General features: G+C 39.9%; 5 protein-coding genes and 1 pseudogene across 5 annotated transcripts; 5 read left to right on the forward strand and 1 right to left on the reverse strand.

Moving 5' to 3' along the window:
* Positions 1–5,139: 5,139 nt before the first annotated feature.
* Positions 5,140–6,735, reverse strand: LOC143875745 (protein CYSTEINE-RICH TRANSMEMBRANE MODULE 13-like). The gene is made up of 3 exons (XM_077377348.1): positions 6,579–6,735; positions 6,275–6,434; positions 5,140–5,358 (listed from the first exon to the last, which is right to left on the reverse strand). Exons 1-3 carry the CDS (start codon positions 6,628–6,630, stop codon positions 5,313–5,315), a joined length of 258 nt encoding a protein of 85 aa, XP_077233463.1. The 5' UTR covers positions 6,631–6,735; the 3' UTR covers positions 5,140–5,312.
* A 12,959-nt stretch (positions 6,736–19,694) lies between these two features.
* Positions 19,695–42,578, forward strand: LOC143875746 (elongation factor 1-delta 1-like). Its single transcript, XM_077377349.1, has 7 exons — positions 19,695–19,825; positions 19,926–20,042; positions 20,117–20,210; positions 40,048–40,162; positions 40,503–40,616; positions 40,840–41,001; positions 42,268–42,578. Coding segments are annotated over exons 1-7 (690 nt in total). The 5' UTR covers positions 19,695–19,739; the 3' UTR covers positions 42,270–42,578.
* A 6,225-nt stretch (positions 42,579–48,803) lies between these two features.
* Positions 48,804–48,922, forward strand: LOC143876306 (5S ribosomal RNA; annotated as a pseudogene).
* Positions 48,923–58,901: 9,979 nt separating this feature from the next.
* LOC143876095 (serine carboxypeptidase-like 18) lies at positions 58,902–69,725 on the forward strand. Its single transcript, XM_077377730.1, has 14 exons — positions 58,902–59,084; positions 59,199–59,344; positions 61,352–61,428; positions 61,494–61,616; positions 62,178–62,280; positions 62,898–62,935; positions 64,157–64,258; positions 65,104–65,184; positions 65,283–65,429; positions 65,500–65,571; positions 68,102–68,220; positions 68,472–68,585; positions 69,240–69,285; positions 69,385–69,725. The coding sequence occupies exons 1-14, from the start codon at positions 58,927–58,929 to the stop codon at positions 69,466–69,468; spliced, it is 1,410 nt and encodes a 469-aa protein (XP_077233845.1). The 5' UTR covers positions 58,902–58,926; the 3' UTR covers positions 69,469–69,725.
* A 2,538-nt stretch (positions 69,726–72,263) lies between these two features.
* On the forward strand, positions 72,264–73,963 carry LOC143875939 (uncharacterized). Its single transcript, XM_077377522.1, has 6 exons — positions 72,264–72,305; positions 72,409–72,972; positions 73,057–73,209; positions 73,280–73,465; positions 73,540–73,629; positions 73,703–73,963. The coding sequence occupies exons 1-6, from the start codon at positions 72,264–72,266 to the stop codon at positions 73,961–73,963; spliced, it is 1,296 nt and encodes a 431-aa protein (XP_077233637.1).
* On the forward strand, positions 73,963–75,414 carry LOC143875940 (uncharacterized). The gene is made up of 6 exons (XM_077377523.1): positions 73,963–74,324; positions 74,400–74,487; positions 74,572–74,667; positions 74,773–74,988; positions 75,065–75,162; positions 75,264–75,414. The coding sequence occupies exons 1-6, from the start codon at positions 73,963–73,965 to the stop codon at positions 75,412–75,414; spliced, it is 1,011 nt and encodes a 336-aa protein (XP_077233638.1).
* The last annotated feature ends 26,038 nt before the right edge of the window (positions 75,415–101,452 follow it).

A 101,452-nucleotide genomic window follows, 5' to 3' on the forward strand; every position in this document is an offset into this window, starting at 1 on the left:
TGAACAAGCATACCTTCTTGGCTTATGCTACTATTGTAATTAGATGCGGTGAACAAGCATACCTTCTTGGCTTATGCTACTATTGTAATTAGATGCATCAACGAGCCGATACGTGAGTTGATGTCATCCTCTGCTTCACTAATTGAAAACCTTACTCGGCTTGATCCGTCGATTTAAACGTACCATTTCTCAAGAATATGAAATTTGCGCCATAAGGGAACTAAAGTCACAATCCATTAAAAAAATAAAAAGGAACTAAAGTCACAAATGAACCATTGGTAAAATGGTTTCAAGCGGGGAAAGTGAACTCGATGTTGTTTTAGAGTTTTCTCTCATGATCCCATCAATGTGAGCTAGATCCACCCTCATATGTGGATGGGGAGAGCTTTGATCAAGGTTCATTACCACCGTCTTGCTTATGACATCCGTATATGTGAATTGTAGAGCTCACCCATAGCTCTAACACTTCATTGGTGTACCTAATGGCTCGTGCTTGTCATTTGAGGTTTTATTATTTCTCTCCATTCAAATGTGCCGCACTACCACATACGACATAGGACACGCCGTAATGCCTTTTCCACTGCTCGCAAAAGGCCCTCCTCAATTAAGGATCATCTTCTCGGTTGCGTCCTAGAACATCCAAATGACCCCAAAGCTTTAAGTAATTGTGCACCAAAGGTTTCTTGATACTAGATAATGGATCATGACATGGTCAAGTGTTTCCTCTACCGCCTCACTAAGAGCGCATGTACTTCCTAAGCGGACCTTCTACCTTTTGAGTCAATCACAAGTATTTATTTTTATAGTCACCACTATCCAAACAAATTTAACAACTCTATGTGGTGCTATAGAGCATCACAATTTGAAAGGGATGATTTGAGAACTTTCTCCTTCAATAGAATTTGCAAGAAAGATCTAAAAAAGAAGGCACCTTTAAATTCGGGGACCAACTTCTTTTATCAGGCTTTTGACGAGATATGTATATTTTTTAAGAACCCTTAAGAAAGAAGGTACATTATATCAGTGTCACTTTGCTTACCATTCAAAAATAAATAAAAATTAGTTTCACTTTGCTTAACAATTCTTCTCCTACAACCTAACCCTCATTCAATGGCCTCATGGTCACAAACTCTCTCCTCTATGGTTTACTAATAAGTATATGTCCGGAAATGCAAGGCTTAAGGAAGATTCACCAACTCATAAATCCTCCTAAAACTTAAATTTAGTTCTCTTCCCCTTCCCACATAAGCACTATAGATCAAACTTACGAGTTGAAAATCCCTATTTCAATTATTCATTCCTTCTTGGAATTTCATTGATGAACGAGGGGTTACCTTCCTTTCACAATCTACTTTCATGAAACTCCTTCAAGAATATCATAAAATTTTCTTTTTGTTTTTTTGAATGGCAAGAATATCATAAAATTTTCTCTGATATCTTCCTAAAATATTTAATAAAATGTCATGGAAAATCTATCCGCCCTGGGTGCCTGGTCCCTTTTTTTTTTTGAAAGATGACAGTTTTATTTATAGTTGTAACTGAATTACATCGGAGGGGACAGGACGTCTCACAAATGCAAAACTATACTGCAGGAACCCACAAAAACATCAAGCCTTCACCCATTTATACATCAGGGTGATATTGATGAAGCAAAACCCCTAATGGACACTAGCTAGTAACAATCTGTAACAGATCCAAATTCCAAACCATTCCTTGATCTATTCCAAAAGGATTAGGCTCATCTTCCCAATTCGTCATTTTCAAAAGTAATGGATTGTTGTCTGAGATTGGTTTTGGTTGTGCTCTTTGATGATGTGTTGATGCTGTTCTTTTCAATCTCTAGACACTAAAATGCTATCAAGCCTTAGATTTGGTTGATTATTTATCCATGTGAACTTTGCTCCCTTAAATGGTAGATTGATCAATTCACAATCTTGAATGAACTCCAATAATTTCTTGATGCTTGTCATAACTCTCTCTTATATATTTTCATGTAAGAATCTCATTGTGTTAAAATCCCAGCCATCCACAACCCGTCCCAAGGGTTATGGATATCCATCAATTCTACCCATAGAAACCTTCTCAATCTTACAACCGATGGGCCATATTTGTCATGAACAACACCTAAATTGTTGTCCAAGTTTATTAGTTCCAAATATATATTGTAATTGTATACTCACCGTCCACAGAAAGCTTTGATTAATTTTTTTAAATCACAATGATACCTCTTACTGTATGTATCTCATGCCACTAGGTATGCCCAGATCCTACTTTTCTATTCTCCATTGTTGATTAACAAGTTACTCAGTTGGTTCTAACTCTTTTGATTCAAAATTGCAATAATATCTAACATTCCCCTTGAAATCAACTCCCAAATTTTCCAGTTCTTCTGTTCAACCCTGGCAGCTATTTTCTTCATTGATTATGGTTGCTGTTCCTGCCTTTGATTTCCTCACCTTTTGGCCTTTTATTTCTTTGGAAAGCCTCTGTTTGGAAAGCCTTTGTTTTTGCTATGATTTTATTCCTGTTCCTCATCCTCATACACCGATTCCTAGTTCAGATTCCATGTGGAACCCAGTTCCTTTTATGGTCCATTTTGTTAGAGGTAGTTGCCTTGTAGAGTAGTGCTGAATTAGAATTGAAGTAACCAACGTTTAATAGCATTGAAGTAGTCTCCTAGTAGAACTCAGATGCCATGTGGAACATAGTTCCTTTTATGGTCCGTTTTGTTAGAGGTAGTTGCCTTGTAGAGTAGTGGTGAGTTAGAATTGAAGTAGCCAACGTTTAATAGCATTGAAGTAGTCTCCTCGTAGAATTCAGTTCCCATGTGAAACACAGTTCCTTTTATGGTCCGTTTTGTTAGAGGAAGTTACCTTGTAGAGTAGTGGTGAATTAGAATTGAAGTAGCCAGCGTATAATAGCATTGAAGTAGTCTCCTTGTAGAATTTAGATCCCATGTGGAACCCTGTTCCTTTTAGGGTCCGTTTAGTTGCAGGTAGTTGCCTTCTAGAGTAGTGGTGAATTAGAATTGAAATAGTCTAACATGTGTAATAGCATTGAAGTAGCTCCTCGTATAGTGGTAAGTAGTATTTGGTTGCCAACTTAAGTAGTTTCATGGTGGAGAGTGGCATTACCAAAATAATGGGATGTTAGTAGGGGTGTCATTACCAATATTATATTGAATATTTTAATTGGTCAAGTAGATATAATATTTTATTTCCATTTAGAAAGTTAATATTATTTAGGAGAGACGTTCTAAACAAGCAACACCCATAGTATCTCTCTAAATAGGAAAAGTTTTTCCACAAGAAACGTTTTTCATGCAAGGCCTGAAAAAAATATCGCTCTTTAATGGAAGGTTAAGGCGATGCAGGAGAGAAAGTAAGCATCTCAAGGCTAGGCTCAAATGGGTGATAAGTGCATAATGGCTTTCGAGAGCTGTTTGGGAATTGTAATATAGATCGTTAAATATTAATAAAAGACAAGATGAGTTTGAGCAAATATCAAATTATGGGAGTGCCAATATCAACAGTGGAAGATGCCCGACAGTTGTCCTTCATTCCTTTCCTTTGCCTTTCCATTGTTATTTATTCAGACACTTTACTAGAAACCCCTCCACCCCACCCACCACTTTCTACAATCGTGAAACACATCTCCCACTCAAATCTAAGGATCAATTACTAATAGGAGACAAAAATTAGGTGAAATTATCAACAGGACCCATGCTTTTCAGAAATTATCAACGGGGGACAAAATATGTCTTGTCACTAAAAGCTGGACGAAAATGCCCTTTTCTTAAGCAACACGTTTTGCTTTTTCACTTTTCCCTCTTCCCTCTTCTCTCCCTCTTTTTTTTTTTTTTCACTTTTCCATTTTCAACTTGTTTTTTTTGCCCTACCAGTCATCTTCTTCATCATTTTAGCCACCATTGGAGGAGGGAAAGCTCAAAAACTTGAAACGTGAGTTCATTCCCATCTCTCTATATCTAGGTTTTGTTTTTCATTTGTTTTAGGGTTTTGAATTTCTCCTTCTCCCTTTCAATGGAGGATGAGGAAGATGAATCGTACGATAGAAAGAAAAAAATGTGAAAATGAACGAGTGAAAAAAAACAGGAAGTAAAAACGTGTTCATAAGGACTTGATAAGCCCATTCGGAATTTGGTAACCCCATTTTGATACTGGATAACCCCAACCCCAGAGACTTGAAAACCCCCTTCCAAAACTCCAGTACCCTTGGGCAGTTTTAAGGGACTTGATAAGCCCATTCGTAAATTGGTAACCCCATTTTGATACTAGATAACCCCAATCCCAAATATTTGAAAACCCCCTTCCAAAACTCTAGTACCCTCGGCCAATTTTCAGGGACTTGATAAGCCCATTCTGAAATTGGTAACCCCATTTTGATACCTGACATCCCCAATCCTAGAGACTTGAAAACCCCCTTCCAAAACTCCAGTACCCTCGACCAATTTTCAAGGACTTGATAAGCCCATTCAGAAATTAGTAACCCCATTTTTATGCTAGATAACCCCAATCCCAGAAACTTAAAAACCCCCTTCCAAAACTCTAGTACGCTTAGCCAATTTTTAGGGACTTGATCACCCCATTCGAAAATTGGTGACCCCATTTTTTATACTAGATAACTCCAATCCTAGAAACTTGAAAACCCTCTTCCAAAACTTTAGTACCCTCTGCTAATTTTCAAGCACTTGATAAGCCCATTTTGATACTAGATAACCCTAATCCCAAATACTTGAAAACCCCCTTCCAAAACTTTAGTACCCTCGGCCAATTTTCAGGGACTCGATAAACCCATTCTGAAATTGGTAACCCCATTTGATACCTCATAACCCCAATCGTAGAGACTTGAAAACCCCCTTCCAAAGTCAAAACGTGTTGTATATGCCAAAGGATATTTTCATCCAGCTTTTACTGACAAGACCTCTTGTCCCCCGTTGATAATTTTTGAAAAGCATAATTTTGCCTAATGTTTGTCCACATTGGTAATCGGTCCCAAATCTAAAACCAATCAAACAAATGCAACATACATGGCATAATCCCTACTCCTGAACTTTGTTTATTCTTTTTTTCTCTTTTCTCATAAAAGCACTAGAATCCCATTATACAAAAGCAATTCAGATTTTGAGAAAAGAAGAGTCGTTGCATTATAAACCAGAAATTAACAAGTCACTATAAAATCCATCTCCCAAGAGTTCTTCAAATTTCTCACCGAAAGTAACAGAAGCAAAGTATGTGCAAAAGTTAAAAAGAAAGGAAAACACAGCACACTTTCTTCATCCCCCCACTTTTTTCTCAGAAGCAAGCATCCAAAAGGCAGCAACAACAAAGGGCCGCCAAACTGCATAAATCAACCACAAAATAAATAAATAAATAAATAAATAAAAAAGAATTTATAAATAAAGACCCACCAAGAAAAAGCACAATTAGTAACAGCATATTGATAAAATACTAGTTTTAAGGATTTATAAATAAAGACCCACCAAGAATGAACACATATTAATAAAATGGGGGCGAGGTTTCGCAACCAACTATAAATACACCATCTCCATGTAGTCTGACTCATCCAACCCATGACCTCACATAGATAGGGTGTTCCTAAGAAACCATCTCCGTACCATAATCCTAACCATTCGATCTATAGAGCCTAATTTCTAGCCATCCATTTCAAAATCTCCACAAATCATAACCCTAACCATAACCTATAATCCCAACCATAACCTACAGAATGAGTCAAACAACTACAGGAGATGGTGTATCTAGAGGGCTGCTCAGGCAATCAGAAACCTTTTCCTCTAATAAAATACTTGTTTTTTGATACCTGCACCCCTCTCTCCTATTCTAACTTCTAAGGTCATTGAAAATTGTAAAATCCAAGTAATTGAAATCAAGTAGCTTTTAAAAAAAAAAATAGAGATTACCCAATATTTAATTACCCACGAAAAACAGCCAACTGGTTAATGGAATCCACCTTTTTCAAAAGGAAAAAGATAAAATTTAGTTATGAAGGGAAAAAAAAAAAAAAAAAAAAAACCCCATTATCTTCTACCCACTTGATAACAAACGAGGAGGAAATTGGGAGGGTGCCGTGTTTATTTTCAAAGCAGAAAGCTTCATGAAAATTGCAGCTAGTCAACTAGAGAAAGCTTAAAATGAAAATCGGATCCGACCGAAGAGATCTGAGGAAAGATCCAAAATCAAAGAGAGAGAGAGAGAGAGAGAGAGAGAGAGAGAGAGAGAGAGAGAGAGAAGATTACCATCCTTCCATGCAAGAAGGGCCACTGTTCTGCTGAGGTGGAGGCTGAGCGTATCCCTGCGGAGGGTAACCTTGCGGAGGGTATCCCTGAGGAGGGTAGCCCTGAGCGTAGCCTTGCGGAGGGTACCCTGGCGGAGGATATGCGTCCTTAGAAGGATAACCTACAAAACAAGAAACCCAATAAAACCCCCATCAGATCCATCAACCATAAACAAGAAAAAAAAAAAAAAACCCCAAAAAACCCAAAAACTATTTCTATGATCTTTTAGATCAAAACCCTAGTACAGATCTGAAATTAAATTTACCTTGAGGAGGAGGAACACCAACAGGGGATTGTTGCTGATTGTAATAACTCATCCTTGAAGAAGATGGACTTTAGAGGGATTTAGAGGGATTTTTTTTTCTTTGGAAGTGGGATTTGTTTAGGGGAGATGGGATTTTTATAGAGAGAGAGAGAGAGAGAGAGGAGACGTGGAGAAAGGAGACGCGTTTTGATGTTATTTTTAGGCGGTAACAATACGCGTAAATGTATAAACATGAAAATGGGTAAAGTTGGAATTTGTTTAGAGTTTCTAGGAAGCTGAGAATAACCACCTTTTATTAGTGCCGCGTGTGCAAAACGACGAGCAGGCACTCGAACGAAATGACTAATATATCCCTACTTTGGGGTAAAATGCCAAGGAAGGTTAAAAAAAAATGTAAAACTTTTACCCTAGTGTCAAATCACACGTTGCTTTCATTAAGATTTTAGAAGGGTGATGATTTTTTCGTTCCGTCACATGGACGGTTTGGATCATCCTATGATATGGGCCTACGCCATATAAAATCTCGGTTTGAAAGGGTGATGATTTTTTCGCCCCCCTGTGACGTGCTTTGACGTCAAAGTCTGCCCACAATTTACGTTACAATGGGGCTCATCATCCTATAGGAGGTGAGATGAGGGTGATTAATTTTTCGCCCCCTATGACGTGATTTGACGTCAAAGTCTGCCCACGATTGACGTTTCAAGGGGGCGCATCATCCCATAGGAGGCGAAAAAATCATCTTGTATTTAAAAAATGTACTTTTGGCCTGATGTCAAATCATGGGTTGCTTTCGAGCACTATATAAGTTGGCCTCTTCTAGTCCTGAGGCATTTCCCACACAATAAAGATGATTGAAGTTTGTTTTCGAGCTAAGGAATCTTTAAAATGTGACACATATAGTCATCTTTCTTTTGACCTAGGGATTTGATAAATTCGCACCCCCTGGAGGATAAATCGCACTACTTTAGCGTCAAATGACGTCAAACATCATTAAAGTCTGCCACGTACCCTTCTTTTTTTACGCTTTTTGACGTGAATTCAAGGTAGAGGGGTGCGAATTTATCATCTCTCTGGATGTAATATCAAATCTTGGGTTTGGTTTTTCATTCAAATTTCTTAAAGTTAAAGTATAAAATATGCCCATGCGAGGGAGTTGATATTTATACCACTTTGTTTTGATATTAACAACCCTCCCTTTGTTCACACCTTTCTCTTGTTTGTAGGATTTAAAATAAGGGATTTGCTAGTGTCCCGCCCAGAAGGCACGTCGTGGATGGTCTGTTGCATGTGACAGCAGTCGCATGTGACTGAAGACCAAATCTGCTGAAAAGTGACCAATATATCCCTACTTGGGGGTAAATTGCCAAGGAAGGTTGAAAAAAATAAAAATAAAAATAAAATCTTTGGAGTACTTGTCATTTACTTTTCCCGGTAGAAATTAGAGGTCCTATAGAACTAGGGCCGGCAACGGGGCGGGTCGGGGCCGGATGTTGGGGTCCCCTACTCCTTCCCCTCTACGGGGAATTTTCCCCCTCCCCTTCCCCGCATCCTTCGGGGACAATCACTTTACTTTCTCACTTTACTTTGTTAAATGTTAGGTTTAAAACTAAAGATTTGCTAGGGACAATCACTTCAGGCATGTTGCGGCTTGGCTGTTGCATGTGAGAGTAGCCACACAACCCACATAGGCTAAGATTTTGTCTTATTCATTTTATTAACATGGGGGCAAAGGTGGTTGCTCTCAGATTCATTTAATTGATCAATAGTCCCTAGCAGATTCCTAATTCCCAATCCCACTTGCCAAAAAGTACTGTACGTGCCACACCATAGGAAGATCTAAACCGTCCATTTGATGGGCACACCATACTACCATAGGCATAGGATGATCCAAACCTTCCACTTGATGGGCACATTGTAGGATAATCCAAACTGTCCATTTGATGGGCCACAACGTAAATAGGTTGTGGCCCAAAAATCATTTCCATAGGATAATCCCAACCCTCTGATCTATAGAGGAATTGCATATTATAGTACCTTCTATAGATCGGAGGGTTGCAATCATCCTATGGAAATGATTTTTGGGCCGCAATCTATTTACGTTGTGGCCCATCAAATGGACGGTTTGGATGATCTATGGTGTGGCCTGTAAAGTACTTTTAAATTGTAGCCTATCAAATGGACGGTTTGGATCATCCTATGGCGTAGCCCATACATTACTTTTTGAAAAATAATGGACTATACGAGCGCACACCATATAAAATCTCATCACTCATTTGCCTTTATTTGGGGGAGGGAGATTTTCTAAAAAATTAATGTTGCCTTACGGTGATGGTTCGATGGAGAGATTTTAGGGATTTCTAAGGGTAATATACTAATATAATGAGGGACAATGCCCAATGGATTATGGGTAAAAGAAAACATAAAAAGCTATTTCAGGGACAAAACTGTACTAATGGAAATTATGAAAATTTAGGGGGAATCTTGTAAATATGTTTTGATCCAAGGGGTTTCTAGTAGTTTTCCCCCAAAAAAAAAAAAACACTTAAAAAAATACATGAAAAAAATGGCATTAATGCGGGGTGGGGCGGGGCGAACTCCATCCCCTTCTCCTCCCCTTCCCCGCACCGGAGAATTTTTAAAATCCCCTTCCCCTTCCCCTTCCCCACTCAAATCGGGGAATCCCCTCCCCAAGAGGGGCGGGGCGGGGAGGATCCCCGCTTTTCCGGGTGAAATTGCCAGCCCTATATAGAACTTGGCCTCTTGAGGCATTTCCCACACAATGACACAATAAAGATGATTAAAATGTGCTTCCGAGCTAAGGAATCCTAAAAATGTTACACTGCGAATTTTTTGCTATATATTGAAAAGAGAAAGAGTTATCTATACACTAGCTTAGAATACAGTGAAGGCTAACATTGTTTGGGTGATCCAAAGCATTCATTTGAAAGATCCTCACATAGATAGGGTGTGCATAAAAACTCAGATCCATAGCTCATCCCAACCCTACGATTTGTGGAGGTAAAATGTACGTGTATAAACTTCACAAATTAGTCCAATTTTTGCCTCCACAGTTCGAATGGTTAGGATGATCCTATAGATCTTTTTTTGTATGGACACCCTTTCTATGTGAGGGCCTTTCAAATGAATGGTTTGGATCACCCAGACAATGTGGGCCCCATTGTACTTTAAGCTAGTGTGTAGATAACTTATCTACACAAGTGTGTAGGAACCCTTCTCTCATATTGAAAAGTACTTTTTACTTTTTTATTTTGGGACATACCTTTTTTTTTTTTTTTTGAAAGGTTTTAGGGACATTCCTTGTGTTTACACATATAGTAATCTTTCTTTGACCTAATATCAAATCTTGGGTTTGGTTTTTCATTCAAATTTCTTAAAGTACATTCCCATGCATATAATATGATACTTGTTGCGAGGGAGTTGATATTATACCACTTTGATATTAACAACCCTCCCTTTGTTTACACCTTTCTCTTTGTTGTTGGATTTAAAATAAGACAGATAAATTTAGGGAAATGATATCAACACAAACCATGTTTTGATATATGCCCTCATCTATCTTGTCTTCTAGTATTTGAAGAGATGTCAAAAGGTTATTACGGTTGCCAAAAAGCTCTTACAAGCCAATTAAAAAGGAAAAAACAAGCTAGAGCGCACTCACAACAAAAAGTTGGTGTGCTGATATCATTTGCCTATAATTTTGATATCATCTTTTTATCTCCCATTCATGAGGTGGCTGGTCTAAAGTGTGACAGACCAGCCGCGAAAAGGCTTTTGCGATGGACCTTAGCAAATCCAATAGTTTTGAATGAGTAAATTTCTTATAATTTTGATTTTCAAGATATGTCTATTTTGAGAATAAATTTGAATTTTTTTTTATTTATTATATTTTATCCACAAAAATTTTAAAGTACTTATTCAGTCATCTTACATTGAAGTATTTTTTTTTCTTGGCTTAATTAGCTAAAATGTGTTGTGATTATCATAATATAACTATTAATTCAGAAGTTCTCTTTATTCTTAGATGATATTGACTGAATTGAATTATGACATAAATATCATATTATATGATTTTATATCCTCGTGATTCTTTGAGTTTTAAATACATACTATATGATCTCAATAAAATATATTAAGTATACCCTTTGTCCTCTTTTTGTATGAGTAACAACTAACAAATGTTTGGAAACCTTGGAAAAAATATTCCATGGAATATTTGTGGGGTCAGTTGTGACTATGCGTGGGAGGAGCACGAAAAATCAATTTCAAATAGTTGATTTTTTTCACTCCTTTACTGATTATGACACTAAACAGGTTATTATTGGACTCAATATCACACAAATATGAGTCCAATATGAAAAGGGAGATGATTTTTGACGTAAAAAAGCATTAAAGTCTGCCCACAATTCACGTTAAAAGGGAGGCATATTATCCTAAAGGGGTTTGAAAACATCATCTAAGTATGAAAAATAATGAGAGATTCTACTAAAGAATCATTCTGGGATACTTCTATACGATGCTCATTGCTAGCCAGACTGGTATTCACTAGTTAGAATGGTGACTATAACTCAGTCCAAATGTTAGTGAGACTACCTTGTAGGATGAGCCTTGGTTAGGGGTGTAAACGAGCCGAGCTTGGCCAGGCTCGGCTCGGCTCGTTAAGCTCAAAAGCTTGGCTCGGGCTCGGTCAGGCTCGCGAGCCTTACCGCATCTCCTGTCTTTTTCTATCGAGACCTTTTATCGTCTTGCGCACTTACATGTACATATGTGTTGGGGAGTGATAAATCGACCCCCATATATCTTAAATCGACCCTTTTAATGGAAACCATTAGGGCGTGTGAGCTCTACACTTGTATTGTGTTTAACGACAAGCGGCAACTTTATTCACACGCCCGAGCGTTTTAGGTTAGAAAGCGGTAGATTTAAGATATATGGGGGTCGATTTATCACTGCACTATATGTTTTGGGAAATGATATATTTGCACCCTTGTTTTACTTGGGAGAGCCTCCTCTAGCATATTTATGACTATACTTTTGCTCTAGAGGAGGGTGTCCCAAGTAAAAAAGGGCGAATATATCACTTCCCATATGTTTTTTTTTTTTTTTTTTTAAATATAGTGTGTCCATTAGCTCCATAGAATATTCCAAATAGGAAATCATATATTCGTGTAAAATATTCACGCCATTTTTTACCTGGGCCATCCTCCCACCAGTGTAGAAGAGTAGTCCTTAATACAACAAGGGAACTGTCCCAGGTAAAAAAGGGACAACTGTATCACTTCCCTCTATTAGCCTCCTTTTCTTCAGCGGGACACAACCCTTGTAGTGTAAAAGGAGTACTCATAAATTACCAGAGGGGGTGGCCCGGGAAAGAAAAGGGGCAAACATATAACTTTCTATTCCAGACCATTCATTTGTCGGGTCCCACTATAAATATGTTGTGCCCCAAAAATCATCTCTATTGGATGATCCTTACCCTCCAATCTGTGGCGGCTCTTAGAACGTGCAGTCTCTCAACAGATCCGAGGGTTAGAATCATACTACGGAGATTATTTTCATGGCATATCCTAATTACATTGGGGCCCAATGGTTTGGATCTCTTTATGGAGTGGGCCCAACTTTATTTCTTCTTCTTCTTCTTCTTTTTGGTTTTTGAATGGCAAACCAACTTTGTTCTTTTTTTTTTTTTAAAGAGTAATGCTATGGAAACCGAGAGTAGGACCTAAACGGGGACCGGACAAATAATTTCACGCCACAACATCACAAGTGATGTAAGCCACCCTTCAATTTTGGGAAATCATAAAAAAGTAAAAAAAAATTGAGCACATGTCATGTTCTCATTGTAGGTCCCCTGCTAGGTGGTACTCTCTGTCTCCATATCATTTTCAAAGCCATATCATTTTCCTTTTGAAAATGATAGCCAAATGTATTAGTAAAAGGACCGAGATGGTCGAGTACAACAAGAGACAAAAGAACAATATAAAAGTACAAGAATAGTGAATCACGTCGGAAGAGAGTCAAAGAGAGCTAGAGAGTCAAAGAGAGCTAGAGAGTCCTTGTAAACTCCTACTCTAGCTAAACCATCCGCTTCCTGATTAGTGGAATGGCGCACGTGAAGAAAGACAACCTCCATGGACTTTACCCAATCAAACATTTCATCGAACCATCTATCAAATCTCCATGAGGGGTTTTTGAGGTCCTTTGAGCCATCGAATTACATTAGAAGAGTCACCTTCAACTACTACATTATTGAGGCGATTCTTCTTAATGAGCTCCAATCCTTGATGCACTGCACTGCACGCACTTCCATTTCTGTAGCGACCGCCGTCCCAATAAACCCCGCATACGCCCAAAGAATTTCACCAAACTCATTTAGGGGTGTTCGTTTGGTTATAACCGAACTGAATAGACCGAAATTTGATAACCAAAATAATTACGGTTATCAAATTTCGATAACCGAAATCGAACCGAAATTTCCAAAAACTGATTAAAAATTCGATTATTCGGTTATAACCGAATAACCGATTAGTGGGAGAAACAGAGGAAAAAAGCCAAATCTTGATTTGGATCGGAGGGCTAGGATCATCCTATCGAAATGATTTTTTGAGCACAACCTAATTAAGTTGTGATAAATCAAATGGACGGTTTTGATCATCCTACGGGTGACGATATAGCACTTTGTTTGGAAAAATAATAATTTTTTATCCATAATTTTGGTTATTCAGTTAACCGAATTTTTTTTTGAGATAATCGAAACCGAACCCGAATAACCGAATTTCCAAAAAAATAAAAATAACCGAAACCTAACCGAAAAGAAAAGAAACCGAACCGACCAAACAAATTCAGTTCGGTTCGTTTATTCAGTTATAACCGAATAATGAACAGCCCTAAACTCATTTCTTAGAACGCCTCCTACTCCACCGGACCCAGATTAGTTCTTTAAATATCTGTCTCGCATGGGACCAAGAGTCATCCATGAGGTTATATAAATGGTCTTGATTGCACTTACTTGACCCACGTGGGACCCTATAATTATGGAATTGGATCGAGTTAGAAATTCGTGCCCCTTTCCTTGGTGTATAGGTGGTAATTTCAATGAAATAAAGGCAGTTGAGGAAAGGGTTGGATGTTCAAGAATTTCGCAGAACATGCAGCGATTTATCGATTTTATTGCAAATGCTGAGTTACTCGATCTGCCGTTGGCAGGTGGATCTTTTACATGGGCCAGAGGTGAAAGTAGGAGCCGTTTAGATCATTTTTTGATTTCTTCAGAGTGGTTGGAAATGGTTCCGGAGGTTTATCAAAAGACACTTATCCACTTAGTCTCGGATCACTGCCCCATTTTGCTTGATCCTAGATTTGAGTCGTGGGGGCCTAGCCCTTTTCGATTTGAGATCGCCTGGCTTGATTACCCCCAAATGGATGAGAGGATGGAAGAATGGTGGGAGATGTGTATGGTAGAAGGTCCGGCTGATGTGGTGATTGGCAAGAAATTAAGGTTTGTGAAGAAGAAACTCAAGGAATGGGTAGCGGTAAATAAAGAAAGTCTGAATGAAAGGAAAAGCTTGCTGGAGTTTAGGCTAGTAGAGCTAACTGCTCTAGAAGAGAGTGGTTTGGGAGGCGAAGATGAGCTTCAAGAGATGGGGAAAGTGAAACAAGAACACTAGGCTATGTTATTGCATGATGAGATTACGTGGAAGCAAATGTCAAGAGTTAAATGGCTGGTTGAAGGGGACAAAAATACAGCGTATTTCCATGCAATGGCTAGTGCTAGGAAGATGAGGAATAGAATTGTGGTACTTAATGACGAAGGTAGGCTGGTGTCATCAAAGGAAGGCATATCCTCAACCATTATATCTTTCTATTCCAAACTCTATTCCTTTGAGAATTTGTTGCGTCCTATCCCAGAAGATGTGGCTTTTAATTGTCTCTCTTTGGAGGAAAGCTCAAAGTTGGAAGTTCCTTTCGGTGAGGAAGAGATTGAGGAAGCCCTTTTCTCTCTTTCCAGGGATAAGGCTCCTGGTCCGGATGGTTTTTGTTTGGCTTTTTTTCAGTCTTGTTGGTCGGTGGTGAAATGTGACATTCTCAGATTCTTCAAAGAATTTCATGAGGGATTGCATCTTGATAAAGGAACGGGTGCCACTTTTATTACACTGATACCCAAGATAGAAGGAGCCTCCAAGATTTCTGACTTCCGGCCAATAAGTTTGGTGGGATGTTTGTATAAGGTGCTTGCAAAGGTGTTGGCGGATCGAAAAGGTGTTGGCGGATCGAATAAAAGTAGTGCTGCCTAAGCTTATTTCCAATAGCCAAAGTGCTTTTGTGGATCAGAGGCAGATCTTGGATTGTTCTTTGGTAGCAAATGAAGCCATTGATGATTATTTCAGACACGGAAATAAATGGGTGGTTTGTAAGTTGGACATGGAAAAGGCCTATGACAGGGTGAAGTGGGATTGTTTGGATTATCTATTGGGTAAAATGGGGTTTGGAAATGAATGGAGAGGTTGGATTAGAAGATATATTTCGTCAGCGTGGTTCTCGGTCTTGATTAATGGATCGGCAAAAGGTTTCTTTAAATCATCGAGGGGTTTGAGAGAAGGGGATCCTTTATCTCCCTTTCTTTTTGTCATCGTGGCAGAAACTCTTAATAAGCTTATTCAGAAAGGCAGCGAAGTGGGGCTGATAGAAGGTTTTAAGATAGGAAAGAACAAAGTGGAAGTGTCAATCCTTCAATTTGCGGATGATACTCTACTTTTCGGTGAGCCGGATCAAGTTAAAGTGATGAGCCTCAAGGCAATCCTTAGATGCTACGCGATGATTACAGGTCAGCGATCTAATTTCACGAAATCAAGTATGTTCGCAATCAATTTATCCCCTCTTGAAGCCAGCAATTGTGCAGCTATTTTGGGTTGTAAGGTTGAAGAGCTTCCTTCTTCCTATCTTGGCCTTCCATTGGGTGTGGGAGGCCTAATAAAGCTCTTTGGGACACGATAGTTGCTCGAATTGAGAAAAGATTGGAGACATGGAAAAGAAGATTAGTCTCAAAAGGGGGTCGACTGACCCTTGTTAAGGCAGTTTTGGCAAATATTTCAGTTTATTTCCTATCGTTATTTAAATGCCCTGTAAGCGTGGGGTTGAGGATAGAGAAGATTCAAAGAAGATTCCTTTGGGGGAGGGAGGGGGGGTTGAATGAAAAGAAGGGTATTCCTTTGGTTAAATGGGAGAAGGTTTGTGCTCCAATTAAAAAAGGTGGTTTGGGAATTAGGAAAATTAAGGGTTTCAACTCTGCTTTGTTATGTAAGTGGTTATGGCGGTTTGGTGAGGAGGATCAAGCTTTGTGGGCTAGAGTAATTGGGAGTAAATACGGGGTGCTGGCTGGCAAATGGGCGTCACCTGATGCTTATGAGAGACGAGGAGTGTCGATCTGGAGGGATGTGCTTCGCTTCTCAAATGTATTTAATCAGGGCTGTAAGTTCAGAGTGTATTCTGGTAGGCGAATCAGGTTATGGCTTGATGTATGGTGCGCAATCGAGCCCTTGGGACCGCTATTCCCAAATCTACTAAGAGTGGCTGCAGATAAAAATGCTTTCGTGTGTGACTGTTTTGAAAGAGTGGATCAGAAGGTGATTTGGTGCCCTCGGTTTAGAAGGAATTTTTTTGAAAGAGAATTCGAGGATTTAGCTTCCTTGTTTGAGCTACTTGAGAAATGCTATATCAAGAAATCCGGTGAGGATAAAAGAATATGGATTTAGAATTCATCCGGAATCTTCTCCGTGAAATTTGCATATGCTAAGTTTGTTCCGGATGTTGAGGATTCTTTTGTGGCTAAGGTTTGGTCCTTTCATTGTCCCCCTAGAGTGTCTTTTTTTGGTTGGTCTGTAAGTAGCGGGCGTATCCAAACCATTGAGTTTCTGAGAAGAAGGGGTTTATGCTTGATTGATCATTGTCCGTTATGTTTGGAGGATGGCGAATCTATTGATCACTTGTTCATACATTGTAAAGTAGTAAGGGTGATATGGGGTTTAGTTTTAGCTCGATTTGGTATCCCATGGGTGTTTCCTCAAACAGTACCTATGCTTTTGGACGGCTGGGAATTTGTCCCTTGGAAAAAAAAAGGGAAGGTGCTGTGGAGGATTTGCCTGTTAGCTCTTTGGTGGGTGGTCTGGAAAGAAAGAAATGGTAGGGTTTTCGAGGGCATAGCCACTTCATCCTTCAGTATTTATTAGAGGATTATAGCTATATCTATCCAATGGGCGAAGAGTCTTCCTTTGTTCAGATTCGTGTCGGCTTATGATTTGTGGGAAAGATGGGAAGTCATTTGTATGGAAGGGTTAACTAGGCAGAAGATTGTTTAGAAGTGGGTTCCACCGCCTGTGGGTTTTAGTAAGCTGAATATGGATGGAGCATCCTTTGGAAACCCGGGGTCTTCAGGTGTTGGAGGACTGATGAGGGACAATGTAGGGGCTGTAGAGTAGGCGTTCTTTGGACCGAATGGGATTTCAGATGCGTAAGAGGCGGAAGTAAAAGCAACATACTTTGGTATCCTTTACATCGAAAGACCTGTCTTGAATAAAGTTGTTGTGGAAGGGGATTATTTAATGTTATTAGATGGATTGCTGGTAAAGCTCCTCCCCCTTGGAAATTTCTCAGCCTTATTGAGGAGATTTTGGACTGGGTGGCAGGGTCAGAAATTTCTTTTGCCCATGTTAGAAGATCAGCCAATGAAGAAGCTGATGGACTAGCCAAGTCTGGGGTCATTAGGCAGGGTTTAGAGTAGTTTGATGATCTTCCACTTTAATTGTATTTTGTATAGCTGATGTGTTTTTATCTTCTTTCTGTTTTCCCTTTGTATTCTGAGGACTAACTCGGTTCCATTTAATCAATATATCTCGCAATTTCAAAAAAATAAAATAAAATAAATCCCCACCATTGACCCTGACCGTACTCTTTTCCTTGTTCTATAATATAATATGGTCCACCAATGCATGGCCGAACAGCGGATCGCCAAAGATCGTACACCCGAGCACGGCACAACTGTATCCTCTATATAGAAAACCCCAGCCTCGCTTGTTCTATTTCTCTTGTAAGCCAAGGAGCAGATAAGAGATTAGGGTTCTTGCGGCAATACCTTCGAGGTTTGGATTTTTTTCTTTTCTGTGCGTTCTAATCTCTTTTTCTAATCTTTTTATTTCTATCTGTTTGAATCCTTTATTTATATTTGAATTGTATCGGTTTGAATCCCTTTGTTCATTGGATAACTGTAGATTATAATCTATGGTGATGGATTTGTATTGATCTTTGATAATGGTGTCCGATCTATTGTCGCAAAAAGATGGTTTTGTTTTTCTGTGTATGTTACTAGCTACCTTGGCCAAACTAGTGTTGGGATTACGATTGCATGTAATAAAGATATCTATTTTGTGTGTGTGTGTGTGCAATGTATTTAGATTATCAGATGATATTCATAGTTCATGTCTTGTTTCTTCTTTAGTTTCTCTAGTACTTCAGCGCAGATTTTGGTCTTTAGGATTTGATATTTTCAAGCTAAATTCAGAATCAATGATTCTCTTAGAAATGGCTGTTCATGTAGAAAAGACAGATCTGAGATGTCTACTATTTACTTCACTAAATAAATTCTTAAACTTACTCATTAACTTTTATTAACTTGAAATTTTCTGAGAGATAAGTTTGCTAATTTCTAAATTTGACTTGCTAATCTTTCTTTGAGAAGTCAATGAAAGAAATAGGTAGGAAAACACTGGGAGAGTGGAAAAGTTTATGAAAAAAATAGGGGAATGGGAAATTACTGGGAGCTGGGAACTTTTGTTGGTTGAATTTAATCATTAAAGAGATGGGTTAGGCCAATATTTTCGTTTTGTTTGTTAGGTATCCTTCGATTTGATCTGGGCTATATTCTTTACTTCCCTTGGTAGTTTAGGATGCCAAGTCTTTTAATATCTGCTGTTGAAAGGTTTGCAAGTTCTATACAGACTTGGGTGATGGAAGATTTGTGTCTTCATCTTGAAGGTTTGAAAACTTATTTGAACTCAATGAAGATTTTACATGGTTAACTAATTCACGTCTCTTTCTTCTATGAGGAGGAGGACTTCAAGCTACAAAAAAGAAACGTAAGTCCTCTTGTTATTTTTAGTAGGTTATTTTAGTCAAGTTTAATATTACAATCATAGGAGATCTAGGCAGTTGAGTTTTAGGGATTTAAACACAATCATTAGATTAGATCAATGGCTTATGGAGGAGTTTTACTTAGGGTATGGAATAGTGGTATTATAAAGCCTATGGGCAAGGGTTGTTTGCACGGTTGATGTTATTTTTGCTGAAATCTAAAAAAATCTCCTTTCTTCTCTAGAAAGAAAGCGTTGGTTATTCTAGTTCTCCGTGGATTCAAAGAACAACCTTTTGTGGATTCGAAGGTGTATTCGATCTGAGGTCGACGATAATCAACCCCCGATTTGTTCTTCTCACTTCTGGCTACGTCATGTGGTATCATAGCCCTGCTACGTTCCATGGCTTCCCACGGAGAACGAAAAAATCAATCGACCGTGACAATAGAGATGTTCAATGCACTACATGCTATTGTTAATCGAATAGCGAAGCAATTGGCACGGTTCAATCCTCTTGAGCGCGAGCAACCCAATATCGGCGAAAGCACACTTGAGATATTTATTACAATTATTGCTCTTTTCTTGGATTTAAATTTTGTTAATTTGTTGGTGGTCTATTCCTGTTTTACATGAAAGCATCCACCATCGTTCTATTTCATCTAGAAGGTTGACGCTTTAGTCGCTAATAACTATTTGGTATTTATTGCAACTGAGCTGTCCATTTCATTAGGCCTTATTACTGACTATGGATTGGGTTGAACTAGTTTGGAACAACTTTGGTTGCGTGTTACTGAGTTGTGCGCGCGTCAGCGCGTGTGTAGTGTGTGCATGCATGTGCTTAGTGTGTGTATTTGATTTAGATATAAAACTTTTGTCTAAATCTGATTATTACTTGCCTGATTTGATGATTGAAGCACTCTGTGCTTTCATCAAGGTGCTGGTTTATTAGACATTAACAATTTACGTTACACCCTTGTTGTTTGATGCCGGCAGGAAATTTTGCCAAAAATTGTTCTTTAAAATGGCAGTCACATTCTACAGCCTTAACTCGGCACCTGGCCTCGAGAAACTTAACGACTATCTTCTTTCTCGCAGTTACATCACCGGGTAAGTTCTGTTCTCTCTAAATATCTTTCATTTTTATTTTTATTTTCCTGTGTGCAATCTTTTGTTTGTCTTTTTAAATTTCTTTTATGATTAATTTCAGATACCAAGCTTCAAAAGATGATATTACGGTCCATGCAGCTCTTTCTGGACCACCATCATCAGAATATGTTAATGTGTGTAGGTGGTATAACCACATTGATGCACTTCTAAGGATGTGGTCAGTATCTAAACCTATTCTTCTTCCTCCCTTACTTTTGCTACTGCTCTAACTTTTATTGTCTAAATGTGCAGTGGCGTGTCTGCAGTAGGCCAAGGTGTCACAATAGAGGGATCTGTTACCCCCTCTGAGGCTGCCCCTTCTTCTCCTCCTGTAGCTGACACAAAGGTACGGTTCAAGCGTTTTTTTTGGTACTGTTCTATGACACTTTTAACTACTGGATTATGATTATTATTCCGTTATTTCTCTTTTTATTTCCTTGTTTCATGTTATGGGTTTCAATTAGAGTTCTCCCGGCCATTTTTCCTTTGTTCCAGACCCTTTTCCGGATCACTTTTCTTTTTTATCCAAGAAAAAAATGAAAACTGCTCGTCTTTATAAAGTACATACCATAGTGTAATGTTCAATATGGAATTCTACACTATATACTAAGCCCAACCAATGATTTCAATAGATTCTGGCACGACAGTGACGAACCATAGCAATTGTACCTATGTAGGTGACACAAGCCTAGGGTTCACAGATCATTTTTTGGGAACTTTAGCAACGTAGATAGCTTCCAACTTCAATAAAATAGTACGATACGTTCTCACAATAAAACAACAGGAAGTAGGAATTAAATGACAATTCGGTTTTCGGCTTTTCGCAAAGATTCAAAGCATTAAAATTATTTCACCAATAGAAATTAAATAACCCAAGCGAGCATACAATAAGTTATCAATCAAGAAAATCTGGTTACTAATTAAGAAAATCAGATCTATAAAAGAAGCTATGTAACTATGGCCAAACATATCTTAGATGGATTGCGTGCTAATGGCAAGGGTGAGTGAGAGATAAGGGTTTAGGATAATGAATCAAGGCGGGTTAGGGCAGATAAAATGGAAGTTATGTGGGTAGAAGGGCTAAAAAGGTAATGTGGTAGGCTAATGAAATAAATATGATGCGTCTGTACCTGTTATGTTGTAATGTCGTACCAGGCCTCGAGCAGCATTGTCTTGCTGCAGCTGGTCTCCAAGCGTGGGAAGAGAGATAGCTAGAATAGAGATAAAAGAGGTTGATCACAGTGAAGACAATGAGAGACAAAGGTAAGAAGAATCAAAATCAAGAAAAGATCCAGAGAGAGAGAGAGAGAGAGAGAGAGAGAGAGAGAGTAGAAGAGATGTTTATAAACACAAAGAAACAAGGGGGAAATAAGAAGGTAGAAAGGAAGAAAGTGTAGTAGTGGAGGTGATGAAAGAAGAAAAAGGAGAGGAGAGATGAGATGTAGTTTCTTCACATTTTCTAATGTTACCTTTTTAGGTGGGTATTCTTGATATTTATATGAAGGGATTGAGTTCTTTAAGTGGTGAGCGGTAAGACCCTATAAATTTTTAAAAAAAATATACACCCATGGATCAAAGGAATATCCATATGATTTCTCTGCACTCTGCACCAAGTATTTCATCTATTAATAGAAGAAAATGAATAGGATGTTCCAGGACCCCTACATTTGGTGAGACCCTATATTTGACCAAGAGTTTAACAAGAAAGGCATTAAAAAGGCATTAAGAGAGTTTTTAGAGGTTTAGCCAATAAGAAATAAGAAATAAGTGGGTTAGAACAATCATTCCAAAAAAAAAAGTGGGTGTGGACCCCGATCCCGAGGACGAATGGGCGAGGGACACGAGATCCCGCGCCGATCCTCCAAGATCTCCACAATGTGAAGGAGAGCTCTACCAAGGAACTCTCGAAATGATGCCACTCACAGCATGGGTGGCGATACAAATGAGATACCTCTCGATTCAAGGACTAGTCCGGAACCAAGATGTACCTATAACAGAGAAGAGTCGCCATCCAAGGAAGTAGGCCTTGGATCCCATGAAATACTCTGTTGCAACGGATAACCAGAGATACAAAAGTCCGTGCCTGATGACGAATGGGGAAGGTGTTAAGCGCCCCCAATTCGCCCAAGTACGAGGACCTGGTCTCTTATGCCATTTTTAATTAATTTTGAAAAGTTTTGGGCTAAAATCATGTGAAATGGGAACGAGCACCCCCGAAGAAACGTCTATCTAAGCATGCATGACCCGAGGATGGGTAAAAGAAGATAAACATCCAAATCCTAACTCACCGCATCTACTCCTAACCCATCACATCTAGGAAAGCAATAACATCCGCATGCACAACTATAGCTAAGCAAGTAATAGCAGATATGATAAGCAGAAAAGCAGTAAATGTCTACAGCTAAGCATGTGAAACTAAACGCACAAGGAATAAGCAAGCTGAAAGTAAACACACAAGGAACCAAATACAAACACACGATAAACTAAAAGATGCAAGGAAAGAAAGGAATCAGAAAATAGACGGTATGCGCAAACTCAAAATGCCAGGGAAAAGAAAATGGGACACACGATAGACTCAGGGAGCGATTCTAAAGGAATCGAGCTCAGTGATCCTGATCCGCTAAAGATCGGACAAGTCTCGCGATCGTCATAGCCTATCGTTGGGCTCAGCGAGGACAATCCCTGTGAAGGGGCCACGCTATGTCGTCGCCCATCCCAAAACCCGATAAAACGTCGGAAAACCGATAAAACCGGCAAACCACGATCAAAATCGGAAATGAAATGAAAAGAAGGCTCCGAGTGACCTGGCAATCACCATCCTTGCCCGTTTTGATTTTTGTATTTTTGAGAAAAGCTTGAAAGATATTTTTAGATGCTGAAATGATTTTTTTTAAAGGGTTTGAATGATTTTATTGAAAAGTTTGACTGAACTTGGGATGACGATCCCAAGCTGCCTACGTACCCTGTAGAAAGGGATCAAGCCAACGTAGTTCGAACCAGCATTTCGAAAAACGCTTTTGTTGTTTTTTGATGTTTTTGTTGTTTTTTTTTTTTTTTGTTATTTGATTTTTATGAGTTTTTTTTATCCCTTTGATTGAAAGGGGGTTCGGCTCAAGAGGTTGCCGTCCGTCATCACCTAAACCCGACAAAGCGTTCCCAAAATCGATGGGGATCCCAAAGCACAAAGAGTATCCCAGGGAAACAAAGAGGTTGCAGATTTGCAAGCCCAAGACATGCAATTAAATATTGAAGACCAGCTGAGATTATACACTAACCCAACATAGTTAAACTGATAATATTCTCAAGAGAATGATGGAAAATAATAAAGGGTATCCCTAACCATGAAACCCCTTAACACATAGCAATTCCACATACCTGTGCTGGACGAAATCGCAGTCACCAAAGGCCCATTGGAGTATCGGTGTCACCAAATGCTCATTGGAGTATCGGTGCCGGTACCGGAAATGCCGGAAGAGAAGCTGATGGTGAAGCTTGAATTAAGAGGCCGGAGATGAAAGTTGAAATAATAGGAATTGAAATGGGTTTTGATGGGGTATTTGACGTGGGTATTAACGAGGCCAAAATGGGACCAATTGGGATTAAGAAATTGAAATTGAAGAGGGGAATTAGTGGGATAGAGGTGATGGCCTGAAATGGTGGCGCGACACAGCCGGATTCCGGCAAGATTGCCGGAATCAGTAGTGTTAGAAATGAGAAATGGTTTTGGGTTTTGGTAGATGAAGGGAGGAGTGACTGTAAATGGAAGAAAACCCAAGTGGGTTTAATGGATAAAAGAAAATGGTGGTAGGGTCGGTGGTCGGAGCAAATGGCTGGCAGGAACGAGACCGAAGAAGACAACCCCCAATCTCTCTCTCTCTCTCTATATATATATATATCTATATATATCTCTCTCTCTCTCTCTCTTTCTCTTTCTCTGTTTTCCTTTTCTTTTGGAAAATGGGAGGTAGCGGTGGTGGAGGGGAAGATCGGCCGGCCGGAGGTGGCACGGCGGTTGGTGGTGGCGCGGTGGAGCTCGAGCTCCCTCCCTCTCTCTCTCTCTCTGTTTCTCTCTCTCTCTCTCTCTGTTTCTGTTTTCCCTTCTTTCTTTTTTTCTTTTTTTTTAACGAAAGAAAAAAGAGGGTTTGAGGGTTTGAGGGAGGTGGTTGGAGGGATATGGGTTTTTGAGGTGGGTTTAGGGTAGAAATGGGTTTCGGTTTTGGAGGTGGGGGTTGGAGAAGATGAGGGTGGGAGAGGGTTTTCGAATGGGTGGTGGTGGTGGTGGTTCGGTGGAGGTGGGTTTCGGCTGTTGGAGTGGAGAAAATGGGTTTGGGTTTTGGGGATTGAGGATGGTGGCTGGTGCGGTGGAGATGGAGGTGGTGGTGATGGGGTTTTGAGGGAGGCCGGTGGTGGTGGTGGCAAGATGGAGATGGGTTTTGGGTTTCGGGTTCGAGGCCGGATTCCGGCAAGCTTGCCGGAATCAATGGAGATGGCGGTCTCTCCCTTGGTGGCTGCTGTTGGTGGAGGTGAAGAGAGGGGGTAGATGGTGGTGAAGGGTGGTGAAGGGTGGTGCTGCCTCGGCTCCTTCTCTCTGGATCTTTTCTTTTTGCTGCCCTTCCCCTTTTTTCCAAAAAAAAATCACCCTCTCTGTATCCACGAGGTTTTATTTTATTTTATAGCCAGGGTTAAAACCCTCCTCCTAATGTCAGCCATCCATTCTCCTTTTGATCTTATGGCCTGTGCCCATTGCTCGTCCAATTCTTCTGAAATTTGTAGGGACGCTCTCGGAGAGGTTGACCATCCTGGGAAAATTTGCATCAATTAGTGAACACTGTGGGTCAATAAAATTTTGGGGTTTCTTCGCATTCAGGGCTCGATTCTTCAAAAAATTTCTGCACTCAGCTTTCGGGAATTTATTCGATTTCGAAAATTGGGTCAGGTCAAAATGGGGTGTCTACAGATGCCCCTCTTTGGCAGAGGGTGCTCGTCACACGAATGTCAAAGCCAAAAGGACGACGCATTTTGACCTGCCCTGAAAACTTGGTTAACGAAGGAAAACGTAAAGAAAATGACTTTGTAAAGATTGAATCCTTGAAGGGTGAGATGCCACAAGGGTCTTACTCAGAGTGGATGCCTCAGGGGTCTTTAGAAGGAATGCCGCAAGGGGCTTTGGAAGGAAAGTCTCAGGAGATTTTGGAAAGAATGCCTCAGGACGGCGGATGTCGTGCGAGAACGGGCTTGGATGCCGTATGAGAACGGGCTTGGATGCCGTATGAGATGCCGTATGAGAACGGGCTTAGATGCCGTATGAGAACGGGCTTAGATGCCGTGGGAGACGGGCTTAGATGCCGTGTAGAAACGAGCTTGAATGCCGTATGAGAACAGGCTTAGATGCCGTATGAGAACGGGCTTAGATGCCGTGGGAGACGGGCTTAGATGCCGTAGGAGACGAGCTTAGATGCCGTAGGAGACGGGCTTGGATGCCGTGTAGAAACGGGCTTGAATGCCGTGTAAGAACGGGCTTAGATGCTCTCATAGTAACAGAAGGTGGAATTTAATTAGGCGGAACCCTCACGCACTAATCAAAAGGGAAAGCGTTGTTATGCGGAACCCTCACGCAGTAACAAGCGAATGGAAATTTGTTATGTGGAACCCTCACACAGTAACAAAAGATGGAATTTTAATTAGGCGGAACCCTCACGCACTAATCAAAAGGGAAAGCGTTGTTATGCGGAACCCTCACGCAGTAACAAGCAATGGAAATTTGTTATGTGGAACCCTCACACAGTAACAAAAGATGGAATTTTAATTAGGCGGAACCCTCACGCACTAATCAAAAGGGAAAGCGTTGCTATGCGGAACCCTCATGCAGTAACAAGCAGTGGAAATTTGTTATGTGGAACCCTCACACAGTAACAAAAGGTGGAATTTTAATTAGGCGGAACCCTCACGCACTAATCAAAAGGAAAAACGTTGTTATGCGGAACCCTCACGCAGTAACAAGCAATGAAAATTTGTTATGTGGAACCCTCACACAGTAACAAAAGATGGAATTTTAATTAGGCGGAACCCCCACACACTAATCAAAAGGAAAAGCGTTGTTATGCGGAACCCTCACACAGTAACAAGCAATGGAAATTTGATCGAGGAGTAAAATTCTTATGAAAAGATTGATACTCTCACGCTTTTGATTGATTTGAATTGATTGATTTGGATTGATTTTTTTGGAGAGTACTTTGTCTCTTGCCGAGAAAATGGGAGTGCGAGTTCCTTGCTGAGGACCGGGCTCACATGATTGGCTGGGATTTTGGGTACTTACCCATTTTTGAAAGAATTAGATTTTTGCTGGGAATTAAACGCTTTGAGCAATTGCCAGCGGACTCTCTGGGAGATAGGTGTTAGACTCCATTGAGGACTAGCTTTGCTGATGAGCTGACTATGGAGTAGGCCTAGCTGGGGAATTTGGAGGTTTGACTCGAGATGTGCTCGAGCTTCTCTCATCTCAACTTGCTGGAGACATTGGCACTGATTGCCTTGTGCTTGACATCTTTTATGACGCAAGTCATAAAAGATGCCCCTAGTGTACTTGTGCTTCCATGACAAGAGTCTTAGGGAGGTAAAACAATGGAGGTTGAAGAAAAGATGCTTCTTTCTGTGAATGCTTTAAGTTGCATGGTTTTTTTTTTTTTGGTAAGGAGAGAGTAGGACAATCACCATGATGGCTGAGTCTAAGAATTTCTTTCTTGCTTTGCTCACTTCTTGAGGCTTAAGGTCTCTGGTAGGTTTGAATAAGATGACTCTTGCCCCTTCTGATACCTAAACCAGGATTTACTCTGAAATTTTTTTTCATCGTTTGGAGGGCGTGCTGCAGTTCTTTAAACGCCAGTGACTTTGACTTCAAAGGGAAAAGAAAATGAATGGAAAAGTAGGAATGGATTTGAATGGACTCATCCAAAGACGACTATAACTCCAAGGACTCAACTCACTGAAGGCTGACTTTTGGATCTAATGTGTTATTTATTAAGGGTATGGCCTAGCCACTCTTAGAGTATTTCGAATACCGTGTCAAGAGGCATTAATCTCCTCTTTCGGTATTTCCGTCATGATTATTATCTCATTTCGGATTGCTCGGTTTCAATGCCCCTAGTTTAGAGAAGCGTCAAAGTAAGCTTGCTGGCACTCCTTGGACTCTGAGATTTTGCTCCGGTTGAAGGTTCTTTCTTCACCTCATTGATTCGCTCCTTGCAGGAAGTCATTGCCCTTGACCAGATTGCCTTTTCAGGTTTTCAATCCGGCGGACCGCTTGCCCTATCTTTTGCCTGGATCGCCCTTTCGGGTTTTCGGTCCAGCGGGCTTGAGTACCCTGACTTTTGCCTAAGCCGACTTTTTGGTTGTCAACTTAGCGGGTGAATGACCCTAAATTTTGCCTAGGCCGCCCTTTCGGGTTTTCAACCTAGCGGGTCTTCAGACTCCATCGTTTTCTTTTCTTTTCTTTCTGCTTTTGCCTCGAACCCTTCCTTGTTCACCAGAAGGACTTTCTAGGTGGGCGCGGAGGGTTGGATATTTCTTTGGCTCAAACGCTTTCGACCGAATTTGGTCTAACCAGATTGCTTACACACCCCAAAAATGGAGGATCAGGTCCGCGTAGTTCGCTTGTGGTTTGAAAAAGAATGATTTAGCTTTTAGCTCAAAGGTTGACCGAACTTGGAAGACCAGGCTGCCTACGTACCCCCGAAGAACTGGGGATCAGGTCTGCGTAGTTCAGAGACAAATGCCCCTGGTTTGTTGGGTGGTTGAAAGAATATTTGATTTGTTAAGGCCCAAAGGAGTTTGCAAAAGGATTTTTCGAATTTGGGATTTTTGGTTTTGAAGGTTCGAACAGCCAATGATGGCCTTCTGGTGTACAGGCTTCTGAAGTGATTGAGGTTCAACGGCTTTGAATCTTTTTCTCTCTTTTTTCTTTTCGAGGAGTCCGGCGGCATTTCCTGGCAAGACTTCATCTGTACTGCGTAAACTTGACTGATTGAATTCCCACTTTGTCTTTGGGATCTTGCACTGATGCTCAGTATTCTAAGACTCAGGGTCTTCTCTATATGCTGAAGATGCTTTAAAACTGATTTGACTTCTTGGGGTTCTGATATTTCTAAGGAGTTGACATAGGGGCACGTTCCCTTCTCCTTTTTGTTTTGGATTTCATCTTTCTTTCTTCTGGTTGTTCTTTTTCTTCTGATTTTTTTTTTGCTTGGATGTGGGGAATGCCCCTACACCTTGAATGCTTTAGCTTGAAATTCCATCGCAATGTATAGCCCAAGTGTTCTTTTGGGGCTCATGTTCTATGATTGTGACTTTGTTGTCCGAGAGTTTTCTCTCAATCTTTTCATTAGCTTCACTTGATGTCTAATGTTCTTCCTTTGAAATTTTCGCTTCTCCGACCTGATGTCTAAAGTTGAGGGAGACTTTCATTGAATAGCACTAGGGCATGCTCCCGGTTTATCCTCATATGGCCAAGTAGAACTACTTTGAACCCTCTTAGTAGGCTTATCGATTCTTCGCGCTCTTCGGGAGATGAAGTTTCGCCAATCCGTATTTCCCGAGTTTCAGATTTCGATACCACCATCGACAGTTTCGATTTCGTCTTTAAGTGGCTTTGCTCGACGCTCTTCCTCTTGTTTGATCATCTTTCAGATCTCGAGGAAAATTTCGTCTGCATCCTCTTCCGAGAAGGGTGTCTTAGTTTGTTTAACATTAGATCCAAGAGGAAACACAGAAGAAAATTGGACATTGAAAACACATGTTCATTTCATTGAGAAGTTCATGTACATTGATGATACTCGACACGCAACATTGGGCTTTACATCAGACATAACAATGGGTTGAATGCTGATTCACCATAAGAAAGACGAGCAAACACAAAATAGTTGGACTTGACACTAACATGATTATTTGACCTACCAACATGGACAAGAGAGTGGTTACACACGACAAGGACAAATTTCAAAGAAATGACACTTTTTGGAGGCAATGGACTAGCGCTGAAAGTTCATGGACATCATGCCTTCCTCCATGATGGTGATGACTATGGAGTTCGACCCTGGAATAGGAATCTCGGAAGGGGCGGCCTCTTTGGTTTCTATAGACCTGGCTCAAACTGATTTTCAACACTTGATAATGGCAATGCTTTCTCTGGCATGATGTCTTCAAGGAGCTCAAGCTCTAACATCTTTCATTTTCCTTCCTATTCATTTTTCAGCCCAGAGGCGGTACAGGTAAAGGTGGTGAGATCTATGAAAGGTTGAAAGGGTAGAGTGGTTCCCATGGTGGGTGAAAGAGGTGCAACATGGTTAGGTGCAGAGTTCTCGGAAGCATTTGAGTTCGAGAAGAATGAGGGGATCCCCGTCTATCAGGTTCTGGATTTCATCATCATTTCCCTCATTTCGGCCAGGACGAGACTCTCAGTAGACTCAACCATCTGGGCAAGGTGAGAGGAAATATGTACAGCAGACTGGCTAGACCAGGAAAGTTTAGAGATAGAGAGGTTCTTTTGGAAGATATGATAGGCAACTGGGCAAGTCTCTTGTCATGTACAACACAAACATTAGGCTTAATGAGAAGTAATCACATGGCAATGTAATGTGCAAATTGAAATAAAAGGTAACACAAGCACATCTTTCTCTTGGCTAAAATCTGGCAGCATAACAGCAGTACATGGAGATGTGGTAAGGTAAGCACGTGGTTTATCAATAGCCCTAAAGGATAATGGTTACGCTTAAGGTTCTTGGAGAAAATTCGACAGCATAACGACTGTACAAGGAGGGTCTCGGCAACCAAGCATAAAGAATATGCCGATAAGGTCAAGATGAAACAGGGCTCTCAGCAAGAACACACACTCTGGTAGTGATAATGGCAAAGTAGACTCATAATCGACATGCGGAGCGATCTGATCAAGATCGATCAAAGGATCAAGCTCAGGGAAGATAGATCATGGCTATAAAGATAATGATGTGAAACCAATGATCTGATCATAATCCAAAAGACGGATGGATAAGAAAAATGGATCAGATTAGGAAAGAAAACATAACTATGAAGCAAGCCCTAATCTAGTAATAAAAATATATATATATATATATATATATATATATATATACATCCTAACCAGGGGCACCAACCCTAGTCTAATCTAGAGGAGTCAAGGAAGTCTTGACTCAAGACAGACATGTGAGTGTACTAGGACTGCGTTTGTAGCCACATAAAGTGAGCTACCCTAGTCTAAAAAATGTGATAAGGTAAGCAACACATATGTTCGTCCATAAATGCAAACAAAAAGACCATGCAATATATAGAGAGAGTAATGTCGCGAGGTCCACCTGGCCGGGTGCATAGTTACTTGTATGCTGTGACTATCGCCCAGCATACGAACTATGTCCGTTTTACACACAAGGTGTCCAGGTGTTGAGTATACTACTGGTGCGGTGGCGCTAGAAGGCGGGTATAGCCCTCACGGCTCCTACTCATAGTATCTCTCCGAGAGTAACCTGATAGCATATCCACAGCAGAAAAGTAACCACAAAACAGATAATATATGCAATGGATGAAAGTGAGTGTGTGAGCCCTTGTTTTATTTACGCACCTATTTGGTGCCCCTGGCATTCTAACGGAAAAGATTCCCATTTAAAATGATTTTAGTCCAAATTTCTTCAAAATTAGTAAAAATGACATTTTTACAGAGTTAGGCAATGTTCCAAGAATTCCCCAGCAGAGTCGCCAGCCTGTGGACCCCGATCCCGAGGACGAATGGGCGAGGGTGTGGACCCCGATCCGAGAGGGGCGGGGGGACGTGCCCCCACGCGAGTCTCAAGATCATCCACGTGAAGGAGAGCTCCGCCAAGGAACTCTCGAAAGAGTGCCCCTCACAGCATGAGCGGCGATGTGAAGTGAGATACCTCTCGATTCGGGGACTAGCCCGGATTCGAGACGCACCTTAAACAAAGAAAGAGTCGCCATCCAAGGAAGTGGGCCCCGGATCCCATGCTGTGCTCTGTCGCAACAGATAACCAGAGATATAAAAGGTCCTTGCCTGATGACGAATGGGGAAGGGGTTAGGCGCCCCCAATTCGCCCAAGTGCGAGCACCTGGTCTCTTATGCCATTTATTATTAACTTTGAAGAATTTTGGGCGAAAATCATGTGAAATGGGAACGAAGATCCCCGAGATAACGTCTAGCTAATCATGCATGTCTCGGAGATGAATAAGAAGCACACACAAAAAAAAGATGTATGACATGCCACCTAAGAATAGCTAGGTTATGAGTGTCATGCCTGATTGGTGTCTAAGTTCTGGTGGACAAACACATGCATGCTACAGCTAAAAGTATAGGATCTGTACCTGAAAGTAAGAAAACACAGCAAAACATACAACATGACAAACCCTAGACTCTAATGCGATAATTGACTCGGACCAAGATGGCCATCCATCTTAGCTGCACTACGTATCCCGGCCTCGGGAAGAATCAGAGCCAACGTAGTTCGGCGACCTATGCTAAACTACAATGCCTAACCTTCTAAGACCGCTATCCTAGACTCGATCAACTAGACCTGACTAGTTTTTAAAGCTTCTTGCGCCATTGCTTAAGTTCAAGTGAATGGTAATTTTTAGGACTCCCTATATGCCCTAACTAATGCAGGTGGACCTACACCCTAAGTGTGACTAGGCTGCGTGTCCTAAGGAAAACCATGGGCTATCTAAGCGCATTCTAGTCTAGTCATCGGCTCGACTAAGTGTCTAACCGACCACGACTCGAGGCCTCCTAACTCTAGGGACACTCACACGACCAGACACACAAAGCAACACAGTCAGGACAGACTCCTAACTCTAAGACACCCCACACGCCTAGGACAGACTGCTAACTCTATGGGAAGATCTTTTGAAAATTGCTGGTAAGGTTATTTTGAAGAATTTTTGAAGTTTTGAGAGGTTTGAAAGATTTTGAAGCTTATAGAAGTTTTTGAAGTTGTGAAGGATATTTGCAAAAAAAAAGGTGACTGAACTCAGGATGCCAGCAGCACGCCTGAGCTGCCTACGTACCCCTCAGCTAGGGATCAAGCCATCCGTAGTTCGGACTAGATTTCCTAACTACACTCTAAGGACTCGAGATTTTTGAGATTTTTGATTTTTCAGATGTTTTTGATTTTTTTCGACACGAGGACAGAATCCTATCATCACAAGGGGAGGACAGACTCCTGATATCCCGCAAAGGTTGGACAGCATCCTATGCTTTGCGGGGGGAATGAACAGAATAACAACTCTGCAAGGGTTGGACAGCATCCTATACCTTGCAAGAGCGGATAGAAAAATCACGCGATTGGATGAGGGGATTGACAGAATCCTAACCCCTATGATGACAGGACTGACTCCTGAAAGACTGAAGGAGTGACTCCTATGCTGAAGTCTGACTCTGAAAGATGGAAGGACGGAATCCTAAACTCTCTATGACAGACTCTAAAAAAAGAAGAAATCCCTTAACCTGCGAAAACTCTAAGGCATGAAGGGAAGGGGTTGGCTCAAGATACGTTCCGTCATAGCCTGGGCCCTATGGAAATATGATAATAAAGGGGAACCAGAAACACAAAAGAAACCCGAACTCTATAAGGATCCTAGAAGGAGAAAGAGACAAGAAATAGCACCTGGCACATGCAAATACAAGAATAGAAGCATCTTTTTCTATTCCCGCCTCTCCTGACTAAAGTCAATATGCTGGAAGTTCAACTAAGCAAATGAAATTGGGTTAGCTAGCACGCAAACAGGATTGAGCACATGTTTAAGATAACTTGCTCTAACATTAACCCACGGACCTCTCATGGCTCCCACGAGACATTCAAATCTCATTCAAACACGGAAGATACATTTTTTAGGATAAATCACCTCAACATGTATTTGAGTAAACCTCTACTTTTCATGCATTGGCCAACTTAGCACGGTTCTTATTTCCAAATTGAAGAACACAAGGAATCTCAAACCCCATCTATAATGATTTCTGACACAGATACTAAAACTTTTAACAGACCAAAGGAATTAATCACAAGACAAAAATCATGAACCTTTTACATCCTTAGAGTAATAACCAATAGGAAAACCCAAGATGAGATCGAACGATACATCCTTAGGGTAATAACCAATAGGAAAACCCAAGATGAGATCGAACGATAGGGGTATAGATATACCATGCTTTTAAAGACCAGAAATACTCCAGGAGTTAAAATAAGGCTAGCAATGTTCAGGTAAATTGAATTTCCACGATAATCAAACCACCCACATTATAAACAACTAGTGGAAGAAAGAGAGTAGCAATTACCTCAGATTGAAGATGGTCGGCACGGCTCGAATGATTTGCTGGAGTCGGTTGCGCTTGGGATTCGACGGATCGAAGCTTGGAGATGGCGAAAACGAAAAAGGGATCAGCTTGGGTTCTCAAGTGAGGATGAGGTGGTTTTGGGCATGGCAATGATGGTGCTAATCGGCAGCGATGGGGAGGCCGTGGATCGAGGGTGGGGCTCGAGTCCACCTCTGCAATTTCTTTCCCTCACTCTGATTTTTCTAACAAAGAAATAAAATAAAACAACTTCGAGAAAACCCTCCTCTTCTCTCCTTCAACTCTCTCTCTCTCACTCTCTCTCTCTCTCTCTCTCTCTCTCTCTCTCTTTTCCTTTCTTTTTTTTTTGATAATATCGCCGAAAACAGAGAGGGAGGTGCGGCGGCTGTGGGGAGGTAGAAAATGAGTTGGGTTTTTTGAAATGGGTTGGGGAAAATGGTAGAGGGGGATCGGTGGTGACGGTGGCCAACGGAGATGAGGGAGGAGAGGAGGGCCGGTGGGTCAGATTTTTGGGTTTGGGGTTTTTTAAAAATAAAGAAAATAAAAATGGTGGTGGTGGTGCCGAGGGTGGTGGAAGAGAAGAAACGGGGAGGGTTGCGGTGGTGGCTGATGGAGACAAAGGGGGGAGGCACGGCCGGAGTGGGTCTTCTTCTTCTTCTTCTTCTTTTTTTTTCTCTCCTCTGTTTCTCGATTTTTTTTTTTTGGGTTTTGGGTAAAAGAGGGGGTGGCGGTGGAGAAGCTTGGTGGGGGTGGTGGTTTAATGGAGGTTGGGCATGGTGGAGGATTTTCGAAGGGTTTGGGTGGCTGTTGGTGGTGTGGGTGGTGGCGGTTGTCGGTTTTTTTTCCGAAATGGGTTTGGGTTGTTGGTTTTTTAGAAAATGGGTTTTGGTGGTTGGGGATTGGTGCGATTGGTGGTGGCTGTGGTTGGTGGTGGTGGGGTACGGTGGCTGAGGGTGGAGGTTCGGGTATGGAGTTGCAGAGGTGGTGGGGTACGGTGGCTGAGGGTGGAGGTTTAATGGAGGTGGCGGCTCGGTGGTTGGGTTTTTCGAAAGAAATGGGTTTTTGGGTTTGGGAGATGTGGTGTTGAGAAGAGGGGAAGAAGAAGAAGGTGGGAGGGGATAGGCTTGCCGGATTCCGGCAAGCTTGCCGGAGAAGATGGTGTTGGCTGCCCTCTTCCCTTTTTTTTTTCTTTTTAGAATGGGTTTTGCGAGGGATGGTGAGTTTGGTTAGAATCGGTTTTGGTGGTGGTGGTGGCTTGGTGGAGGAGGAAATGGTGGAGGAGGGAATGGTGGTTGAGGTGGTTCTTCTCTCCTTCTCTCCCTTTTTTTCCTCCAAGCAATGGAAACCCCCCCCCCCCTCAAACCCTAATAGATTTGGGCTCTTTAAAGAAAATGGATGGTGAATTTGCACCCCTTCATCTTCACCTGGACAACCCCTCCTAATGCATTTTGCCCATTCCTTTTATTCTACGAGGGGGGGCCTCAGGTAGAAAATAGGGTGAGAGATTCACTCCTCCTCAAATGATCCTCACCCCTTGATTTGATCCAATGGCTTATAAAGTTTACTTACACCTTAAGAATTGTCAGAATTCCAAACTTGCCCTTCTAAAGATGAGAAATCACTATTTTACCAACAAAATATCTTGTCCTTTTTGGAAAAAGGGGGGGGGGGATATCCACACAACCATGCTTTGATGATTTACCCTACCACAACCCAGCTTTGATGATTTACCCTACCACAACCCAGCTTTGATTATCGCACATACTTCGCATGTCTTATTCTTCATTTTTTTTGCCCGATCGCCCTGAAATTTTGCAGGGGGATTCTCGAGAATACCAACAACCTCCTGGGGAATTTGTACCCAGGAGTGCGCGTAATAAGGTGCTCCAAGACTCAAACCTTCTTCTCATTTTGGACCCAGCCCCTCAGGAATTTCGAGATTAATTTCGGGACATCTGGGGACTCAAAATTCGGGAATTCTATTCAATTTTGGGGACTTTAGGGCCTTGTCAAAATGGGGTGTCTACAGAGGGACACGAGATCCCGCGCCGATCCTCCAAGATCTCCACAATGTGAAGGAGAGCTCTACCAAGGAACTCTCGAAATGATGCCACTCACAGCATGGGTGGCGATACAAATGAGATACCTCTCGATTCAAGGACTAGTCCGGAACCAAGATGTACCTATAACAGAGAAGAGTCGCCATCCAAGGAAGTAGGCCTTGGATCCCATGAAATACTCTGTTGCAACGGATAACCAGAGATACAAAAGTCCGTGCCTGATGACGAATGGGGAAGGTGTTAAGCGCCCCCAATTCGCCCAAGTACGAGGACCTGGTCTCTTATGCCATTTTTAATTAATTTTGAAAAGTTTTGGGCTAAAATCATGTGAAATGGGAACGAGCACCCCCGAAGAAACGTCTATCTAAGCATGCATGACCCGAGGATGGGTAAAAGAAGATAAACATCCAAATCCTAACTCACCGCATCTACTCCTAACCCATCACATCTAGGAAAGCAATAACATCCGCATGCACAACTATAGCTAAGCAAGTAATAGCAGATATGATAAGCAGAAAAGCAGTAAATGTCTACAGCTAAGCATGTGAAACTAAACGCACAAGGAATAAGCAAGCTGAAAGTAAACACACAAGGAACCAAATACAAACACACGATAAACTAAAAGATGCAAGGAAAGAAAGGAATCAGAAAATAGACGGTATGCGCAAACTCAAAATGCCAGGGAAAAGAAAATGGGACACACGATAGACTCAGGGAGCGATTCTAAAGGAATCGAGCTCAGTGATCCTGATCCGCTAAAGATCGGACAAGTCTCGCGATCGTCATAGCCTATCGTTGGGCTCAGCGAGGACAATCCCTGTGAAGGGGCCACGCTATGTCGTCGCCCATCCCAAAACCCGATAAAACGTCGGAAAACCGATAAAACCGGCAAACCACGATCAAAATCGGAAATGAAATGAAAAGAAGGCTCCGAGTGACCTGGCAATCACCATCCTTGCCCGTTTTGATTTTTGTATTTTTGAGAAAAGCTTGAAAGATATTTTTAGATGCTGAAATGATTTTTTTTAAAGGGTTTGAATGATTTTATTGAAAAGTTTGACTGAACTTGGGATGACGATCCCAAGCTGCCTACGTACCCTGTAGAAAGGGATCAAGCCAACGTAGTTCGAACCAGCATTTCGAAAAACGCTTTTGTTGTTTTTTGATGTTTTTGTTGTTTTTTTTTTTTTTTGTTATTTGATTTTTATGAGTTTTTTTTATCCCTTTGATTGAAAGGGGGTTCGGCTCAAGAGGTTGCCGTCCGTCATCACCTAAACCCGACAAAGCGTTCCCAAAATCGATGGGGATCCCAAAGCACAAAGAGTATCCCAGGGAAACAAAGAGGTTGCAGATTTGCAAGCCCAAGACATGCAATTAAATATTGAAGACCAGCTGAGATTATACACTAACCCAACATAGTTAAACTGATAATATTCTCAAGAGAATGATGGAAAATAATAAAGGGTATCCCTAACCATGAAACCCCTTAACACATAGCAATTCCACATACCTGTGCTGGACGAAATCGCAGTCACCAAAGGCCCATTGGAGTATCGGTGTCACCAAATGCTCATTGGAGTATCGGTGCAGGTACCGGAAATGCCGGAAGAGAAGCTGATGGTGAAGCTTGAATTAAGAGGCCGGAGATGAAAGTTGAAATAATAGGAATTGAAATGGGTTTTGATGGGGTATTTGACGTGGGTATTAACGAGGCCAAAATGGGACCAATTGGGATTAAGAAATTGAAATTGAAGAGGGGAATTAGTGGGATAGAGGTGATGGCCTGAAATGGTGGCGCGACACAGCCGGATTCCGGCAAGATTGCCGGAATCAGTAGTGTTAGAAATAAGAAATGGTTTTGGGTTTTGGTAGATGAAGGGAGGAGTGACTGTAAATGGAAGAAAACCCAAGTGGGTTTAATGGATAAAAGAAAATGGTGGTAGGGTCGGTGGCCGGAGCAAATGGCTGGCAGGAACGAGACTGAAGAAGACAACCCCCAATCTCTCTCTCTCTCTCTCTCTATATATATATATATATATATATATATCTATATATCTCTCTCTCTCTCTCTCTCTCTCTCTCTCTTTCTCTTTCTCTGTTTTCCCTTTTTTTTTGGAAAATGGGAGGTAGCGGTGGTGGAGGGGAAGATCGGCCGGCCGGAGGTGGCACGACGGTTGGTGGTGGCGCGGTGGAGCTCGAGCTCCCTCCCTCTCTCTCTCTCTCTGTCTCTCTCTCTCTCTCTGATCTGTTTTCCCTTCTTTCTTTTTTTTTTAACGAAAGAAAAAAGAGGGTTTGAGGGTTTGAGGGAGGTGGTTGGAGGATATGGGTTTTTGAGGTGGGTTTAGGGTAGAAATGGGTTTCGGTTTTGGAGGTGGGGGTTGGAGGAGATGAGGGTGGGAGAGGGTTTTCGAATGGGTGGTGGTGGTGGTGGTTCGGTGGAGGTGGGTTTCGGCTGTTGGAGTGGAGAAAATGGGTTTGGGTTTTGGGGATTGAGGATGGTGGCTGGTGCGGTGGAGATGGAGGTGGTGGATAATGGTGGTGGTGGTGATGGGGTTTTGAGGGAGGCCGGTGGTGGTGGTGGCAAGATGGAGATGGGTTTTGGGTTTCGGGTTCGAGGCCGGATTCCGGCAAGCTTGCCGGAATCAATGGAGATGGCGGTCTCTCCCTTGGTGGCTGCTGTTGGTGGAGGTGAAGAGAGGGGGTAGATGGTGGTGAAGGGTGGTGAAGGGTGGTGCTGCCTCGGCTCCTTCTCTCTGGATCTTTTCTTTTTGCTGCCCTTCCCCTTTTTTCCAAAAAAAAATCACCCTCTCTGTATCCACGAGGTTTTATTTTATTTTATAGCCAGGGTTAAAACCCTCCTCCTAATGTCAGCCATCCATTCTCCTTTTGATCCTATGGCCTATGCCCATTGCTCGTCCAATTCTTCTGAAATTTGTAGGGACGCTCTCGGAGAGGTTGACCATCCTGGGAAAATTTGCATCAATTAGTGAACACTGTGGGTCAATAAAATTTTGGGGTTTCTTCGCATTCAGGGCTCGATTCTTCAAAAAATTTCTGCACTCAGCTTTCGGGAATTTATTCGATTTCGAAAATTGGGTCAGGTCAAAATGGGGTGTCTACAGTGGGTTAGGGCTAAAAAGCTATAAACGATGGGTTTTTAAAAGAACTATGAAAATGAATTCAAATTGAAGATGAAAATTTGTTGATAAATGAATATCAATTTGTTAAAAGTTTGTAACTTTTTTCTATGATAAAAGGGGTATTTTGCCTTTGTAGCATGTTCATACTGGTATATCGGGTGATCCTGGTGGGTTGCTTAGGCTTTGTTTGTTTCGGATTTTGAGAAGCGATAGTGAGGTCCAAAACAACAATCAGTTTTGGACTCGCAACCCGCTTCTCAAAATCCGAAACAATCAAGGCCTTAGCATGTGGGTGGTTGCACACATTGTTTTGAGAATCTTACAATTTACGATTTAAATCTTACGATTCCGTCAAATCTTATAGATTTTGATTTGAATCCCATGATTGAACCTTAATTTGTGTGAATCTTGCGATTTTTTATTGAATCTTACAATTCGATCGTAAATCATACGATTCATGCAATTTATCCTGATTGAGTTTTATATAAAAGAAAATAGGACTTTCTTTCCAAATACCTCATTTTCCTTCTGCATTAAATGAAGCCTTAAAAAACTCTCTCGTGAGATGAAACAAGATGAGATCGAACGAATCAAACCAGTTTAAACCAGTCAAGCACAATACATGTGCTTGAGGAAGTTACTTCCATCTAGAGGAGAGACAACTATAATGAAGACAATATCGATGACTTGGCTTATTTTTGTAATTGATGATGTTTGAGAATTTATGAATTAATATGATCTTGTGCCTATTAATATTTTTAAGACTAGTGAATAACTAATCATGGTTTTTTCTATTTAAATTATCGGATTTGGTTGGAAAATGAATAACTGGCTTTTTTAATGATAATAATTAGCTATTTTATTAATCTCTTATTTCTTTATATTTTTTAATATGTGTGTGTGTGTGTGTGTGTACGCACGCACATAAAGAATGAATCATACGATTTACGATACAATGCTATTCATCCCCTATTACGATTTGCAATTCGATTCAGATTTTTGAAACATTGGGTGCACATAGGGCTGCAACAGGGTCGGGTTTTTCAAAACCCTAGCCCAACCCTGGATCCCATTATCTTGGCCACCTCAACCCATTGCCCGCCCTACAGGGCTCAGCGTGGCCCTGGCCGGGCCGGGCTGGCCCTGATTGACCCTAGTGGAAATACCAGTTAAGAGTGCCAAAAATAAAGCAACCACATATCATATAGAACAAAATGATCAATAAACAGAGAGGGAACAAAATAAGACTGAATTTAGCAACATGACGGGCAGCATAGACAATTAATAATAATAATATAAAGAAACATCAATCCAAGATAATAGAAAACATTAGCAAAAGAAACATGCACAAATGGTTCAATTCTATAATAGAAAACTTAGGGTCAGGCTGGCCCGAGGTATTAACCCTGAACCCGACCCGACCCTGAGTTAGGGCCTAAAAAATGAACCCTGACCCGCCCTCAGGGTTGGAAAATCCATCCCAGACCCTGTTCGGGCTCAGGGCGGACAGGGCCAAACTTGCACCCCTAGGTGCACATGTGACTATTGTGGTCACCTTTTTTCTAAATTCCAAAACATTGAATTAAGATTCTCATATATTAAATTTAATTTTATTTGCAGGTTCCGTCTGTTGAGGATGACGATGTTGATTTATTTGGCGAAGAGACAGAAGAAGAAAAGAAGGCAGCTGAAGAACGTGCAGCGGCCATGAAGGCAACTGGCAAAAAGAAAGAGAGTAAGTTCCTTTTTTGTTCTCAAGAACTTGCATCCATAAACAAGTGGATTGTTATTCTATAAGGCGGTTGTTTTGAAACTTCGTAATGTGGGGCTTAGTTGTCCGAAGAGTGTAACATACGCTATACTTAATGACAATCACATCCCTTATATTTTCTTGAAAGATATCTCACTCTTGGGGGTGTGCATTTTTGAAATTTCCTTTGCTCATCTCATGCTTTCCGGAGATATCAAAAGGAAAAAAATGTTGTCTATTCTGTCCAAAAAAGTGGGCAATGCACATTTGCTTGAAACATTTCCCGAGTCATGCATTGAATCTCTTAATGTGATATCTTTTTTAGGCGGAAAGTCTTCAGTACTGCTGGATGTGAAACCCTGGGATGATGAGACAGATATGAAAAAGCTTGAAGAAGCAGTAAGAAGCATTCAGTTCGAGGGCTTGCGTTGGGGAGCCTGTACGTCCTCTTTCCTATTTCTTTTCAGCTGGATATCTTTGTCATCCATGTTTTCAAGCATATATTTTATATTTAATGTGGCCATTGATGTTGTAGTTCCCATCTGGTACATTATTACCTAATTAACATGGCTGAAAGATGCCCCAAAAATGCCCATATGAGCTTGAGATTGTTTTGGGGTTGTTTTTCCATCTTGCTGACTAATTATCCTGGATATGTGTAGCTAAGCTCGCACCAGTTGGCTATGGCATCAAAAAGTTGCAGATAATGATGACCATTGTGGATGACTTGGTATCTGTTGACCACCTTATAGAGGAATATCTTACTGTTGAACCAGCAAACGAGTACATTCAGAGCTGTGATATTGTGGCTTTCAATAAAATCTGTGAGTATATTTTATTTGCACAAGTTCTATTATATATAGTTAGACTCTTTTAACTTTCCTAAATCTGGGAGATTGGATACAAATGAAGTACCCTGGACCATGAGATAAGGCAGAAGACATAATAAAATGCGGGGAATGCTAGCATTGCTGTGTATTCAAGGTGCAGTTGCAGACCCTGCATCAGAAGCTAGCGTTCCTTATAAAACTTAATTAGATTTTAACTTAGAAAGCATGAATTAATTGCAAATATTGAGTACTTATAAGCATAAAGCATGAGTTAGTTCGATGAGTGACATGTTGTAAGCGTTGCACTTACGCTGACTGATATCCGGTATGAAAATCAGTATCAATCATATCATTTTAGTGATATTACATTGGTCCCCCACAAGTTTCCAGGTATCACAGCTGGCTTGGGTAAAACTGTACCCACAAGTAACCGCTTACTGTTCTGTTCTCTGTTGTCCTATATATAGTCTTTTTAACTTCAAATATTCCTGAGGATGACAAGAATAAAATTCTCAGGAAGACCTTCTGTATGGTCAACTTTACTGATTATAAATTTTTCAGTAGACTGCCAGTCAAGGAGTAGAATATTTGAAATTTTAATTTTTTTTTAATGGTATTTGAAAATTTAAGTTATTGTATATTGTCGTAGTTCAGAAATGAACAACGAGCATCGAGTCTTATTCTTATTCCATAGGGCTTGTTTGGATCGCCAATATGACTTTGCTAGTAGGTTACTAGTAGTAAAGTTGCGTGACATGTGGTGTTTGAGGTTTGATTGCCAAAAAAGAGCCAAACCCTCCAGGAGATTACCCACCCACTACTCTCTATGGGTTAGTTCCTTGTCTGCTGAGGGGGGTGCCTTTTAACTGTACTAGTAAAATACTTTTTAAAAGTAGTTTTCTAGGTGGTATTAGGTGTGAGCTTTATGTCTCACTTTCTCTACCCAACAAGTATACTACTAACCTTCCCTTGACAACCAAACACACAATTGGGTTCACCACTACTCCAATGGGAGACTATTGCCCCACTACTCTACCAGAAGACCTTGGTGCATCGCCCAAACTTCTACATGGGAATCTTGGTAAATGATTTAAACCTTAAAACTAGAACTATATTATTATGTTTAAACAACCCTCTTGCTACTACAACAAACGGAAACAGTCTACTTTCTATGTCAATTACTGTTATATGCTGTATGTTTTTGCTATGCAAGATGTTTGATTATAGTATTTTACTCATATTATGTTTTTTTTGTGACAGAGGTGCGGATTTGTTCATGCGAAGGGCAGATGAAGTTACTGTTTGCTCGGAGTTGTCGCCGGTCAAGTACTGCTTTTGAGTCTTGTCTTCTTTGGAACCTCATCTGAGTTTTATTTTTATGGAGTTTCGTCCTGATTTTTCCCAACTAGTTTGGGACAAAGGCTTAGTTGGGTTGAGTTGAGTTGCATCTTGATTTTTGTGGGTCACACCCATGGATCAAATGTATATCCGTATGATTTCTCTACACTCTGCACCAAGTACTTCATCTATTAACAGAACAAAATGAATAAATTGTTCCAGGACTCCCTACATTTCCTGATTCAAGAGATTCAATACCTGTGATCAAGGGAATTCAATCACCGATTCGAGCTTTAAAAAGACTTAAGAAACAAGTGTGCTCTTATTGTTCAATTTAGCGTTGCCTTGATCAACCAGGAAGGAACTCATTTTGGCATACCCGATCCCCTCTGCGTGGATTTGCATTGGATTAGCTGATCAATGGCTCTCACCATCATTACACATTCACCATGGGACTGTGGAGATGTTGGGTCCCTACGTTGGAAAAAAAGAAAAATCATCGGAAGTGATATATTTGGTTCCTTTTCTTACCTTGGCCAACCCCCTTCTAGTGTCTTTATGACTTTTTACACTACGAGGGCGGTGTGGGTCGGGTAAGAAAAGTGGGCGAATATGTCATAAATCCTTTGTTGAATGTTCATTTTGCATGTTTATTGTATGCCTATTTGTGTGTTGGCCCACCAAAACCAGAAACTATGAATTGATCTGTTGGTTTCTGGTTTTGGTGGCCCCAACAATAGGCCAGCAGATACTCAAAAGTTACTTAGAAAAAGAAATTATGTGAGGGCTCAATACGAGACCTTGTAAGAGAAGTTCCGATTAACCCACTCAAGGCGTCAACATGATTTGGACCCTTCATTAGGGGGGTGCCCAGTGGCTAAAATTCAGTTCCCATTTGAACACTGAATAGCTTACAAATAGATATTCAAGGAAAAAGGAGTTGGGACTGTAGGTCAAGGGTTGAGGCTTTGTTTCTCAAGGTTGCAGGTTCAATCCCAGCTTACCAACCAAAAGAAATAAATAAAAAAATTCAAGAAAATAAGTGCAAAAGCAACTTAAGCTGTTGGGTTACAATCATTAAGGTCACTACACCTTATTTGGATTGCAAGAAAGATATTTCCGTTAAAATTTTTTAATCTTTGCACATTTTAGAGGAAAATAATGTGATTGGGGCTAATTTCACGGCTGGTCCGTCGCATATCAGACGAGCCACCTCGTGAATGAAGACAACAACTTTTGTCTCTAATCATGAGGTGGCTGGTTTGATATGCGACAGACCAGCTGTGAAATGCCTTTTGCGATGGACCCTAGCAAATCCCATACAGACACAATATAATTTCACAGTTAAAGAGTATAAAATGGCTTTCGTTTGGGAAATTCCGAGGAAAAAATTGCTTAGGAACTAAACATTGCTTCTTATTTGCCATCTTTGCTTCCATCCATCGACCATTATGGTATCTCCCTAACCTTCACTCTGTAAAATTCTACCATTTCCCTCCATCCTATTTCTCTAAAGAGTCATGTAGAAAGGTAAAATAGACATCAACATTAGCCTCTCATTCCTACCATTTTCCTCCATCACTATTATAAGAGCGTGTTAGGTAACTCCAATGACAATCCCTTTGATTTATATTGATGGAATTGCTCTCACAGAGAGTTCTGTGAAAAAGATAGAAAGGATGTAAAATAAACAAAGAAGTTTTGACATGAAAGCTCTTGGGTAATTTACTTTTTAGGTGTTGTAATTGAGCAGACTAAAAAAGGAGTGATGATGACACAGAAAGTATAGAACAGATTTCCTTAAGGCTCTGTTCACTTGCCTTCTTGAGAAAGGAAAGGAGAAGAAAGTAAGCCAAATTTTCCAGTGATTGGACATGATTTGACATTTTCCGCCGTTCACTTGTTTTCTCGAGAAAGCATAATTACACAGGTGGAAAATATAAATAATGACGTGGAAAACGAACTTTCTTGCACTTTCCCTCTAAATTTTCTCACCAAAAGGGTGAGAAAATCACTTTCCTGAGAAAACCACTTTGCATGCATACTTTCTTTTCCTTTCTCGGCCAAGTGAACAACGGAATTTTCTCACAAAATGAATTTTCTCACAGTTTCTTTTCCAGTTTTCCAAGTCAGATTCTTTTCCTGCTGCTAGAAAACAAGTGAACAGACTCTAACTTTTCCCAGGTGCTGTTTTCCCTGGAAAACAACCCTTTTTTTCCCTGACAAGACCTTGACAAGACAGAATTTCTGTATTCACTTCTTTTCCAGGGAAAACTATTATCAAATGTGGAATTTCTTATTTAAAGGCTAAAAATGACGTGGAAATTGACTTTTTCCCTGTTACTTGAGATTTGCTTTCCGATTAAATATATCGGAAAGAGGCTTTCCATGGAAAACGAAGCCTTTTCCTCTTCATTCCTTTCCCTTCTGCCATGTCACCTGGAAAGGAAAGGAAAACGAAATCCTTTCCTTTCTTTTCCGGAGAAAAGAAGTGAACAGAGCCTATGAAGATTCAAATTGAAAAACTGCCAACCAGTGAGCACACTAGAAATGTATAATAAAAGATGCAAGGAAAAAGGTCAGAAGAAACAAGACCCACTTATGTTAAGTGCTCTTTAGTATCGAAGTAGCTTTGGTTCATGTGACTTCTCTTTTTGAATCATCTTTACTTTGAATGCTTGAGAAAGTCACCAAAACAAGCTCCTCTTGGCATTGTGCAAGGCTTGCATGTGTGATCTTTAAGTTGAGCTCTTGACTTGAACATCTTCCAAGGATAACGTCTTCACTCTGTGCAAGCTCTCTTGGTTCATTTGTGCATGTTGATCCGCAAGCCATGTATTGCGTTGTGTTGTGCTAATGTGCTAGTCTTTGGATTGACAGATGAAATTCCCATCTAAGGCACAATACTTCGAAGCAACACATTAGTCCATAAAGCCTAATAAATTTGGATTTGCTAGCATCAAAACAACAAGAAAAATGTGATTAGTTGAACCCATGAGAAATCTTGGGCTAACATTAGTTAAGGAGTAAAATATTTGAAATTTTCTAAGTTATTGTATATCGTCATGGTTCAGATAACTAGTGTCGAGTCTCATTCTCTTTGTTTGGTTGTACAATATGGATGACTTGACTAGTAGTTTATTGGTAAAATTGGGTGTCATGTGTCAAGTGGCATTTGGTTGCAGAAAAAGGAGCCAAAACCTCGTACGACAACTCACCCACTACTCCGCCTGTCAATCTCTTGTCTGCACCTTTTAACTCTATGTAGGTTTTTTGGTAGTAGAGTTGTGGGCTCTCTCTCTCTCTCTCTCTCTCTCTAGAAGGAGACTACCACCCTTAACAACGAACACACTATGGGGTTCACCACTATTAGTCTATTACCCAACTACTCTACCAGTTGACTACTTACCCACTACTCTACTAGGACACCTTAATGCATCTAAACAGACCCACTACTTACCCACTATTCACCCGACTATTAGTGTCTGTGTGTGTGTGTGTGTCCAAAGCTCTACATGGGACTCTCTTGCTCAATGATTTAAACTTTCAAACTAGAATTTTATATTGTTTCAACAATCCTCTTCCTATTACAACAAATGAAAACTATATAACTTTCGATGTCAATTGCCGTTATATGTTGTAGATTTATGTTACACAAGGTGTCTGATTTTACTCATATTATGTATCTTGTGACAGAGGCGCGGATTTGTTAGTGCGAAGGGAAGATGAGGTTGCCATTTGCTCGCAGTATGTCACCAAATCAATACTGCTTTTGAGTCTAGTCTTCTTTTTGGAGCTCTAGTTATTTTTCAAGTTGCATCTTTATTTTTGTGGGCCAAATCTACTTAACACAGGATCGAAGGAATACACATGATCATTGACCTTATTATCTCTGCACTCTTCACTGTGCATCAACACTTCATCTATTAATAGAAGAAAATGAACAGGATGTTTCAGGCCCCCCAACATATCTGTATCTAACACCTTTGTTTGAGGGCTTCATTTTTCATGTTTATTGTATGCCTAGTTTTGTGAGTGTATTGGGCCCACCCAAACCAGATAATGATAATAGGATTCTTCCTTGGTAGCTACTTTAGCCCACCAAAACGGGAAACCATGGAATGATGAGCTTTTGGTTTATGGTTTTGGTGGGCTCAACACAACTTGATCTGCAATAAAATGAAGAAAATTTTTAGGAGTAACAAATAGGTAATAACGGGCATCTTAACTTGAAGCATGTGACTCTTCCATTTAAAATTTTTCTAGCATGATGCTGTGATCTGTAGCTAAAAATTTAAGATTAAGTGAAAGGACAGATGGTTGCCCTTGAATGAAGCTACTATATTGAATGCTTCACCCGGTCAGATTAACAGAATTTCTAACCTTGAACCATTGCTCCTTGTAAATTGTAACGAGTGGTGCACAAAATGAAAAAGGCACAAAATTTTTGCTAGAGCTTTCATGAATAATATATGACGAATTGTGATTTACTTAAGACACATTAGAATCTAAAGGCATTTCCTTAAAGTTCATATCCTTTTACAGTTTAGCTTCATCCATGATGTCTACACAAACACACACACACACACACACAGACGAGGGGAGCTACATGTAGCATAAGGGGGGCAGCTGCCCCTCTTGCGTTGGGCCAAACCCCTTAATAGAAAATCCAAAGCAAGCCTTCTCAAATAAGTAGTTCAGATCAGTCAAAGGTGAGGCCTACTACATCATAATGGGAGGGTGTGCCTTTTTCAGTGGGACCCACCTATCTGGATGATCCAAACCATTCATTTATTGGTCTCCACCCAAGATGGGTCGTGTGGCAAATATCTTCTCCATGGGTCTTAAAGTTCAAAAAAGGAAAATAGAGAATTTTCGAAATCGAAGGATTTCGATCATCTTATGGAGTAGATATTTGCCGCACGACCTATTTTCGGTGGAGACCAAACAGATGAATGGTTTGGATCATCCAGATAGGTGGGTCCCACTGTAAGTTCTCATGTCTATCACAAAATAGTATATTTATTGCAATTCTTAATGAACTCTGGGTAAATCTCTGAATTCATGCAAAAATAGGCCAGCCGATACCCCAAAGTTAGAGGGGCATTTTCAATAAAAGTTTAATAGGGTTAGTTCAAATTATCTCTTTTGTTATATAAAAAAAATTAGGAAATTTTAGAAATATTTTTCTTTTCAAACTTTTCCAAAAAATTCGTCCAATACAAACAGGGCCAAGTGTAATTTCTGTTAATTGCCTGCAATTTCTTATTCAGGTAGGTTCTGTTTCCTTCACCTTAAAATGGGTGTAAAACATTCAAATTTTACGCGCATCCATTTAAAAGAGCGTAGGCGGCAGACTTTAATGCTTTTTAACGTATAAAGGGGAGCGAATTGTCGAAAAGGGGGTGTGAATTTATCATTGAACAGAAAAGTCAATTTCCACGTCATTTTAGCCTTTAAATAAAAAATTCCACATCTGATAATAGTTTTCCCTGGAAAAGAAGTGAACACAGAAATTCTATCTTGTCAGGGAAAAAAAGGCTGTTTTCAAGGGAAAACAGCACCAGGGAAAAGTGGTGAACGGAGCCTAAGCTCAAAAGACTACAGGAGTGGAGACATAAAATCAGCTGGAGAGACCCATGAGTTTCTGAGAAAGGTGGAAGAACTTCAGTGGCAATCAACACATTCTATCTGGTGAAAGAGAGTGATGCTAGGAAGACATGGTGTCCTATCATTTTTGGTAACACAATTTTGCCGATCATAGAAGTGATGAAAACCCTTACATTGTGCCACATATATATGATCGATTGGTAACCTGTGTACCGAAATGGTATCAGACTGTGTCTTTGTATCATCATTATATACTACATACATAGAAAAATTGGGTCTGCCATGAGCAACCCCAGAGTCTTTAGTACAAATGGAAATAAAAGGAATGGGAAAGCTTAAATCTCTTTCCATAAAGTTTACGTACAAAAAGATGTTATTTGAAACCTTGTGTAAACTTTTCATACATATTTGTTATTGGTGAAGCCTAATCTCAGTCTAACATGGAAAGTACTGTACACTTTACCCGACTGCGGCATATAAAAGGGAAATAAAAGGCCACATTTAGGGTATTTTTATAATGGGGGTAGTTTCGTACTTTCATGAATTAGGGTTTTTTTTTTTTTTTTTTCTCTTTATTGTAACGCGTCTTAGAACGCCATATAAAATGGATGTGATATCAGGAGACGCCCTAGAGAGGTGTGAGGGTTTGTATTCTTTTCTTCAGAATAGTGGAATCGTTGGCTTGTCTCTCTGCCGTGGACGTAGCCCATACAAAACTGGTTGGGTGAACCACGTAAATCTGTGTGTTCTGTGTGTGATATTTCGTTTTATCTTTGCATCGTTATTCTGCTGCGTTGTTAATTCCTAACAATATTAAGTGTCTTACACATAAATTTCTCTATAACTAGGGGGTCGATCATACCGGCACAGATGCACCGGATCCCATCAGAACTCCAAAGTTAAGCATGCTTGAGCGAGAGTAATACTAGGATGGGTGACCTTTTGGGAAGTGCTCGTGTTGCACCTCCTTCTCTTCAAAGCCATTAAAAAAAAATGTCTCTATACCTATTATATACCTTATAAAAGCACGCATTTTCCCTACATATTAAATATCTTACATTTTAATCTCCACCTCTACTTTTACCTTGTATAAATTTAGTCATAAAAGCACGCATTTTCCAAGGAGGTACAGTTTGCTCATTAAATATCTTATAGAAGCACACATTAAATACCTTAAAAATGTAAATTTCTTTATAGCTATTAAATATATTATACTTCGCAAAAATTTAGTCATAAATGCACATATTTTTCGCCCTTAGCATGTCTCTTTATTGTTATTCATTAAAAGAATAAACATAAGGGTCTTGTCAATATTATTTTCCATTTGTGATGCAGTGGTTGCTTGATCACCCACAATTCGTCTCAAATCCTCTTTATATTGGTGGTGATTCATATGCTGGCAAGATTGTTCCAATTGTTGTCCAACAAATTTCAAACGGTAATCTTCTACTTGCAACCTGATCCCTTTTCGTAGTTAATATGTCCACCATGCACTGTGCACCTAAGGAACATACAAAAAGATACACCTAAGCTCAATGCGATAAACTTAATGCCCAATATTTTCATGGAATTTCTAGAACTTCCTATAGTAAAAGCTTAGGCCAACAGGGAAAAAGCTACGCGCAAGGTTTATGACACCATGGAGCGCCTTTGTTTAAGCCTAGGCTGCCTAACTTAACATTGACCATGCTAGTATAACATTCACCCTTTCCAAGAAAAAAGAACTCACCCTCAAGTTCGTTGTGAAATCACGTCAAAGTTTTTCATCAAATTCCTTCAGTTCTTCACCTATAATCCATGGATCATCAAAGCTTGGTTTTCCTTTCCATCGTACTATGTACTATGCAGAGGTGCTACAACATGTTGTGATAGAGAGCACGTCTATAAGATCAATGTTTTTTTCTTGGTGGGATGAATGATATACCAAGAAAACAAGTGCACTCAATTGATGGTCGATCTAGGTCATCAATGAACAAGTAGAGATCACCTACATTGAAAACAGGGCTGATGGATAGTCCTTTCAGAGACTAGGCGATGTGCATCCGGGAAGGTCCAAACTTTCTTTGCCTGAACTTCTTGTTGCTGTCAGTCGGACCTATTTTCTTGTGAAGATACACCATAGCAAGATCCCCTTCCTTAAACTCCATGTCTCCTATGTGCATCGGCATTTACCTGATACAATTGTTGGCCTGATGGAATTGCATTTGCTTTTGCATTTCCCGCATATATTCAAACAAAGCTCCCCATCCTTTTTGCTTGTGATTTTGGCAATGGTATGATTTCCAATACATGTTGAGGATTTCAACCACTCACCACCTCAAGTGGTGACTAGGAGCTGTTATATTCAAATTCAACTTGTGATATTATGAACTCCCATATTCTTGGATACTGTAAACATCTTAAATTGTTTCCAAGTGATATGTTTATAGCTTTAGTTTGGCCATCAATTTTTGGATGATACGTACTGGAAAATTGAAGACGAGTACCCATGAGTCTCCATAGTGTACGCCAAAGATGACTCACAAAACACACATCTTGATCCAATATAATTGTCTTTGGAACTGTTGGATGAGATAATAGCCGAATAGATTTTCTTTGCCGAACAAGATTATTAGGTGACCACAATATATCATAAGCACAAGATTCAATAATTCAGGACTGTTGTAAATTGCCAACTTAAAATTGATGTAACTCTCACTCTGTAACTCGGATTGATAAACTTCCTTCACAAATCTTGAAGAGGAGACCAAGATCTGAAATCTCATAAAATTAGATGTGATAGATCTTTGACAGGTATCTCAATAAATGAGAAAAATATTCTTGTTGTCCTTTTATGGCCCCAGAGTATTCACCCCTCTTGAATGAGTTCCACTTGGTCCTTTCTTCGGTCTTGGGTAGGGGTGCAACTCGGGTCGGGTTCAACCCGGAAAAAAGTTGGGTCGGGTTGGGTTGAGTTTTCCCAACCTGGGTTCGGGTTCGAGTTGAGAGCTTGGGCAACCCGACCCGGGTGAAACCTGTGATTTTTTTTTTATCATTTTTTTCTTTAGTAAGCTTAAAAAATCGGGTCGGATCGGGTTGAACTCGGGTTGGAAAAAAGGGTTCCTCGGGTAGGGTCGGGTTCCAGGTGAGTAAATGGTTCGTCAGATCTTGTTTGGGTTGGCCTCAACCCAACCCAACCCATCCCGAGTTGCACTCTTATTCTTGGGAGACATTTGATATGCCTCTTCAAGAGTGTGAAGAGAGTGCCTCGGAGCCCATCACTATGTCTAGGAGGCTTGCCCAGTCTCATTAGCACCTCAGTTGTCTCCTCTTCTTTTAGGAGACTTGCTTTCGTCTTATTAGCAACTCTCTTTAGGGTCATAGATTAGGAGTTAGTCCTTTAGCCTAGGAGTCTGTCCTTCAGTCTAGGAGTTTGTCCTTTAGCTTGAGTCTTCCATTGTCTCCCCTTCCTTTAGCGACTAGCTCAGTCTTATAGATTATGTCTATCCTTTTTGGGATCTTATCATTTGGCGCAGCCCAAAATACCAAGATCAAACAAAAACCAAGAAAGAACAAGTACTAAGAAGAACTCGTATGAAATCTCACGTATGCCGTGAAAATAAAATTTTATTCAATCTCAAAAACTCCAATCTTTCATCTCTAAAAGATTTTCAAAAGATTTTCACAATATAAAAAGTAGCTAAAATGATATTGGCATATCTATCTAAAATATTAAAGTTTCATTAGCTAAAAACTAGCTACAAATAAGAAAAGCAACTTGAGCCAATCAAAAACCAAGAAAGAACAAGTAATAAGAAGAACTTATAAGAAATTTCACGTATGCTGTGAAGATAAAGTTTTATTCAATCTTAAAAGCTCCAATCTTTCATATCTTTTATTACATCTCTAGCTCCGTTTGGTTGCCAGTAAAATTTTTGTCCTAGGAAGTTTTAGTAAAATTTTCGTCCCATCACATGTTTGGTTACTTTTCAGCACTAGAATTTTTTTAATCCCACTCTTGTATTGATTGCCTTTTCATCCCATCCCAAAATAATCCCAGGAACCAAAATAATCCCAAGAACCAAAAATAAGCTTGAGAAGAATTTTTTTCTTCCCAATAGTTCAAGCAACCAAACAAAGTTTTTTTTTCTCACCATAGTCCGGTCAACCAAACATGGGATTTTTATTTTACCGGGATACTTCTAGGACTTTTTTCCCCCACCAATCTCCTTGTATTTTTTTTCTCCCACATAAAGATTTCCAAAAGATTTCCACAATCTAAAAAGTAGCTAAAATGATATGGGCATATCTATCTAAAATATTAAAGTTTCATTAGCTAAAAACTAGCTACAAATAAAAAAAGCAACTTGAGCCTATCAAATCTAGTAAATAGCTAAATTAGAAAATAATAACCTTTTAGGAAACAAAATACTCAAGGGAATAGGAAATCATATTTTTCAAATCTTGAAACTTGCTAAATCTCAAAGCTTGTAATCTTGCATGCTTTCCAAGAATGTAAGTTTTCCATATCTCAAAATCATGTAAGCTTAGCAAGTTTCCATTCCGCCAAAATACCTCCTTATTCACGAAAACTTTCCGGATTTTCCACTAGTGAAACTTCCACTTATGAATCTTCCTAAATTAGCCATCCTCAAAATTTACTGCTAATTTTTGGATTTCATCATCATCATTTCTCAATCATTTATAAAATTGCTATGTAGAATCAGCTACTGATTGATCATTTTGTCGGCACAACTAACTCTTCTAGCATCTCTTCTTTCCTGACTAACTTGATATTGTTTCCAAGGAACAAAAGCGTGCCCTTTCAGTTTGGTAGCAAACAATTTCCCATTTCCCCTTTCTTTCCATCTGAGAGGTTTTTCCACTCAAAAAATGCTTTTAGAGATGCTATACAATCATGTTATTCATTATATTTCAGCTACTGTAAAAGTCTAAAACATTTGCTTGGATGCTTCTGTCCACACCAAGGGCTCTTGCCAAAAATGTCAATACACCATCGACCGATCATTGGGGATTCCATAACTCCACTCGAACTAGAAGAATAGACTTCTTCATTCCTATTCATTCTGTTAAACCGGGGTGGTATCCTTCACATTCTTTGAGAAGAACAGGATGGAGCTCTGTCAAGAAGTTCATTCACCATTTTTTTTTGAAGCTCTAGATTGCACTAGTGGAGTTCTTACAATTAGTAGTGGGAGTATGGATCAAAAGAGAAGATTGAGAGGAGAGAAGAAGAAGAAAGAAGGGTAGAAAACAAAGTGAGTTTGCCCCAATATCAAAACATGGTCGTGCAGACACACCCCTCCCATTTTTGGCCGGTCCAGAGTGTTTAAGGTTTATTCAGATGTAGGGTCTAGACTTAGGATTTAGGATTTACTTATATGATTGATTTTACAGGTAGTGTTATTCACAGCCATAAGCCGCATGTTCTTAGCATTACTCAACTGTAAATTACTTCTGTGGTTTGAAATGCTTACAGGGTTATTTTGTTGGAAACCCAAGAGTGGATGAAAAATATGATGACAATGCAGTTGTACCTTTCGCTCATGAAATGGGTCTCATTTAAGATGAACTCTATTAGGTGATTGTTTATTCCTCTCGAACTATCGGTCATGTGAAACTCGTTAGGTGAAATGTTCATAAAAAAACACAAATTGGGTAGGGTATAAACATGGAAAATTATATAAACACATGCTTGTTTTAGGGTTGTTCCCGAATCAATAAATAAATGGCATAAAAGACCAGGTGTTTGCACTTGGGCGGGTGAGGTGCTCTTCGGACCTTCCAAATTCGTAACCAGGTACGAACCTTCTTTTATATCTCTGGTTATCCATTGCAACAGAGCATAGTATGGGATCCAGGGCCTACTTCCTTGGATGACGACTCTTCTTTGTTTAAAGTACGTCTTGAATCAGGGCTAGTCCCCGAAGGTATCTCACTTTACATCGCCACTCATGATGTGAGAGGCATTCTCTTTCGAGAGTTCCTTGGTAGAGCTCTCCATTCACGTGGATGATTCTAGAGAGACTTCCGGGGGCTCGTCCCCCGCCTCTCTCGGATCGAGGTCCACAATCGAGTAGATAACTTATCTACTCAGTTGGCGTAAAATATAGTGGAGGCCCACATTTTTTGGGTGATGCAAACCATGCATTTGATGGCCCTCACATAGATAGGGTGTGCCCAAAAAATCAACTCCATAGGATCATTCCAACCCTTCGATTTGTGGAGGTTGAAATAGACAGGTATAAACCTTTACAAATCTGTCCATTTTTTTACCTCCACAGTTCGAAGGGTTAGGATGATCCTAAGGATCTGATTTTTTGGGCACACCCTATCTATGTGAGGGCCTATCAAATGAATGCTTTGGATCATCCAAACAATGTGGGCCCACTGTGTTCACGATAGATAGAGTAGATAAGTTATCTACTCTATCTAGATGAGTAGATACACTTTTCTCATTTTATTTTCACTACTTTTTAGGGATTTTCAAAATGGTCAGAGTAGATAATCCAAACCGTCCATTTGATGGGCCATAAACGTAAATAGGTTGCGTCCCAAAATATTTTTCCATAGGTGGATCCTAGCCCTCCGATCTAAATAGAAACTACATCTTATGCAACCTCTATAGATTGTAGGGTTGTGATCATCCTACGGAAATGATTTTTGGGGCACAACCTATTTACATTGTGGCCCATCAAATGGACGGCTCGGATCATCCTATGGTATGGACAATACACTTCATTTTCAAAAATATGGGTGGGGCCTAAATTGGTACGAACCACACCATAGGATGATCCAAACCATGGACGGCTTGGATCATCCTATGTTGTGGACGGTATGCTTCAATTTGAAAAATATCGGTGGGGCCTACGATTGGGCCTTAATGTTAGTGTACGACCAACTCCATAGGATTATCCAAACCATGGACGGCTTGGATCATCCTATGTTGTAGACGGGCCTTAATGTTATTGTATGACCACAGGATGATCCAAACCATTCATTTGATGGGCCAACCCTTTTGGGGGCACAACCCATTTACGCTATGGCCCATCAAATGGACGGCTCGGATCATCCTATTGTCTAGACGGTACAATTCATTTTCAAAAATATGGGTGGGGCCTAAATTGGGCCTTAATGTTACTGTACGAACCACACCATAGGAGGATCCAAATCATGGACGGCTTGGATCATCCTATGTTGTGGACGGTAAGCTTCAATTTGAAAAAAATCGGTGGGGCCTACTATTGGGCCTTAATGTTACTGTACGACCAACTCCATAGGATTATCCAAACCATGGACGGCTTGGATCGTCCTATGTTGTGGACGGGCCTTAATGTTACTTTACGACCAACTCCATAGAATGATCCAAACCATTCATTTGATGGGCCACAATGTAAATAGGTTGTGCCCCAAAAATCATTTCCATAGGATAATCACAACCCTACAATCTATAGAGGTTGCATAAGATGTAGTTTCTATTTAGATCGAAGGGCTAGGATCAGCCTATGGAAATGATATTTTGGGACGCATCCTATTTACGTTTATGGCCCGTCAAATGGACGGTTTGGATTATCCTACGGTGGTATGGGCGGGGGGGGGGGGGGGGGGGGCTACGTTGTTTAAAGATGGGCCCACCATTCCACCAACGGTTTCTGTTGGGGCCACAACTGTTCCTCTTGTGTGTGTGGAGAGAGAGAGAGAGAGAGAGACTGACTGGTCAAATGGTGGGAAAGTGACATACCCTAACGTTAAACGTTAGCCAGCCGTCGGGGGGGGGGGGGGGGGGGGGGGGGGGGGGGTGGAATATCAGCGCCCTTTTCAAAATGGTCTCTCAAAATTCACCCTTTTCCTCCTCTGACCCTCTCGCATAGTTGGGCTCACGATTATTGCATGAAATAATTTTTCATGGTTGCCAAACATGGCCTAAAATCCGGCCCAAATGACGGACGATTTTTTCTGGCTGGATATTTGCTTATGAACCCTTTATACCTTGTACATCGTCTCCCTCAGTTACTGAATCTCTAGGCAAATGAATCTGACTTCGTCTCTATGTGGATGATAATCACACCAGTGGACTTTTCGGAGGTAAAACTCACAACCCATGTAGCATGATAAATGGACTCAAATTTCAGTCGAATTGAGTTGACTCGTCTGAGTTTCGAGTCAACTTAGGCAGCATTGGTAATATGGAGAAAAACCATTGAGATGAGCTTTTCCTTGAAAGTCCCACTTTTAGGCCCCATTTGTTTTGGATTTTGGGAGCCGACTGTTTTTCGTTACATTTAGGCCCGTTTGCTTAGATTGTGCCAACGGATTGTGAGCCTCAAACCGATTATTGGACTCAAGTTATTGAATTTTGAGTCCAATAAGTGGTTTGGGGCTCACAATCGGTTGTCAAAATCTAAACAGGGCCTTAATTTGTGTCCACTAATCAGGTTTTGGACTCACAATGGGCCTTATTGGTTTTTACGATTTTTGAAACTTACCTATTTTTTAATCTTTAAACGCCAAATTCTTGTAAAGGATTCGTTTCAACTGATGTGGTTGAGCAAAAGGAAAAAAACAAATGAGAAGCAGGAAGGATAAAACCAAATGTTAAAAAACTTCCTTTTAAGTAACCATCAAAATGTATGACCTTTTGAAGGAGAAGACAGTGAAAGAGTGACAATTAAAAAAATCTGAAAACTCTTTCAATATCTCAACAAAAAGATACCACAAAATGACATATAATACATGGCCCGTATAAGACAGTAAGCCTGCATAAATCCATAAAAGAAGGCAACAAATATTAAAAGCTTAAAAAAAAAAAACAGCACTAGTTAGCACAGATAGGCAAAAAATAGGAAGTACTATGAAGTTGCATGCAATAAATCAGAAGAAAAGTGAAAAAAATAGAAGAAAATTGAAAAAATGAGAAAAAATAGGAAGGAAAGCGAAAAACTCAGCAAATAATGGTATCGTCGGGTCAAACCATCAAAAAATTGGATTGATTCGGGAAAAATCAGGTCGACCCATCAAAAATTTTGGTCGAGCCACTAAAAAGTAGGGTCGATTCATCAAAAAATTGGGTTGACCCAAAAAAAATTATGGTCGACTCGATCTTTTGACAATTTGACCTGATTTTTTGCCAGCTCGACCCGATTTTATCTAGTCCGACCTGTTTTTTTACCGAGTCAACCTGATTTTTTGACCTTTCGACACTATATTTTATGGTTGAACACATGTTTTACCATTAAATGTGATTTTTCCTATATTATAAATTTAACCGAAACTAAGACACTTTGATTTCTTACCTATATAATAGATGGAGACATGATGTCTGCTACTGTGTTTGATAAAAAAAAATCTCTCTTTTGTTTGACATTGCTTGGCGAAATGAAAACGGACGAGAAGAAAAAAAAATAGAGGGAAAGCGGCTTTTGTCTTATAGGATGCGCACCTGAAGTCATTTCATTTGAAATAGCCCCCCATCTATAATAGGGACTGCATTTTGTAATTACTTCGTCCCTTTCCCATGTATGAAGCTTTTATAACAAAAAAAAAACCTTTATTTTTTATTTTTTTGAAATCGTAATATTATAAATGATGGGAAAAAAAAAAAAAAACAGGAGACCGAGATGGAACTCCCACATTTACAAAAGAAAACGAGAAGACAAAAGAGACGAAATATACATTCAACGGCACACCACTCCTCAAGGAGGAAGGTGGTCAAACCACCTAATAGGACGACCAGATACACCACGCTTGGCAAGCGCATCCGCCTTATCATTTGCCGATCTTCTGACATGTTGATATCCGATAAAAGACCTCGAAGTTATACCACCAATCTCATCAAACATGGAAAGAAATCTCCACGGAGGAGCCGACCCACCTTTCAGCCAACGAATCACATTTAGCGAATCCCCTTCAATGATGGTCTGATCCAACAGACTTCTATCAATATGCAAAATGCCAAAATGCGCAGACCTCACTTCAGCTTCAGTGGCATCACAGACACCTATAGAGACATAGTATACCTACACTGCTCCCCCCTCTTCGTTATGACACACTCCTCCCACTCCAGCCGGACTCGGATTGCCGAAGCTCGCTCCATCAAAATTAACCTTAAGCATATTTTGAGGAGGCGACTCTCACCTTTGCGAGACAAGAGCTTTCCGATCAACACTAAAACAAACCTCCCTCCAACCTTCCCAAAGATCATAAGCCGATACAAACCGTAAAGAAGGAAGGCATCTCACCCAAGATATAACCAAAGTGATAATCTTCAAGTAGATCCAATGAGGGTTCTTAGCTTTCCCCTCAAATATCCTAGAATTCCCCTCATTCCAAATAGACCACCACGTAGCAAGTAAACAAAAATTCCACAAAGTTTTCCCTTTTTCTTCCCAAGGAACCCCTCCCCATTGATGCTGAATAAGAATTATAGTAATTCCACAAACCTTTATTTTAGTAAAATAAGAATTATATAAACCCTTATCATGGTGCACATGATGACATAATGAAGGTTGCTTGCTACAGCCCCACCTATGAAGATATCGTTTCCCCAACACAAAATAAAAAATAAACACAACTTGAATACAAATTTCAACCAATAAATCTATAATATATCTACACAATACCTATCTATATATTCCATTATTATAAAATAGGATGGAATGCAGTGAAATAAGTCATGGTTATTCTAAGTACTTTTCACATACTTTTAGATTATAGTATGGGATTATATATATTCAAATATTAAATGTAATAGAACCTAGAATTCGGTGCAGTCAATTGTGGGTAAGCCAAAACGGGGCCTTGGATCTCCCAACCTTCCATGACTTTGGGTCAATAAGTGATTCCTAGTTTAATGTATTTTATAGTATATCTGGGTGCCATATTTTAAACCAGAGGGACTCATCATCTATCCACTGTGCAGCCTAAGTTTTCCATATTTTAGTTAGGACGTCCTAACTAAGTCGACTTAGGAAAATGGCAACAAATCTGACCCCATCAAAGAACATGTGTTCAATCTACCTCGTTCTTCTTCTAATCCTCTTGCTTTCTTCTCCATGGCCTGTAATCTCTCGTACCCGAGTCCAATTTCTGCCTGGCTTTGATGGCCCTCTCCCTTTCCAACTCGAAACTGGGTAAGAACAAATTCCCCATTCCATTACTTCTTCTTTCTTCTTAACATCTCTTTCATTCCAAATTGAAATTTTCATTTCATTCTTTTCTTATATAAGCTTTCTTTTCTTGTTCAGATACATAAGTGTGGGGGATTCGGATCATGGGCAGCTGTTTTATTACTTTATAGAGTCCGAAAACAACCCAAAAGAGGACCCTCTTTTGCTTTGGCTCACTGGAGGACAGGGTTGCAGTGCTTTAAGTGCAGTTATCTACGAAATAGGTATTTCACCTTGTATTTTCCATTTTAATTGGCTCCTGAGAGCTTTTTGGGAAGGGAAATGATTTAGAACCAGCGAGTTTAGATAATTGCACTAATTCATCTTGTCTTTCCATATTTAAAGAGCTGTCAAAGGTTATTACAGTTCCCAAAAAGCTCTCACAAGCCCATTAAAAGAGAAGCACAAGTTGAGTTTGTGCAATTATTAAAGGCAGTGATAAATCGACCCCCAATCAAATATCTTAAATCAACCTCCTTTTGTGTCTTTCTCTCTCCTCTGGTTTAGAGAGAGAAAGAGACATATGAGTCGATTTAAGATATATGTGGGTCGATTTATCACAACCCTTATTAAAATATGGTAGTGCTAATATAAGTAGAGGGCCACCCCTTATAGTGTAAGAAGAATAGTCATAAATACACTAGAGGGAGGTGGCCCTGGAAAGAAAAGGTGGCAAATATATCACTTCCCTAAATTTAATGTAATAGAACCTAGAATTCGGTGCGTTCAACAATGAATAGATGAAAATGGTACCTTGGATTGTGCTCGTCAACTCCTCGCACTTCGGGTCCACGGATGCATTTTTTAATTGTATTTTACTATTTCATTCAGCGTAAAATGGGTATAATTTTTTTTTACAATCCACTTTACTAGGTAGAAACTGAGCATAAAATTTGTTTTACACCTATTTTACATCGAAAGAAACATAGCCTAAATCAATCAAAAAGAAGAAGAAGAAAGAAACAGAGCCTAAAAACTGATTAGTGTGAGATTCAAAAAAAAAAAAAAAACAAACTGATTAGGGTGCTTTTTATAGTTCTTGGCTGCCTCTCTTTCTCTCTCATATATTATAGACAAGTAAAACGGCATGTGAATACACTCTTGAATGGAAATTATGATAGAGCCATTGTTTACTCCCTTGATCTTTTCTAGGTTTTCCTTGATGACTATCCTAATCAATATTGGTATTATTAAAGCAATAGGAATCATAAACTGACTCTTGCCTTCAGGTTCATCGAATATCTCTGTTCCATGCCAATGAAAATTAACTTAACTTCTCCTGGCGAAGCCTAGAATTGTTGCTTTATCAAACCAAAGTCGAGAATGACCACAGTAATAAAACTCGTTCAGTCAACTCAAAGTCTCAGCGCAAGGCGAGTTGACTTGTCAAAAACTCGCTAAGTATGAAAAGGAGAGAAAACCTTTTTTTTTGTTTTGAAATAGCAAATTAAGGAGGCCGAGATGTACCACCCATATCTACAAAAGGAAGCAAGAAAGAAACAGAACTTGTCTTCTGATCAATTCATCTTTATTTAGGTGGGCCATGATTGCTATCATAATCATCTTTATTTAATCAACAATCAAAGAATAATTCTTTTGGGTTTCATCTTATCTTTACGCTCTAAAAAACTCACCATTAGATCAACACCCCTCATCCGATCTAGATATTTTTGCCCCTTCATTTGAATCATCTCGTGGAGACCAGCAATGAAATGTGTAGCCATGATTACTAGAGTTGAGATTGAACTCATAGCGGTTGTGACTTGTGAGACTCAAAACACTCAATACATCTGTTCGATGCAGAACTTGTCTTCTGATCAATTCATCGAATTCAACATCTCTAATACAATGCTCTCGAGGAAGAGAGTCCATATGAACGTCCACCATGATCAATATCACAATTATCCAATGTTTAATAGCTATAACATAATTAATATTATCGAATTCATGAATAATTAAATGAAAGATTATATTTATAAGGTTTTAAATAACATTGGGGTCGCCCAATTGTTTTCCCTAATAAAGCTATTAAATAACCAACTGAAAGTTTAACTTTATAAGGTTTTACCTTGGGAGGGGCGGGCCGTGTGTGTGCCGGGGGGCGGGGGAGGAGAGTTTAGATGAGCCATGTAATTGAAAACACTTATGTTATCTTCGTGTGCTTGTTTGATTGCCGTTTTCTTATTTTTGTGGCTGCAATGGAATAATATGACTTGAACTTGATTTTGTAGGTCCTCTATATTTCAAGAATGTAGAGTATAATGGGAGTCTACCCACTTTGATTTTGAAACCACATTCATGGACAAAGGTATGAAATTCTGCAACCCATTTAGATATGATGTGTTTTAACGTTAGACCATGGTGATTTTTCAGGCTGTGAGCATTATCTTTCCCGATCAGCCTATTGGGGCTGGATTTTCATATTCCAGAGGCTCAAATGACTACCAGACTGGAGACATAATAACATCAGAAGAAATCCATGAGTTTCTCTTGAAGGTCAAACAATTAACATTATTCATTGAAACAATATGCACACGCACGAGCGCACGCGCGCATATAGGGGAAAGTGTTTCTGGTCTGTCCACTAGAAAGAGTGGGGCCCATGTTGTTTGGGTGATGCAAACTATTCATTTGATGGGCCCTGAAATAGATAGGGTGCGCCTAAAAAATAAGCTCCATAGGATCAACCTAACCCTTCGATTTGTGGAGGTTAAAAATGGACGGTTATAACATTTTTAACCTCCACAAATCGAAGGGTTAGGTTGATCCTATGGAGCTGATTTTTTGCGCACACCCTATCAAATGAATGTTTTGGATCACCCAAACAACGTAGGCCCCACTGACCAGAAACACTTTCCTCATATATATATATATATATATATATATATATATATATATATACATATATATATATATATATATAGAGAGAGAGAGAGAGAGAGAGAGAGAGAGAGAGAGAGAGAGAGTAGATAACTTATCTACACATGTGTGTAGGAACCGTTTTCTCATATATATAAGGGTCTTGATAATGATGTTTTTTTCCATTTTGTGAAGCAGTGGTTGCTTGATCACCCGCAGTTCATCTCAAATCCTCTTTATATTGGTGGTGATTCATATGGTGGCAAGATTGCTCCAATTGTTGCCCAACAAATATCAAATGGTAATCTTCATTTACTTACAATCAAATCCGTCTCAGTTGTCATAGTGATTATAGCCATCTTGCACTGTGCACTAAATAAAAGGGACAGTTAGCATGAGCATTGGGCACTAGAATCCTACTTTGACTTATTCATAGAGACTATTTGAAAGAGTTTAAAATTGTAGGAAAAAATATGAAAAGAACCCGTTTTTGTCTTGGGTGACTTTGCATTCTATTTATAGAGGCTTTTACATGAAAGATACTCTATGAAAGAGTTTAAAATTGTAGGAAAAATATGAAAAGAACCTGTTTTTTTGTCTTGGGTGCCCTTGCATTCTATTTATAGAGGCTTTTAGAAAGACATGAAATACAAGTGTAAAATTGCCTAGGCAAAACTACTAAAATTACCTATATTTGAAATTCAAAATATAACAAAAAATAACTATAAAATAACAACTAAATTACCTAATCTACCACCCTAATGACCCAGCAGTCAGATCTTTCTAGATTTGATTTGATAGATTCTAATACTCTCTTAGTTTGTTTGATCAAAACCTTGGTTAATAGAGCGGTTGTTGCAATTTTCTTATTCTCTTAATTTTCTTTATTCAAGCTCTTTTTTTTTTTGGGTATTGCAGATATTGAAAAAAGGATGGACCCACTTCTCAATCTCAAGGTATGTCATTATTGAATTTTTGGCAAAAAAAAATTATGAATGGAGATATTGTGGAATAGACTTCTTAATAGCTAACATTTTTCTTTCAATTTCTTAGTGAGAATTTTCTCAGTAAGTTACTTGTTGTTCTAGTGGAACTGCAGAAATAAATGTTTTCAACTAGAAAAAAAAAAATCATACATGAGAGGTAGCTAAAAAGGTTAGTTGGCAAGTAAGGTATCTGTGTATACATTTCGTATTATTTGGAACGAATTTGAAAAGCATCTTGTCTCTATGTTTGTCCCCTTTATTTTTAAATAGTTTAAAAGGTCTTCCCTCTATAAACTCCCAACAATTCATAACAAAAAAATGAGTACAGTAATCTTCTCCCTGTACATACTGTTATATTTCTATTTTTTATGAAATATCAAGAAAGTGAGTAGCATTATTGAAAAGGAAGTGCCTATATCATTAACAATTCCACATTTTATATAGGGTAATGATATTTCCACCCCCTCCTCCTCCTCCTCTCTCTCTCTCTCTCTCTCTCTTTTTGAAATGGCAATAGTAATATATAGCAAATTTAGGAGGCCGAGATGGACCACCCATATCTACAATAGGAAGCAAGAAAGAAACAAGAACGAAGAAAAAACAAAATACAGAGAAAAGCCCTTTTCAGGGAGGAAGGTGGTCGAACCACATAATAGAACCACCGGAGACACCACGCTTAGCTAGCGCATCTGCCTTATCATTTGCCGATCTTCTACATGTTGAAAGCCGATAGCGGACCCCGCAGTTAAGTCCTCAATCTCATCAAAAATGGAAAGAAATCTCCACGGAGGAGCCACCCCACCTTTCAGCCAACGAATCACATTTAACGAATCTCCCTCAACAATGGTCTGATCCATCAACCTTCTATCAATATTCAAAATGCCAAAATGTGCCGCCCTCACTTCCGCATCTGAGGAATCAGACGCACCAATAGAGCCGTAGTATGCCCACATAACATCTCTCTCACCAATAGAGCCGTAGTATGCCCACATAACATCTCTCTCTCTCTCTCTCTCTCTCTCTCTCTCTCTCTCTCTCTCTCTCTCTCTCTCTCTTCCTATCTTGGCTTTGGAGAGGTATTCAAGCTTTAATTTTTCTTCTGATGGTACTTTTCAGCTTATTTGGCCGTAAATAAGCTGTTCTTCTAAGCATTACTCAACTCTAACTTTTGTGATTTGGAAATGGTTTCAGGGTTATATTGTTGGAAACCCGAGAGTGGATGAAAAAAAAGATGACAGTGCAGTCGTACCCTTTGCGCACGGGATGGGGCTCATATCAGATGAACTCTATGAGGTTATTGATTCAATTCCTCTCAACTTCTTCATGATGTGAAACTCTATATGTTACATGCTTTTAAGAAAACAGAAATTTAGTAGGGTATTAAAATTAGAATATGATATGAAAATACAATCCATGTTTTTGGGAAAAAGGACAGGAAAGAAGAAATCAGATTCGATAATTTGATGAACACAATCATGCACATCGAATCGAGATGAAGGAGAGTGTCCATCGACAATGAGATTGGATAATTTGGTACACTCCACTGGCCTTTTTGGTGGTGTCTGAGTCTTATTTGATTAATTAAGTGTTATTTCTATGTCCCAGATGAGCAAACGAACCCACATCATCTTTCTATGTCCCACCTGTTTTAAGCAGGATCGAAAGATCCATTAGATCGTGTGAGTTCATTGACATGCCTATCTGCAAGTGTAAATTGTGAATGAATTTGGTAGTGCCACGCCTCAAAATAGGTAAAATGCATATTAGATTAATATATAGAGTTCGACGCCTCTAACCATAAGATGGAAGATCAAGGGGTCGACTATGCGGGTGAAAAATTGTACTGGTGGTTCATGTGTATTGCCATATTTAAAAGTAAATGTCTTAGAAGGAAACTTATTAACATTTCTCCTTTTCTTACTTTTTCACATGGACTAAACTTTTAGTCATCCCACAAACTATCTACAATACATGGAAAAAATAACATTCTTTTTCAAAATACTTTTTTATTTTAAGAACTACTTCTCAAAAACAGTTTTATTTTGAAAATTTCCAATATATTAGCCCTATACCGTGGGACCCATTTGCATGATGCTAGTTATTTATCTTTGTTATCATTGCTATATTATTGTTTTCAGTCTGCGAAGAGAAGCTGCAAGGGAAAATATGTCGATCCCACAAATCCACATTGTGCAAAGGATCTTGAAACAATAAATGAGGTGGGAGACTTGTTTATCCTCTCTTAGGCTCTTCTCATATTGGGATTTCTTTATTGGACAATAAAGGATATGGTAAAGATGATCTTTTGCATATGCAGTGTCTTGCAGGAATTGATGAAGGCTACATTGTGGGGCGCAAATGCCCTGATGCAACCAATAGGCCAAATGAAATGGTTGGAGATAGAAGATCCCTCGAGGACAGATTCAATGAATTACCACAACCCCTTCCTGATTTTGGGTGTAGGGTAAGACTCTCTCTCTCTCTCTCCACACACAGATGTGTCTGTGTATGCTGAAACTTCATTTATTTTGCAGTTTTATGCCTATTTATTCTCCTATTATTGGGCAAATGACAGTGGTGTGAGAAAAGCTCTCAACATCCAAAAGGTACAATCTCTCCTCTAATGTCAATACTTGCAATTTTGAAACATTTCTGACAATCAGTACCTAAAAAGTTAATATAATGTATGTAGTGGTGTTCGTTCGGTTATAACATAATCGAATAGACCGAAATTTGATAACCGAATAATTTCGATAACCGAAATTGAACCGAAATTTCTAAAAACCGAACCGATTAAAAATTCGGTTATCCGGTTATAACCGAATAGTGGAAAAAAAAAGAGGGAAAAAAGCAAAATCTCGGTTTGGATCGAAGGGCTAGAATCATCCTATCGAAATTAATTTTTGAGCACAACCTAATTAAGTTGTGATCAATCAAAGGGACGGTTTTGATCATCATACGGAGTGCCCATATAGCACTTTTTTTGGAAAAATAATGGTTTTTATCCATAATTTCGGTTATTCAGTTAACCGAATTTTTTTTGAGATAACCGAACCCGAACCCGAATAACTGAATTTCCAAAAAAAAAAAATAACTGAAACTGAACAGAAAAGGAAAAAAAACAGAACCGAACCGACCAAACCAATTCGGTTCTGTTCGGTTCGGTTATTCGGTTATAAACGAATAATGAACACCCCTAAATGTATGGTCTCTATGGCAACCATAATTTTTTTGGGAAATGATGTCAATACAACCATATTTTGATATTTTCGCTAACCCATCTTGTCTTTTAGTATTTAAAGAGCTTTCAAAAGATTATTACATTTCCCAAAAAGACCTCACGAGCCAATTAAAGAAAAAAGACAGCTGAGTTTGTGTAAATACAAAAACATGGTCGTGATGCTGAGAATTTATATGATGCCCGACCGTGAAAATCACAAGGGCAGAGTGTCAAAACCCACCTTGCCCCTTGATTTTTTATCTAAGTGGGAAGTCAAAAAAGGTGGTTTGACCAAGATAAAAAATCAAGGGGCAGGGTTTTGACACCCTGCCCTTTTGATTTTCACGATCGGGCATCATATAGAAACTCCGTGATGATAACATTTTTCCTTTTTTCCATAACAAATTTAGTTTCTCAAACGGTGAGAGACGGGTGACGTGGGTGGCAGAAGGATTAATTGAGAGGGCATGAAAGGGTGAAAAACAGGGAAACAAAAAACTTCACTAAAAATATGATGATTTTTTCCTTGTGTTTTAAATTGGTGCCCTCTCAAATCTCTCCAACCCACCCTAGCCCTCACTCAGCAATTGAGAAACTAAATTTTTCATGGAAAAAAAAATTCATGATTGCCAAGCATGGCCTATATGTGGGGCTCTTAAATGTTATGAGCAGTAAAAACCAAGTGATCAATGGGTTCTATTTATAGAAAAAAATGACCAGTAAAAAACAAGTGATCAATGGATTCTATTAATAGGCCTTTTCATATCTAGCCGCGCATTTAAAGGCCACAAATCTAACAGTTGGAATTGTCAGATGGTGGAGAATTTCAGTGCATGGCCCATCCACAGCATCACCTAGCAGATAAATTGTTTGGATCATCAACACGTGGCCCCCACGCATACTGCCACTCATATTTCTCCAAAGAAAAATATGATCATCTATCATATTGGCCATGTTTGGCAACTATGATTTATTTTTTCCATGGAAGATTAGCTTGCCCAATGGTGAGAGAGGGCGGGAGAGCGGAGAGCTGAGAGCTGAGAGCGAGAGACCCAGAGAGATTGCGAGGAGAGGGTAAGAAAAGGCGGAAAATAAGGAAAAATAAAACTCTACTCAAAATACTATTTATTTTTGGGGAGTGATAAATCGTCCCCGTATATCTTAAATCGACCCTATGTGTCTTTCTCTCTCCTCTTTCTCTCTCTAACCCAGAGGAGAGAGATAGACACATATGGGGTCGATTTATCACTGCCCTTATTTTTTTCCTAGTTTGTTAGCCGCTTCTTTCTCTCTCCTCGTGCCCTCTCAAGTCTCTTCTTCCCCCACCCTTCCTACCCACCTCCCACCACTTGATAAACAAATATTCTAAGTGTTACGACCTAGGTAGAACTCACCCTTAAAAGCTAGCCGTTAATGGGAGGGTGCCCAAGCCGAGCCCACCCACATCTCTTTCACTTTTTCAATGTGGGATGGAAACAAATTTCATGGTTGGGAAAAAATTCGTTGTTGCCAAAAATGGCCGTAACAGCTCCTATATGGCTATATGAAACTATGGAAAATATATATCCGCCCCTTTTGATCACCAGGAACACCCCCTGTCAGTGTATCAATGACTAAAGAGGGGTTGTTGTACTTATGTCAGAAGAATTCAATGCCCCTGGTTGCCACAAACACTGACAGGGGGTGTTCCTAGTGATCAAAAGGGGCGGATATATCACTTCCCGAAACTATTTGTCAATATTATATACAGTTGCTTGGACAAAAAATAAAAATAAAATAAAATGATGTAATGTTCAACTCTTCTAACAGTAAGCTTGATAGAAATAAGGGAAATGATACCGATGTTCCTTTGTTTCAAAGTGATTCCAGATATAATTTTCCTAAGAATGAATACAGTTCATGATTATGATGAACAGGGGAGCATCGGAGAATGGCAGAGATGCAACAGGAAGATACTATATACACAAGACATCGCAAGTAGCTTAGAATATCATCTCAATCTGACTACAAAAGGTTACCGAGCTCTTGTATACAGGTGAAATCTGTTTAAAGTTAATGTCTTTTCTAGGACTTTCTAATATCTTGAAAATATGAGTTCTTGGAAATGTGTTAGGACTTATTAGATATTTCTAGGACTTTCCCTTGCAGAATTCTCAGTTTTCTTTTTCTCCTTCCTTGGGTTCTGCACTTGCAACTCATCTTACTTCAACAAAATCCATCTCTCTCTCTCTCTCTCTCCTTGTACCTTGAGCTAATGCCATTAATACAAGGGTTATCTTCACGCAGTGGTGATCACGACATGCTGGTTCCTTTCGTGGGCACGCAAGAATGGATACGATCCCTCAACTTCTCCATTGTTGATGACTGGCGACCTTGGCTTGTTGACGGCCAAGTTGCTGGGTAAGGTTACACTTTTCTTGAATCAATTCACGTCTCAGTTTCAGTTCGAATTGCAATTTGATGTGGAAGTAGGGATGCAACTTGGGCGCGTGGGGTCGGGTTGAGGCCAATCCTGGCCCAACCTGAGGTGGCATTACCTCAACCCGAACCCGAGCCTCGGGTAAGGTCTACTCTAACCCAACCCGACTTTAAACCTCGCAATCCTAACACAACCTGTCTAATTAACCTGATTTTCCAAATCATGTTGGGTTGAGTTGGCAAGGGGAAAAGAAGATGAGAGGGAAATGATTTCAACGCTCCAACGTTTGATAAAGATGCGAGAAGCATCTTGTCCTGTAGTGTTTAAAGGGCTTGTAAGAGCTTTTTGAGAACCGTAATATTCGTCTGAAGCCCTTTAAACACTCCACGGTAAGATGCTTCGCGAATCTTTATCAAAATGCTGGAGCGCTGAAATCATTATCTGAAAGAAAACCATAATCCTAAAATTTTGAAAATCAGGATAGAATTAGGGGAAATGGATTCGGGTTGACGTGCCCAAGGCATCAACCCTAACCCAACCCAAAATTAAATCGGTTGGTTTTGGGTTGAGCCTGACCCAAATTGCTCCCCTATGTGGAAGGCCTCTGAAAAATTTCTGGTTTTTCTGTTTGGTAGCTATACGAGGACATACGCCAACAGCTTGACGTTTGCAACAGTGAAGGCAAGACATTTCTCTAGTAAAATGAAATAGAAAATGAATTAGATATAGGAAGGTTTTTTTTATAGCACTGAATTTTTTATTTTTTTTTGGTGTGTGCAGGGAGCAGCCCACGTAGCTTCAGAGAGCAATCCCAAGGAATGCTTTGATATGTTTCAAAGGTGGATTTCTCATAGTTCTCTGTGATTATCACTTACTTGGGAACTTAAATCTTCTTAAGACGCTTACTTCGAATAAAAGGGGCTTTTTATATATGAAATTAGTTCCGATGTTGGCTTATAGCCATTTTATTTTGTACCTTTTCTCTCTACGTATTTCGAATTCTTCTTAGGGGAATGCTAATATGTTCTTGGGTTTTGTAAGGGAGGAGAAGAAATTAAAGAAAGAAATATGCCTGTACAATTAAGAGTCTTAATTTTCAATGAGAATAATTAGCCCTAAAACATTGCTTATATAGATTGATAGAGCACTTAGGAGAAAAGCTTGGATGGATAAAAATAGATATGAAAGGAAATTATTCTAATATAATATGAATGGGATTTGCCAGGCTATTTCGCAGGAAGCCATTTCGCGGCTGGCATTTGCAAGATAGAACAGCCACCTCAGCTGAGTGAAATGAATAAGACAAAATCTGCCAAAAAGTCAACCTATGTGGCTGTTCTCACATGCAAAAGCCAGCCGCGAAATGGCTTTCTGCAAAATTGCTTAGCAAATCCCAATTTGAATATATAAACTTACCAACTTCATAATCTATCACCAAAGCAATCCAACGGTGAGATCTCACATATTCAAACATGCCCCCTCAAACATTTGTGGATTGAATATTAATTGGCATAGGTTTGATTACAATAGAATTCTTCATTTAAACAGTATAGGAGGAATGATAGATGAAAGGGCCCTCTTTATGCAAGGGCTAAAGAAGGGCCCTTGAATAAATCCACGTCATTAATTGTAACTGAATTCAATTTGTCAACCGACTTTAAAAATGACGTGGATCTATTCAAAGGCCCTTCTCCGGCCCTTGCATAACGAGGGCCCTTGCATCTATCATTCCCCATAGTATAGATAGAATCTTTTGATATAATCACTTGAAAGATGTCCCATTCCTTTGTTTTGAAAGTAAGTTTCTCTTCATCTTATACTTTTCTACTTACGTTGCAAAGGAAATTATAATAATTCTCAAAAGGCAGAAATAAAATTTTTTTAACAAAATGGGGAGTACCATTATTAAAAAATAGGGATCGGAGTCCCAATATCATTTCCCAAAATCCAAAATTGGTAAGAATATATGAGAAAGTATATGGTGTCCGAATCTTAAAAAGTGGGCTGCTGTTGATCAAATATCAAGGGCGGTGCAGATCACACGGGACTTGATGGTACCATATAAAAAAATAAGAATATAGGCCAGCCAAACATCTCAATATGAATATAAACTTAATGTGAAGAGGAAGATTTGAACGAGTTAAAGAGAATGGAAATGAGAATTTATAAACGGAATTTAAAGGGCTGTCAGGAATATTACGGTTCTCAAAAATCTCTTAAAGCCCTTTAATTACTACACGACAAGCATGTGGAGCGCATGTTTATCAAAACATTGGAGCGCTGGAATCATTTACCTTTAGTAAAATGAGAAATATACAGATGCCTATCATGGTGCACATGATGATATTATGAAGGTTGCCTGGTACAGCCCCACCTGTCATGATATTATCTCCCCAACTCAAAATTAAAAAATAGGGAAAATGACCAAATAGAAGCGGTTTCTACTGAGAATGACATTTCAAAAGGGCTGTTTTCTAAATCACCAAACAGAAGTGATGTTGACTGGTTTGGATGACCATGGGACGGAAATACCCTTAGTTAAAAAACACGGTTTTAACTTTACTCTATTTCTCTCCCTCTGTTTTTACTCTCTTGATTTTTTTTTTTACTTTTTACTTTCCACTGTTTACTCTCTCTCTCTCGCTGCAAATACGAGCGTCGGCGGAGAAATTCCGGCAAGTCTCTCCATCTCTCCGTCTCTCTCTCTCTCTCTCTCGGCCTCTCTGTATCTCTCTCTAGGTAAATCTGAGCGGCAAATCTCAGCGGGAAATCTCAGCGGGAAATCTCACAGGTTGGTAACCCATTTCTCTCACTGTCACTCTCTCCCTTTCAGTCTCTATGTGGTTTTGTCATTTAGGGTTTTGATAAGTCAGTGATTTAGTCGTTTTCTCAGTTAGGGTTATGAAAAATCAGTGGTTTAAACCAATCTCAGTGATTTAATTGATAAATGAGGGATTTGAAGTAACTATTGATGGTTATAATCCCCTAATTTGTTAGAAAGCAGTGGTTTAAACACCTAATTTCTGAGAAATCGGTGGTTTAAACTCCTAATTTCTGAGAAATTATTTGTTGAAACACCTAATTTGTGAGAAATCAGTCGTTTAATTGATAAATAAGGTGTTTGAACTAACTATTGGTGGTTTAAAAACCTAATTTAGGAGAAATTAGTGGTTTAATTGAGAAATGACGCGTTTATTCTCCATAGTGATTTGCTCAACACCCTAATAGGCTTGTAATAAAATGAATGGACATGTCATTGCTCTATAGGGGCTGAATTTGTTACAAATCAGTTGTTTAAACCCTTACTTTTTTATGTTAACAGTGATTTAATTGATAAATTAGGGGTTTATTCTCCGTAGTGATTTGGTCAGCACCCTACTAGGCTATTAAAAAATAGAATAGACATTTCAGTGGTATATTGGGTTTGAGTTTGCGAGCAATCAGGTGTTTAAACCCCTAATTTTTCATGTTAACAGTGGTTTAATAGATAAATTAGGGGTTTAATTCTCCTTAGAGATTTGCTCAACACCCTAATAGGCTTCTAAGAAATTAAATGGATATTTGTTAATTTGTTTCCTCACATTGTGTTTGAACAGGTCCACATCTGATTATTTGGATTCATATTCATCTTTTGCATATAATAATCATCTCGTGAAATCATGGTAATGCCTCCTGTTATTCTTTTAAGTGTTGTATTTCTGGTAATGTGCTATATATATCTAATAATGCTTTATTTTCCAGTCGTCTTATGTTACGTCAAGATGCTGCCCCTCCAAGTTTTACGACTTCTTCCAGTCCCTGCAGTTGAGGAATGTACATACTGATATCCTAAGTAGAAGCCCATTTGGAGGCTTGCTTAACCTAGAAGGTGTAAAATTGCACAAGGCAATTTTGACCACCCTTGTGCGATCCTGGATACCCAAGTCCAGGGCATTTAGAGTAGGCGGCATCGTAGTCCCCTTTGAGGTTAAGGATGTAGCATTAGCATTAGGTCTAAGCCTTAAAGGGGATAGAATAAGGATAGACTGGCATTCGACGGAAGAGGTCGAAGGTTGGAGGTTTGGCAGTCCAACGGCAAGATTCGCTGAGATTGCGAAGGTTATTAGGGCAGAGTCCATGTCGGACGAGATTTTATCGATCCAGGCGACAGTCAGACATGTCTTGCTACTCCTCTGCTGCTCTGTGCTTTTTGCACATGCCGACGCCACGGATCACAAGACGAAATCCTGCATTTTCCCCTACTTAGAAGCAGAGACCATCAGAAGAATTGGTTGGGCATACCCTGTCTATGACTTCCTCATAGAGTCATTGGATTCATATTCGAAGAAGGGGATGGGATATATCAACGGTTGTGCTATTCTGCTACAGGTAAAGAGTGCATATAGTATGTACCATATAAGTGATATGTAAGTTAAATTTTTGTTCTCTAATCATCGTACGTCTTCATTCCAGGTGTGGCTATTCGAGCATACTACCCTGTGGGAACCTTCAGTTCCAGATGCGCGTCCACGCCTATTGAAGTGGACCTCGAGGATCGATACACGGATGAAGGAGCAGACAACCCTCATTACCCTGATCCGTGATAGGAAGCTAAAGAAGAAGGAGGTGAGACATAAAGCTTCTGTACTCCTCTAGGTGTCACTTATTCTAACCGAAATGAACTATTCGATTTCAGGTTCTGAAGTGCTTACTACCTATTCCTGAAGAAGAGAGTCTCTTATCCATCGTAGCAGATGATGTAGACAATCTCGACGATCCTCTTCTTCCTCGAGAAGAGGGACAGCGGCAGTCCGTCGTAGAAGATGATGTCTTAGATGTCGAGAATGTGTTGATCGAAAAACGTTCTACTCCGATATCAGTGGTAAGGAACATCACTCTCTTGCTTACATAGGGTCATTGTATTCAAGTTATCTAAATTTCCTTTAATCTTCGTAGGTTTATAAGAGAAAAGGTGTTGGAGACAAGGATCGTCTCCAAGACATTCACATTTCAGAGGAAGAAACGATAGCGTCCCTGAGTCTACTGGTACGGTCTTTATAGTTCATTTTCAATAACTATATATTTCATATGTTATTAACTTCACATTTACGTTTTGCAGAGCAACGTAGCTGTTAAGAGAAGAAGATGGACAAAAAAAGAAACTGATAAGGAAAAGAATAAAGTGGATGGAGAAGAGAAGCCTATCAGCAGGGCTGAATTAAATTTCATAGTGGGGAGGTTAAGACAACTTGAAGATGAAGTAGTTGAGTTGGAAGATGAAGTAGCTGAGTTGAAGAGGAAGCTGGCTGAAGGGGACCAGGAGGCTGAAGGGGAGCAGGAGGCCGAAGGCCAGGATGGAGATGAAGGAGGGGGGAGGTGATGAAAGGAGGGGATGACCGACAGTTGGTCATCATTCCCAGCCAGGATACACCGGAGGTGGTTGAAGGTGAAGGTCCGGATGGAGGGGACGACCAGCAGTTGGTCATGTTTGGAAGCCAAGACCGACGGGAGGGAATAGAGCCGGTAGTAATTTCCATCCACGACACTCCAGTAAAACCTATGGGTCCGAAAGTTTGGAGTATTGAGAGAGTAGTGAAGCTGGGTTTAAGAAGGAAGAAAGCCTCTAAATACACTAGTTCGCCGTTTAGAGGTATTGGGCATAAGAAGACGAACAATAAACAGACGGTGACAGAGCCGCAAAACCATCGGTTGCTCGGACCGCTTCTTGCACTTCCGAAAAGGTAAATTGGATTGAAGCTCTTCTGTAATATAGTTATCTACCCTTTGTAAATGCTAAACAATTCGGAGTTTTGCAGCCACCGAGTCATACAGATCAACAACGAGTACATGTGTGCGGAAGACTTGGTTATTCTTAACGACCCCGTAGCGTGGTTAACTTCTCCGGTAAGTGTTTTGGTTATTTTTTCTAATACTGACTTCTTTCAGTAGTGATATTCGTCTCTAATATCTATATGTTATCTTACGTAGCTTATGAACGTATACGGCGAGTATCTGAACGTCCGGGATGAACGGAATAGAAAACCTGGAGAAAGAGCCTGTGTTTCCATCAGCACCTACCTCTACGTAAGAATAAATCGTTTTTCATTCCCAAACTTTCATTTTATAATTTTTTAGGAAGCTTTGAATGTGTTTTGGTCACGAATCACTTTGCTTGTATTGCTTCTGTAGGATTGTATAACTGACAAGGGCTACGCCGGGCCCGACTCCGTTGAGAAGTACGTTTGCCGCTTGAATCAATGCCCGCCGGATACCCTAAAAAGAGTCCTCTTCCCGGTGCATGTCCCTCAGCATTGGATTCTTCTGGTCCTTGATATGGTGGACGAAAAGTTCTACATCTACAACTCCTTGAAAGATGTTAAGTACTGGACAGAGGTTCGACCATTGGTGAGTTCGAGTCTCACCTTCCTTCGTTAAATTTGTAAGTATATAAAATTGTTACCCTGTAATGATTGTTTCATAGGTTCGATACCTGGAGGGGCTATACTTAGAAAAGTGGAAGGTGGACGTAAGTAAGTTTCTAGTGGAAGAACTTGACAAGAGGCCCATACAGAGAAACAGGTACTAAATTTCATTAGAATCAGGGGTTAGGAAACTTAAATTCATTGTGCCTCTTATTTGCGCTCCACGAGCTTGGTCGATGATGTCTTCTTCTTTTGCAGCAATGATTGTGGGTTGTTTGTGCTGAAGGAGATGGATTGCCTGGCACGTGATGTGCCGCCAAAGTTCAGTCAGGCAGAAATCACGGTCATGAGAAGACAACTACTGGAGGATTTTTTAGATGGCTGGTGTGGCACGACTGTCAACTTGTAGGGGCTGTGGTGGTGTTGTTGCAGGTCGACGCTCTCGAGACATATCATTTCGAAATTGTAATGTCTGTAAATTGTAATGTATTATGGTGATTGTCAGACCACTTATTCCATTTCTTCAGTTCCAAATTGTAATGTGTGTAAATTTGTCCATTGTGTAAGGATCAGACAATCTCTTCCATTTTCCAACTCCAATGCAGGTTCAAATCGAATGTAACTTTCATGACCTTGGCATCTAATAATTGGTTGGATTAGGATTTGATTGTTGCGCATGGTCATGAGTTCACATATGCTGCTTGCAGTGAGATACACTATTCGAAACAAATTCAATTTTTATTGTTTTCATGGGGATAGGATGGATGGAAAAGGCTCCAAAATAATGGACATAATGGAGGTGGTCAAACAAATCCAACATAGCACAATAGGGTACATATGATATTTATGTTAGAAAAAAAAATTTAGTACTGCTCGGAAGTCCGACATTTACTCGGAATTCCGCAGCAAAAAAAATAAAATTCTCGGAATTCCGAGAATTATTTTCGGAATTCCGTAGAACGTATATGCAAATTTATGTGTTTTTCACAACCCTGGTCGGAATTCCGAGAGTTTCTTCTCGGAATTCCGCAGTAAACTTCGACTTTTTGGAAAATGCAAAATCTATGTGGTCGGAACTCCGAGAATTATGTCTCGGAATTCCGCAGCGAGTCTGATGGTTTTTAAAAAACTTTCGGAATTCCGAGACATAGTCTCGGAATTCCGAAACTTATGTAACTCCTTTTAAACCCTCGAACGTGGTTTTTTTTTCATTTCCCTCTTCTAATCTCCCTTCGTTTTCCGTTCTCTCTGAAAACCGTTTCCAAACCCTAACTCCATTAACCATTCTCCCTTACAATCCGTTCAAATCTAACCCTAATTTATCATCTTCATCCTCCACAACCCTGTTTTTTACCCAAAAACCCATAAAATGCGTCATCCCTGCTAAAACCCCCAATTTCTCTTCCTATTCCTCAATTTCCTCCTCCTTTTGTCAATTTTCTTCCATTCACACTCCTTCTCCTTCCATTTTCTCTTCTTTTTCTTCCACATTCCTCATTTTCTTTGTCATCTCTTCCATTATAATCAATTTCTCTTCCATTTTCTTTCATAATCTCCATTTTCAGAAATCTAAGGTTTCCCATCTTCCGTTTTACCCTCCATTATAACTTCTCTTATTCCCTAACTGTTCTCAAGATGCCTCGAACCAAAAATGTCCAAATCAGAGGTTCTACCCAACGCCAGGACGATGAAGGACCATCGAGGAAGCGGTCTAAGAAAGCTACGGCTCCGGCTCCCGAACCGGAGCTTATTCCAAATTCCTACTTCTCCTCTGCACAAGCGAAGAAGGCATGGCCGAAAATGGCTAATCGTGGTGTCCGCACCGGACGCTTCATAGAGCCCGACGTCCTCAAACACTTCGACCTTAAAGCTCGGTTTGACGCTCTTGGATGGACACAATTTCTTCATCTTGATGAGCTTATCTATCCTAGATTGGTACGTCTTTTCTATGCCAATCTCACAATCAGTCCTACGTACTTCGAAATTGAGTCTCGCGTAAAGAAAACAACGATTCGACTCAATTATCATGAACTTGCTGAGATGCTTGAGATTAGTCCCAATGGTTTTGAGCATTACTTTTGGCCTGGAAATGGGATCCATTCACTTAATGATCTTGATCACGACACTGTGTATGGTCGGATTACCCGGAGTTATAGATCCAACATGATAGTGAAAGCCTCCCATCTCATTCCTGAAGCTAAGATGCTTCACAACTTCATGTTCAGCAACTTCACCCCTCGCGGGGGCATGACCGATGCTCTAAGGCCCTTAGAGGCCTACCTCATCTATTGTATTCTTGAGCGTCGCAAGGTTTGCCTACCCTATATCATCTTCCGTTTTATGTTCCAAACACTTAAGCGGTCCAGAGCCTCCTTGCCATATGGCATGCTCCTTACGTGTATCTTCCGCAACTTTGGCATTGCTCTAGATAGTGAGGCGACCATCATTCCTACCGCTCCATTTGATGATAAGTCTTTCCGGCGCATGGCTCTAAACAAAGAAGTAGTTGAAGTTGCAGCTGGAGAAGAAGACGAAGAAGGAGAAGAAGAAGGAGAGGAAGAAGAAGAAGATGAAGAAGAAGAAGAGGCGGATCAGGATACTGAGGCACCTGTGGCACCACGGGCATCTCAGGATTTCACCGCTATGCAGGAGGCCCTTCAGCTATCCATGGCTTCTCAGTTTGAGAAGCTCACTACTCACGTTGACAGGGAGATGACCAGTCGCTTCGAAACGCTCACTACTCACGTTGACACGGAGATGGCCAGTCGCTTCCAGGCGCTCAGTACTCACGTTGACACGGAGATGGGTAGTCGCTTTCAGACTCTTACTACACACATTGATAAACAGTGGACCACCTATTACCAGTACCTCTCCGGTGGTCAGTGGGGTCAGCAGCCTGCCAGTTCCTCATATCCTCCACCACCACCTCCAGAGCAGTAGATGGCTTCAGTTCTCCGATGATGATGGATACTTTTTTGCTCAGACGCTTTATATATACTGACATATGATGTATTAAGCTTATCTTCTTGGATGATAATTTGGATAATGTAGTTCGTATGCTGGCCAAGCACCTGATAGGTAGATTCTGTGATCAGTCGCTTTCAGGTTTTGACAATTGTAAGTGCTCCTTTGCTTCGTAAAAAAAAAATTCTCATTAATTATAGCACCCCATTACAGAAAACATACATGTACTCCAAAAAAACATACAATTATTCCAAAAAATGTTTATGAATTCCAAAAAATGCCGGGCCTGCAATTCATACTTACAGAAAAAACGGAGGCAGGCAGGATAGACCAGGCCTGCAATAAAATTTGCACGAATCGATTAACGCCAGCACGGGTTGTATCGAGGACTAGTAAAAAAAACATGTTAGATTGATCATACCTGTTCTCCATTGGTGCGGAAGGCCCGATTGGAGCCTCGTTTTGCTGACGATTTACGATGGGAGGATTCTTGCACGATCTCTTATTATGTCCAAGTTGCCCGCAGGTACCGCACTTATGATGCACTCCTCTTTCCAGTCCTCTCTCCACTCTGACTTTTTTTGGTCGCCCTGGCTGTCGTCTTACTTTTGGTGGCAATACCAACGGCAAAGTATGGGAAGGATCTGGCCATTGCGATCGATCTAACGTGGGATAAACTACTCCATCATAAGTCTTCCGATATGCATCGGCCAGATACCAATCCTGGCAGTAACAGTATGGATCTTGGTGGTTTAGTCCCATGGCTGCTATCGCATGCCCGCACGGAATTCCCATCGTTTGGAACATACGACACGTACATGTTTGCTTAGCTAAGTCCACCTGGTCAACGTGATACCTGGACGTTACTTGAAATTCGGTCCAACTACACTGCCACGGCGTATAGGCACCTGCTTCTTTACGTGCTTCCGCCAACCAGGATTCCACTTTTGGTGTCAAACGAGTCATCCATTTGCTACATGTCTTCTGACGGAACTGAAAGAAGTCGCAAACTTTCCATCTTGTGTGTTCGACAAGTGCTGCAATTGGCAACTCCCTTGCTCCCTTTAAAACGGCATTGAAGCACTCAGCTGCGTTAGTTGTCAACACATTATATCTGCATCCCTCAAAATACGCGCTCGCCCAATTTTCTTTAGGAATGTCCGATATCCATTGGTGTGCTCTTTTACTCTGACTTTTAATACTCTCCATCGCTTCCTTAAAAGCACCCTCCCTTAGGGAATATGCAGCTGTCATAAAGAGTTTCCGGAGCTTTTCATTTTTAAAGGTTGAATGGAAGTTGGCACTGAGGTGATGGATGCAATAGCTATGGTGTGACCTGGGCAAAGCTTCAGTTACGGCTCTAGGCAACCCCTTCATCCGGTCCGACCCAATCGTGATGACATCTCGACCCGCTGAAATCAAATTATGACGGAACAAATGCAGAAACCATACCCAGCTTTCATACGTCTCAGCCTCGACTACTGCAAATGCTAGCGGGAATAACCCACCATTGCCGTCTATCCCAGTTGCGGCTAGTAGAGTCCCCCTGTACTTCCCCCGCAAATGGGTCCCGTCAATTAGGGCAAGGGGCCTAACTGTTCGGTTGAATGCAAGTATGCTAGGGCCAAATGACCAAAATAAACGGGCGAAAGTATCATCCCCTCTTGGCCGTAACTCTCGGGATCGGCACAACCGTATTATTGTGCCATGATTCCTTCTTACCAACTCCTCAGTATACGCAGGCAGGATGCGGTAAGACGCCTCGGCATTTCCGCACTTAATTTCGTGTATAAGCTCCTTCGCCATGTGGGCTTTTCGATAGGACAATGTTATACCCCACTGGACCTTCATGTACTCTCTTATCAAAGTAGCCTTGACGTCTTCTGGTCGGGGGAATAAGGCTACACAATTTTCAGCAGCCCATTTTGCAGTGGCCATGGGATGATCGTTCCCTTTCACTGTGCCTGAGCATGTGTGTTGGGGGATAAATGTTTTTACCTTAACATAATCTGTGTAAGTGGTCCCTGTGATACGCCACGGGCAACTACGCTCCTTGCATCTAACGCCATACTTTGTGGGATTTTTCTCCTGTGGGACAAACACAAAATGATGCTGGATTGCATAGTCTCTGACTTTCTTTTCAAAGACTTTAAGATTTGGGAACATTGCCCCAACCGTGAACTCCTCAAGTCGCACAATCTCATTTACTTCATCAGCCCCTACAACCATTTCATCTGCTTCCATCGGCTGCCTTTCATACGTATTTCCCAAAGCATTGCCTAGATAATTAATAGGTTCATCCTGCTCATCACCCATGTCCTCACTGTCACTGAAGTCCTCTTCATCATCACCAAAGTCATCATCATCGTTATTACTGCCATCGTTCGGTCTAATCAATTCATTAGCATGAACATCACCTCCAAAATTCCTAGACAACTCTTCCTCGTATTGGCTTGGGTGGGTTGTCTCAAACTCGGTCTCAGTGGTGTCGGTCTCATTAAAATTGGGATCATCAAAATCCTGATTCAAGTCCACTTCGTAGCTGCACATCGGGTAGCAATTAGAGATAAAATAATCGATTCATAAATGAAATGAAGGAATATGAATAGCACTCAACAATTGCTCTCTACTATAATTTACCGATGTATGTTATGACTACTGCTATGTCTTCTTTTTTTTCCTTCTCGAGCAACGACCGATGGACTCGGTAATGCAGGGACAGAATTAATTTTCGGCCTCGAAGCGTCTGCAAATGAGGTAGGGATCGTTGCGACACCAACATTCCGGTAAGAAATATGATCTTCATAAACTTCACTTAAGTTGGCGTGACATCTGCGCAAAGGTGAGTAACAATAAAGGGAAGGCAATTTCACAAATGGATTGTAAACAATTAACTATTTTACCTATCACTCGTATATCCATCACCACATCTTCCTTCATCAGGAGGATCTCCACACCGATACAGCAGACCGACATCCGTAGGGTGAGGAGAATTGTTTCCTCCAAAATTGTACTCTTTAGTTACATACAAGCTCAGAGAATTAATAACCGTACTATAAAAAAACATCATCACCAGATCAAGGTCGTTATCATCTTGAATATCGTATAAGATGATCTGATATGGGTCTAAAATATATCGACACTTGATGGATAAAGAAACATTACTTCGATTAGTCCCAATTTTCCTGTGAATTAGAGTGTCAAATTCTCTAAATTTTATTTTCTGACCCACAATTAATGGCAACTTCTTCCCTCCTACGTATTCAAATGATACCGCATCCTTTACAAAGCCGTCGACGTGTAAGATAAAAGAAGCTCTTCGTTCTACTGTTCTCCTGTTTACACAAAATTAAACCATTGTCAAAATAACCAATTCAAAAAAAAACCATTCCAATTAACAAGTAAAGCACCCATTTTTGAATTATGCACAACTTCAACCATTGCTAAGTCTCTATAAAACAACATAAACCACTACTAAGACCTACTAAGTCATGACAAGGAAATATGAACCACTACTTACCCCATATAAAGCACTTAGAAATACTATAAACCACTGTTAAGCCAATATAAACCACTGTTAAGCCAATATAAACCACTTATAAACACTTTAAACCAATGGTTATCCTAAATAAACAACTTATAAACACTCTAAAACAACTGGTAACTCTATATAAACTACTTATAAACAGTCTAAACCACTGATAGGGTTATATAAACCACTGTTTACCCTATATAAACCAATTGTAAAAACTCTAAACCACTGATAAACCTATATAAACCACTTATAAACAGTATAAACTACTTCTTACCATGTATAAACCATGTATAAACACTCTAAACCACTGATAAGCCTACATAAACCACTTATAAACAGTCTAAACCACTGATAGGCTTATATAAACCACTTATAGGCTTATATAAACCATTGTTTACCTTATATAAAGCAGTTGTAAAAACTCTAAACCACTGATAAACCTATATAAACCACTTTTAAACAGTATAAACTACTTCTTATCCTGTATAAACCATGTATAAACACTCTAAACCACTGATAAGCCTACATAAACCACTTATAAACAGTATAAACCACTGATAGACTTATATAAACCACTGTTTACCTTATATAAAGCAGTTGTAAAAACTCTAAACCACTGATAAACCTATATAAACCACTTATAAACACTATAAACTACTTCTTACCTTATATAAACCATGTATAAACATTCTAAACCACTGATAAGCCTACATAAACCAGTTATAAACAGTCTAAACCACTGATAGGGTTATATAAACCACTGTTTACCCTATATAAACCAGTTGTAAAAACTCTAAACCACTGATAAACCTATATAAACCACTTATAAACAGTATAAACTACTTCTTACCCTGTATAAACCATGTATAAACACTCTAAACCACTGATAAGCCTACATAAACCACTTTAAACAGTATAAACCACTGATAGGCTTATATAAACTACTGATAGGCTTATATAAACCACTGTTTACCTTATATAAAGCAGTTGTAAAAACTCTAAACCACTGATAAACCTATATAAACCACTTATAAACACTATAAACTACTTCTTACCCTGTATAAACCATCTATAAACACTCTAAACCACTGATAAGCCTATATAAACCACTTATAAACAGTCTAAACCACTGATAGGCCTATATAAACCACTGTTTACCTTATATAAACCAGTTGTAAAAACTTAAACCACTGATAAACCTATATAAACCACTTATAAACAGTATAAAATACTTCTTACCCTGTATAAACCATGTATAAGTACTCTAAACCACTGATAAGCCTACATAAACCACTTATAAACAGTCTAAACCACCAATAGGCTTATATAAACTACTGTTTACCCTATATAAACCAGTTGTAAACACTCTAAACCACTGATAAGCCTATATAAACCACTTATAAACACTAGAAACTACTTCTTACCCTGTATAAATCATTTATAAACATTTTAAACCATTGTTAATCCTTATAAACCAATTATAAACACTCTAAACCACTGGTAACCCTTAATAAACCACTAATTACGATTATAAACCACTACGGAGGAATCTTACCCAAAGAACCTATATAAACCACTTATAAACACCCACTTGAGTACTGGTTTATGGTAGTGAAATACTGGTTTAACTTAAGAAATTAGTGGATTACAGTAAAATAACAACTATTATAAAGTGTTTAAAGTAATTTAAATAAGATTAAATAGTGATTCTTCTGCAATGGAAGACAGTGGTTTAACATGAAAAACTTTCATTCAAGTTTATAAACATGCCTAATAATGGAAAGAGAAGGGAGAGGGGTACCTTTCCATTCAATGGAAGCTTTCTGCAATGGAATGGTGGTTTCTAGTGAAGATTTTTAAGATTTCCAAATCTAATAACGTTTTTTTCCAATATTTGTTGAAAATGGAAGCGCTGTGCAATGCAATGAAGGGTTACGAAGGCTTTCACATCTAAAAATGAGGTTTTTAGCATTAGAATGGAGCTTTTGGCATCTAACAATGGAGGTTTTTGGGTTTCAAAAATTGAGGTTTTTGGGTTTTTCATACGTACGTTTTTTTGGTAGGTGGGAGGAAGAAGAAGAAGAGGGAAAAAGGTGGGTTTTGGGATTTGTTTTCTCCTAAATGTAATCATTTCAAATAGGTGATTTGATAGGGAGAGAGAGAGAGAGAGAGGAGAGAGAGAGAGAGAGTCAAGGGCATTTTAGTCATATGCACTCTTGATTGGTGATTTAGAAAACAGCCCTCTTGAAATGTCATAGTCAGAAGAAACCCCTTCTATTTGGTCATTTTCCCTAAAAAATAAACACAACTCGAATACAAATTTCAACTAATAAATCTATATGGCCACGTTTGGATACTGTATGTTTTTGTATTTGTATTTGGATTTGAGTTTTGGATACAAAATACATCAATCATCCTCAGGTTCATGTTGTACGAGAGAGAGGATGTGAGTTTTGGATACAAAATACATCAATCATCCTCATGCTCATGTTGTACGAGGGAGGGAGGGAGGGAGCAGCAATGTTGAGGAGCAGCGAAGGTGAAGGTAATTGCCGCAAATATAGATTTCCAAATAATGTCTCGCAGAAAAGATTTGCAAATCGGTTTTTTTCCCCCCACTGTTGTAGCTGATTTGGAAATCGAAGGATCTGAACCAATTCCAAAGTTCAACTGCAAATGTGAGAAATCCAAATCTAAATCTTGTCAGTATCCAAACGTGGCCTAATATATCTACCCAATACCTATCTAGATATTCCATTATAAAATAGGATGGAATGCAGTGAAATCAGTCATGGCTTTTCTCAATAATCTTCGCATACTTTTAAATTAAATTATATTATATGTGTGGCTGTTCTCACATGCAACAGCCAGCTGCGAAATGGCTTTTCGTGAAATTGACTAGCAAATCCCATATTTCAGTATTAAGGCCTTGTTCATTTGAGATTGTGACAACCGATTGTGAGTCCAATATCAATTATCCGACTCAAATTTAAATGTAATTTCGAGTCCAATAATAGGTTCTGGGCTCACAATAGGTTGTCACAATCTCAAACGAACAAGCCAATAGAACCAATTTGGTGAACCGGAGCCTTGGATTTTTAATCTCTCCCGAACTTCCATGACTTTGGATCAAAAAGTGATTATTAGTTTAATGTAATTTAAAGTATATCTGGTCCCCATATCTTAAACCAGAGGGACTTATCATCCATACACTCTGCTATCTAACTTTTCCATTAGTCATCTTATTGAAATGTATATTAGTTACGAAAATGGCAGAAAATCTGAACCCATCAAGGAACATGTGTTCCACCAACCTTTCTCTTCTTCTAATCCTCTTAATTTCTTCACCACAGCCAGTAATCTCTCGTACCAGAGTCCAGTTTCTGCCTGGGTTTGATGGTCCTCTCCCTTTCCAACTCGAAACTGGGTAAGATAATTAAAAACAAATTCCCAATTTGCATTACTTTTACTTTCTCCTGAACATCTCTTTCATCCCAACCTGAAATTTTCATTTCATATTTTTCTTGTAAATATAAGCATTGTTTTCTTGAGAGAGCAGCTCTTTTACTACTTTATAGAGTCCAAAAACAACCCAAAAGAGGACCCTCTTTTGCTTTGGCTCACTGGAGGACTCGTTTGCAGTGCATTAAGTGCACTTATCCAGTATTCCAGTTACCAAAAGGGAGTTTTTTTTTCAAAAAAAAAATATCATATTTTTTTGTTTTTGAAATGGCAATAATTATATATCAAAGCACATTAAGGAGGCCAAGATGGACCACCCATATCTACAATAGGAAGCAAGAAAGAAACAAGAACGAAGAAAAAACCAAATACAGAGAAAACCCCTTCTCAGGGAGGAAGGTGGTCGAACTACATAATAGAACCACCGGAAACACCACGCTTAGCTAACGCATCCGCCTTATCATTTGCCGATCTTCTAACATGCTGAAAGTCGATAGCGGACCCTGTAGTTAAGTCCTCAATCTCATAAAAAATGGAAAGAAATCTATACGGAGGAGCCACCCCACCTTTCAGCCAACGAAACACATTTAACGAATCTCCCTCAACAATTGTCTGATCCATCAACCTTCTATCAATAATTCAAAATGCAAAAATGTGCCGCCTTCACTTCCGCATCTGAGGAATCAGACACACCATTTAACGAATCTCCCTAAAAAAAAATATCATATGGGAAGGATTTTTTTGTTAAACGTCCAAGCAGTAAATTTTTGCAGATTTTCTTCTTTTTCTTGTAAATTTTTAAGGCACTTTAGTTCCATGGAGAGGGGGCTTTAGTGAAGGGAGTTTTGTAAATAGGTTATACCCTATAGATCAACTCCATAAGATGATCCTAACCCTCTAATCTATATAAATTGTGGGCCATAGATCATCTCCGTAGGATGGTCCTAACCCTCCAATCAATAGACTATAGATCAGAGGGTTAGGATCATTGCATGGAAATGATTTACAGGGTACAACCTATTTACGTTGTGAGCCAACAAATGAACGGTTTGGATCATCATATGAGGTGGGACCCACTGTAATTTTTGGAAACTGCTTGACTTCACACGCACAAATAGTATAAAAACTCCTCTACGGTATGATGAGAGAGAAAACAGTCTCGTCCCAAAACAATCAACATATACATAGACCCCTTACCTGATGGGATATTTTATATATGTGGTGTAGCCCATCAAATGGACGGTTTGGATCATCCTATGGAGTGGCATGTACAGTCATCACAAATTCGGCCGACATACAGATGATCCTATCCCACGAAGGTAGGGGTGTAAACCAGCAGAGCCGAGACTAGCTTGGCCCAGATCGGCTCGTTAAGTTCAAGCGCTTGGCTCGGGCTCGAACCAGGCTCGCGAGCAGCTCGCGAGCCTTACCGAGCTTGAGTTATATTAAGGGCAATGATATATTCACACCCCTCATCTTCCCTGGACAGTCCTATCTAGTGTAATTTGACTACTCTTTTTACACCACGGGGGGTGGTCCAAGTAACAAATGTGGTTCCAAAAAAGAAGTGACATATTTTGCCTCCCCTTTTCACTCCCTCGACAACCCTTTTACTGGGTTCCTACACACCATGTGTAGATAAGTTATCTACACACTAGCTTAAAATACAGTGGGGACTCACATTGTTTGGGTGATCCAAACCATTCATTTGAAAGGCCCTCACATAGAGAGGGTGTCCACAAAAATCAGATCCATAAGATCATCCTAACCATTCGAACCATGGAGGCAAAAAATGGACTAATTTGTGAAGGTTTATACACGTCCATTTTACCTCCACAAATTGTAGGGTTGGGATAATCCTATGGATTTGATTTTTTGTGGACACCCTATCTATTAGACCTGGCAAAAGGGTGGGCCGGGCCGGGTTTGACTCGACCCGTACGGGTCCGAGTCAAACGGGCCGGGTCAAAATGACCTGGAAAAATTTACGGGTCACAAATCTTCGACCCGCTCCTGGCCCATACGGGCCAGGTTGACCCACGGGTCACCCAGTTTTTTGACATATTTTTTGTTATTTTTCCCTGTTTTTATGCCCACGCAGCCACACTGTAATAGGATGATCCAAACCGTCCATGTGATGGGCAATAACATAAATATAGAAATTCAAATGAAGGCATCTAATTGGCCGATACAAAATACTGATAAAGGTAAAGAGGTGGCCGTTGATTGCTTATGAGGTGATGGATAAGCTAGATGAAGGTGTTAATTTGAATTTCAAAAAGGAATCAACTCAAACTGTCTGGGACACGTGGGATAGAAAAGGTGGTCCACGATAGAAGTAGGGCGCCTGATATTAAAAGCCATCTCTTGGAGAAGGTAAAACTCGTGTATTACAGAAGAGTTTCGATGGGGACAGATGGCGGCCATCGGGAGCGGGACTAAACAAGTGGACCACAGGCGTAACTTCTCGTCAACATGATCCACACGTTGATCAATATTAGTATAGACGGGCACCCTGTGTAAAGGCAATGATCCTAAGGAGCTGATTTTTGGTACACCCCCCATCTATGTAAGGGACTTTCAAATGAATGCTTTGGATCATCCTAACAAAGTGGGCCCCCATGTGATTGGGCAAGCTAGCTCACCATAAGTTTGATGAGCTTAACGTTTCCTCTCTCTCTCTCTCTCTCTCTCTCTATATATATATATATATATATATATATATATATATATATATATAGAGAGAGAGAGAGAGAGAGAGAGAAAACGGTTCCTACACATGTGTAGAGAGTTCTCTACACACTAGCTTAAAATACAGTGGGGGCCCACATTGTTTGGGTGATCCAAGCCATCCATTTTAAAGGCCCTCACATAGATAGGGTGTCTACAAAAAATCAGATCCATAGGATCATCCCAACCCCACGATTTGTGGAGGTAAAATGGATGTCTTTAAACCTTCACAAATTAGTCCAATTTTTGCCTCCACAGTTCGAATGGTTAGGATGATCCTATGGATCTGATTTTTTGTGGACACCCTATCTATGTGAGGGCCTTAAAAATGAATGGTCTGGATCACCCAAATAATATGGCCCCCCACTGTATTTTAAGCTAGTGTGTAGATAACTTATCTACACATGTGTGTAGGAACCGTTTTCTCATATATATATATATATATATATATATATATATATATATTAAATCCTTAACGAGCCGAGCTGAGCCTGGCCTAGCTCGGGCTCGACTCGTTAAGGTTCTGAGCCCGAGCTTCCGAGCCCGAGCCAAAATTAACACCCTTACATGAAGGTTGCTTCGTTTAGCTCCTAGGGTCTTGATATTGTTTTCCTAGCACAAGGAAAAAGAAAACAAAAGTAATAAATCTAAAATATATCTACACAATATCTAGCTATATTTTCTAGAGAGATGCTAAGCTCAAGGTTGCCCTTGCAAAAATCAGAGGAAAGGGCACCCCATTGGATACAAGTAGGGGTGCAACTCGAGTCGCGTTCAAACCGAATTTGGGTTGGGTCGGGTTAAGCTTTTTCGCAAATCGGGTTGGCTTGGGTTGGGAAAAATCAACCCGAATTGGAAATCGGGTTGGGTCGGATTGGGGTGTCGGGCAACCCGACCCGACTCGAACCCCGAATTTGGGTTTCATCTGAAGAAGTTTTGTATATGTGTTTTTCTTTTTCAACATTGAAATAGTCTCCAACACAACTATGTTTTGATACATGTGCTCATGTATCTTGTCTTTTAGCATTTAATTGTAACCCTCCGATCTATCTAACCCTCTATAGATCGGAGGGTTAGGATCAACCTATGGAAATGATTTTTGGGGCACAACCTATTTAGGTTGTAGCCCTAGACGGTTTGGATCATCCTATGGTGCGGGCCATACTGTACTTTTTAATAAAAGTGAGAAGTGTGATCAACAAAATATGGTAGTGCTGATAACATTTCCCTTTTTAAATAGTTGGAATGGTCTTCCCTTATGAACTCCCAACAATATTCTTTTTTTTTTTTTGGTAGGTAAGCTGGGGTTAGGCAGACTCCCAACAATATTCATAACAAAAATGAGTGGTCTTTTTTTTTTAATGGTAGAGATTTCATTAATGAAAAGGAGAAGACCGAGCTAGTCGAAACTCCAGAATACAAGAAAAAGTGCAATGGTAGAAAGAGCAAACGCAAGAAAAACAATTTTGGGGGAATTAATGAAATCAAACATCTCCAATCTCGCCCTTCCCACTCCTTGTCAAGCAAGACTATCCACCACATTATTAGCCGATCTCCGAGTATGCTTGAAAATAATTGAAGAATTGTCAATTTTGTGTTAGATCTCATAAAAGAAGTGAGCAAAGCGTCAGGGAGGTACAATCGAGCATTTCAACCATCGAATGACAATCAAAGAGTCACCTTCGACAATCGTCTTATCCACAAACTCTCTACTAAAACATTTTATGGCTTGATAGGCAGCCTTGACTTCCGCTTCACTAGCATCAGTTATTCCAACTGGACCAGAGAAAGCCCAAATGACCTCTTTATTAAAACCTCTCAAGACTCCCCCAATTCCAGTCGGCCCAGGATTCCCCATGCTAGAACCATCATAATTAAGTTTGAACAAACCGTATGGCGGAGCCTCCCAGACTTGTACAATTGGTGTCCTCCTCTCTATACTAGTGCACACCTCCTTCCACTCCTCCCAGAAATCAAAAGCAGATATAAATCAGAATAGGGGAAGGGTCTTCACTCAAGAGATAAGCAAAGCAATAACCTTGTTAAACAAGAAATAAGAAGATTTTGCCACACCCTCAAACACCCTAGCGTTCCTTTCTTTCCATATGGCCCATAATACTGCTAGAAGACAAACTTTCCAAAGCACCTTTCCTCTTCTTATCCATGGAGCAACCTCCCATGCCTCCCAAAGTTCAGATAGCGAGAATTGAAAGACCCATGATATACCAAAACAAGATAATATACCACTCCATACTGATCTTCCTACTTTGCACTGAATGAAAATATGGTCAATTGATTCCCCATCTTCTATGCACAAAGGTTGTTAATAAGATCTTTATTGAATCCTAATGTCCTATCTAATCTTCAATATGGATCTGGATTTGGAGCATTTACCAATTAGATTATAGAATCGGATCTAAGGAGGATCCACTAGCCCTGATAAGACCGCCATACCTAAGCTTTACTGATCGATCAGGTTAGGTAGAGCTAATGACATCCCTACACTTACTAATTTTTCCATTACTTGTTAAAAGCTATTAAAATTCCCAAAAATTATCAACAAGAAATATTAGGAAAGCGAGTAGCATTATTGAAAATGTTCACATATATCATTAACAATGCCACATTATATATAGGAGAATGATATTTTCACCACCTCTGTCTCACCTTCATTTCTATCCTTTGGAGAGCATTGAAGTATAAATGATTAAAGGGAGCTGATATATTCAACCCTTTTAACTATGGGACTACGGGTGCAACTTGGGTCGGGTTCAACCCAATTTTGGCTCGGATTGGGTTGGCATTTCATCGCGTTGAGTTGACTTGGGTTTGGAAAAAGCTAACCCGATTTAATTCCAGGTTGGGTTAGGGTTGAGGCGTTGGGCAACCAAACCCGACCCAAAACCGACCATCCTCTAATTTTATAATGATTTCTTAGGGTTTTTTTTTTTGTTTAACTCGAACCCAACTCGACTCACTCGATCTACCACGAAAGTACCTTGGGAAATCTCCAAAATACCCATGACTGTATCATATCTTCAAACCCTTAAACCCTCATTCCTCTTTCTCTCCCACATGTCTCTCACTCCAAACTAGCAGCGTCTTACCCAAATCCAACAGCGGTCTGGTCTCTCCAAAATAGAGCTCACAACGCCCAAATCCAGCTTACAATCTCTCTCTCTCTCTCTCTCTCTCTCTCTCTCTCTCTCTCTCTAGGTCTTATTTTCTTGGTTTTGTGGTTTTCTGTTCTTGAATTTCGTTTGTGTGGTAATGTTCTCTTGTTTCTGTTATTTAAAGTTATTAACTATCTTTTTCCTTCTTCTTTTTTCCATTTATGGCTTTCTTTTGAGAGATGTTGCAATTTTAAGCTTGTGGATGGTGGACTGTTAATTAGGTTTTGTGTTTGGAGTTTTTGCTTGTTTGGGTTCATATAAAGTTGGGTCTATATTTTTTTAAATTAAATTGTGGGTGAGGTTTCATGTGGGTATTTTCAGTCCCATCTAGGCTTCCAGGATAATTGGCAACATGATTATGTTACAAAGGCTTTAAGGAAAAGTGCAGAATCAGTGCAATTACTGTCCGCGTCCCATTGTTTTGGTGTAGTGCTTAAAAGAGTTTATCTTCTAGCACTCTTTACCGTGTTTTTGAATTACGCTCTGTGCGCTGCCATCTAGCTCCCAAAGTACCTGAGAATTGGTTGCATTTGAACCATTTCTAAGGTGGTTCTGAGTTTCAAAACTGTAGTAGTATAGAGGCATGGAGGTTGTTTTGGTTTGGAAATTTTGTGGTGCTTGAACAAAACCGTGAGCTTATGTATTATTTTGTAATGGCTTGTGGATGTTACTGTTTTGAATGGTGCTCAAACTCAAGTCTTGATTCCATCACATTTATCCATGATTTTACTCAAAATTCAGTTCCAAGGGGGTTATAAAAGTAAAACCTAAGAATTTCAGTAACCAATTGCTTACAGGTTGTTGGTTAGTGATAATTCAGTGTTAGGGACAGCACTTTTAAGTTACAAGTGGAGAGAGAGAGAGAGGATGTTTGCATGGGTATTTTGGTCATTTCCATAAAGACTAACTAGATGTAACTGGCTACTTTCTTTAGTCAGCATGAAGGCTTTAATTCGGGTGTCCCCAGAATTAAAAGCAGCGAATATATTAGCTCCCATGATTAAATAACACCAACTCTAGTAGCTTAAGCTTTTGGAGTAATTGGTAGTTTCACATGGTATCAGAGCTACTGCCTAATGACAGCTCATGAATTCAAAACTCAACAAGTCCTTCATATTAAAAATCTACGTGTATGGTAAACACAAATGAGGGGCCATATGCGCCACATGATTAAATAACACCAACGCTAATAGCTTAAGTTTTTGGAGTAATTGGTAGTTTGACAGACGTATTCGAGCTTTAATTTTAACTGTAGGGTTTTGGGGGATTTTTTTCAGAAGTTTCCAGCTTATTTTTTCTTGTGATGGTACTTTTCAATTTATTTGGCCGTATAAAAACTGTTCTTAGCATTCCTCAACGATAACTTCTGTGGCTGGAAATGATTTCAGGACTATATTGTTGGAAAAAAACGATGAAAATGCGGTCATACCATTCGCGCACGGGATGGGGCTCATATCAGATGAACTCTATGAGGTGATGTTCAACTCCTCTCAACCTCTTCATAATGTGAAACTCTATATGTCACATATTTTAAGAAAACACAGATTTCGTAGGCCAAAAAAATTATAAAATGATACCAAAACACGTGTTTTAGGATTGTCTCAAACCTTCACCCCAATGTCGCCAAGTATACCAATGGTAGGCATATTTTTGCCATTTCGCAATAGGGAAGACTATTAGGGACATCCCCAAAAGGCGCAATAGGGAAGACTATTAGGGACATACCCAAAAGGGGCAGTTCTTCCTATGGACATTGTTAACACCTTTTTGTTGGTAAACTCAGGCCATGTTTAGCAGCCATGAAATTTTTTTCCATGATAAATTAGCTTCTCGAGTGGTGAGAGAGGGGAAGGGAGGGTGGGAGAAGGAGAGACTTGAGAAGATACGAATGAGTAGAGGGTGAGAAGAGGCTAAAAAACAAGGAAAAATCAATCATATTTTTGGTATTTTTTTTTGAATGGCAATGAACCAAATTAATGATGAAAGAAAAACCGGAAAGACCCTGTCGATCAAGATGATCAAGACGGTACAAACCACAAGTAAAAATAAAGCAACATAACCCAACAACACGTTAAGGGGGAAGGAAATTAAAAACTTCCAACTCAGCCCTAGATGCACTTTCCTTAGCTACCCTATCGGCCTCGCCATTGGCCTTTCTTCTCACATGATGAAATGAATTTAATGATCCCTCCACCTAACCCTAGATCTCATCGATCCATGTTGTAAATCTCCAAGGATGTGACGTGCTTCCCTTAAGCCTTCTTATCGTGTTTAAGGAATCAACTTCCACTATAACCTTATCACAACTGTTATGATCCATCATCAACCTTAATCCTTGATGCACCGCTCTAAGATCTGCCTCGTTGGAGTTAACGATTCCAATAGGTCCGGAAAACGCCCATAATGTATCTCCTTTATCATTTCTTAGAAGACCTCCTACTCCAGCCAACCCGGGATTCCCCAACGTGAACCATCAAAATTTAGCTTAAGATATCCGCTAGAGGGAGTTTCCTAATCTTGTAAGATCACCGGCCTCAACTCCCTATATTGCACACCACAGACCATCCATGCCATATTTTGTGGAGGTGCGAGCTACTTGAACGGGTGGCTTGCGGGTGATGAGAAAGAAGGGCTTATATCGGTATCACCTCCGAGCCTTCAAAAAAAACAAAGGAAATTTCATGGGCAGTGATATCCCCCTTTCCCGGATAAAATCCCCCTTCTACTCTACAGCCGGTACAACTACTCCAAATCGGTCTCTCACACACCCTCCCTCTCTCTCTCCCAACATGAACGGACTCTCTCTCTCACCCATACATTTTGAAAAATATGGGTGGGGCCTACAATTGGGACTTAATGTTACTGTACGACCCACACCATAGGATGATCCAAGCCGTCCATTTGATAGGCCATGACGTAAATAGGTTGTGCCCGCACACCATAGGATGATCCAAGCCGTCAATTTGATGGGCCGCAAGGTTGTGCCCCAAAATAATTTCCATGGGATGATTGCAAACCTCCAATCTATAGAGGTTTCCATAATATGCCGTTTCTCTTTAGATCGGAGGGCTAGGATCATCCTAGGGAAATGAGATTTTGGGGCGCAACCTATTTACGATGTGACCCATTAAACGGACGGTTTGGATTACCACAAAGTTCATTTTGAAAAATATGGGTGTGGTGGCTCTTCAACAAATTAGTTGTTAGGCCCACCAACGCAGAGAGAGAGAGAGAGAGAGAGAGAGAGGTTTGGAGTTAGTTGTACGGTTGTACCGGCTGGCGGCTGTAGTGGAAGAGGGGTTTTATCCATGGTTTTAAATTTCGACCGAATTTTGGATTTCGGTGGAGACCGACACCGAAACCACTAAAAACCGAAATGGTCATTTATTTCGGCTGAAATTTCGGTTTTTCCGAAATTTGACCATAAAATCTGTTTTCATTTAACCGAAATTTCGACCGAAATTTAATATTGAATAAAATAATAATTTCGATTGCAGATACATACATATTGTTGCTAAATTTCAGTTGCTCGGTCATTTTGATTCTTTTTTTTTTTTGATAGGTAAGCTGGGGTTAGGCAAGACCCCTACCAGATATCATTGATAAGAAATAATGTAAGAAACAATTAGGGGGGCTTAGAAGCCAACAGTCTCAAAGGGATGCAAGAATCCCGTTGGAAACCAATAGAACAAAAGATACAAAAGAAGATTACCGCCTGGTGTAGGGGGTTCCAATTCGGTCTTCGTCAATGATCTTTAGGAGGGATGGGGGGGCCAAAGAGGGATCAGTGAAGATCCCTTTGCAGGGGCAGTTTCTCTTCGAGAGAAAGTCCGCGGCAGAATTTGCTTCTCTCCATGAATGGGAGATTCTCCAACTGTGGAGGAGGAGGAGTTGATTTCTTATCTTGCGCAACAGGGTTCTCTCGGTCATTTTGATTCATTGCCACTACATATAAGATTGTAATTGACATCTTTGTTTAAGGTCCAGTTTGGGTGTTCAATCCACTTACACTTTGAGTACAGTTTGTGTTCAAACTGCAATTTAAAATTTTCAGATTGAGTTGCACGCAAATTTCACCCAAAATGCAAACGGGTTGCACACTAAAACTAAAATAAGTGTTTACACATGAAATTTAGACGTATTTGCACTATACATCCTTGAAATTTAGACGTATTTGTACATGAAATTAAGACGTATTTGTGCTATACATCCTTGACATTTTCAACACTTACTAAATAGATTGCAAGCTTGCAATGAGAGTAAGATTTATACCAATTCCCCCAGAAGTCCCTGAACCCTGCCCGAGATAACAGCAAACGTGCAACCTTATTTATACCATTTTTTCTTAAAAAGCACCCAACCTGTTAGGTTGCAAATTCACAGCCCAATTTACACCACTTAATACAAAGATGCCCCCATTAGAAATTGAAATGCAATTAACAGAAGTATGTAATACAAGATGAGATGAGATGAGAAGGGAAAAAGACAGAACTGACCTTCAAACCAATGCAGTTTGTATGAAACGCAGATGGGCACTGATCACAAAGTACTAATCTATCACCAAAGTGACAGATGGAGCATTCACTGTCTTCTAAGCAAGATTTATCACTCTCAATTTGCAGAAGTGGATCTGGTTCAATGCCTTTATGCTTATAAAGCTCCATTTGCTCTTGGCATTGTGACAGGGACCTACCATCTTCTAAGAAAATATGTGCAGCCGGTCGGTGATTAGTGCTGCCAGCATAAGCCTCAAAACCAGTTAGAGTGTACACCTTTTCGCAACACTTGCACTTTATCCCTTCATGAGTTATCTCCCCTTCCGCCATTGTGTGTCCATCTTTTTTATTTTTGTAAAACACCTTCTGATTTGTAATACCATACCATTATCTATCATCCAAGACAAAACAGATCTTCTTCTTGATTGTGGTCCTCTTCTTGCATTCCTCTTCTTGCATTTTCTATCTCCTCCAGACTGTATTCTGCCTAAATCAGGTTCTCTTAACTGCAGTGAACCGTGATCATTCTTGAATTTCTCACTAGCAGGCGTGTCTTCTTCCATCGGCCATAAAACATTAATACTCTCTGAATTTCCTTCCTCATCCAACCTACAAAAATTTTTCCCTTTCTCCAGATTTTCATGTGACCTCTCCCCGCATTGTCCAACTTCTCCAAATTGTTCTTTTCCTAACTCAGGTTCCATTAACTGCTGTGTGAACATTGTTGCAGAATTTTCATGGGACCTCTCCTCGCATTGTCCAAATTCTCCAGACTGTTCTTTTCCTGACTCAGGTTCCATTAACAAGATAGCTCGAATAGAGATAAAAGAGGTTGATCTCAGTGAAGACAATGAGAGACAAAGGTAAGAAGAATCAAAATCAAGAAAAGATCAAGATCGAGAGAGAGAGAGAGAGAGAGAGAGAGAGAGAGAGAGAGAGAGAGAGAGAGAGAGAGATTAGAAGAGATTTTTATGAGAGATTAACGTAGAAGAGATGTTTATAAACACAAAGAAGAAGAAGGTAGAAATGAAGAAAGTGTAGTAGTGGAGGTGATGAAAGAAAAAAAAGGAGAGGAGAGATGAGATGCAGTTTCTTCATATTTTCAAATGTTAACTTTTTACGTGGGTATTGTTGATATTTCTACGAAGGGATTCATTAAGTGGTGAATGGTGAGACCCTATATTTGACCAAGAGGTTAAACGAAAAGGCATTAAGCGAGTTTTTAGAGGTTTAGCCACTAAGAAATAAGATGTGGGTTAGAAGTTTAGAACCATCGTTTTAAATTTCGGCCTCAGTGAGGACCGAAAACAAAATTTAGTGAAATTTCGGCTTTTGAAATTTCGGTCCGAAATTTCAAGAAAATGTCTTTTTTTTTTAAGTGTTACAAAATTTCGGTCCGGAATTTCGAATTGAAATACCAAAATTCGGCCCGAAATCGGTACCGAAACTGAAATTTAAAACCTTGGTTAGAGCCAAGGTTTTAAATTTCAGTTTCAGAATGTGTTTCGGTCCTCACCGAAACCGAAATTTCGGGCGAAATCAAACGAAACAATTTAATGCATATTTATCTCGTCCTAAAATTTCAGGTGAAATTATCGAAAGAAACCAACAAATGAATGGTTTGGATCATCCAGCTGGGCGGATGACGCAGGGAGCGTGAGAGCGGCAACACCAAGATAAAGATTGACACGATCAGCACTAAAATAATCTCGTGGGGGCTTGAAAGCCCATGCCACGGTTTGGAGAAAAGCTCCAACATAACAAATGACAGGAGCGAAGCTCCTTCACCCACGTGAACGAGCCAATGCTCTTCACAATAGATATCCCAAAAATAAACTTTATTCAAATCTATATATCTTTCTTTCCTCATGCCATTACATTATATAAAAAACCAAAACCTAAGAATAGCAACCCTAAATTCTTGCCTAACTATTATTCTCAATCTTTTAACTAAAGCAAGATAAATAAAAGGGAAAATCATTAAAAAAATGCAAAGTTTATACGAAATTGTCAACAAAGGGTAGTGATTTGAAAATTATATAAAAAAGGTGTTGTCAGGTGAGAGAAGATGGTTTTAAGGACAAATATACCCCTCCTAATGGTTCCGGGGTATAAAATGTGGTTCCCTAGTGGTTCCGAGGTATAAAATGTGGTTCCGTAGTGGTTCCGGGGTAGAAAATGTGGTTCCCTAGTAGTTCCGGGGTATAAAATGTGGTTCCCTAGTGGTTCCGGGGTATTAAATGTGGTTCCCTAGTGGTTCCAGAGTAGAAAATGTGGTTCCCTAGTGGTTTCGGGGTAGAAAATGTGGTTCCCTAGTGGTTCGGGGTATAAAATGTGGTTCCCTAGTGGTTCTGAGGTATAAAATGTGGTTCCGTAGTGGTTCCGGGGTATAAAATGTGGTTCCGTAGTAGTTCCGGAGTATAGAATGTGGTTCCGAGGTATAAAATGTGGTTCCGAGGTATAAAATGTGGTTCCCTAGTGGTTCCGGGGTATAAAATGTGGTTCCCTAGTGGTTCCGGGGTAGAAAATGTGGTTCCCTAGTGGTCCTGGAGTAGAAAATGTGATTCCCTAGTGGTTCCGGAGTAGAAAATGTGGTTCCGTAGTGGTTCTGAGGTATAAAATGTGTTTCCCTAGTGGTTCTGGGGTAGAAAATATGGTTCCCTAGTGGTTCCGAGGCATAAAATGTGGTTCGGTAGTGGTTCGAGGGTATAAAATGTGGTTCCCTAGTGGTTCCGAGGTATAAAATGTGGTTCCATAGTGGTTCCGAGGTATAAAATGTGGTACCGTAATGGTTCTGGGGTATAAAATGTGGTTCCGAGGTATAAAATGTGGTTCCCTAGTGGTTCCAGCGTATAAAATGTGGTTCTCTAGTGGTTCCGGGGTAGAAAATGTGGTTCCCTAGTGGTTCCGGGGTATAAAATGTGGTTCCCTAGTGGTTCCGAGGTATAAAATTTGGTTCTCTAGTGGTTCCGGGGTATAAAATGTGGTTCCCTAGTGGTTCCGATGTATAAATTTTGGTTCCCTAGTGGTTCCGGGGTAGAAAATGTGGTTCCCACGCCGGGCCCGTACGGGCCGGGTCGACCCGCGTGTCACCCGGATTTTTGCCGTATTTTTTAAGATGTTTTTGGGAAATGTTATCCGCACTACCGTATTTTGATGATGACACTCCTCACTTTATTAAAAGTACGGTATGGCCCGCACCATAGGATGATCCAAACCGTCCATTAGATGGCCCACAGCCTAAATAGGTTGTGCCCCAAAAGCATTTCCGTAGGTTTATCCTAACCCTCTGATCAGAATGTTTGAGGGTTTATCCTAACCCTCTATAGATCGGAGGGTTAGGATCAACCTATGGAAATGATTTTTGGGACCCAACCAATTTAGGCTGTGGCCCATCTAATTGACGCTTTGGATCATCCTGTGGGGGGCCATACCGTACTTTTAATTAAATGAGGAGTGCTCTCATCAAAATACAGTAGTGTGGATAACATTTCCCTTTTTTGTATGGGAATTTGCTAACCACCTTTGCCGAGGCAACTTCTCGGCTTGTGGCCCATCCTTTGATGCAAAGATTGGCATAAGTAATATGGGTGCAAAGGTGGCTAGCAAAAGCATAATTGCAAAAAATAGTAATCATTACTTGCAAAAAATAGTAATCATTACGAATTTGTGGCTGGAGTGCTAAGTTTTAAATGAAAAATTACGAAAAAAATAGAAGCAAAGTATTAAAATTACGAAAAAAATACCAAAATGATGCACTAACATATGACAATTACCGAACTACAAAGTTTGACTGTCTTCCGTCAGAATTCCGAACATTTGTTCGGAAGTCCGAAGTTTTGTTCGGACTTCCGACGGAAGCCAGTAGAATAGGGATAATTCCAAAGATTTTTATTTTCAAATTGAGTAAAAATTCGAAGGATAATAGGGATATACATTGTGGTCTTAGTGTGATGAAGGCAACCATAAATTGAAGCTTGATTTTGATGTTTTAGAATAAAAAAATGCGAAGAAAATGGATTTATCTTGAAAATGGGAAAAACAACAAAATTCAATTTTAAGCTCAAAATTCATTTTCTTTGCATTTTGTAATATTGCTTCGATAAGTTTATCATGAATAAACCTTCATGATTACCAAACCCTGTTGTAAATGGCAACCTTCAAAACCCTTCCATGGAGTTTTCGACGTTAGAAAAGTATTGAGGAAGAAGAAGGTGGTAGGTGAGAAGGTAATAAGTGCATAGGGATAGGTGCAAAAAGGTGGAGAGAAAAAAGAGGTAGGAGAGGTATATTTGTCCTAAAAACCATCTTCTCTCACCTGACAACACCTTTTTTATAAATTTCAAATCAATACCCTTTGTTCACAATTTTGCATAAACTTTGCATTTTTTTAATGATTTTCCCTATATAAAAAGAAGAAACATGACTAAAACTTTCCTTAAATAGTAATCCCGTAATATAACTATACAATATCTTAAAACTGTCTATAACTTGGCCAAATCAACTCCAAATAGCGTAATCTTGGGCTCTTTAGATAGGTAATCGAAAAACCTTTCTAAAAACACCAAAATCATGCTAAAGGAACAAGATTTGACATCCAAAAAAAAAATACCACAAATAAAATTACAAAAATAAGAAATTAAAAATAAAAGATTTGATCCACGCCGCACGTTCTGCATCAGCGGGTCCTAGTGTTAGATCCCACATATAAACTAGGTAAATGATACATTCGAGAACAGCCCCAAGGGATAGGATAATCATAAATACCTTTTGAGGCAGCTGTTCCAAGTACAAAAAAAAGGGCCAATATATCACTTCCCATAAAATATCCCAAAATAGTTTATTTATTGCATTCTCAATTGACTCTAGGGTAAATCTCTGAATTCATCCAAGAAGAGGCCAGCAGATATGCCAAAGTTACTTAGAAAATGAAATTATGTGAGGGCTTAATACGAGATCTTGTAAGAGAAGTTCTGATTAACCCACACAAGGCGTCAACATGATTGGAACCCTTCATTAGGGAATGGCCACTGGCTAAAATTCAGTTATGGTCCCATTTGAACAATGAATGGCTTACAAATAGATATTTGTTGACCTGGCAAAAGCAACCCGTGCCCGCGGGTCAACCCGACCCACCCGCAAATTTGCGGGCACGGGTCTGACTTTTAGTGACCCGTCAAATTTAACCCGCGGGTTGACCCAACCCGGAAAAACACGGGCTGGGTCGGGTCAACCCGTGGTCACCCGCGGGCACCCGCATTTTTACAGTAATTTTTAAGACTTTCTCGGAGAATGTTATCAGCACTTGGGAAATCATCCTGTGAAAATTATTTTTGGAGCATAACCTATTTAGGCTATGACCCATCTAATGGACGGTTTGGATCATCCGATGGTGTGGGCCGTACCATACTTTTAATAAAGTGAGAGTGCCCTCTGTAGTGTTGATAAAATTTCTTTTTTTTTCTTTTTTTCACAGGTGGTAATACTCTCTGCAAAGATGCGCACAGGATGGTTTCCCAAAAGTAAAATAATTGAGTTTATAAAGTTTGAAATGAAAAATTACGTATAAATGGTTATGAAGTTATAAAATTACGAGAAAAATACTAACAACATGTAAAGAATTATGACAATTACTGAAAAAACTTCTGCAGTCGGTCAAATCATGAGAATTGGTCAAATCATGAGAATTACAATACCATATTATATTTGCGGGTGACCCGCGGGTTGACCCGGCCCACCCGCGGGCCGCGCGGGTCACCAAAATTCTGACCCGCAAAAATGCGGGTCATCTCTTGACCCGACCCGTGTGACCCGCACCCGCATCACCCGCGGGTTGACCCGGCCCGACCCACCCGTTTGCCAGTGCACTGAAGAAGAAGCCTCTATTTTTATTTTTGCTGCTATTTTTGTTAGTAATTGTTTTCTTGTTTTAGAGAGGATTTCTTCCTATTTGGAGTTCTTCTTATTTTAGAGAGTATTGGAATAATTGATTGTGTTTCCTTCTTTAAAGGGAACTAGTTTCTATTGTTAGGGTTGGAGTTATCTCATATTACAATTTGCTCTGTAATTTGAAAGACATGAATGAAT

The sequence above is a fragment of the Tasmannia lanceolata genome, unplaced genomic scaffold (genome assembly GCF_043159265.1).
Source record: "Tasmannia lanceolata isolate RefF3 unplaced genomic scaffold, GAP_Taslan_0.1 ptg000004l, whole genome shotgun sequence".
In the NCBI taxonomy this organism is placed as follows: Eukaryota; Viridiplantae; Streptophyta; class Magnoliopsida; order Canellales; family Winteraceae; genus Tasmannia; species Tasmannia lanceolata.

Coding starts and splice junctions, on each gene's coding strand:
- LOC143875745 (XM_077377348.1), bottom strand. CDS start 6,630: ATGAGTTATTACAATCAGCAACAATCCCCTGTTGGTGTTCCTCCTCCT. Junction 6,435..6,578: donor TGGTGTTCCTCCTCCTCAAG/GTAAATTTAATT, acceptor CTTGTTTTGTAG/GTTATCCTTCTAAGGACGCA. Junction 5,359..6,274: donor CCTTCTTGCATGGAAGGATG/GTAATCTTCTCT, acceptor TGATTTATGCAG/TTTGGCGGCCCTTTGTTGTT.
- LOC143875940 (XM_077377523.1), top strand. CDS start 73,963: ATGAAAGGAGGGGATGACCGACAGTTGGTCATCATTCCCAGCCAGGAT. Junction 74,989..75,064: donor GGACAGAGGTTCGACCATTG/GTGAGTTCGAGT, acceptor ATTGTTTCATAG/GTTCGATACCTGGAGGGGCT. Junction 75,163..75,263: donor AGGCCCATACAGAGAAACAG/GTACTAAATTTC, acceptor CTTCTTTTGCAG/CAATGATTGTGGGTTGTTTG.
- LOC143876095 (XM_077377730.1), top strand. CDS start 58,927: ATGGCAACAAATCTGACCCCATCAAAGAACATGTGTTCAATCTACCTC. Junction 59,345..61,351: donor TGCAGTTATCTACGAAATAG/GTATTTCACCTT, acceptor TTGATTTTGTAG/GTCCTCTATATTTCAAGAAT. Junction 65,430..65,499: donor TTCCTGATTTTGGGTGTAGG/GTAAGACTCTCT, acceptor TTTATTTTGCAG/TTTTATGCCTATTTATTCTC.
- LOC143875746 (XM_077377349.1), top strand. CDS start 19,740: ATGGCAGTCACATTCTACAGCCTTAACTCGGCACCTGGCCTCGAGAAA. Junction 19,826..19,925: donor TCTCGCAGTTACATCACCGG/GTAAGTTCTGTT, acceptor GATTAATTTCAG/ATACCAAGCTTCAAAAGATG. Junction 20,211..40,047: donor CTCCTGTAGCTGACACAAAG/GTACGGTTCAAG, acceptor TTTTATTTGCAG/GTTCCGTCTGTTGAGGATGA.
- LOC143875939 (XM_077377522.1), top strand. CDS start 72,264: ATGGTAATGCCTCCTGTTATTCTTTTAAGTGTTGTATTTCTG. Junction 72,973..73,056: donor GTTGTGCTATTCTGCTACAG/GTAAAGAGTGCA, acceptor TCTTCATTCCAG/GTGTGGCTATTCGAGCATAC. Junction 73,630..73,702: donor TAGCGTCCCTGAGTCTACTG/GTACGGTCTTTA, acceptor TACGTTTTGCAG/AGCAACGTAGCTGTTAAGAG.